This window comes from Macrobrachium nipponense, chromosome 32, assembly GCF_015104395.2.
Source record: "Macrobrachium nipponense isolate FS-2020 chromosome 32, ASM1510439v2, whole genome shotgun sequence".
In the NCBI taxonomy this organism is placed as follows: Eukaryota; Metazoa; Arthropoda; class Malacostraca; order Decapoda; family Palaemonidae; genus Macrobrachium; species Macrobrachium nipponense.
The window spans coordinates 12055050-12170002 of NC_061094.1; the positions used below are offsets into that span (position 1 = coordinate 12055050).

General features: G+C 38.4%; 3 protein-coding genes and 2 long non-coding RNA genes across 10 annotated transcripts; 3 read left to right on the top strand and 2 right to left on the bottom strand.

The window, feature by feature from the left end:
* The first annotated feature begins 8732 nt into the window (after window positions 1-8732).
* On the top strand, window positions 8733-35925 carry LOC135207217 (uncharacterized). Its single transcript, XM_064238829.1, has 12 exons — window positions 8733-8889; window positions 25777-25847; window positions 26406-28463; window positions 31047-31251; window positions 31403-31572; window positions 31737-31904; window positions 32863-33039; window positions 34282-34453; window positions 34577-34687; window positions 34821-35014; window positions 35122-35318; window positions 35597-35925. Exons 2-12 carry the CDS (start codon window positions 25781-25783, stop codon window positions 35765-35767), a joined length of 3690 nt encoding a protein of 1229 aa, XP_064094899.1. The 5' UTR covers window positions 8733-8889; window positions 25777-25780; the 3' UTR covers window positions 35768-35925.
* An 8224-nt stretch (window positions 35926-44149) lies between these two features.
* Window positions 44150-112945, top strand: LOC135207218 (uncharacterized). 3 transcript variants are annotated; one of them, XM_064238830.1, is made up of 13 exons: window positions 44150-44292; window positions 91388-91538; window positions 94067-94175; window positions 96420-96543; window positions 107221-107333; window positions 107434-107560; window positions 107706-107859; window positions 108244-108331; window positions 109088-109221; window positions 110215-110287; window positions 110623-110786; window positions 111666-111867; window positions 112662-112945. In XM_064238830.1, exons 2-12 carry the CDS (start codon window positions 91404-91406, stop codon window positions 111858-111860), a joined length of 1416 nt encoding a protein of 471 aa, XP_064094900.1. In that variant the 5' UTR covers window positions 44150-44292; window positions 91388-91403; the 3' UTR covers window positions 111861-111867; window positions 112662-112945. The 3 variants fall into 3 exon arrangements, with proteins under 3 accessions (XP_064094900.1, XP_064094903.1, XP_064094901.1); XM_064238833.1 differs by lacking the exon at window positions 44150-44292 and adding an exon at window positions 85103-85122; XM_064238831.1 differs by lacking the exon at window positions 44150-44292 and adding an exon at window positions 88914-89054.
* On the bottom strand, window positions 47872-67024 carry LOC135207221 (uncharacterized). 4 transcript variants are annotated; one of them, XR_010312933.1, is made up of 4 exons: window positions 66878-67024; window positions 59837-60020; window positions 59503-59570; window positions 47872-48196 (listed from the first exon to the last, which is right to left on the bottom strand). It is a non-coding gene; the product is annotated as an uncharacterized LOC135207221 (long non-coding RNA). The 4 variants fall into 4 exon arrangements; XR_010312931.1 differs by having other exon boundaries at window positions 47877-48196; window positions 59503-59567; XR_010312932.1 differs by lacking the exon at window positions 47872-48196 and adding an exon at window positions 54613-58955 and having other exon boundaries at window positions 59503-59567.
* On the top strand, window positions 70033-77061 carry LOC135207219 (uncharacterized). The gene is made up of 2 exons (XM_064238834.1): window positions 70033-70372; window positions 74497-77061. The coding sequence occupies exon 2, from the start codon at window positions 74571-74573 to the stop codon at window positions 75582-75584; it is 1014 nt and encodes a 337-aa protein (XP_064094904.1). The 5' UTR covers window positions 70033-70372; window positions 74497-74570; the 3' UTR covers window positions 75585-77061.
* On the bottom strand, window positions 101136-103498 carry LOC135207097 (uncharacterized). The gene is made up of 3 exons (XR_010312875.1): window positions 103201-103498; window positions 102822-102920; window positions 101136-102341 (listed from the first exon to the last, which is right to left on the bottom strand). It is a non-coding gene; the product is annotated as an uncharacterized LOC135207097 (long non-coding RNA).
* Window positions 112946-114953: the final 2008 nt, after the last annotated feature.

Genomic DNA, 114953 nt, shown 5'->3' on the forward strand with positions numbered 1-114953 from the left:
ACAGCATGAGGTCCACTGACGGCACTACCCCACTACGGGGATTTTGAAACAACGAATCTCGCTCATCGTCAGGTGTCGGATATGGCATCATATTAATTACCTGATCACGTTCATATTTGGCTCTCTTCCTCCATTCGGAGAAGGTGGTTATTCGGGATTTGAGTGGCACAAAGCTTTCAGACCTGAGATGTCAAAAAACGATGACGCATATAAACATTCTATACTCTGGAATCAGTCTCTTCTTATGATTCCAGAACTCCAGAATGACGATTTTTTCTTCTAATCTTCCGTTGTTATCGATAACCTTGTGATTTGGCGCTTAGATGAATGTATTTCTGTGGCCTCCTAGGCTAAGATGGCATTCAGAACGCTAGACCTACAAAACAGATGATTAGCCAAGAGAAAATAATCCTGCTGTATTTAAGGCAGTACGGAATGTCAGCTTGGAAATGAATTGAACTGAATATAGAAACTAGAGAAAAGGCCCAGCACTGGGACCTATGAGGGCATTATGCGCTGAAATGGAAATAGAAAGTAAAAGGTTTGAAAGGTGTAACAGGAGGAAAACTTCAAAGCAGTTGCACTGACTCTATTGTTAGGAGAGGGTGGAAAGTAAGATGGAAGAAAGAGAAGATGAAAGGAGGTACAGTAAAAGGAACGAAAGGGGTTGCAGCTAGGGGAAGAAGGCACGCCGCAAAGAACCTTATGTGAGGCCTACAGTGCACTGCGTGAGGTGCACTGACGGCACTACCCACCTAGGGGGAGCTTGGAAATGAATGCGAGCACTGATCTGTAGAAGCCGCTGATGCCTGGCCTCTCATATGCCGTACTTTCCACACACGAAGGATTTCAGACTTTTCACTGATAAAAGGCTTATTTTTATCAATCACCGACATAAGCTGATTCATCAATAAACGGACATTGGCAGGAGTCCGAAGCATACATAAAATAACCCAAGTTCGAAGATAAGGTTTGAAGACAGTTTCAAGAGGGCGAATCTTCTGATCTTTTGCCAAATTCGTGGAAATGAAATTCCATGTTGGCAGACATTTTAAACCATGGAACAAACACGTGCAAAGTAGTCCTTCCTGCCAGTGCTACTTTGTGGGATATATTCCTTCGAAGTGACGTAAGGAGGACATGATCAAAGTTGATTTTTATTTAACAGGACTTCAACTTTCTTGACTGTTTTCACTAAAGATTAGACAACAAAGAAGTTATCATTATTACGAGGCAAACGATGCAAAAACTACATTGATTATCGAAAGTGTCTGAAATCAAAGCTAATTGTCACTATTCCACTGTTTATATTTTCAGTATGTTTTGGAATGGAATCGAATAACAAAAAACAAGTAAAAAAATGGCAATCGAGTTTTCTGTACAACATAATGCTGTATAAAAACATCAGCTATGACCGGTAGCGTTTCATTTATCACCAGATGCGGTAGAGTGAGGTGCGTCCAATGCCTCCGAAAAGTGCTGCCAGATGCACGATCCATGGCTAACTTCAACCTTAAATAAAATAAAGAAAACTACTGAGGCTAGAGTGCCGTAATTTGGTATGTTTGATGACTGGAGGATGGATGATCAACATACCAATTTGCAGCCCTCCAGCCTTAGCAGGTTTTTAGATCTGAGAGCGGACAGACTAAACTGCGGACGGACTGAAAGATAAAACCGGCACAATACTTTTTTTTACAGAAGACTAAAATAAAAAAAGAATAGAAAAAAAAGGGATGTCACGATTGTCACTGTAATGCAAAGGAAGAATGATCTTTCTTTCAACTAGTTCGAATGGTTCGAAGGTCAACCCGTTTTTCAGGAAAATACGTACTAGAATAGACCAGAGGTACTGCAAGAAAATCCTCCTTATCGTCAGAATAAATCTTCAAAAAGGTCCAGTTACAATGCAACGAAAATCCCCTGACTGGTCTCTCAAGACTGGAAGGGCAGTATAGAGTTCCAAAAGCCTCCTTGCATTCCCCACTCTTCTCCTGAATTCTCTTCCTCTTTAAGATTCCTTCTTCATTCGTCTCCTTTCACGAGTCTCATGTACTAACTCCGCTGTCTTTGCGTCTTATCAGTTCCGAGGACCCTCATCATTTTCTCCTGATGTTGAGCGAAGCGCGAATGGGGGCAGAGCCCAATGGAAACTGTATTTTCTTCCTCTCCTCCTCCTCCATGTTTTTTATTTTGATTCATATAGATTTTTGTTTGTTTGTTTGTTTGTATGGTGCTTTTGCGTTGCATGGAACCAGTAGTTATTCTGCAACGGGACCAACGGCTTTACGTGACTTGCCAACCACGTCGAGAGTGAACTTCCATCACCAGAAATACACATCTCTCACACCTCAGTAGAATGCCCGAGAATCGAACTCGCGGCAACCGAGGTGTTACGCCAGCACCATACCGACCACGCCACTAAGGCGCTAATATATGCCAAGCACTGGGGCAACTAAGGCCATTCAGCGCTCAAACGGAAATGAACAGTAAAAGGTTTGAAAGGTGTAACAGGAGGAAAACCTCAAAGCAGTTGCACTATGAAACAATTGTTAGGAGGGGGTGGACAGTAAGATGGAAGAAAAACATGAACGGAGGTACAATAAAAGGAATGAAAGTAGTTGCAGCTTGGGGTCGAAGGAACGCTGCAAAGAACCTTAAGTAATGCCTACATTGCACCGAATGAGGTGCACTAACTGCAATAACCTCCCTACGGAGTCCTCCTCCATGTGCCCACGAGGTAGGAAGCTTTTTCTTGACTATGCTCTTTAGAAAGAATAGTTCGATAACTTATTTACGACTTGGCTCGATTTTGGGGAATTATTTTCCCCAGATCACTCAGTTATCATGATCATATATTTTCCAAGGCTTTAGAGGGATACCATTACCCGGACATTCGTTCATAACTGAAATGAATGGAAGTGGCTTTCGCTGCTGTGCCTCCAGTTGATGATATCTTTGAATGTCGTCATTCCATGGAAATGACTTTTCAGACAGAGACGTCATGAGTTACATTCCAAAGCGGAAAATGAGCAGAAGAAATAGCGCATTTCTCATCCTTTCCCGCCAGATTTCTTCTTATTTCTCAAAGGGAATCTTGCCTACTTCTCTCTCGTCTATATTACAGATAAGTGACTATTAATAGTTACGGTCAATCCATCAGAATCTTACCACGAGCCCAGCATTGCAATGAACACCTCATTCAATCGATTACTACCTTATTGCGTCATGGGATAGGACATGAATATACGATTGAAGCCAAAGGCCAAGCGCTGGGAGCTATAAATATGAGGTCATTCAGCGCTGATAGGGAAACTGAGAGCAGGAAAGTTTGAAAGGTGTAACAGGAGGAAAATCTCAAAGCAGTTGCACTACGAATCAATTGTTAGGAGAGGGTGGATAGCAAGATGGAAGAAAGAGACTATGAACGGAATTACAGTGAAAGCAATGAAAGAGGGTTGCAGATTGGTGCCGAAAGGGACGCTGTGAAGAGGTTTAGGTAATGCCTACAGTGGCATTAGCACCCAGTACGGGGTTTATTGCGTCACGTTTGAAATTCAATATTCTGAAGGAGAAGGAGATGGAACTCGACTCCCCTAATGACAGGTGTACAGCAATGGTCCTTGTTGACGGGAATGACGAAGGTCTTTCGGCTCTCCCTCGTCAACACCTCATCGTTGCCACCAACGCAGGGCTTACATACGTACATGATCTTCAAGGACATCCATCCATCTCTCTCTCTCTCTCTCTCTCTCTCTCTCTCTCTCTCTCTCTCAATGGCCAAAGATTTCCTAAAACGTGGTGAACGGAGAACAATGAATGCTAATTTGACACTACTTCCATAGCTTATTTCATTGATAGATAATGTATCTTACAGGGTTTTTTTTCGTTTCCAATCGCGAGTAATAAACACCAGAGGCACAACTAATAATAATAATAATAATAATAATAATAATAATAATAATAATAATAATAATAATAATAATAATAATAAAATCTAGGAGATATAACGAAAGTAATAAACGTAGGACTTTTGGCCAATGTCAGACATTTATTTTTTTTATTAGGCAATAGATTCAAAATTTACCTTTAGGAGCCTCTCCTAGTCAACAGGTTCTTTGGAAACCTTTTTCAGTAACTCAGGGTTAATCGGATAAGCTTTAAAAAAATGGAATCGTGTTCCATCTAAAAAATGATAAGGGCAACATCTCATTCGGTATTGCATTAATAAATCTTGATATAAGGTACATTTTTGAATTTGCGAACTGTGTTTTATATTAGAAAAATACTCTATTTTACGATATTTTCTTTACATACAATGCTACTGCAAAACAAGTACGTCATTTAGGATGACAAGAGCTACCAAAAGGCCTTTGTAAGTGGTCATTAGAATGCAGTTGGCGATGAACGAATGATAGTATTTTAGATGGCACATCAAGGACTGTCTGCAGAAGAGCCTTTTCCAATGTTCAGCAATCAAACCTCAACATTAGGCGTGAAACAACCGCGTATAATACGCCCGCTGCACATGGCTCGCATGTGGAGTGGGTGTAGTGTCGAAGCTGTCGTCTCGAATTCATTTGAACACCAAAGATCAAATACTATACACCTAAACGTAACTGAATGTGAAACTGATATCTAGTTTCATCCTGAGAGTTTCTTTTCCAACGCCAGCAGTTTGAAGCAATAAAGGACGTTCAGGATAAATCAGAAGTAACGAAGACTTTTAGATCTTTAGAAATCTATAACACTGTTATTTTAGAATAAAAAATCATTCAGAAAATGAAGTACACTCAGGCAATCATATAAACATTCGTAAGTATAGCACGAAGCCTATATAGTTCTAAGACTTCATCTCAGTTTTTCTGACAAGATACCAATGTTGATCCTTAACTGGAAGTCAGTCACTTTTCACAACTTGAAATTTGTGACAAGCTAAGAACTGGAAACTGCACTTGTGCTTGAGTTATTTTCATACTGCAATACCGTAAGCAAAATTTATTCTATTTTGAAATTTTTCCAGTTCCTCGTTGGATGAGTTGGTTACGTGCTCGAGTACCGATCTCAGGGTCTGCCAACGAGGAATCAAAGGTATTTATTTCTAGTGATTGAAATTCATTTCTCGAGTTGGTTCGGATCCCACAATAAGCTGTAGGTCCCGTTGCTAAGTAACCAATTGGTTCCTAGCCACGTAAAAATATCTAATCCTTCGGCCCGGCCCTAGGAGGAGAGCTGTTACTCAGCTCAGTGGTGTAGTTGAACCAAAGATATACTTAACTTTAAATATTCTTCGATCAATTTCGCTTGTCCTGCAGTGCTTCCATCGAGTTTGGGTATCTGCTCAGTGCTAAGGATCGAATTCAGGGTGTCATGTCCCTCAGCCGCTTCTTGAAAAAGATTTTGGCAAGAGGCGTCAGGCTGCTAACCTGCGATTTTTACCAAGGGATTGTAGAACAGAATATAGAATTTAGGCCAAAGGCCATGCACTGGGACCTATGAGGCCATTCAGCGAAGGAAGGAAATTGAAAGTAAGAAGGTTGAAGGGTGTAACAGGAGGAAAACCTCAAAAGCAGTTGCAGTATGAAACAATTGTTAGAGAAAGTGGAAAGTCAGATGGAAGGAAGAGAGTATGAACGCAGGCACATTAAAAGGAATGAAAGGGGATGCAGCAAGGGGGCCGAAAGGCCCTTCAATAATGCCTACAGTGCACTACGTGACGTTCACTGACAGCACTAACCGCTTACGGGGCCAAGAGATTGTAAAACTGACAGAGGAACTTTTTTTTTTCGTGCGCAAGCCCATATGTGTGTGTCTAAGTCCAGAGGCTTCTTAGTCCCTTTCACGCCTTAACACACACACACACACACACACACACACACACACAAGAGCTGCCTTTGGGCGAGGGGCCTTGCTGTCATAAGACCAGCTTCATCAACCAACCAACCAGTTATCTCTTTCAGTTACAGTTATTCTTAAAACTTGAGTGTCTCGAAAGAAAGACGCCCACCTCTCTCGTCTGAAAGGTTAACAACAGTTGCGAATTTAGGATATCTTAGAAAGAGAAAAAATGAACGTCAACATTTCGGATTCATAGTTCAAAGATTCCGTTTTTCCAATAATGTGCGTAATTATCTGCAATCTAGTGTTATTTGTTTTCGCTGGATCGTTTCTATTTGCATGTAAAAAGTGTTCTAAAAATATAGATGCTTCAGTTCTTGCTTATTCGGATCATATACAGGCATGTTTAAATACAGCAGGGTAGATGTTCAAAAGTGAGGTTGGGTGCTGACTCCCATATCTTTCGTTCACAGTTAAAGATAAGAAAAATCGTCTTCAGTTCGCTGGCAAGAAATTTGGTCATCAAATACTTCTACTTTTCACACCGTTCCTTCATTACAAAAAACTTCTGTCCAACTCACAAGTATCAGTTTTTTTCCACTCTCTCTCTCTCCCTTTTTAACCCTAACTCCCCATCTCTCTTCTCGCTCCAGGATTTAAATACCAAATACCAAATCATCCAGATAGGGCAGGTGGATCTTCCCAAAGGGCACAGACAATTACTACCTTCACCCTTCGCCCACTGGAAACTGAGTTGAAATGTCTTTTGATTCGTAGAGGGGCCCCTCTGTATGTGCCAGTTTCCTGATTGCATCAGTCCTTATTTCTAAATTGTTATTATTCGACCAGTCGCGTAATCTCTCTACTGCTAGGTTTTATTTATTTATTTTTTTTTTTTTACTCCCTTTGTTAAAGATTTACGTATCGCGAATTCCTAGATGGCACCAGATTGCTCCTAATTTTCCTTTCCCATTATAGCCTTGCAGTTTTTCCCTCTTTGCCTGATTCCCAATTGGAAACATTGATGGCCCTTAAGTAGATTTCAGTGTCCAAAATCAGCCCTACGAGAGGCAGTACTGTAGAGTTATGTAGAATGCAAACTGAAGTGGCCTATTCTAATTCATAAAATTGTTTTTATTTTATCCTCGTTGCGTATTAAAGTGCTGTTGCGCTTAATTTCCAGCTTTCTATTCGTCGAGCTAGGCATCGTGATCTCCACGAACGAAATTGAGTAATCCTGTCGTCCTTGGTTATACGCAGGACCGCCACAACCCAGTTGGCTTTTAAGTATTCTGAGAAACATACTTGTTTGTCGTCAAGAACTTGTGGATGCATCCAATGCCTGCTCTGAATTCGATATCCGAGTGTTCTCAAATAGTATTCTTACAGACAAATACTTACACAGCTCTCCAGACTCTTCTTTGCTCTTTGAAAGCAATTGAATCCAGGTTATTTGGAGATGTTCTCAGTACTGTTGTGAGAAGACGTTTTACGCTAAATCCTTCTTTTCCTTTCACCGCAGTCTGCCAGCTGTTGTTTAATTCCTTAAGGGAAACATCTCTTCCTGGATTTCAGGTGCTCTACGAACGTCGAATGCCTTCTGGAAATGCTGGACGCTCTTGAAGTTCTACACTGGTGAGCTCCCTCTCCGAAAACAGAACAAAAGGGCTTACAATCTTGATATTCAATTTTTAACCAGTCATCGTGAATCTGCTTAATTCGGCAAACAATCAAAGTGGTCAAGACGTCGATTTTGACCGCGAATAACAGAAAGAAGGATTCGTAGGACTTCTTACAAAGAGAGTCATTGAAAGCTGGCGGCAAAGATCTTCTACTATATACATAATATGTATTTAATCATGTAAGGTACACAGTAAGCCTTTTAGGTGTTACACAATAGGATGCCAGTTCTTAAACCCTGCCCAGGAGAACAGTGTAAAATTGTCCTTTTCTTGCAAACATGCACATGTTTATATATATATATATATATATATATATATATATATAGATATATATATATATATATATGTGTGTGTGTGTGTATATATATACATTATATATATATATATATTATATATATATATAATAAATATTATATATATTATATTTATATATAATATATATGTATGTATATATAGTATATATTAGCTTCTGAAATTACTTCCAGAGAAAGCGAGTTTTCTGGTTCTTAGCAAGAATCTTGGCTATAGGTTTGCTAACCCGACGTCCTTACTCTCTGGACGCGACCCACCACAACTGACTGACAACTAGGTAGGTATTTGTTCCTTCATTCCCTGCTTTGGTCAACAGAGGCACAGCTGTGACTTCTAACCTGACATATTGCGTGTATGTGTGTGTGTCCCTTTGCATCTTGCATATGTTTCTTCCTTCAGAAAAAAATTGTTACATAGCATGACTTTGAACAACAATCCCAGAGGAGTTCGACGTGCCTCGGTGTAGATGCTGCTTGTGTGACATCACAACGGTCGAGCGTCGTAGGCTGAGTCAGCAGGGGAAGCAGCTTTGAAGGTTGAAGGTGGTCACCTTGCGAGACGCCTTCATATCGGCTTTCGTAGGGATGTCTTCCATCGGAGTCCTTTTTTTTTTTTTTTTTTTTTTTTTTTTTTTTTTTGTTATCTCTTTTCTTTTCTTGTAGCTATTCCCCGGGTTTCATTTTCGTAGTCCCCCGTCGAGAAATCTCTGTCGAAAGAAGCCACCGTCCGTCAGCATTCCTGGAAACTTCCTCTTGTTTTCCACATTAACCTTGAAATCTCTTATGTTTCACGTCGCCTCGAAGCTTATCAGCGGAGCCCTATTGCGAGTTGAGGGTCCTGGGCATCGTTGCCAAAGTGAATGATGAACTCCCGAGGCTCTGGATGCGAAAGAAAGTGGGAGTTGGACGGAGGTGATTGGTAAGTTGTGTGTGGGGCTGGCCACGCCCCTCAGAAACCTTAGAGGGCACGCAGTCACAGCGCCTTGGCACAACCAGCACGTCAGCCGCGCAGAGCAGTTGTAGACACTTGCAGACTGCCACAGGGGACCCGAACACAGGTAATTGAATCATTTCGCCTTCTCACAAATTCTCAGTACCATTTAATTTCAGGATGACGCCTTTTCGATGGGCAACTGTTCCATCCATAACGCAGTGGTATTATCTTTTGTTTTGATTTTAAATAATTGATTTGTGTGCTAAAGATATCAAGATCTTTTAATGATAAAAAAACTTAGTCTTCAATGTATCTATCTAGCCTATACATTGAAGACTGTAAGTTTTTTTTATCGGTAAAATATCTTGTTATCTTTTCTACATAAATATTGATTATATTTCAATATGGTTTTCTTTGCTGCTTTGACAATCTGGTGCCCATGCAAACTGACACATGTTAGAAGAGTATATTACGCAATATGCTTTTGTGATCACTGCCTGATGAATTTGCATTAAAATGTCGACGCAACACGAGAGGAATATGAATTTTTAGTGTCAACGGTTCTAATAGATTATGACATTATTTTCTGAATTTTTAGTGTTCAACAGTTCTAAAAGAATATGACATTATTTTCTAAGTCGATAGCTGTAGTGTCTGACAGACTCTTTTCCTTTTCGGAACCAAACGGGGGGTTGGAGGGTGGGGGGACTGTGCTTTTGATTCTGAAGAATTGTGTCATGTGACGGCACGAGTGTTTAAAATGCAACCATTACTCTGCAACACCTGAACTTAGCAACCGAAAACAGCCGGAGGTTGAAGTGTTACCCAGATGCCTCGATCCTTGTGTTGTCGTTTCATATGACACAGATACTTCTGGCTTCTGGGAGGGCAGGGGGCAGCGATCGAGTATGGGCAAGTGGGTCTGATCTCTGCTGAAGGTTAAAGGCTTCCACTTCACCAGACCGGACGTGCGCTTACCCCTGTGCCCAGATGCGCTCACACCTGAGTCTTCGAGGTCCGTAAAAACCTCTCCATCGTGATCTCTTGTGGTTGTGTCTTAGTGCAGGCATTTCACGAGGCTGCAAACGTAGCGGCGCCGTTGTCCTTTGTGGTGGAATCGACGTGGAAAGTGTCGATTCAGCGAGATATTCGGTCTTACGAAACGTCTTTTCTCGGAGCTGCTTCGCAGTCAGTCACCCGTGTGGGGCCTCCCTCTCCTACCTCCTCCCGTCCCAGCCCTGCGTCGTCGCCTAGTACTAACTAGACTTGTCTTGCACACACCCAGCATCCATAAAGCACCACTAGAATGATGTTTAAAATGATGTTTAATCGGCCGTCGATGCTCAATTATTAAACAGTGAAGATTTGTTGCTTCTTTGTGTTGCGTCCTTTATTTAAAGTATTCTTCTAAACTTGGTCAATATTTATTCCCGAGATTCATATCGGTTGATCGCACATTATTGCGTCATCATCTTTTCTTATATAGTCATTTACGAACTTGCATCAGGGGATTTATATTACGCCAATAAAATATTAATGTTATAACTCTCCCTCTCTCTAAACCTAGACAGGGAGAATTTTCGCTCCCCAATGACCGCTGTTGGTTTTAGCGAGCAGGCGATACGGTTGCTATTATTAATACCCAAGGAATTTCATGCAAGAAGAGCTTTTGTTGAATGAACTTGCTGTCATGTGTGGTGGCGCTGTTAAAGGAATGATCACATTTCCTTTGAGACGATAGGGGTGCATTAATGAGATACCTTTTCATATAAGTACATCCTACACCGAATTCTATGCAAGAGCTTCCTTTGCAACTCCTTGTCTAGCTCTCATCTTTCTTTGCGTAAGAAATCCCCTTGGAGCAGAGCGGACATTCTTTCTCATCATTTGTGATAAAATTAATGTCTCTAGAAACCTAATTCATAGATATTACGGAATCACATTTCGCGTCGAGAGATGAAGTCGATGCGTCTATATTCCTTGGATCACTCGTTAAACCCCCGTTGAAGTCCCTCACAGGAAATGCCTGGAAACATCTGTTTTCGAAGAATTCCCAACTTTACCTTCCATCGTTAATCTTGGCCTGCTGGGACCCAATTCCACTCACTATCTTTCCATCCATCTATTCGCCTTTCACTTTTATTATTTTTTCCCCCCACCGGTGACTTTCAACCCATCTCGCGAGTGTTTGGGCGTCAATGGAAGGATGATAGTACGCTAAAAGAATGAAGGTCATTTACTAGATGAGGCGAAGCAAGAAAGACGGCATTAATGCTGCAGAAGATGGCAGCTAAAAAGGGAATGCGTGAGGGAATTGTTGAGCCAACTTGCCTTTATGGAACTGAAGTGTGCATGTTGTATGAAAATGAAAGAGTGAGAAATGCGAGGATACGCAGACGAGGTTCAGAACTAAGCGTAGGTGAGAGGAAGGAAAAGTAGCCGTGGAAAGAGGTATATTGCAAAGGAGAACACGAGACTGTATGTAGGTGAGGTACGGGTGAGTGGTGCACTGTATGCAAGGTGATCTGAAGCGACTTATGAAGAGCTTCCTGTGCTGGTGCAAGAAAATACAAATGCGGCAGTAATTGGTTGGTTGTTTTTTCTGTGGAGATGGCCGCTGTTGAGAGAATTGGGTCAATTTGAGTACATATTTCCATAAGGGCGCAAAATAATCTCCCGCTGAAGGCTTTTGACGCTAAATTACACCGATAGCCGCCATTAAATAAAGGTTTGGGCTAGGGCCTTCAATGCACCTTGTGCATTATAGAGCTAATTTTTCATTCCTGTAAGTCAAGAGGCAAGATGATGTAGACTCAGTCATGTTTGTTAGGACTGGCTTAACTCACAAGACCCTTCAAAAAGCCTTGACCGCATACTGAAGCTGAAACTCTCTCTCTCTATCTCTCTCTATAACTCACTCACTCTCTCTTTCTCTCTCTTCTCTCTCTCTCTCTCTCGGTCTCTCCCCCTGTCATATTCTAACACCTATCCGATGCATCGCATGAACTAAGGTAATGGGTGGGTATTCTTTAAGCTACGGGCAAATGCCAAGAGCTTAGCCTATAATAGCGCAGGCGTTCGCTGGGGCTCCGAGGAGGCAGGTGGTTGAATCGCAAACTCTTTTGCCTTATTTGGTTCGTTCACTCGTTCGGTAGAAGGCCGCAGGAAACGGCACTGGTACTACTCGTGAGAAACTGCGTAATTCTTCTCTGAAGTAACCGATTGATCATATGTGTGTGTGTGTGTTTGTGTGCCCTTGAGTTTGTAAGTATGCAGCAATGACTAAAACTCCTTGTGGGCCAGAATTCAGATGAAAGACCGGTAATAATCAGTCACTAACGAATGTTGATGAGGTGGGAAAGATCCAGTCCTTTTACCTGATGTTTTTTTCCCCAAGAAAACTCTCGTCCTTTATGACAGAGGCAGATTATTGCGTCATCTCTGTAAATAGAAGTAATGAGTCGCCTTGGGCGGATGCAATACGTATAGATTGCCAGGCTGGTTCCTTACCCGTGGGCGTGGTGTGGGCGTAAGTGAGAGGCTGCGCCCCCCGTGTCTTAATCGTTGACACCCACGAAGGGAAATTCCGTGTTTCATAATAGTGCACGACGGACGTCGAAAGAATATGCGTTTTAGAGAAGGGATCTCTATTGCCTTCGTAAGGACTATACAGCGTTCAGATCTAAGCTCCTTCCTCGTTATGTCCTGCATACCGAATAAGGAACGTCTCCTTACCGTCCCATCCTGTCGAAAAAATTCTTGGAATTATCCGTAATACAACTTACTGAACGAAGCCAGAGAGAGAATTCACACAAAATTACTACATCTATAAATTAGTTCACGTTATAAAACAAGTTAAAAACGAAGAACTTTTAAACAAATTTTGCTCATTTCTCAATAATTTCATACAAGATGGTTCAAATTCCAAACGGGCCAATAACCAAGCTAGTTCAAAAAGACCTCAAGACAATAAAGAAGACGCAAATTTAAGGTACATGTTTCATATTAGCCTAGTAAACCATTCTGGTGTACCATCCCATCCCGTAAAAAAAAAAATTCTTGGAAGTATCCATAATAAGATGCACTGACCGGAGGGTCGCCAAGACTCCCCTACAACTTACTGAACGAAGCCTCTTAACTTTAAGTGGCGTGACACTTACGATCTTTGCAACGAAATTCACGTTTAAAAAGGGTGAAGGTGTTTCCATGCAAGGAAGGAGGGAACTCTCTTTAGCGATTAACGAAAATACTCAGAATCAGGAGAGAATATCAGCTAAGGGTTCTTGTGGGCATTAGATTGGATGGAAATGATGCCTGTCTGCTCTGAACATTTGATAATCTAGGTTTATTGCGGGTGAAAGCGATGTCAATGCCATGAAGTGAATGAGTGATTCACAGTTAACATTTGATCTATTCTGCCCACGCTCTCTCTCTCTTTCCTTGCCCCGTTCTGCCCACACGGTTAAATAACTGAAATGCGCTCGTGCGCTCTCTCTATCTCTCTACTTTGCCCACTGTTTATTAATCGGCCGATTTCTTACCCTTCTTTAACGGAAACCGCCACTTTTTTACTTTATTGCTTGACGTTTGATTTTTGCGACGCCTGCAAAAATCCTTTATTTTCCTCTGGGGCAGAAAGGAGTCTTTACGAGCAATGACACTCCGAATGTGGAATGGAATATGGCTCCGAAGAACTACTAATTCTATATGCAAAACGATATCGTCTCGTTTCTTGGTTGCCACTCCATTTCCCGACATTTTTCATGGCACTGAGCATCAAGGAGTTATTCACCGAGTTCCTCCAATTTCTAACGTTCAAAATGGAAATTCACATCTAGGTCAGAGGGAAATATGACGTAGTCAGGTCACTGCTGGATGAACTGTGTAGGTAAACATCGTCGTTTCCTTCCTTCGTCTCTACCTAAGGTACAAGAGGTGTTCTCTTTGAGCACCACATTAGGACATGCAAGGTCACCTACTTCCTGTCTCTTGTGTCTGTTCGGCTGGGTCTCCGACGATGCAACGCTCTTCAATAGGGCTTGTGGTGTGAGAAAGTCGCCCTACGACGAACCACCTGTTGAATTTAGATGGCCGTGGAACGCCATAGTTCTGTCTTCCAAAGGAAGAGGGATAGGGTGCTCGTAAATCGGTAGCCTATCCTGATGGTGACCAAAATAGTACGAGTTTGGTCGACCTCTCATGTCAGTTGTACTTGTTCAACGAACAGATGTCGATACGGAACATGAGGCCACTTCGTGAGTCACGCTTCGGACAAGGTCAGACTCCGAGTTTCTTTGTCGCTTCGGTAAATCTAGTCGTAGACTTAGTTCCCAATTGTCGAACTCTCTCCCTGCCACCCTAAACCCCTCCGCCGCCACCCCCCTCCCCTTCTCTCTCCACCCACTGGTTTCCCCTAAGTGTCCTTTTCTGCCGACGACCTTGACAAGCGAAAGTGGCACACAGCCTGACGCCCATCGGGGCCGCGATGTTTGAGCACGACGAGGCGATTTCGGTCTTCTACCCAACTGTGGTCTTATCTGAACCCACTTCGGCTCACAGGTCCCTTTTCAGTAACAGGCGGAGATAGACTTTCTCGAAACGTTGAAAGTTTCCTCTGTAAAACGCGTTTACCTACGTACGACGTTGAGTCGTATGAGTGCCACAACGTCATTAGTATGGTATGGGAATGAAAACATTGAGTGCTCATGGCTTAGGGAATATTCGATTCATCACTCTCAAATGCAGGAGCAACCGACCCTAGGCTTTATCCCGTAAGAACCTTAGATTTCATTCACACTGTGTCATCCCATTTTCGAGCTGGATCTGACCTTTCACCTTCAACTTGCTTCGGTATGGCATTTCCAAAACGGCACTCCTACTCGACTCACAAATCAGCGCTCTTACAAGACCGGCTCAGAAAGGGTGAACCCAATTCCAGATTTCAGTTTGATTCTTGTGTGACGTCGAACTTTGACCGCACGTGATGCATTAATCGCAATAACCTGGAAAGTTACGTCTTTGGAGAATGTAACTGGTCAGAAAGCGTCGTCAAGAGCAATTGAAATGTTGAGACAGTGAAGTTAGGCTTGACTCTCTCTCTCTCTCTCTCTCTCTCTCTCTCTCTCTCTCTCTCTCTCTCTCTCCTATAGGAATAGAATTTTTACGAGGAACAGAACAATAAGGTATAAGATAAGCCATATTCTGGAATTATATCATCCCCGCTGTGTTATGAGTTTTTTTTTTTTTTTGCGACGATGAGACTGCGAAAATCTATCAACTTCCTTCAATCTGGGGCATAGACCACAGAAAATTATCAGACTTTATTCCTTTATAGACGATCGAAAAGGAAGGGAAGGGAAAAGAGAGAGAGGATGACGGGAGACGGAGAGAGAGAGAGAGAGAGAGAGAGAGAGAGAGAGAGAGAGCATAGGGTTGATCAAGTTCAGTCAAGCCTTAACCTCACTGTCTGAACATTTCAATTGTTCTTGACGACGATTTCTGACCAGTTACATTCTCCAAAGACGTAACATCATAATAGTACAAGCGTGGTCAAGAGACAGACAGAGTGAAGAATGAACACCAAATGGAATAAGTTTTTGGAACACCAGAGCCACAAACTGTGCAATATATGGATGGGACGTTTTATAGAGGGCAAGGGCGAGAGGGGGTGGGGGTGGGGGTGGGGGTGGGGGTGGGGGTGGGGGACTATGACTCAGAAATCAGATGGCTGGTGTTGAGGGGTGGGAGGGTAAGGTGGCAATATGCCTTACCTTGACACCATCACGGGACAGCATCTCTCTTTTGTCCCTAAGTACTTCTCTCTCTCTCTCTCTCTCTCTCTCTCTCTCACACACACACACACACACACACACACACACACACACAACGTGCCATCCCTCATACACGCCCAAATACACACCCAGACACAGACGTAGTTACAGGGTCTCTCGTGAGTGAAAGTGACCTGGGGTAAGGGTGAGAGTTACAAGGATTAGGATGTCTCAAAGACTTGTTAGTCCCTCCTAAGAGGAGACATCATGTGTTCACTTATCTCTAGGAGCAGGTTTTACTGTTCTTTTACAGTGCTCTAATGATTTTGTCTAGCTTGCTTTTAAACTCTTCCACGCTGTTGCTGTTGACAACTTCTGGTGGCATTCTTGGGGAGGGAGAGAGAAAGAGAGAGAGACTGAGGAAGATGTTTGTCATGAGTAAATTAGGGATTATCTGTGATTCCAGTGTCAGGTGACGTTCCAGCTCATCGTTGCCCTTGACCAAGGAAGGGCGTCGTGCCCTGTCACTACGACTCTTCCATGCGCTCTCATTACGAGTGAACACTTGACATTAACCGTCGAGATGAGAATTAAAAGTCACGACTCCAAAGAAGGAAAAGAAAAGGGAAACGGCTCACGATGACGACCGAGTTGTACTAAGAGTGACTTGAAGAACCAGTCTGTTACTTCAGTTCCTCTTTTTCTCAGCCTCGTTTCGTTTTTCCTCGCAATAGATGAAAGTAAAAGCCACTGACCTCACGCCATCCATCTATTCACGTCTAAGTCTTCACCCTTTTCGAATTCATTTGTGCAAATTCAGCCTGCAACCTGGTCGTCGTGAATTCAGAGCCCTGGCGACGAAAGCAGCTCTTACGAGGTGTCAGAATGTGGAGGAGGGGCGTTATGGCCTCATGACGCAGGAAATGTCGAGGGAAATGTGACATTTAACCGACTCCTACGACCTTTGCGGTCTCCCTCTCCCTATGTCGACAACTGCAACTCACTCCCCAGCTTGACCTGGCCCCCTCAGTGACCCGTCTAGTTTTAGCTACACTAGACCCGTATTAGAAAGTAAAAAAATTGAGACACTGCTCCACAGCATCCTCTTTCAATTTCCCCCTCAAAAGATCTCCAGTCTCACGTGAGCTATTAGATGATGAGATTCAAGTCTCGCGAGAGCTATGAGATTATCAGATTCAATCTCACCTCACGACAGCATCCCGGGTCATTAGACGAACGAGGGCGTCATCATCACTGCATGACGCCATTCGAAGGTGTCGTCATCAGAGGATGTTTTGCAAGGCCCGCCTGGGAGGGAGGATGGGGAGAATTAACATGGACGTGCGAAAGGCAAATGTTCCCTCTCTTCCAAGAGCTGGTTTCCCCGATGGCAAACACTTTCATATCCTCGTGATCCTTCCAGTTTACACACACCACACACACACACACACACACACACACACACACACATCCATGATGTGGTGGCTGCATGTCCTTGAAAATATGACTGTTTGTGATGACAATTATTCATTATAATATTACGAAACATGACCGTGAACAGCGGGTGATGTTGTCACTGTCCTCAATGCTGATGCTTGAATCAGTAATCCGGAAACAGATTTAGCATCCGATATTTTATTGGGTCGCAGGTTCTCTCAAACATCTTTGGCAGGAACTTTATCTGGGCAAAGGCGATGAGATTCAAGAGTGGATATATACGTATAAAAATAAAAATAATAACAATAGTAATTCGCCTTAATAACAAACACTGAATTCATACGATCGCTGAGCACCTATCCCTTATGTTGCTGTAAGAAATGGTCTATTAAAACTAAGAAGTATAGATGTAACATCTTTTTTTACCGTGCAGAACTGCAATACCTTGCTTCTTCAGCGAGACGTAGTTCAATACTATTGATAACAGCTGTTGGTTATCAAAATGTAAGCAACTATGAGACACTTAGTACCTCTTTTTCTGTCAAATCTACTTTTAACTAACCATGAGAGCCAACTAAAGGCAGACTTCCATCATCAAGACTTATTCATTCACCATCCACCTCACGTTTACAGTGACCCTCTTTATCTCATCTCAAGTTTGCTCATATTCTCTTCCAGCATTCTCTTTCTGTTCAATGCTCACATATACCCTCTATCCATCTTCGTAACAAATCTTGACAATCGCCAATTAGCACTAAATGCATACATGTATACATACATTCTCTCTCTCTCTCTCTCTCTCCCATATATAAAGAGATATATATATATATATAGATAATATATATAGATATCATATATATATATATACACATATGCACTGAGGCATAGACCAAAGAACCAAACTGTAATTTTCTTTAATCTTAAAAACTGATAGTTACTTTCCTCCGAACCTGTTGTTGTCACAAGTTTTGTAACTGTTAGAATGTTGCTGACTTTGTAATAAATTGCAGAGATTTGGTGTTGATAGGCACCACGGGGACCTGCAGGAATGTAATCTCTGGTTGGTCTCAAGTAACGTCCTTTGTTCACTTTTATATATATATTCTATACCCACGATATTTGGCTTGGCCAAAACAAGAAAGAGCTGGTTGCATATGCAGATGGTGCCAGGTTAATGCACCGATGCATCGCTTCTGACTGTATGTAGCCTTGGTGCTGGAGATCCTCTTAACAGAAGCTAGAATTACTGCATGTGCAAATTATTATTGGGCATGAAAGGAACCCCAACAAAATTATGATTCTGGATCTCTCCACTCCAGTTCTCTCCATCGACAATATTTCTTTAAATGTCTAGGTGTTATTCTTGACTGCAGTTCCACCCGGTCCCCTCCCAACACAGACTAAATTGAGAAAGTCTGTGAAGTCTTTCGAAGATCTTTCGGTTCTACTGTATCTCGATTATTATTTCACCAACGGACTTGCATCCTAAATTGTTGGATGAAAGCTCGACTTCCATTAAATGATCTTATTGCAGATCTTAGCAGTCATCTCTGGCACTGTGTATGATTGATAACATTTTGCAGAATTCTGACAAGCCTCCACATTCAGATCTTCTAAGTCTAGTACGTGGCCTACCACTTATAGCATTTGCCTTGCCATTCCAGAGGTGACCAAATCATCTAATGGTCTTCCTAGTCATGTAGTTGACCAGTTTGGGACTTCAGTGGCCCAAACTAGGAGCAAATTTTCTAGTTTTTTTTTTTTTTTTTCGTACTGGGCTGCTTCCGCTAGCCGGGTCTTCAGAATTGCGGCATCCTGCCTTCTCAGGGTAGACCATCTGCTTAATAAACCTCAGGCCATCCAGTTGACCAGGGCCAGTATAGTATCATGTTAATGCACGGGTGTGCTGTGCATGTAATTGCATCTTAATCTCAGTTCTTGTTACCGATAAGATTTTGACGAAACAAGCAACAAAGCCGTTTCCATGACGACACTGCCCGCTGACCGTTAGCGCCCCAACACCTAATTAGTCTTGGGACGCCAATTCTTCCTTTCTCTTCTCCGGCTCAGCCTACCTCGGAGGGACCCAGGGTTTGAATCCCGTTCCAGGAAAGGAAAGGTGTGGGCGCGTTTCCTGCGATTCAGCAACTTGCTCTTTCTATTGCTTTTGTGCTTTGTTCCCGCCTTTTTGTGCTCCGAGTATTTTTCTCCTGTTTGTGGGAGCGCTTGGCTGTTGTATTGATGCTTGAAGTCAGTATATGAAAATATATAGAACATAAAAGAATTAATGAAGTAAAATAACTTCTTTTCATTTCACTTTTTAATCAGTGAAACCGTATTCATTTTCCAAAAAACATTAACCGTCCAGGTTCATCTAATATAGATAATAGATCATCCTTTTATAGAATACCTTTCACCAGGTGAGAGACGACGCAAACTAAAAGAAATGAGCAAATCGTATGGTTGGTCACAAGGAAACTTCCACGATCTTTGACAATCTACGACGAACTTGCTGTCTGATTCGGGTTGTTCTTTCTGCTTGGCTCTTCGATGCTTTGTTCATGTTACTCAATGTTGGTATCATAAATATGCGCCCAGGAACAAATCTGAATCTTTAAAACAAACAGACGAAGCCCTCTCCCATGACGGGTTTCTAGCAGTTCACAGCAAATGGTGTTTGTGAATTCGGTGATGCTGCAACACAGAGCACCTTGACGCCACCACAGCAGTATTATTATTTATATAATAAAAAGCTGTGGGGCAAAAGAAGAAGAGGGTCAGGTGTCTATCACTAAGCCGTTGTGAAAGTGTCTCCAGACGAAATGCACTGGGAAACAGAAAGGACGGAATAGTTCGAGAGCTTAGGATTTCCATTCACTTCCACTTGTACTATATACTAAAAAAAAAAAAAAAGCCGCGAGGCTACTTACACTTACTTGTGATGAGAGAGCCCAGAGCAACTCTTCAGAGTTGGGTGGGTGGTGGGAGGGTGAGGTGGAGGAGAGAGAGAGAGAGAGAGAGAGAGAGAGAGAGAGAGAGAGAGAGAGGTTGACCGGCAGGTGGTAAGCGGAGTTTGAAGCTCAAGTGGGAGGGAGAAGTTCAGCTTCTCAGGCTCAACAGGACAGGTCAGTCAGTGCGTTGACCTCACCCTATCTACAGGAAGGACGATTTGCTTTGTGCTCGACAGGTCTAGCGGTGAGGCTGTGTTGTGTCCCTCCCCTTGGATGTCTGCAGGTCTTTCCCCCTGAGCGGTTTCTTTTTTGTGCAAAAAAGAAAAGGCGAATTTAGTCAGGCTGCAAGATTGCAAGATCGGGTGACAGCCCCCGGGATGGCCAGACAACCTGGCTTACCTTATAAGGCCTCGGGTATGGGCTGCTCCTCCATTCTGTGGTCTACCGTTCCAAAAACGTCTTCCAAATCGCTCCCAAAGGTACAAATAAAAAATATCTAATAAGTTTTTACTGCGTTCAGTTTCATTCTCGGTAAACGATAAGCATAATAAGGTTTATTACTGTGTCACTTTTGTGAGATCGACTCTCTTGCTATGTCCAACCAGAAATCATTTCTTCCGTCGCATTTTGGTTCAGTTACGAGAACAAGAATGTGTCACGTGACCGTTTTATATTTTGATCGAAAGAAACGTCTTGTAGCTGACGTTGACCGTTCTTCATTCATATATATATATATATATATATATATATATATATATATATATATATATATATATATATATATATATATACATATATATATGTATACATATATATATATCATATATATGTATATATATACATATATATATGTATAAATATATAATCTCATGTATAAAAGGCCCATTCAAACGCTGTTTAGAGTTAAATCCACCGAAATACAGTCCTTAGCTTTAAACCAGAGTGTTTAATGGGCCTTTTTACACTTGAGACGTATCCTGTTTTAACAGAAGAATCTATTTTTTTACATATATAAATATATATATATACATAATATATATATTTATATATAGATATATATTATTATATATATAATATATATATATATATATATATATATCATTTTAGCTCAGCGATACTAGTCTCACTATACGGAACTAGAAAATTGTAAAGGAATGGGTTGTATAATGAGCCACCGACGCCCTCAGGCTCCGCTGGATATAGTCAATAAAAAAAAGGGGGCGTGGATGATACCTTATGAGTCAGTTAGGCCCTTCGCTGTTTAAGGGACTCGGGTGGAAGCTCTAAGGGCGTGTAGCTGGATCCAGTAAGTACGTGGGCGGATTGGACGATGTTTTGTGTGTGGCTGGCCAAAGCACGGAAAGAAAAAGGTCTTGTTTCCAATCTCTCGTGGGCGGCGGAGGACAGCCAGTGTCCTTACTGTTCTGACAACTGCAGCAACTTTTTTCAGTCTCTCTCTCTCTCTCTCCCTCTGTCTCCTTCTCCCCTTTGATTACTGACGGTCTCGGGTTGTGTGTGGGCTGTTTACCGTTCTAACTTCAGACGGATCCAGTTAAGAATGTTCTCTCTCTCTCTCTCTCTCTTTACCCCCTCCCTGTCCCACGTTGGGTATTTGCCAAATATTCTTGATTCCCAAATCGTGGGTTTGTCAGAGGGCCCCCATTACAGATGAGTGTGGGCGGGAAGAGCTGTTTTACTGGTTTGTCTTGGGCGCCTCATGATATTCAACTGTTTCCTACCAGACCACCTCGGCATCAAATGATTCGCAATCTTGATTCATTTTTTTTTCGAAAGAGGAGATGGTTTTGAGCATTCCATTTCCCTTTCCCTGTTGCGTAAATAGACCAACGAGGGTTTGCAAAGTTCCCAAAAAGTCAAGAACGAGCAGCGCTGCTCGATATTCCATAAGAGAGTGGGGATGTTGGGTGGTTGGAGGTGGGGGTAGGGCAGTCATCCCGAAGTCAATGTGATTGGGGGGAGATTTGGGCCAGGGGAGGGTAGGGGGAAGTGGTTAGGAGGTGGACTGCATCCTGCCATGCAATGCCTGGCACTGTAGCTGCATAAAGTGAAAGTTGTTTTTAACTATGTGCAATTATTCTCTCTCTCTTTCTCTCTCTCTGTCTCCTTTGGTTTTTCGCTGTCATAACTGCCGTGAACGTATATGTAGACATATGCTTTGTACTCTCGGTATATCAATCAAGGGAGTGTTGAGGACACAAGGATAGCAATTGAAAGGGCGAAGAATTCAAGGACGTTCTAAAGAAACGAGACAGATGAATAATATACCGGGGAAGGTGTGGCTCAATCTAGACTCGGAGTAAGACGCATGACAACAAGATTGCTTGGGGAAGAATAGTAAATGGATCCAGTGCGTTATGAAATAAGGCTGTATGCGATATGCAGGCCAAAAAGCAAGACGTCAACAACTGTTTCCGAAATATACAACAAGCTTCTTTACTTTATCTATGCATTCACATGCATGTATTTACATCAATTGGCGACGCACGAACAACAATAATCTCTGGAAACCGGTAAAAGATTTAAATGCGCTTGCAAGAGGATGAAGGTGCTAGATTTTGTAAGCAAACCTCAGGTTATGAGGGTGACTAGAAACCCAGAGATGGGGCAGTGTATGGAGGTAGTTGATTTGTAGTACAGCTGTTTGGGAGTGAATATAACACATCATGGTTGGATAGAGCAGAATCACGGATTGGATGAATCAAGAAAGATAGCAGAGCGAGTGAAAAAAAAACAAAAAAGAAAAAAAAAAACTGAAAGGAAACTTAAATTGTATATGGGAGCCGAGGTCCAACAGTATGCAGAGATTGTTGAGCCACCTCACTTGTATGGAAATAGTGTGTGGGTATTGAATGTGAATGAGTAAAAAAAACAAAAAATGAAAACTTAATATGAAATGCCTGCTTAGGATCTGTAACCTAAGAAGAATGGATAGGGTGAGAAATATGGAGTTATGTAGCAATATTTGATAAGAGTGTCAGAGTTTGGTGAAAATAATGATGAGAACGTTTCGAGACGGTCTGCTCATCTGGAAAGAATGGAAGTCGAAAGACTGATGAAAAGCGCATATTATAGCTCTGAAGTGTCAGGAGGGTGTACAGAAAAGGCGCGGTCTTCATTTCTAAGATGATCAAGAATACAAGCAGAACACAGGCGAATGAGGCAGTCAATGTGTGCACTGGGAACTTCATGCTTCTAATTATCCTTCTGTGTAAGAGCTTGAAGCGGCTGATGATGCAGAAGTTTCTTGCACAGCAGTTAAAATTATGAAGGCAGTGACCTTTACCGTGTTATTTTCTCTGGAGCCACTGCTGTTCAGTTTCAGCAAGTCATCCAGTCAATATTGGCTTGTGAGTGCAAATATGATATGCATATCACGCACACTAAAAGACATACACACAGCTGTGTATGGATAGATAAAAAAAAAAACGTGGTTGAGTTGATTATAGAATTTAGGCCAAAGGCCAAGCACTGGAACCTAAGAGGTCATTCAGCTCTGAAATGGAAATTGACAGTAAAAGGTTTGAAAGGTGTAACAGGAGGAAAAGCTCAAAGCAGTTGCACAATGAATCAAGTGTTAAGAGAGGGTGGAAAGTAAGATGAAGAAATAGAGTATGAGAGAAGGTACAGTAAAAGGAACGAAAGTGGTTACTTCTAAGGGCCGAAGGCATGCTGCAACCTTAAGTAATGCCTACAGTGCACCGCATGAGGTCCACTGGCGGCATTACCTCTCTACGAAGAAAAAAAAAAAGCATTCATACCAAGATTCACGGAAAATTAACCAGAGCATCACTCGAAAGGGTATTAATAGCCAAATAACCTTTTTAAAATACAAAGTGAGTTTTATCATTTACTCTCAATCGTCTTCAGGCTGATGTGTGTCCCTGGATATGTGGTCTAGACATTCCTTGAAGTCATTCTGTATCCGCATAAGAATGATATAGGCTCGGTCTAGGTATAATCGTAGACCGTGGGTATGTATAAGCACTGGATTTCTGCCACGTTCTTTGTTACAAGAACGACTGACTTTCCATCATTCGTTGCTAAAACAAAGGAGACAACAGCATCATTATCTGCCTGTACTGTGTTTCCTTCGATTAGCGCTCCATTGACGCAAGTATTTCACTTCAGCTTTTCAGCATACCCAAGTTTTCTCTAAATAAGTCCCAGATGCCTCAGGAAATTACCAGAAGCTATCACAGCCTTATTTGTATGCGAAACGCACACAGCGTTTTCGCCTCGTCTTTGCCTCTTCTGATAAGCATCCACTGTACAAGTTTGTCACTCTTGTTGGGAAAGAGTGACAATCATCTGTAAAATTCCAGCTTCTCCCAGGCGACAGACAGTGCTTGGCTCGATTTACTTTCCCTTTATGCAGTCTTCACGCTTGATTAAGACGCTTTGCATATGCCACCCCCAACGCCCTACTCACACACACACACATACACTCTCTCCTTCTCTTTTTGGCTGTGCGTCTCACTACGAAGCCTTAAAACCCTAAGGAAGAAATGAACATGAAAAACTCCGACGTAGGCCGAGTGTTTAAGGTCACAGCTGTTCTGATATACTGTGCGTGTGGGTTCGTATCCTGCTATGGGCGTCGAGGTTTCTTCATTTGTTTCTTCGCTCGGATCTCAGGCCTTGGAGTGACAAGCGTATGCAGAATGTGAGAGGAACAGGGACCTTGAGAAACCATTGTAGCTTTTGCAACAACTATATATATATATATATATATATATATATATTATATATATATATATATATATATATATATATTATATATATATATATATATATATCCTAGGCCTGCATCCTCCGCATGAGTTGGGGATGGTTACGAGAATATAATATGGAATATAATAATCAGTTCGAGAGAGACGACAGCAGTTATTATTCTACGTTTTCCATAATTGGTATTTGTAACCGAATAAATGTTTCGACGTTATGACTGTTTAATGAATAAAATTCACGGACTGCAGCGCTACTACTATATCTATAATAGTCTTCAAAGTTTTGAGAAACAATACTTCTCGAAGTGGGCTCCTTCGGGAAGACAGTTATCAGTTATTTCTGCCGCGTATTGTTTCCCCAAGTTCTCACTTGGTACACCCCCCACCCCCCACCCACCCTCCATACTGAAGTATGAGGGAGGAGGTGGCGGGACTGACGAGTATTAGGAAGAAAACGATGTACATTCATCTCGTTTCCATTTCGTACCTGCCATATCTCGTGATGACGATTCATTTGAAATTTCGCAAAGGCAAAGGCGCGAGAAAGTTTGACCTTTCGAAAGGCAGCTTTTGATCCTCACTTTTGAAGTAATGTCTCTCATTCATTTCAACAACTACATCTGCGAGGAGTTATAAAAGGCAGAACGAGCTAAAAAAAGAAAGAAAAAAATAAAAAAGTAAGAATATCATGCCCTGCTCTGAAACTGGGTGGTGAGAATTCTGGGCGACCTTGTAACGCCCATATTAGACTTGGGTGGAGTATCATGTGGGCGGGGGTGAGGTCTGTTTATCTGCACCTTCTCACGGATCCCAAATGGCTCCGTCCCCTGCGGTTCCCTTCAGTTTTCTTCAGAGTATTTGAGCAATTGATTACTATATAACCTTTTCCTTTCCACAAAGCTCGCCATTTCAGTATAACATCGAGACAATATCCTGCTTTTGACATTCATTAAATTCCAACTGAGGGCTTGGACAGTGCTCAAGTGGATCGTTTCATGCATGCAATAAATATTTCTCATATTATCCTTAAGTCGAACAAATCATAATATACAATCTGCCTGTATTTGGGAATATTCCTTCATGATCTCTTTATTTTCTTCCACAGAGAAATGCGGTTATTGATAGCATTAGGCTTGACGCTGCTTGTCGGCGCAACATGGGCCCAACATTCTTCATGTAAGTATGAAGTCGGTGAAAGTCTCCGTCCAAGTAAATATTCCACTCTAAGTATGTAGTGCATTGTATTGATAGTAATGTTTGGTTTTCCTAAACTCCTCAGTTCTAAGAACTGAATAAAACTGTATGTGTAGATTGCCTTAAATGACGTTGTTTGAAATGTTTATAAACTTATAGATAGATGTTTTCTTCTCTTAAATTTGACGATTCTTGTAAATCGTAGTCTATATCACCTCACATTTTTTGTTGAACATAAAGTACCAACTTTTTCAATCACCTGTGAGCCAACAAGAAATGAATCACCTCGTGGCAATTCATGTAATGAAGATGATTTTCGGATCATCTGGTATTAGAAGCCTTTACTCAGAGCATTTATCCAGGATTTACCTTGAACAATTCAGAATAAAAACTTGGCAATGCGTTAAGCAGATTTTCCAGGGAGGTATCTCTTATGAGTAAACTTACTGGAATTTGCTCAAAAGGCGTGTTCTGGTCTTGTGATGTGAACACTGTTCTAACAAATTATTAGTAAGACTGTTTTTGCAATCTTTTGGGCAGTTTTCAACATCGAGAGTGCCACAGACTTACTTGCACTGCCTAGCGATCAACTCATTCACAGCGCCATAGAGCATGAGGCAGTGGAGACCATTGTCGACACATCAAATATCTTTCAAAATGCGAATGATCCTTTGGCAACTACATTTGATCTGCCTTTTGGCGCAAGACTGCCTGGGTATGAAAGAATTCAGTATGCATACGGTTATCAAATACCTGAGAAAAGCGGAGCACAGACAGCTCAGAGTGTAAGCTTTCCAGCAAACGTTTTAGAGACTCATACTCCAGCAGAAACCAGAGCAGTAGTTATTCCGCCGTCATCTCTGCCTGAGGATTCAACAACACTCAAGTCAACACCGTCCACAACAGAGGTGGTGGTGATAGCGCAAGCACCAAATCATTCATCACCAAACACATCCATTGTTAAGGATCAAACTATTTCATGGCTGAATTCAACTTATTTTCCGCAGTTTCCCAATCTGAATCTCTCTCCCCCAGAAAATGAACACGAATCTACAGCAAAAATAACGGAGCAATCCCCAGAGTCTTATCATCTGCCAGAAACTAGAATCAAAACAGAAACCACTTTGTCATTTTTACAGACGGGCTATTTGCCTCCCGAGCAAGACTTCTTGACAAAGCCACCTCAGACTCCTCCACTTCCACCAGCAGATTCTTATCTTCCTCCAAATCTCGGTACTGTACCAACCGCGAGTGAATCAAAATCTGAAGATTCAACTCTAAAATTTGGTCATCTACTAGATACCACGGAGCACAAGTCAGATTCTGTCCTACTGGAAACTTCATATTTGCCTCCCAGACCTGACCCTGTGTCAAAAGGTGAAAAACACGAGTTGGATGTTCCTTCGCTCGAGAGCTCATACTTACCTCCTAACCCCGATCCCATTTTAGAGTTTGAGGTTAAATCTGAACCTCCTTTGCCTGATATTTCATATTTGCCACCCAATACTGATCCGGCTGCCACGATTACAGATTCGGTCACTCGAACTCCCCAAGCAACAATTTTAAATAATGACAAGCCTTTAATTCTTATTCCAATTTCATCGCCTCCCATGAAGCCTGCTGAGGCATCTGAAATGCAGAGAAATGAAGGGCTTACTGTCCTTCCCCTTGGCATAGTTGGTGAAGGCAAAGATCCTCTAGTAAAAGTTGTTGCAGAAAAAATGAATGCTGCTCCTGCTGGAGTGATTGTAGAATATAGAAATCAGCCAATCACATTTTCCTCAGACACAAAAATCCCTACCCCAACTGGAGTGGTTGGAGAAATAGAAGAAGGTCCGATCAAATTTTCAGCAGAAAGAAAGAATTCACCTCCTACCGGGGTTATTTTAGAGCAAGAAGACAGTCCAGTAACAATTTCCAGAGAAATAAAACACGCTCCACCAGTTGGAGTGATTGAGAAGTATGAAAACCTTCCTATAAAATTTTCAAGTGAAACTGAATCCCCTGTTCCTTATGCTGTTACTGGGGAAGTAAAACCAGAGAAAATCAAGCCTGTGCGCAAACATGTCGATATTCCTCCATATGCAGTTGTTCCAGAAACCAGGGATGCAGTCATCAGAGCTCAGGCAAAACCGCCACCAGCACGCCCAGTTGGTGTCATCAGTGAGATTACAGAAAATGCCCTCGAGGCTCAGGCTTATCCGCAACCAGTAGTTGTCGCTGCAATTCCTAAAGACAACGCAGCTTGTACTCAAAATCATGAATGCAGTGAAGAGGAAATATGCATGGATGGCATGTGCGTTAATGCATGTATTATTGCCGTAGGGCTGTGCGTAGGCAACGCTGTTTGCCGCGCGCGGCGACACATTCCAGGCTGCGTGTGTCCTGACATGTTCACTGCTGTCACTATCAGAGGCCATGAGCAGGATCAATATGACTGTATGCCTATGATGATGATGATGATGATGACAGATGGCAGCAGCAGCAGCAGAAGAAACAGAATCACCCAGGGATGGGCCAGATCTGCCCAAAGGTACCTACGGCCAGTAGCGAGCCAGAACGTCAACTCCTTCTCCCTGCCTCCCATTGGGATCCTGAGTAAGCTGCTGCAGTCTCAGCATGAGACAATTCCGCATGAATGATCCTGACCTCAGTCGACTTTACTTACCCATCTATTTTTTGCCTTTTCAGCATTTCCGTTTGCTCCGCTGGTGCCCCTGGCCCCAATCGCTGTGTTCCGTAAGCACCGTTGCCTTCTTTATATATGATGCATGTCAGACTGACTGCTTGATCTCACTACTACTGAAGGTGTCCTAAAGACTGCAGTCAAGTCAAACTTGAATGTTTAGGTGCATTTACCAAGCCATTTAGGCCTTTTTACTGATCATGCATCTCTGTGATATGCTGACTTCTAGCAGATGACTGCTAGATAGATATTAACTAATGGCATGATCTTAGCTGATCTCAAGATCTAGCAGATAAAAACTGCAATAATCCCACCTGCATGTTAACCTGACTAGTGTCTTGAAAGTCATTATGCCTTGCACATGATCTTCCTAATACATGTGTATTGAGGTAGAATTAGTGTACTTATAAACCTTATTGCTATTTCTTGCATCAAGAGTTAACGCAAGCCTAGATTTTAGAATGTTTCTACTAGTGAAACTAATTCACTAAAGATTCCAGAATTTACCTTCATGCATCGAGATTTTAATGAAAGCATAGATTTCAGCGTTTCTACTGGTGAAACTAATTTACTAAGGACTTAAGAGTATATCTGTCTGTTTTCTATGAGGAAGATTCTTGAACTATCTGTCCCTCTGTGAACTCTATCATCAAACATCTTATTGAAAATGTTTAAATAAACAGTGAGATCACTGTTTAGATTTTTTTTCATGTAAATCTTTATCAAACCTTCAACTGTCTTGTCATCGCCCAGATTTTGACTCGTTTACTACTTTTCTTGTAATATCTTAAGTTGAAAACCTCTCAGATAAAAGTTGCTGCAAGTCTCACTCTCAAGAGGTCTTGTATCAGTTTGTTGAGTAACCAATGCTTCTGTCCTTGTGTATAAGGATGTGTCCACACTGTCCTAAAATATGTCATAAACACACATTGGCAACCTATCACTCACACATCACAAACAGGTTAAATACAAGTTAGCATCTTACTAGTGGGCCTAGCCAGTTTCTTTTTTTACATATATATAAAATTGTTCAACATTTGCCAAACATTAGATCTCCACTTATGATTGCTTCTTGTTTTCAAACTGTTTGCGATATATATGAGACAAATGCCGATGCGTGATTATGACATGTCTGACTGTAGTGTCAGTCCATCCTAAGGCCCCATCCATATGGTGGAGCTTTGCTTGACAAACTTTGCTAGATGTGACGTCAGAAGCGAAGATACGACGGGTAAAGTTTTGACTTTCCCTTCTCCTGACGTCACATCGAACACAGTTCATCAGCAAAGCTCGACCATGTGGATGGGGTTTAAGAGTTTCATATCTGACCAGTGTTACTGTCATGTTTCCAACTTGTCCTTCTGTGGGAATACCAGATACTTTTACAAGTTTCTCTATTTTTATTTTCTTTTTTTCAGGCTACAATTATTACCTATTTATTGCTTGCTTTGTTGTTCTTATCTTCTTGCAGTTATATTTTCTTCTGGCATTTATAATGATCGTTGTTTATGTAACCTGAAATCAATAAATAGATTTAACATGCAAATTAGTATTCAGAAACTGTCTTGGGGTTTAGTTAGCACTAAAAGCATGTGGAATAGTTGTAATAACTCTCAGTACCAATGCATCCGTGCAATGGAGAGTCTGCTGTAACAGATTTATGGAACATACATAGAGAAACCAGGTTAGACATAGCATTTGCGATAACCATCTGAATGTGAAAGATGCACGCGCTAGACAAGACTCACATGTATAACAACTTCGCGTCTCTTGCGGTACACAGCAAAACTTTCGGTTTGTCGTTGTTTAATGTTCAAGAATCTCTGTGTGTCTACAACCACCACCCATACCAGTCATAATACAGTATTAAGAGCAGGAGAACAGTCTGATAAGTCTGATTTACAGGGTAACACGGCACAAACGGGAAAACTCTTTTCCTTCTGTTCCACTCCTAAACAACTAAAATGTCATGACTTTCTTTAATACGTGCGGTTGCTAGTCATGTTGTCATCCAGCATTCACAAATGACGTGGGCATCATGGAGTACCTAATGGTTGGGGGAGGTCTAGTTGCTAATTTTCAAAGAAATTTACTGATAATGAATCCTCACTAGTCTTACCCTACAGAATGAATGTATTGCCCCAACACTTATTAACCACTGCTGTCATTAACTTTAGATAAAAACTGGGCCTTATGCTAAACAAAAAGAAGATTTGGAAAGTTAAATTCATTAACAGAATCTACGTAATAGTTATAACTGATACCTGTTTGTCTGACGTCATCTTTTTTAATACTGCAAGAAGTATTCTCATGAGAATGACGGAAAAAAAATCCTCAAAGTAATGATGGTTAATTGAACAGTTTATGTTTTAGAATTTCCTGTGAACATTACTGGGACTTAACGATATGGATAGGGAGTAATATGATACTTTCAACTGATTACTGCATTTGTGAACAGCCTTTAACATAGAACTTTTCTTGTGCGGCCTCAACAGCCGAAAGGGGCGTGACTCAGGGCCGCATCACAACGGGCGGCTTACGACAATCTTCGTTCAGTGGCGACCCTTGCAGTCCGTCTCCTTGTGGTCCCAACACGCGGTGCGAGGTCAGTAGACGAAACAACATCGCTCTCTGCCGATGTCTCAGTGACTTCGTTCCAGATGGAAATACAATCAATGGATGCAAACCCCAATGCACTGTGTAAGTATCCTGTCTTTTCTGCATTCGGATCTCGCAAAGAAACCGATATTTCAGATAGCTTATCCTCTGTGCCCTGAACCGGTTGTTTATCTATGACTTTGTTTGTTCTCTACGTGCTCAAAGAATCTGAGGTTGTACATTTTTTGGACAGAGATGACGACTGCCCTGACGATTATCGATGCCGAGCAACGAAGTGTGTGCGCGTTTGTGTCCAGGGCGCTTGTGGTACCAATGCTGAGTGCGATGCCCGCAACCATAGGCCAGTCTGTGAATGCCCCACCAATTATCGAGGCGACCCTCACATTAGCTGCACAAGGGCAAGTGAGTCATCCTTTTGTTCCATTTCATCTTATTCAAGTACTTTCTAGTCAGGGTTTTGCAATATTTCTACTTTCGCGACCAAGGATGTCGCCAATATTATCAGGATTATTTTCCTCCGAGCAATCCATCTGCATATGTCCTGAAGGTCAAATTTTATATCTCAGAGCAAGAAGTCAGAGTTGCGCCTCCTGCAATTCCGATAGACCCTTGTAACCCAAACCCCTGTGGCCTCAATGCTGACTGTCGTACACGCGGTGACCGACCTGTGTGCACCTGCCCTCTTGGATACGAAGGCGACCCCCTCACAAACTGCCGTCAAGGAGAGTGTATAGGTAAGGAGCTTTAATTCGAAGGTGATTTTTACTCTTGGGGGGAGAGGGTGTTCAGCGCAAGACATGGGCCAACCGCTACAAAGAAGTCGCTAGGATCATTGTTTTTCCTTCTTTTCAGAAATGTAGAAGTCGTGTTGGTAACTTGTTTTAGTCAATTATCTTCCACAAAAACATGAATTTCGTAATCATTCTCCAAATGATATAATGTTTAACATTCCCTATTTCTGGATGATAATGATTCTGCAAAATTTCTTGTAAACTACACATAATGTATGAAATTCTCACGTGGCTGTTGTCTCATTTCTTGGTAATTCACAAATCAGTACCATTCCTGTATTCTGTATATATAGAACATAGCACCTATAAGCTATATGCATGGATTTTGTGTCTATTCGTTTTCTTTCCAAAAAATATAGTACTGATTTCTTTCAATAGTTACGTAACTCAGATTTCATAACACTTATTGAGGTATACTCCTAGACACAAGGAAATCTGGCCATGCGACCTGCTGCTGCCTTTGTTCTGTGTATCTAGAATTCAGGAAAGACACAAAAATACCAGAAACTCAGAATCTGGGAATGTAGCAAAGATCCTAGACTCACCAAAATCTGGATAATCTTTATGGTCGCTTATGCTGATTCTGGCAAAGCGGCCTGGTGTCTGCATTCCCAAAATCAGCGTAAGCAGCCACGCCAGTCTTAGATATACAAGATGTACACTGATTGTATCACGAGACGATGTCCCTAAGCTTACGTGTGTGTCAGTTAACACGGACATCATGAATTTTGCCTCTGCAAATGCTTCTCTTGAGATGATTGCATAAAGCCGAATGAGATCTAGTATAACTTCACAAGTCAGTAGCCCATCGGAAACATGCTGAAACAGAACTCTACAGATTTGGTAATGGTAATTCAAGGGGTACCTTCAACTGGCATGACCATCTCTTCCTCCATTACAGAGAGCAGGGACTGCCCTGGGCATCGCGTCTGCCGAAAACTCCGCTGCATTGACCCCTGCCTGGACGGCATCTGTGGCTCTGGAGCTGAATGCACTGTCAAGAACCACCAGCCCATCTGCTCTTGCCCCAGAGGATTCACCGGCGATCCCTTCAATAACTGCAGGAGATTTGACATTAGTTAGTATACATACCTTACAGTTGCATCTCCATGGAAATATATATATATATATATATATATATATATATATATATATATATATATATATACATATATATATATATATATATATATAATATATATATATATATATATAAATATATATATATATATATATATATATATATATATATATATATATATATATATATGTGTGTGTGTGTGTGTATGTATGTACACAGACGTACATTTTACATAATTATTTGAGTTGCACTAATTTCTTGACCTTCTTAATATACAGTACGTATATATATATATATTAAGAAGGTCAAGTGCATGGATGGCTCTAGGGAAACGTCAGTAGACAGTGACCATATTCATTATTAAGCTGCTGAATCAAAGGTGATCAAGCTGGCAGAGAAACTCTTCCTCACCAGCCCCTTCATTCACTGACATGAAGGTTCCTCATCAAATCGTCAAAACCCCTGTAACACATCTACCGTACTGTAAAATCTCTTGCAAATAAGACCAATTCCGGACACCTAAAATCTGACAGGTACCTTGAAGAAATCAATATCCAACGACTCGCCATCTTTATTAGACTTGGGTACATACTGTCCGGTTTTTCCCGTCCCCTTTCCTGAAAACCGAAATTCTGCCTTTATTCAAATTTGGCATCATAACCCCAAACAAAAACATTCAGTTCACTGGGGAACCTCTTACAGATTCTTTTCTAGAGGCAAATGACATCCTTACATTGAATATAATTAGTCACGATCGTCCCGATCAAAAGCTTATGACCTTTCAATTAAAGCTGCCTCCTTGTCATTTTCATTAGCGTAAAATCACACCTCTCGTAAAGACATTTAAATTGAACCCTGGCCTATTTTCTTGATATTTCCATAGGCCTCTAGTTGGTATGAGAGGTATCATCCCTTTATTAATTTTTCAAACGGTCTTCTTACGTTCTAAATTCAACACTGCCTATCCCAGAAGTATTCACGTTTTCTATTCCAGATATGGCAGCTAAGTACTTCGCTGTTTAATGGACAATTTTCTCTTTTTTCTGTTACACTGTTCATACCTTCAAGAACACTCGTGATTCCTTGATCTTCAATTTGGCCCTTATTTTAAGTCACAAATATGATCTTGAATACTATCTATTCTCAATTTTAGATTAATACTCTCTCCTCCTCTCTCTCTCTGTCACTCTTTGCCTGTTGAATATGACTGACCATATATGACTCCAATGTTCTCTGCAGGTGAACTGTGCAACCCCAGCCCCTGTGGACGCAACACCAATTGTAAGGTGCGCAACGAACGTGCTGTCTGCTCTTGTATCGACAATTACATCGGCAACCCCCTCGAAGACTGCCGTCCGGAGTGTGTATCCGATTCAGAATGCCCACATAACTTGGCCTGCAGGAATAACATGTAAGGAGTCATTACGTTCTACGACTGCTAATCCTTTGGTAGACTTGCTCTCTCTTTACGAAATACAGATGAGTTGTCTTATTTCATCGTATTAGTTTGAAAATCATCCATTATATCTTGCAGCTGCGTGAATCCTTGCCGTGATGCATGTGGGGAAGGAGCCTACTGTGACGTCAGAAATGGCCGCGCCATCTGCTCCTGCCCAGAGTATTTCCAGGGTGACCCCTACAGCAGGTAAGTGGTAGTAGACCTGTCGCCAGTGGTGCACTAACGTTGTTGACAATCAATTCACGATATCATTGTGTTTCGAAATTTTGCTACAGATAGAGTACGTATTATTATTATTATAAAACATAAAATATTTCAGATGTTACGCTGAATGTACTGCTCACGACGACTGCCCAAGTTACCAGGCTTGCTTCCAGCTGCGATGTGTTGACCCATGCGAAGGTGCCTGTGGCACTGGTGCCAACTGTAAGGTTGATAACCACAAGCCCATCTGCTCTTGCCCCAAGGGGCACACTGGACATCCCTTCGAATCTTGCCGACCCTTCACGCGTGGTCAGTAAAAATTGAACATCCACATCATGAACATGAGACTATTTGCAATGTCAGTGGCGTCCTGTGATGGATCTAGTTATTATTGTTTTTATCATTTTCAATTTCAGAGGACCTTTGCAACCCCAACCCATGCGGTACACAAGCTGACTGTACCCCTGGCTTCGACAGCTCTGGAAATGACCGCCCAGTTTGCACCTGCCCCGTAGGATACATCGGCAACCCGCTCATCGCCTGCGAGAGAGGAGAGTGCCAGGATCACAATCAGTGCCGAGACCAGGAGGCTTGCTACGCCTACACCTGCCAGGTGCGCTCCCACACGACTTAGTTATACATCCCATGATGGCTGCCTTTATCTCTGACATTATCGTGGTCTGCTGTTTGGTGGACAATTGAGACAAGGCCTCACCTTTTCCATTCTCGTCCATTAGTAGCTCCATGAAGATCATTTCTAAAGCACAATTTTTCACAATATCAAAGTAGCCTAACGATGTCTAAAAAAAGGTGGGACTGTGTTCTCTACTTGAATTTCTCCATTGCTCCAGCAGGTATATACTAACGTTTGCCCTCCCTTCTCTGTTCCAGAACCCTTGCTACACCGACGTAGGCTCCGTGTGTGGAGAAAATGCTAATTGCAACGTGAAGAATCATCAGCCCGTGTGCTCCTGCCCTCAAGGATATGATGGAAACCCACTCACCGAGTGTCGCCCCGGTAGAGGAGGAGGTGGTTTCGTTGCTGGCAGAATTAGGAAGTAGACCAACTGATCAAGCGAACGAATTCAAAAGAAAAAAATCAATAAGTAACGACAGCATATACATGAGGAATTAAAAATATACATACATCCATACATATAATATACTATATATATATATATATATATATATATATATATATATATATATATATATATATAGATTTATATATACCGAGAAAGAATTTACGAAATTAAAGGTGAAAGTGCCCAGTTGAGAAGGTACACACCTTTCTCCCAAGGTTTCCTAGATGCAAAAGGGCTTTAACTTTTTTTTCTTATTATTGTTTTGTGTATAGTTGACAAGGATTTTTCTTCATTTATATTTTTTTCCTTTAATCTTACTTGATCACATAGCGAAAGGTCTCCTCGATCTTCTTCTTTTCTTCCTGGGTATAGTTCTGTAACGAGTTTCTCTAATTCCCCACGGTGGTAAATGTTGCATTTGTATTAGTGATTATATAAAAAAAGGAATGGCGTGATCAAACGAAGCGAGCGAACGTTTGCAATCACTCGAACTGTCACAGAAAAGAACTGGCCTTTAAAACAAAAAAATAAACCGCCTTTCTCATAATTTTACAAACTTGCTCTCTCGCTCGAGTCCCTTCCCTTCCGCCCCCAAACTCCCTCCCTCCCTCCCTTCTGTTCCTTGACTATACATTCGAGTTCGCGAAGGACCAAAATGTTGCTGCTTTTTTTAAAAAACCTTCTGTTGTTCCTCTGATTGCTTTAAACATGGCCGTATGTTAATAAAGCTTGACTTCTCGTTTCGTTTAGGACGGCGTCCTTTTAACATCCCGTAGAACCGCACATGAAAAAAATAAACCAACACACGCGATGGCGCTATTTTAATCACAGCGTGCATTCAAGTAACAAATATGGGGTTGCCGCTTGACAGTGTTAACCAAACCTGAACCAAATTCGCGTCGCCCGACGTGATTCTGCTTTCCCTAGTCATCCCTTACTAAACAAAGTTGTAAAGAAAACGGGAGCCAGGTGTTCAATGTTTAGATACAAATGAAAATGGGAACTATTAATTACATTTTTTTTTTCCTAGAAGACTGCTTTTCGAGTTTTTCTGGCATTGGTTGGTCCCCAGTTTCAAAGTCTACGGAAAAGATACAAGTTGACGGTTGCTTTTATAGGGTTGTGGTTCAAGAGAGAGATAGAGAGAGGACTTACGTAGGACGACTTTGACACTGGAGGATTGAGGCCTCTAAATCCTTGTGATGATCCCAAAGAAGAAATCCTCGAAATGAGTCTTCGTCTCTTTCCATGTCAGTTGTAAAATGGGGTTTTTCACTAATATTAATAAACTTAATATTTAATAAAATACAAAAATCTAAAATGACATCCCTTTTATTTCCCAAACTCCTCTTTTAAGGTGGATTATGAATGTGGTAGGAATGGAAGCAGTAGACCTAATGCATGAATTATGCTGCACCAGAACCCGGTGGGAATGGAACAGTGTGTAGAACACGGTAATTTTTTACTTTTATTAAAAAAAATATTACATATCATTTACATAGGTAAGATGTTACAAAATACTACAAAAATATTTACCTACAATATTTACAAATCATCATGGATAAGCCTGGTTAAAAAAAAAAAATCCGTAGAGCACGGTCTAGGTATAGTACAAACCTAGACCCTGGTGTAGAGGAGGTCAACTCTCTGATGGAAATAAGCCTTTTGTGTGTAGGCCTATGTGTATGAAGTGAGTGCGAGTGTTCTACACACAAACTTCGTCCTTGATTGAGTGATTTAATTGATCATCATGTACACGATCGAGTCTTGTGTTTGTTCTAGACCTAGAGCCACTCCTGATCAGGTGAAACGAGAGAGAGAGAGAGAGAGAGAGAGAGAGAGAGAGAGAGAGAGAGAGAGAGAGAGGCTGACATCAGTTGACATCAGGTTTTAGAAAGTAAAAAAAAGTATAAAATGCGCCGAAGTTCCTTCAGAGCAATCGAGTTTTCTGTCTACATCGTTTATATATAAAAGCCACCGACAATATAGATCTATCTTTTGGTGGTGTTGGTATAACGCTGTATGAGCCGCACGATTGTGGCTAACTTTAACCTTAAGTAAAATGAAACCTACTGAGGCTAAACGGTTGCAATTTGGTACGTTTGATGATTGGAGGGTGGACGATCAACATTCCAAAATTGCAGCCCTCTAGCCTTAGCCGTTTTCAAGATCTGAGGGCGGACAGAAAAAGTGCCGACAGTTGAACACATTCTGTTACCGGACGTTACCGGTTCCTCGCTTGTCTTCTGTATCACGTGCACATTGTGAACATTGTGAAGTGTGTGGAACTGCAGTGGAACAGTGCGACGCTGGGTTGGGGGTCCTTCGGGGGCCTCCTCGGAGGGTTGGTACTATAGGATTTCTATGGCTTCGTCTTCAGCTTCAGGTATTAGGACCACCACCCCTCTGCGTTTAAACTTCATCCCAGGAAGAGTGCGCGCACACACACACACACACACACATATATATATATATATATATATATATATATATATATATATATATATATATTAGATATAAATTTAGAGTTAGAATTCAACGTAAGTGGAAGAAGCCTATAGAAATATGCAATGAAGGCAAGAATCGTGGTAAATGTGGGAAAACAACTTTTACCTTCTTTGCACAGATAATTGACAAAATATACACATTTCTCTCTCTCTCTCTCTCTTCTCTTTCTCTCTCTCTCTCTTCTCTTATATATATATATATATAATATATATATATATATATATATACATGGCAGTATATATATATATATATATATATATATATATACCTATATATATATATATATATGTATATATAAGTTCATTAAAACAGGTGTGAGGTAATCTTATATGCAATTAAATTAATTAAAGGGCATCACTCCATCAACAACTTTATAAGTCTAAGTATTTCCTTGATTTCAGAGGTCTAAGTACTTACCTAGCAACGGGACCTACAGCGTATTGTGGGATCCGAACCACATTCAATCGAGAAATTAATTTCTAATCAACAGAAATAAATTCCTCTGGTTCCACGTTTGCAGAGACGGGAGGTTAGGAGGCTGTTGATTGATTTATTTTTAGGTTTTAGGCATAATGCCAAGCACTGGAGTAACTGAGGCCATTTATCGCTGAAACGGAACTGACAGAGAAAAGGTTTGAAAGGTGTAACAGGAGGAAAACCTCAAAGCAGTTGAACTATGAATCAATTGTTAGGAGAGGGTGGAAAGTAAGATGGAAGAAAGAGAATATGGCAGGAGGTACAGTGAAAGGAATGAAATTAGTTGCAGCTAGGGGCCGAAGGCACGCTGCAAAGAACCTTAAATAATGCCTACAGTTCACCACATGAGGTGAATTGACAACACTAGTGCCCTACGGGGGAGAGGCTGTTCAAAATACATATTGTATATTTAGTAAAATTAAGCTGTAGATTACTTATAAAAAGCAATAAAACAAAAATACTGAGATAGGTCTAATCTAGTTCAAGCCAAAGATGATTGATTTCGATAGGTGTGCTTATATGAACTGAAATAGACTTGAATTGAATTGATTTGAATTGAATATAGAATTTAGGTCAAAGTCCAGGCATTAGGACCTATGAGGTCTTTCAGCGCTGGAAAGGAAATTGAAACTCAAAGGTTTGGAAGGTGTCACAGGAGGAAAACCTCAAAGCAATTGTACGTACTATGAACCAATTGTCAGGAGAGGATAGAAATTAATATCATCATATCTTATCGCACCATTGTTCTACCCATTGGAGTGCTGTGTCGTTTGCCGTTCTTAGATCCATGTTCGAACAAGTGTGTCCCTAGTGGGCAGCTACACAAGATGTGATTCATATTTTGGTTTGGTTCCCCACAGGGGCATTGAGCAACATTTGCATAACCCCATCTCTGGAGGTTATCCCCTGTCCTACCAACTTTTGTTCTTCCTCTATTCAGGGTGACCCATTTCCTTCTGGTGAGGGAGAATCCACAGGGCAGGTCTTCATTAGGGTCAGGGAGGGCATTATTAGTAGTCTGACTGGCGTTCTCTCTCCATTTCTGCAGTCTGTATTTTGATAGGTCTGGGGTCTCTAGTTCTTTCACTGTCATGAAGCTCATACGTAAATTTCAGACGTCTTCTTGTTTCACAATGGTTGTAGTGATCATTTGCTAATTTGGTCTTTTCCTTTATAGCTATGGCATCTCGACGGATGTTAGGTGGTGCGATGCTGGCTAGTCTATACAGAGCTGGCAGGGGTGTTGCACTCAGTGTGCCAGTGATTAGTCGTCAGGCTTTATTTAGCTCGATATCCACTCTTTTGGCGTGGCTTGATCTTTCCCATACAGGAACACAATATTCTGCAGTGGAGTAACACAAGGCTAAAGCCGTTTGCTTCAAAGTTTTTTAAAGTGACGCCAAGATAGACTGGATGCGGAAGGTTTTCCAGTTCCCCGTTTTCCCATTTTATTTTCAGTTTTCTGTAATATGCCTGGTGGTTGTTCAGATGGAATGAGCGTATCTGAGTTTTCATAGGGTTTTCTTTGAGGCGCCTTTTCTTATAATAGTCTGGTGGTTTAAAGGAACGTGACTGTGTTGCAAAGCAGAGATCGTCAGCATATATAAACCTCCGGATGTCCTGGAGTTGTGGTAGGTCATTTGTGTAGATGTTGAATAATAATGGGGCTAGTACAGAGCCCTGCAGGAGACCATTTGTTTGCCTCCTCCACCTACTTTTCCTGCTGTCCAATTCCACATAGAAAGATCTGTTTTTAAAGAGTGATCCAATGATGCTCACAATGGTGGGGTTTTGGGTCATTTGGGCTACCTTGAAGAGAAGAGCTCTGTGGTTGACTGTGTCATGGGCAGTTGTGAGATCGACAAACACAGCGCCTGTAATTTGTTTGTTCTCGAATCCATTCTCTATGAATTGTGTTAGTTTCAAGACCTGACTGCAGCATGATCGTCCTGGTCGAAACCTGCTTGATCTGGTGTCAGTTTCTCCTCGATGGTGGGGGCTAGGCGGGACATTATCATGCATTCATAGAGTTTGTAGATGGTGCAAAGTAAGGAAATTGATCGGTAGCTCTTAGGTGAGCTTGGGTCTTTACCAGGCTTGAGAAGGGCCACAACTCTTGCTCTTCTCCATATTCTTGGGATTCGGTATGTTTCTGCACATTTATTGAAAAGAGCAAGATGCCAAGTCCTAGTGTTGTCTCCGAAATGCAAAATCATCTCGACCGTCTAGACCAGCAGCTTTCCCTAACTTCATGTCTCTCATAGCAGATTGTAATTCGTGGACGGTAAATGGTTCAAATATATCATCACTCTGTGACAAGATGCGTTGTATGCCTTGCTCCATTTTCTGTAGATATCCCCTCTCCCCGTTTTGGTTGTTGGTCTTTCCAATGATTAGGAATTGATGGGCTACTTCATTAGTGGTTAAGTCAAGTATATCTTAATTTTACCAGACCGCTGAGTTGATTAACAGCTCTCCTAGGGCTGACCCGAAGGATTAGATATTTTTACGTGGCTAGGAACCAATTGGTCACCTAGCAACAACGGGACCTACAGCTTATTGTGGGATCCGAACCACATTATATCAAGAAATGAATTTCTATCGCCAGAAATAAATTCCTCTGATTCTGCGTTGGCCGAGCCGGGAATCGAACTCATTAGGGGTGACTGGTGCTATTCTTGCTGCATGTGTGCCGGTCTTCTGAGTTAAGCTTTGTGATGGTGCTCCAGGCCTTTTTACTGTTGTGAGTCATGTCGATGTTTGTGATGGTTTCTTGCCAGCCTTCGCGTCTTTCATGGTACAGTGATGATAACGAGTCCTCTCCAAGCTCCAAGGTGTTCAGAGAAAGGATCTTCATTGTAGGCCTGTATATAGTACTCTTGATATATTTGTTTGTTTTGATCTGAGAGACCAGGGATGTACAAGTCTCTACAGACTCTAGGAAATGTTTTCTTTGCAGTTTTTAGAAATTAATATGGAAGAAAGAGAATATGAACGGAGGCACAGTAATGAAACAGACTGAAACCTTCACTGGCAGCCGAGTGGTTCAGTTTCACTCTATTCTGACCAAGCATGTGGGTTCGAACCTCACCATAAAAGTTGAGTCTCGCGCAGTTATTTCCCTAGCAAGGCACATGATTAAAAATGAACTTAGAATAAATAAATCTGCGAAAGACACAGGCAGATGCGCAGCTATCGGACAGAACACGAAGTCTTTGAATGGAATTTGTAGTTTACTGATTTGTGGAGGGGTTACAAAACTCCTTTGGAATGTGGAGAGAAATCATGGCACAGAAAAAATATCTATAAGATTGGTAAGGTTGTGAGAGAAGATGAACTGCAAGAGGTTGTAGTAATGAATGGTGATATGGAAGCCGGAATAATTCAAATAGTTGATGGACTGTTGAAGTATCTGGGAATCCGGGAGCAAAGTCAGTGGCGGATTACCCATTAGAACAATTAGACTATATAAGCCTAGGGTCACGTTGGCTCCGAAGTCGCTAACCTTTATATTAAAGATTGTGTAGCTGCAATATTGGCCCCTTATTATTATTATTATATATTATATATATATATATATATATATATATATATATATATATATATCTATATATATATATATATATATATATATATATATATATATGTGTGTGTGTGTGTGTGTGTGTGTGTGTGTGTGTGTGTGTGTGTGTTACAAGGAATATGGGGCATATGTGAAATAACCAATTCTCTTAGGAACATTTGATCCCAGAGGGCTGGTAATAAACACGGTGAAACGGTGATTCATCTAACACTGTTTCGCCGTGTTTAGTTCTAGTCCCTTGGGGGTCAAATGTGTTTCGCCGTGTTTAGTACTAACCCGTGGGGGATCAAATTCACTTAAGGACATTTGATCCACCATGGGCTAGTACTAAACACGGCAAAATACATTTTGGCTCTCCAGGGGCTAGTACTAAACACGGCGAAACAGTGTAGATGAATCACTATTTCACCGTGTTCAGTACTAGCTTTCTGGGATAAAATGTTCCCAAGCGAATTGGTCATTTCACATATTCCCTAGAGATTTCGTGAAATCCCTGATTTCACACAAGCCCTGTAACATATGTAGGTATATAAATATAAGCCCCAAAGAGTATCAGCACAAGTACACGAGGCTACTATTAAAAGCATTTCAAGGCAGATAAACGGCTATGCAAACTTAATGGCGGTCAGGACAAACACCGCGAAGTATTCAGCGTGATTCAACTTTACAAAGCACGAAAAAATCCATTCTTCTTTGCGCGTCGCCAAAGCAACTCCTCAGTCAGCCTCCGAAATGGATAGAAAGAAACCACAGACCCTCTTCTCTTAAATTGTTACCAGAGGCTGTATATAACATGATACCCGATAGAAATCTCACCTGGATGTCTGTCTGAGCGTCTGTCTGCCCGGTGCTCTGAAGATATTGGTTCCGACGCATCTGCTCTTCGGATATTATTTAAAAACGCATTATAATGATTCTGCTGACGAAGATAAGACTTCAAATACAATAAAAAAAACTCAATGTTGGCATAAAACTTGAGAATTCTTTGAGTATTTTTGTCTAGAATTGCAAGTAGGAGAACGTTAGAAACTTCTGGAAGCTCTAATTGAACCATTTAAGTACCAGAAGCTGTGATATAAGTTAAATTGTCTTCTGGCCGCTTTAAAATAAATAAGCCTGATGCGACCTCCAGCTTACTCGGGACGATCGTGCAAGATTTTTCCCTGATGCGTAAGATGCAAACATTATAGTCCTAATTTAACATAAAGCGGTCCTCGTAATTAATACTCATACTTAGTACTACTCATGGCAACAACAAGGATCACATGAAAAGGACATGAATCAAACACGTTCATAATATTCTCACTTATAAGCGGGAACACAAAATAATTTAACATAAATGTAGCCTATAAATTAAGTACATCAAAGAAATTAAAACGTGCTAAAATCTATGAAAAATTAGCTCATTATTTCACCAACGACAGTAAAATGATAAATATATGCCATATTTTATTAAAAACAATTTTTCTGTACTGTTTAACATGCACGTTATTTATATTTTACATTTTCATTCTCATAAATAAATTGTAAATACCCTACCCTACGATTCCTGTATCTTTAAATCTACGCGATACACTTTTTTCAGACCCTTTAAGGCTCATCCATAGACCTTTCCTATCCCTACCCCAACCCCAAACAACAACAAAAACAAAGTGGTTTGTAGGCTTACTCCCCGAGTAAGCGAAAAAGAAAGAAAGAATGAAAGTAAAGATTAAAAAAAAAAAAAGATCTCCAGGCAACTCCAGCGACTTATAGCTGCTCAAGTCTCAGGCGAGAGTCACAAGACGTGACCATCATGGCGTCAGTACGAGTGAGTGAGTGTTGGTGAAATAACGTGTCTCTGACAGCTGGATTCGTCGAGATATTTGCTCATGTTTTTTGTGTGTGAATTAAAGTGAATTGTATATTTTCCTCCACGTCGCGTAGCTTCAAAGGTACGTGTGGTTAATCAAGTAAGGTGACGATGTCTTTCCATGCGTCAGAGAGTGTGGTTTCCTGGCCTGATAGTTTTAATTAATCACGTGAACTTATTTTAAAATCGAATGCCAGTGGTTTGAAAAATGTCTTCAATCAGTCTGAAACGCTTTTTTTTTTCCCTTTATGTTAATGAAGCTATTTTTTTTCTCGTCATGTCTAGCGTTCTTCCAAAGAGTGAAGTTAGAGTGCTTGGGATAAGAGTGTGTGAGGGGTAAAGCTGATTCTCATAATGTTTGCATTCCTCTTGAACGTTTCCGAGACGCGTAAAGCCATACAAAGCCAAGACCGTGGCATTCGGGTCATATTGCGTCCCACTAGATTTGGGTTACAGATAATCTTGGATGGCACGACACTTAATCCATCCAGTGGCTGAGCCTCTTACGTCATGGAGGAAATAAGATCCATTGATTGGCGTCGTCCGAACATTTCAGTTCCTTCTGGCGAGAGGAACTCGTAGCGACATTAAACAGCTTCACTTTGCAGTACTACGAGTTGGAATATTTCTTATTCTTTCTTTTTTCTTATCTTTTGTTTCTTTCGACTCGTTCGCCAAGACTTTAAGACTTTTTTTATATGTACAAAACTTGCCTTTAACCTAACCCCATCCTACCGGGTAGGATGGTGTTAGGTTAACAGCTTTAGCAAGACCATTGCGTCCCGTTGCCAAAGCGTTTTTGTTGAAAATAAAACCCATTTTATACTGAAGTTTTGATCGCCTAACAATGTTTGGCTTCTCAGCTGAGTTCACGTTTATTTCATTAACTTCAGTAGGTAAATGTGACAGTGAGGGTATAATTCAAGAGAGAAAGGGGTGGACCGAGAGGCTCAGATCTGGCTAAACAATGATGATGACGATGTAAAGGAAAGGAAGAGAGAGAGAACCTAGTTATAATACGTTTTCATTTTTTTTTTTTTTTTACCATCACGAGATTTGTTAACATTAGGACATACAAAAAAATAATCTATTAAAAATCCATCGTATAGGTCTATACTTATTACTACATCAAGTTCACTGAAATCATAAGTTGGTTGATAGCACCTTCCGTCTAGAGTCCAGATATGGTCCAGTCCTAACGTACGACACTAAACAACTTCTCGTTTTTAAGAAATGAAATAATGGTTGGACATGCAATCTAGACACCACAAAATAAGCGCAATTTCGCCTTTGAGGTCACTCGTAGAAAACTAAGACGAGATTTGTACGTCACTGTTTCGTTGAAGTACTACCAGCTGCGTAGTTTAAATTCACAGTCAAGTCGTGGATCCATATTTTAACTGTTTTTAGCAGTCAGTAAAGGTTTGCCTACCAGAAAGAAAGCAGAAATGAAAGCATTATCTTCAGTTACTTATGCACATCCAAGTGTAATGATGCTCAGATATGTTATGACAGCTAGTCAGGAACAAGAATGGCTCATGTGGACCATGTTGCTGAAATGTCAAGAGCAGAACAGACTGGTAATGTTGATGAAATGAAAGATGTGTTAATTGCATGAAGGATAATACTTGAAACATGTAACTCAGGAGGTAATGGATCTAATACCGTTGGTGTCGAGGGATTTGGGAGTGATCGTCAATTTGAGTTTTGGCTGAATTTTCTCGATCTCAAAAGTAATGCCACATTTTGACATAGGTTTCACTTTGGAAGTATTGATATATACCTAATAGCTAAGACTAATGGCTCTAAACGTCTTTGATTCTGCAGTTTAGAAGTGAGAAGTATTGATATAGCTTAGGCTAATGGCGATAAACATTTTTGATTCTGCAGTTTAGAAGTGAGAAGTATTGATATAGCTTAGGCTAATGGCGCTAAATGTCTTTGATTCTGCAGTTTAGAAGTGAGAAGTATTGATATAGCTTAGGCTAATGGCAATAAACATTTTTGATTCTGCTGTTTAGAAGTGAGAAGTATTGATATAGCTAAGCTAATGGCGCTAAACATTTTTGATTCTGCAGTTTAGAAGTGAGAAGTATTGATATAGCTTAGGCTAATGGCCCTAAACATTTTTTATTCTGCAGTTTAGAAGTGAGAAGTATTGATATAGCTAAGGTTAATGGTGCTAAACGTCTTTGATTCTGCAGTTTAAAAGTGAGAATTATTGATGTAGCTTAGGCTAATGGCACTAAACGTTTTTGATTCTGCAGTTTAGAAGTGAGAAGTATTGATACAGCTAAGGCTAATAGCGCTAAATGTCTTTGATTCTGCAGTTTAGAAGTGAGAAGTATTGATATAGCTTAAGCCTATTTGTCACTAACTTTTTGATTCTGCAGTTTAGAAGTGGAAGGTATTGAATATTAGGCTAAGTGTCACTAAACGTCTTTTTGATTCTGCAGTTTAGAAGAAGTGAAGGTAGAGAAGTGGTATTTGGGATATAGCTAAGTGGCTCTAAACGTCTTTGATTCTGCAGTTTAGAAGTGAGAAGTATTGATATAGCTAAGGCTAATGACCCTAAACGTCTTTGATTCTACAGTTTAGAAGTGAGAAGTCTTGATATAGCTTAGGCTAATGATGCTAAACGTCTTTGATTCTGCAGTTTAGATGTAAGAAGTACTGATATAGGTAAGGCTAATGGTGCGAAATGTCTTTGATTCTGCAGTTTAAAAGTGAGAAGTATTGATATAGCCAAGGCTACTGACGCGAAATGTGTTTGATTTTGCAATTTAGAAGTGAGAAGCATTGATATACCCTAGACTAATGGCACGAAACGTCTTTGATTCTGCAAGTTTAGAAGTGAGAAGTCTTTATATAGCTAAGACTAATGGCTCTAAACGTCTTTGATTCTGCAGTTTAGAAGTGAGCAGATGAATGTAACACAACAGCGCCACCTCCTAAGAAGTGGAGAGGAAAATCTGATACAGTTGCTGCAAAGGAGGTTTGCGATGTGATTTTCTGGTTGTGCAAAGAGAGGCTCAGTTACTCGAATCATTGTGAAGGTGGCAAGTTACTTTTTGTGAATTATATTCCTGTGTTTACTAAAATATCCCTCCCTAGTAATGCTTGCAAAGCAATTGCAACCCGTTTCATGGCTAAAAAAAAAAAAGACGAACTTTCTTCACATTACCACATCAAAGGAGGGACTGCCTGCTTTATCAGTAATATCATCTGAAAATATGATGTTAGCTGAGATGAATGATTCTGATGAACAAGTGATGAATAATTCCACAGCATCAAAGAGACGACACGCTGCGTTATGTCATTCAAAAGTATCCCTCAGGAGAGGTGGAACAAACATCCCAAGATGGAATAAGAGACATCCTACCTATGTGAAATCTCGAGAGACTGAGAGTTTCCAGCCCTGTGATGGGCTCATCAGCAGCCAATCAGGAGCGTCATAAGGGACGGGCCTTGACATCAAATGCACGGTTGATGTGAATCTACCATAGGACAATACTGCAAAGATTTGCGAGAGCGATAAGAAGAATATTCGCACCATGCATTCGACCAAAGACCCTTCATATTGACTCTGAGACAATCCAGAGTGGAAGCGTGTGTGTGTGTGTGTGTGTGTGTGTGTGTAGTGCAAGGTGACCAGATTTCTGAGACAAAATCCGTGGACATTTTAGGTTCAGAGGCGTAAAAAAACCTCCTACACATGACGTGTTGTTGTCATTGAAAGACTACAGTGGGGATACTGCAGCCCTTACCATTCGTAAAGAAGCATTCAAAAGTTTCTCTCGTCTTTTTTATCCTAAATTGCTAAGGAATCGAATAAATATTCAATTGATTAACAGTGGGTTTTATTTTTTCTCTCTCTCTGATCAAAGTAGGTGAGATCAATAGCACCCATAAAATCAGCTGCAAAAAATATGTATCAGCCAGACACTTTTCACCCAAACTAAGGCCTTCTTAGTTTCCAACTAACCCTGAAAAAAAAAACAGATTTGTTTTTAGTGTCATCACAGGAATCACATTGTAATTATATATATATATATATATATATATATATATATATATATATATATATATATATATAATATCACTATATATATTTTCATATATGTATAATGTAATATGATACACGATCATTTATCAATATAGACTAGACAAACGCATATAATACACATGTTTATCATAATTTATGTTTGTTTGAATATTTTTGAATGCATATGGTCAGGTATACATTTTAATACACACTTATCAGCACATAATAATAGTAATAACATACATATTTTAATAATGATCGTAATATACTTCATACACACGCATATCTTTTAACATACCTATACAAACACGCATTCATTTCTCATTGTGGATTAAATATCTAAGAATGACTGAATATATTACGTAACGTGTGAGATTTTTTCATTCTTCGATGCGTTTGTTGCAATAAAAACGAATGTACAAATTTCGCGATATTAATAATTTTTTAAAAAATCACATACACGTATCTCATTTAATTAGGAGCAAAATCTCCTGCACCTCAGTTGCCTTCCAAAGTATAAATTCTTTTAAATTAATCTCGTCTCCCAGCAACCAAAGTTCAGATACAGGCATTATGGCACCCTGGCCTAGGCTGTCTGTCAATACTGGTACTACAGTATTTCTGTTACCACAAATTTCCAACAGCCTAGAAGAAAAATTTCCAAGAATATCTAGCCTGATAAAAATAAACACTAGGCTGATTACTTTTCCAAGACGGGTAGGCCGATGTTAGGTTAGTGTTTTGTTAGTTCCTTAATTGAATAGAGCTCAAGACACTGATATGCTACTTGGTGCTATAAAACTGGCATGAAATGTGATGAAAACTGTAGTCGCTCTGCGCAAACTCTATGACAAATTTAGCAAAAAGGAAATTTATTAAGAGGACGATTAACCAACTTTCCTGCCTATCAATGCCCTTCCAATCAACCGTCAATTTGTGCTGATCTGAATGGGTCTAGTATACGGCTGCCGTCACTAAGTGTTATGTCATTAATGACTGTTATTTACGCATTTTCAGAGCCCTACAAACCTTGAATTTCTTATATTGAATCTAACTTATCAATGATTGAACAGTATTAGAATTATTTACGGGCGATCCTCTGGATGGTAGAGAGAGAATTAACTACGGGCGTAACACCGCTGGATGCCAGAGAGAGAGAGAGTGTGTGCTGCTGGCGGGAATGGAGGCAAGAGGGAGTCAGTCAGGGACGTGCATGACGATGCTGACGTTGGTTAGGGGAAATTTGGTTTCATTGATGTTCATGGAAGGTAATTTCGCAAATTATGCAGTAAAAAGCTGTTTATAATTTCCTTAGTTATAAACAATGCATACACCAAAGGTGGCCAAACAGCAGATTTTGATCTACCAGTCGATCGCCGTTCTCCAACAATAATATATATACAACCAAAAACACAAGCATATAGTATATATATATATAATATATATATATATATATATATATATATATATATATATATATATATATAAAAGTGAGGCAATTGTACTCATGTTTGATCGTACTCTGGCGCTATTTGACAATGTTTCCCCGATGTAACAATATGTAATTATCTAGTACAGTAGATCATAAAAGAGTTTCAGTCTAAGAGTAGATCTCTCTCTCTCTCTCTCTCTGTATTCCAATTTCCGATCTTTCAGTCACAGTGAAAACCGGGTTACATTCAGTCACTAATATGAGCATGAGATACCGGGCCTATGGATGACATCACATCTCGCAGTCAAATGCCGTTGCTCTTTCCAGAATCAAAAAGCCCATCAGATAGTTTTGCTCATAGGTGTAATTAGTACAATGAATAATGTTAGTTTCTCAATCCAAACAGATTCAGGTTCACGCATTTGTACTTGGGTGATCCGTAAAATAAGGTTCCCAAGGGTCTGCAGTTGGAAGCAACGCTGTTACGCGGGATCCGGTGACACTGGCGTGTAGCTTGCTTGGTTCCCCTTTCACAGACCCCCCACTGGCGAGCTGTCTGCGACGTTCAGTCTTGGCTTGCCAGACTTTAGAGATGGAGCTCCCACTCGCTTCTCCCGCCAAGTGCGAATTACGCTCTTTGATTCGTTTTTTGTGTGCAAAAAAACACTGCGCTGGAGGACATTCATTCCCAACTGTGTGAAGTCTACGGAGAAAAGTGTAAGAGTGTACAACACATGCACAAATGGTGCAGAGAATTCAAATTCACGTACAGACGTCAATGATGAACAGCGTTCTGGACAGCCATCGGTTCGGACGAAACGATTGTGAAAGTGGAAGAAACAATGCTGAAAGATCGAAGGGTGATGGTTCGGGAGCTCTGCGAGATGATCCCTGATGACAGCAAGACCTGCATTTTGACAGACCATTTAAGGTAGGCCATCTCTTCCCTGAATTGAAGAAACACCTGGGTGGGATGCATTTCAGAACCGGAGAGGAGCTGAAAGAAGAGATTTTAAGCTACCTTCGCGGCATGGCGGGAGAGTTCTACGATTCAGGCATAAAGAAGACGGTACACCGCATGCAAAAATGCATTGATCTCAATGGCGATTATGTCAAAAAATAGGAAGAAGTCTAAGTTTCCAAAAATGTATTATTTAATGCCAATAAACATGGTTTTCAGCGAAAAATCTTTGGGAATCTTATTTTATGGACAACCCTCATATATTGAGTACAATGATTTCAGATTAACGAAAAACACCAAACCAATATCTACCAAAATATAAACCGATGAGATGAGATGATATTAAATTTTTAGGTAAAATTTTCATTTTTCATTGAGAAATCTCTAAGCTTTTCTCTTTTGGCCACAATCTTCTTAGTAAAATGAATAACTAACAGTACTGGGCCAGAATAATAATGCCTTTGAATACTGGCTTCCAATATGACCCCTAATGGTACTCAAGACTGTTTATTACACTAGAAGTTGAAGATTATCCTTGGGTTGTACAGGGTGTCTATAAAGTCCCAGTACCATTACAAGTACTTGTTGCTCATAATGGTACTGGGACTTTATGGACACCCTGTATTTTATCAACCACATTAAATTGGTTCTCTGCATTTGGTACCTGCATTTCAGAGGCTCGGTTAACACCGAACAGAAACAATTAGAGGATAATATTAGTACTAAGGTGTTACAAAGAAAATGGGCTTCATCCACCGTTCATGTATTTGAAGGTGATAGTGCTGTTCACTCCGAGGGCCTATCGAATGACCCACCAAAATATTCTGTGACTATCCTCTTCATTGAACTGTACATACAAAGTAATAAATAACAATCATTTGTCTTTTTGACAAGTCTCTTTTTTTTATACAAATTTTGTCATTAAACATTAAATCATTCTTTAGTGGTATGAAATACAAGAGTGATAATAGGAATATGATATAGGCCATCATATTTGTAGATGATTTTAAGTCAGTACTTTGAATAACATCTAATCAGGTAGAAGGGCATAGACCGGATACCAAATATTTTTCTTCTTAATACAACTAAATTAACATTTTCAAGTATTTCATCTTCTATGTACCTAATATATGCCATGTCATTTATAGAAGAAAACGTCCAGTTTTAGGAAAAACGAACCGGCAACCCCCCCCCCCACCCCCCAATAAAAAACCTCTGTCACTTCTGTGAAGATTATTCTTGTACAGTTTATAAGTATCACAAATGACGCACTTTCCTCTGCCCTCCATTAACGATATTTGGAAATTCCAAATAATATTCTAAGATAGACTTAGCTATAGAGGATGATGCTTTCAATAGAAGGCAGTGGAGGAGAAGGCGCATATCAGGCAACCGACCCCTTAATGTAGGGGTAACGGTGGGAAAGAAAAAGATAGACTTTACATATAGAAATTTTGGAGTAGTCTCTAAACCACAGGTCTAAGGAATTCACCACTATAGATACCTCTGAGGGGATGTACGTACAAGTGTCTTGTTCATCACTTGGCATTTTCTAGGCGTTCATGTGTAACATGGATTGACATTGACAATGCTGTAATTCGCCAAGAAATTCTCCTTGCTGGCTAAAAAAAAATAAGTTTTGTTCTACCGAAGGTTTGATCTACTTCGCAGCAATCTGTTATTGAATAGAAGACACTTAAATGTTCATTCTTCACTGACAGTGTCACTTGTTTGGGTCACATTTTTTATAGGCAAGGCGTTTGATCCGATCCTGTGAATGTACGAACTATTCTCTTGCGTAAGGCCAAAGATGTGTAGATCTTTGCGATTTCTATAGTAGATTCATTCCAAATTTTGCCAGTGCACTTGCACCTTTGTACAAACTGCTTCAATAGACTGTTGAGTTTTCGTAGAGCCAAAAACAGAGGAAATGTTTTTAAGCTGTTAGAAATCTCTTTTGCTCTGAAAGAGGGTTATGCTCGTGCAGTTCATCATTCAAGACACTCTGTAATGATGCATACTCATACAGAACTGCAGCTCTTTTCACGCAAAGAACAACCAGTTTGCTTGCCGTGCTCTTCACCAGAGCGAGAGAAATGACTCAAATATCAACTGTGAAGTGTCTAGTGTCATTTTTGGTTCTGAAAATCCAACAACACATCGTGCAGGCGTGCAACCACTTCATCTGAATTGTGCATTGAGTCTTTCACAATCATTATAATTTTGAATGAAGTAAAAGTGCAAAAAATTAGCTGGGTGATTTTCTAAGATTCGCCTGACAGTGTTCTGGAGTCCAAACTTATTTCCACTGATTCACTCGTTGGAGATGTCATGCTTGTTACTGGCCCTGATACTCAACAGTACGCCAGTGGTGATGACGAATTGGCATTGAACTATTACATTAAAATCGATTTCCTAACATGTCACCATTCGAAGGTCTTGCAGGAGAGATTTCCATACTTATGGAGTAATACAATGTTTATTACGAATCTTTGGAGACTTCAGATGAGTGAAAGAACTGAAATCTGGTAGCAGATAAAGGATGATGTCTAAAAAAAAGTACAGTAACTGAGAAGAATTTAAATCACACATTATACTGTTTTGATCTCATGGTACGATGATGATTTAGTTTGTAATCTAAGTGACATATGCCAATGCCCAAAATGTAGCCAAGACTAATAAAAATATACATATGATACGAGATAAAAAAAAAATAGCATAGTCGACTCCTCAAGTGATGGTGCATTGTAAATTAAGTCGGTTTTGTCCTGGAACGATCTCTTTCTTCTGGGAATCCTGTGGAATGAAAGATAAGCAGGATTTTATGACCGGATTAAAGAACCCCTAATTGAGAGAGACAGATTAACTGTAGTCTGAAGACAAGTGAGGAGGTAATTTTGGTTTGACTGCTGGATTTGGGCTTCTAATCATTGTCTACTAGTTGCTGATGTTTCAAGTAAATATATTGAGTGTGACGCAGTATTAGACACAACTGTAAGTGAGACTATCAATGTTCTATGCATAATTTTTAGTAGACACAGGTTGTGTGGTGCCCTTGTGAGTGATAATATTAGCAGCTTCACTACTACTCAGTTTAATGGATTTTTGCAAGCTCATGCTATACAGCAAATTATACTGCCACTATTCTCTCCTTCCAGCAATGGCCAAGCAGAGAGGGGTGTGAATGCTCAAAGATTTCCTACAAAGAAATGTATCAGGTTCCTTCAAAAGTCCCTTGGCCAAATCCTTCATGTGTTGTAGAACAGTGGCCCACTTAATTTCTCAAATTGTTCCCTTATCTCCAAATATGTACCAATAAATATACATTGGAATCTCGGTTTTCGTACGCCTCCCATTTTGTAGGTTTCGGTTTTCGTAGACTTTTTTGTCCGAAATCTTGTCTCGGTTACCGTACTCTTCCTCGGTTTTCGTACACTCGGTAACACTCCATCCAGGGCCCAGTGTGTGACTGGTCCCCATATGAAGCACCCAAACAAAGCATCCTGTTTTCTCTCGTGACCCATTCTGGCTTTGTTTCTCACCTAACAAGCGTCTCCGCGGTCGTAGTCTGCATCACCACGTGTTTCGTGTGTTTTGTGCAATATTTCGCCATAAAACTCATTGCAAAGTAGGCATCATCGGGCCCAAGAAAGGTGCAAGTGCCACCCCTTAAGTGATAAAGACCAGAAATACGATGGAATTCAAAAAAGAACTTGTAGCAAAGTATGAAAGTGGGACACATGTAGCTGATCTCGCTAGGATGTACGGTAAGTCGGTGTCGAAGATCAGCTCTATCCTAGCAAAGAAAGAGGAAAACAAGGAAAAAATGCCGATGGACATATATCGACAGACATAATATCGACTGATATAATGTTGATGGACAAAATGTCGACGCGACATCTGTTCAAGTAGGACAAAATGTCGACGATGACTTTTATGATAGTTCCGAAATAAACAAACTTGATAGTCAATTGCATTTTAATGAATCACAAGATGGTTCAATTGTAGAGCTACAAATTTATTAAAAGCAATATAATCAATTAAAAAGTGTTACAAAAGATATGAATACAAAATTTATCTATTAAGAACAACATAATTCTAAAAAGTGTTACAAATTATGAGCTATTGCTCTTAAAAACTGGATCCCTTGATCTGGATTAAAGTTTGTGACCAGGATCTTCAATCGTTCGTGGATTCTAACATATTTCAGATTCTGCCTTCCAATTCCTCTCCCGTTGCTTAGTTGTGCTAACAACATTTTTGTATTTGCTTGTTCTTGTTTCAGTTTGCCAACCAGTTTTTTTAAAGATACCTGCTTAATCACCATTCTTCAGTTGAAAGCATAATGCTACCCTTCAAGTACATTATTCGTGCGTGGCAAGTCATCTGCGACACGACTGTGAACTGACCAGAGCCGGATATCATTGCAGGGTTTACGTCGTCATCTACGTTGAACTACACCTAGCCAGGTCACTTCAAAATATACCAGAAATTCGTCGAGAGCACATTCTATGTCTTCAGTTAGGGAACCAAGAAGTTCTTCAAAAAGAGCATATATGAGCGCCTCAGTGTGGTGTTGGCGTACCACCTCGGCTGCCACAAGTTCGATTCCCGGGCATTCCATTGAGGAGTGAGAGATGTGTATCTCTGGTGAAAGAATTTCACACTCGACGTGGTTCGGAAGTCACGTAAAGCCGTTGGTCCCGTTGCTGAATAACCACTGGTTCCATGCAACGTAAAAACACCATAGAAACAAAAAAAGAGCATATACGTATTCAGAAGGAACAAATGTCAATACTTGAAACTGCTTTATGACGAATGCATTACTGGTTTCAGTATACCAGGATTGTAAACCCAATGACTGGATTTTGCGCCACAGACATTGACCGAAATGGAAAAAAAAACATCCATAAACGATAGTATCTGGAAATATCTTCCTTACACTGTTAATGCCCGATCGCAAAGCCACGTTGAATAGGTTTCTAACACTCTTAGATTGTTAGACGTTGTGTAAATGCTTATGTCCTCACTATTGTGCAACAAAAAAGCTTCTCCACTTGTAGTTGTCGTCAAATTTTCATCTTCATTTACACTGCGCTGTCGCCTAATTGTGTGCGCAATTGACTCCTTCTTTGGCAAAGCCCCACACACATCTAGTGATATGTTTGCTGTAGCCTTGTGAAATATATTTGAGGGAATATCTTCTGTACCGCTGGCCATGTCTTTTATTTTGTTCTGGATTTTTAGAGCATCAAATCTGATACTATCTGGCTAGTGAGAATGACTTGCAAAAGAAAGTACAGTATCGTTAGTAGTTGTTATTCGTCCACCACAATATCCACGTTTTTCACATCGCCATAAGATCCTATCTTCCTTTCGCTTATCGACAACGTAAGCATAGCCTTCCTAAAGAAGTTTCTTGCCGCCTTTGTTCGTTTTTGTTATCTCCATTGTAGTGATGGACAGACCGAAAAAACAATTTCACTATATCGCAGATCTTGGAGAACTAATGGAATTTGAAAAATCATTTTTCGTTGAAAATACATTTGTTAGGCATTAAATGGCTTGTAAAACGGAACAAGACAACTGCCGGTGCTGGAATGTGTAAACAAAATATGTGAACAAAAACTGAATTATTATTTTTATTATTTTTGTTGACATTTTGTCCTACCTGAACAAAGGTTGACATTTTGTCTGTCGACATTTTGTCCATTGACATTATCTCCGTCGACATTATGTCCATCGGCATTTTGTCTGGGCACCCTCAAAACTATACCAGGAAAACTAAGGAAAGCACACAGGACATTATTGCACTACGCACCAGCATAGATAATGCAGCATCTATTCAATGCATTGCCAGCTCATCTGAGAGGAACATTTCAGGAGTGAGCGTAGATGTGTTTAAGAATAAGCTCGACAAATATCTGAGCTGCATCCCAGACCATCCAAGATTGGAAGATGCAAAATATACCGGAAGATGCATTAGCAATTCTCTGGTAGACATTAGAGGTGCCTCACACTGAGGGACCTGGGGCAACCCGAACAAGCTGCAAGGTGTGTAAGGTAAAGTAAGGTCCTCCTTCTCCCCTTGTCTCCATCTTCCCTACGCTAACAAGAGTTTTCCATAAAGGTAAGAGTGATGTTAAATGTTGATTATTCATTTCATTATTCATTTATATTTATTTCTCACTCTTTTCTGTAAGTAAAACTGTGTTTATTCCCTCTAAAATGTATTTTAAAAAAATATTTGGGAGGGGTCTGGAACACATTAATACTATTTACATTATTCCTTATGGGAATTATTGTTTCGGTTTTCGTACATTTCGGATATCGTAGGAGGTTCTTGAATGGATTATGTACGAAAACCGAAGTACCACTGTTCTTTGAAAGATAGAAGTAAGGAAGTAGCCCTAGACAAATTATTAAGAGCAAAGAGACTCCCCAATTTCAGATTAGAAATAAGGCTCTACTTCTGAATCTTCAAATGGACCCAAATGGCATCATACCAAACTTGTGCAGAAGTTAGCTATTAGTGGGTAAAATGTTTATATACAGAAATGAGGTGTTATTTGGAAACTTCATCTTCAAACATGACTAAGAATCACGAACATATTCCTTCTCTAATACATGTCAAAACCAGTCAGTATGGCTTGATTTCTCCAAATTCGTCTGCAGCCTGTTGCATTTTATATCCCAAACAGAAGTGAGTGTGACTAAGATGTCAGTCATCATTATTTAAATGCCTCATCGCCATAATACCGTACCACTGACTGTAGTGGGTGGAGGTGGATGCCATACCTTTCCACCCATAAAATTAGAGTACATAATCGAGTGAAATATCCTGCCGAATGGGGGACTAGCTTCACCACAAAACACACACAGCAGCCGCTGCCTCAGTGTGTGGATTGTATCAAGGGACTTCGGACTGTAGCAAGGAACTTCAAACATCATCATAATCCATACCTGTATTTAAGAGGAGATATGCGTCATTACTGAAACAGAGACAAAACTGTCATTAGACTATGAATTACTTTAAGCAACACGGCTGTAGCACTGATGTTATTGTTAGAGCAAGAGGCACACTGTCGTAGAAGAGACAACAAACATGAAACCATCGATGCTGATATTCTCATTCAGGTCGCTACACGACATAACTCCTTAGTCCCAAAGAATAGCAGATCTGTCAATGCTCTACAAAGTAAACCAGGAAAACAATTTATAAATTCCAAACTAAGCTGCTGTTGCTGAATAAAAGGAAGTATTTTTGAAACTTGATTCATCCGTTTTCTTGTAGGCGGATGGTTTATCACGTTTGGCCAACATAAGGCAATAATGTCACTTTAAAATCAAAGAGAATGATATATGGGTGCGCCTACCTACACTAACATTGGAGGTAAATCTTAGCAAGTGTAGGCGCATTTACAATATAAATACCTCCATTTGTGTGCTCCCCTCTGAAGGTTGTGGTGGGGATTACAGGCATGTGCTCGCCGTAATTCTTAGACCCTACTCTTAAGGGGGAGAGTCAAGGTTTGTTTTCTTCTGGGGAAGAGAGAGCAGGCGACCATTAACGACCAGAATCACGCATAGGAGAGAACACGTCATGTTCTCAGGCTCAAATTTTGGTGAGCCTTCACAAGAAGACTATTTGCATCATGCCTTCTTCTTATTACTACCAGCCCCCAGTATGAATGGTTACTAGTATAGCCATCTTACCATATAAGAGGAAATGTGACAACAGAATGCTTCTTAGCCTTGTCATGCTTTCTTTGCGTTGTTTCTCCACCCCACACCCCATAGGTCCAGGGAAGAGATGTTGGAAAAGAGTAGGAGGGTGAGGAATACAAAAAGGAAGAAGACTGGTGAAGAACTTGTGCACTTCTTGTGAGTAACCAATATCTCATCTTCTAAGAGCAGACACCAGGACAGGAACTGAAAAAGCCATGAACGACGGAATGTTATCGTCAGCAACTGCCTGCTAATGCAAAGGAAATGTTGCAGAAATTAGGTCTTGATATGTGGATACTAGTTTAAGAGCTTGCCATTTGCTACATGGTCTATAAAAGCGAACAACGAAGGCCAAGAACTCCTTTATTCCTTGCGCCTGTGTCAGGGCCATGGACAAGGGTTAGAGAAGTGGGAACTGAGATAGAGATGGGGGATTTTCCTACCCCCAAATACTTCATTCAAACAGCTTGGTCATTCCAAATGCCACTATTCAGCAATTGCTACTTGAGGTAAAGCAAACTGCAGCATTCAGGTCTTGATATGCAGTTGCTGGGTTCAAGGGCTTGGCCTTCATCAGATCTGTAAACGTGAATGATGTTAATGTGGTATTGTAACCTGGTGTAAAATACCTCGTTGATACCAGTATTGTAAAATCATATTATTTGAGTAATGACATTTTGTACAATTCCGTTAACCTCTGAGCTTTCTTGCATCAGAGTCTGGTTGTTCAGTATTGTCATTATGTTAAAATCTAGGGTCCCTCGCATCATCCTGGACCATTACTCATGCATATTTTGAGAACATAATGCTGACCTTCTTTGTATCATTATTGAAACACTTCAGCTAATATAAAACATCCCTGTAAATTCTCTGCACAGTTAATCCCATTTCATATGGTTGATTCTACAAAGAGGCAGGACATGAAGTCAAGTTAAATATGACACGTCCTTACCATGCTTGACACCATAATCAATTCAAATGATTTTTTTAAAGTATGCCAAACGTTCATCAGTATGTTGGTTATAGAAATCTATATAATCAACAGGTATGAAGTCATGGTGGAAGCCTTGCGGACATTCACCGTGGTATTTCCAAAAGAAATATGGAATTTAACCCCTTCACGTACCTGATGGCACGATCTCCTATGATGGTGCAGCTGAGGTGTTCCAAGAGCTCTCTCAAGCAATTTTCCTGCTGGGATATAAAGACATTAGATATCCAATATACGGGAATGTTTTAGTAACTGCAAAGGACACTATCATAACATCACCAATTCATAAATGAAGATGTTGGTTAAGCCCAAGTACATCCTATCTCACACAAGTATTTGCCATGCATTGACCTTTTTGTAACAAGTTCTGTCTTCAAGACTTTCCACTTGAGGATGTGGGATGGCTGGTAAGTAAATTGATCATGCAGCAAAAGTTACTGTAACTAAAAAAAGCTCAAAAGTAGCCTACTTGAACACAGATCACTGCATTGCTTGGAGTCAGCTAATTGGCATCTAAGGTACTGAGTGAAACTGAAGAAGATGTGGTTGAGTTCCAAGAGTTGATGCCATTGCCTTGCTGAGTGGTGCTGTTCCCAGGGCTGGAATGCATGCATAGCCAAAAACTACAGGTTTGTCCACGCTTGTCCCAGTACCTAGGTGATCAACATAAATTTAGGCTTTATATCAGGCTACAAGGGCTGCGTTGACAGCGTGCTGAAGAAATCATATCAAATCAAATATCATTATCTACAAGAATTGCAAAGTTCAGTTCAGATGAGCACTACATTCAAAAGTTCAGTGGCAGTTTTTGTTATCCCCAACTGCAATTTTGAGAAAAGTTAATCAAATTATATACAAAACCTAGTCCAATGCTCTGCCAATTTCAACACAGAGTGATGTTTTAATTACATATGCTTTGGAAGAGAATAACACACTGGCTGATTTTTACATATTTTTAAGCAATTCCCTGCAATCAGAATATTCTTCAGCATTACTAATATTGATACAGGAAAAACCAAAGCCATTCTACAGTCAGGTATAACTAACAGGTTACCAAACAGTTTGGGAACCTGTTACAAATTTTGAAATCATTGGAAAGGTGTTCTGCGCAAGGCCATTGTGTGGACTTTTGAAATGTGGCAAGCTAATCCATCTCGAGTCATCCATTTGTGAACTGTTTGGGCCCAAGCAGCATCATTTAAAAACATCCCATGAAAAAAAAAATTAAATAAAACACTCTCCATGGAGGTATGAAATTCTTGAAAATGTTCATGAATCAAGTGTAGGAGGAATGCTATCATTCAGGCTGGAGTAAGCGATACTCTGTCTGAAAGGAAATGCTAACAATGAAGAACTCCCCTAGTACTATGCTCGGTGCTAGCCTACTTGTTAGCAATGACTGTGAGATCTTTTGAAATCATCAGATGGGTAGATTTAAATGACTTCAGATTTTAAAAAATACTCATTATTCACCAGAACAAGAGATATATGCAAAAGGTCAGGATATTACAGTCAACCTGGGTCTCGCATTCCAATGAGACAAAGGAAAAATTAAATAACATTGTACTAAACCCTAGCGATATTTTTGTCAGTTTTGAATTATGTTCTTTGTTTACAAAAGTCCCTATTGACTCTGTGCTAGAATATTTAAGTAATGAACTTGTACGGCATGAATTGCCTATGTCCGTTAGTCACATAATTTCCTTAATTAAGTTATGTATTTGTGATTGCAGATTTATTTTTAATGGAGAATATTACCAACAAATATTTGGTATGGCCATGGGTAACCCTTTATCACCTCTCCTTTCAAACTTATATATGGAATTTTTTTGAGAGACAACATCTCCTGAATATCACACTTATCCCCCTTAAAATGGTACCGATATGTCGATGATATCTTAGTAGTCTTACCTGGTGGTATCGATGTAAATGATTTACTGTCTAAATTGAATAATTTAGTGCCATCCATAAAATTCACTGTTGAAATTGAAAATAACAATGTCATCCCTTTCCTAGATGTATTAATACATAGAGAATCTTTCCAATGCAAATTCAGTATTTATAGAAAAACCAAAAATAATTTAACATATGTACATTTTTATTCTGGCCACCATCTTAATATTAAAATTTCAATTTTTTCTTCTATGTTCCTACGCGCTTTGCGTATCACGAGTCCACAATATCTGGCCCAAGAAATAGAATACATAAAAAAGATAGGAAATGATCTCTGCTACCCACCTCACTTAATTGATTTATGTTATCAAAAAGCTCACAAAAAGTTTTAGTGTTGCTATTAATGAAAAAGAAATGCCTAAAAATGTACTTAGCTTACCTTATTTTCGTGGATTTGAAACCATAAAATCAATATTTAAATAGTTTAATGTTAATGTAGCGTTCTCTTATAACAATACCATTAAAGATATGCTAATTAAGAATAGTCCCGTAACAAATAACATAATATACAAAATTCCTTGTAAGGATTGCCCATCGTTTTACGTTGGTCAGTCAAGTAAAAATTTATGTCTACGTATTAAGCAACATATGTATTCAGTTAGAACAGCCCAGACTTCAAATGCACTGTTTATCCATCTGAGTGAAAAATCTCATTGTATTAATTGGGGTGATACCTCGGTAATTGCTAGATCTAATGATTATGTTTCAAGAAATTTACTGGAATCGGCAATTATACAAATCACTAATAAAAACAACCTAAATCTTAGTCTGGGAATGTACCATTTGGACCCATATATTTGTGAGATGTTTATGAAGGACCTTAAAATAAATGAACAACTAATAAATTAGTCCCACATGTATATAGTTATTATTTCTTTCTCTCTCTCTCTCTCTGGTTTGATATTCTCTCTCCCTCTTTCTCTTGCTTGATATATATATATATGTATATTTTCTTTCGTCTTTTCATTAATAATAATTTTTTTGGGAAAATTTGTGTAAAAATTCATGATATTAAATTGTATATGGTCCCGTGTTTTTTCAAAATGTACTGTTTTCTGGAAGAATCACTTGTTTAGTGCATGTATCCATTAAAGTGTGGCTACCCTCAGGCGGCTCCTCCTTTCTGTAGAGTGAAAATCGCTCCTTATTGCTAATCTTGTAGTGTCAGTTTGTATATTAAGCCTTCTTTTGACTATGTTGTTCTCTGTAAAATCAGTTTGCTCAGTAAAGGGTCCGAACAGGACCGAAAGTACTTGGGTATCTCGCTTTTTCATTTTTTCCTTTGTGGCAAAAAAACCTTTATTTATACATAGCTTCACGTTTTATATACTTCGTGATCAAGTTATATATCAATATATATATATATATATATATATATATATATATATATATATATATATATATATATATATACTTATATTACATATATATATATATATATATATATATATATATATATACACATATACAAAATTCAAAACATTTAGACAATAAGATATTAAACAATGTTTGTGACTAAATATTTGAGAACACACAAAAATCATGTGTGAAAATGAAAAAAAAATTCATTTATGGATACATACTTGCACTCTTCAAGATAAACTTTTTCAATTACCAAAAATATGTAGTTTTTAATTACCCATCCAATCAACCAATATTCCACATTAAAAATTAATAATACATAACACTGAGGGTAATAAAAGGCTTTTTTTAGATAATCTAACCATGGATTTCAAGAATAGCAGAAATACTTGACACTGGTTTCGTTCTTCAGTTTTCAAGGCATTTTTTAAAAAATAAATCTATTTCTCAGACATTATTGCAACGTTGTTGAGCAGTAACAATACAGTTATGAAACTAATTCATAGTTACAAAAATATGTTGGTTCTACTTTGGCTTGTCTACATGCACATCACCTCTGAACCGAGGCGCTAGTACTAAGCATGGCGGAAGCTCAATGGGATGCCGTGTTTAGTACTATGCTCTGGGGGATCAAAGTATCTTATAAAACCATTTCTATATTGTGTGGTCGAAAAATGATGTTAATTATCAATATCTTTTCTCACAGAGGCACTAGTAGTACTAAACAAGGTGTCCCACAAAGTTTCCGCCATAAGCAAGGTATGTAGAGAAAAAGGCAGTGTCATCCCCATTTGTAGCTATGGTAACACAAACCAAAATATGACTTTTACCTGTTTGTTTTTTTAAGTTTGGCAATAAAAAAAAAATAGCTTTGCAAGCTTAAAGGAAAGTTTAGATTTTTTGTTATATTCCTGATACTGATACTGACAACGATTAAAAAATAAAAATAAAAAACAATAAAAACCAAGCCGTACATGAAAACTACTTCCTTGTCCTGATTGGCTAGCTATCACTGACATCATTAAGCGCCTCCCCATTTATACCATGCTCGTCATCTTTCAGTAGTAAAAGCAGGAAGACGGTCTTTTTAACTATGTTGACATTTTAACAAGGCTAAACTATGGTGTCTTGTGCCATATAAATCAGAAAAAAATAAGGAAATATGTACATTTTATTCCTTTCCAAGAAATATTCCCACACGTGACGTCATATCTGTAATGACGTCTTCTTCCGTTTAGCAGACGAATTTCATTCAGTCAGTTTTGGAGTAATTACATTATGCTTTATGTCAATTACAGCTACAATTATCATTACTAGTCCTATTATCAAATTACAATTGCAACTAAAATTAATATTAAATAGAAATCAAGAAGTACAATTACAATTACCTTAAAAATACGTAAATAATTACATTTCAATTAAATTACAATCATAATTACAACAAGACTGCGGTCAATGCACAGCCCTGGTGTAAAGGGGGCGTGGCCTAAGCGGGCTAGAGATGCCGACGAGCCAATTTCCTTCAGTCCAGATGCAGCCACCTTGAGTACTAGCACCTCGGAGGCGACGCGTATAAAATAGCCAGCAAAAGTAGCACCAATATATCTTTTCCTAAAATACTTGTTATACAAAATACAATCTGAAAACACGTCGTAAGGCACGTATCTGTATCAGGCAAAAGGTTTGGAAGTTCTATTTCCGGCCCGTGATATTTGAAAACACGGAAACAAACGTCAACCGAAATAAGGTACTTTGTAAATTACATATTTGTGAAGGATAATTGGGCTGATTTTCAATATCTGCCACAGCATATGACAATTTTTAGTAGTTTACCAAAAAAAAAAAAAAATTTCATTGCATCTGATTAAAAGGCCATAGTAATCTCGTTTATAAAATACTCCTTATGATTAGTGTCTCTCTCTCTTCTCTCTCTCTCTAGCTCTCTCTCTCTCTCTATATATATTATATATAGCCACAATAACTAAACTATACATATCGTCACATTTTTTTCAATAAAGGAGACTTCCAAAGTATGAGTACTGATTTCTTTTCTATTGGTACAATGCACGCGAACATTTTTTCCTACTTGTCAAAATAACTTAGGAATTCTCTCCCTCAACAGAAGCTTTATATCAAAATTTTGTTTCACATTCATTTTTGCAATGAACAGGTATTATAAATACTCTTTGAGACCTCGCAGAAACACTTAACAAATATGTAACGAATTACAGTGATTACTTCTTCAGTTTTTAAAACTGTACAGAGCCAACAGTTTTCGTCTAGTTTAGTGTTCAAGTCGGTATATATTTTTACACATTCATTTCGTCTTTTTCTAATTAAGGTAATCAATGGTATTACTGCTTCTGTAGATAACTGATAAACCTTTAAATTATTATAATATATATACCATACATAAATTATATAGATATATATATATATATATAAAGGTATATTATAACAGAAGAGTTAATCCAGTTATCCAAGAAACAATATATATGATCCTTATATATATCATATATAATAATATATATATATATATAATATATATATATATATATATATGTGTGTGTGTGTGTGTGTGTGTGTGTGTGTGTGTGTGTGTGTAATGGGCCATGCCCAACATCCGGTCTCAGCGAATGATGTAAGCAGCAAAAGTTTGAGGGAATTTCATGAATCACAAAATAATAATAAAATAATATCCTTAGCTCACCCTGACGTATTATAACCCAAGAACTGAACTTTTTTCCTCTCTCTTTTCACACAGATCAAAGAAAGGTTAATGAACCTGACTTAAAATCGCCCATCTACGAGAGTTACAAACACATCAGCTTCACAGATATTTCCTCATCCATGAGTCGAAGCCAGATAAAAAGATATTACAAACAAAATACATACAATGTTTGACGTTAGCCTAGAGGTTCTTGGGACACATAACGGCTTATGGGCCCCATACACTGAACGATTGTCGCTATCGACCCACACACACACTATTCATACAGTTTGAACGATCTCCGCACCGATTTCAGTCTAAACAAAGATTTTGTCTCAAGATGACATGGCATCATCTGTAGAAGAAACGCGCGCGATAGCGTTATATCGGCAGACAAATCCATACATTGAACGATCTATGAGAATTCAGACAAGGCCATACGCATTGTTTTTGCGAATGATACAGACAGTCGTTCAGACAATCGTTCAGTGTATGGGGGCCTTTACTCAATTAAAAACACAATGTATTTTATCGAAGGCACTGAATTTCTTGAGCATCACGGGAATATAGGCTGGCGAGCAGTTGTTCCCCATAGTTCCCTCTCACGAACTTCTCCAGCACTGCACACTTCCGTCGACACTCTGCCAATTCTTCTTCGACCCGCAACCGAGCCTCCTTTTCCTCTTGCAAACGTGACGATCGTTCCTTGTTGAGATCTCTGTTCCGCTTCGCCCGCACGGCGTCCTTCCGCCTCTTCTCCTGGCTTTTGTCGGCGAAAGGTCCTTCCTGGTAGAGGGGCCTCTTTTTTGGTGCCTTGATCTGGTTTTCCAGACGGGTCACTTGGCGTTCCGCAGTGCTCGGAGGACCACTTGGGGTAACGGCTAACACTAAATTCAGATTGGTCTCTTTTTCAGGGATGAGGGCCTGGAGGGGTGTGCTTGAACATCCAAGAACGCCATCCAATTCAAGACTAAAACTTTCAATGTCTGGTAAATGAATGGGATGAGTTGAGTTGTCGCCAATGTCTGGGTCTAAGTTCCACTCTTCCGTTCCAGTGGGAAGATCAGCGAAGAATTGGTCAAGGTCCTTCAACGAATATGCTGAAGGAGTATCCTCATGAGGTTGAAGGGACGAAAATACGGGAGGTGAAGGAGAATCCTTAGGAGGCTGGTATTCGGTGAGCGCTTGTGTGTTTATTCCATCCACTTCCAACTGCACTGATTCAGAGACGTAGCTGAAATGAGGACGTCTCCCGATAACAGGTGAAACATTCACCACCTGTGCGGCTACCGATACGTCGAAAGTGCGATTTTCTTTGGCACTGTCGCACTGAATCAGCTGGCCACAAGTTTCGTGCGGACCGAGTGGTGTCCCACCCACGAAAGTAGCAAAGTTGAAAGAGCCAAAGGTCGGTTCTTGCATTACCAAATCTGCCATAACTTTGACCCGAGTGTTCACTCAGCCCTACAGATGATGTCCACGAACCTCAGTGTGTTCTAGTCAGATCACTTAATAAGCAGAAATGTCTCTATCGTCTGTAGTCGAACCGACGACGATGAATTGTAACTTTTTACTGCGTGTGTCGCGAGTTGCGACTGCTGCTGTCTTAAATGATTCACCCTGAGCCAGCTCAGCCAGGCTAAGACTGATCGTATGGAGGGTTGAAAATTATCGTATTTTCACTCAGTATATCTATATTATATTATTTGCTTTTACTACGTTACACACACACACATTATATATATATATATATATATCTATAATTAGATATATAATATATATAAGCATACATACATACCATACATCCATACATACATACAGACTACATACATACTAATAAATATATATATATATATATATATATTATATATATATATATATATATATATATATATTTATTGTACAGCTCTTTTTTAGCCAGATTCGTATGCCATTGTAATTAACTGCAATGCCCTCCCAACTTCTCAAAGTCTTCACATTATGGATACGCTTGTCATACACACAGAAATACACACTTAATAGGAAGACTGAAACGACGTTATATATCCAATATATATATTTCTAAATAAGCAACGAAGAGGAGCCCAAACACGTAAGGTAGTCGACCAATTTTGAGTTAATGGAAATCGGTCTTATTAAAAAAAAAAAGGGGGGGGGTTTCGGTTATCGTACATTTACAATACTTATCTTACATCTGGCAACACCGGATGACGCCCACATCACTCTCATGTTTGAGTAGGTTGAGATGCCATTTATTGGTTAAAGCTGACTGAAAAGGAAATCGACAGAATATCACAAACTCAAGGGAGAAAGCAAAACGAAAATCTGGATTGGTCAAGTGTGTCAGACACAGACTGTCAGTTTCAGTTATCAAAGAATCAGACAGAAAAGGGAATGTCTTAATTAAGGCCTCTCCACACTAGGAAACATTGTTTGGAAACAAAGTGTGCAAACACTTTTTACCGTATATATATGCATGTGTATATATATATACACATATGTATGTGTATGTTTATATATACCTAGGTATATGTATGTATGTGTACTACGTATATATGTGTATTTACACGGTGCAATACGAGTTTACGCAAATATCGTGGGAAATTAACTAAAAAGTCATTCTGAGCTAAAAATGTTTTGTAAACACCTCGTTTGTTGATGAGAGAATTTTTTAAAATAACCGTTATCTGTCGCTGCATTCATGAGATAGAGGGTGACGTGTTTGTAAAGTCGTGAATCCTGGGATGTTGATGTTGTTGTTGGGAAGACTGGTGTTGGGGGAACAGAGAAGGAAGATGGAGCCAATAGGCCGATGTGATTAAAGTACCTCCCAATCAAATGTATTATTTAGATTTTGAAGAAAAAGATGCATGCATCATTGAACCCTTATTCATCCCTATAAATGGTATTTATCGGACACCGATTAAAAAAAAAGGTGGGGGGGGGGGAAGAATAGTAAGCCTAACCTGAATCTCCCGGCCATCAAAGATATAGACGTATCAAAGATTTCAAATGTATTTTTAAAAACCGCTCCCTCTCCATGATCTTTCCCGTCAGATGGTATTATGAAGGATTCGAAATGCCTTCTTTTCACCTCGAGTCCTTCTAGTAAATTTTCATTTTCCATTAGTATCATACTGATGTTTTATCCAACTTATTTGGTTGAACCTTTCTTAGTTTCAACGGTGATGTTATCTATTCCAAGGTCTATATTGACCTTGATCTGCTCTTTCCATCACTTGCTTCTCTGTATAGGTACGATCTTACACAAACGTCTATAATATAATATATAATATATTATATATATATATATATATATATATATATATATATATATATATATATATATACATGTGTGTGTGATCATACCTATTGGGAGAGGTTAACCAAGTAAGTTGGATAAAACATCAGTATGATACTAATGCAAAATGAAAATTTACTAGAAGAACTCGAGAGAGAGAGAGAAAAAAAAAGGCATTTCGAATCATTAATAGGCATCTTGTCCTCAGTTTGACTATGCGTATAGTATACTTTTGGTACGTACCTGGTATATCAAATGATCTGTATCAGACTATTTCGACTATTACGTGGCTCTTTGGAAAAATATTATTAAAGAATATATATTTTCATTATTAAGTGAGTCTACTTATCAGGGAGGCAACAATTCTTTTATATTTTAACACAACGTAAAAGCATTTGCCGAGATAGACATTCGAAATAGTCTGATCCAGAACATGTGATATCGTACCAGGTACGTACCAAAAGTATCCCAAGTACATGCGTTTAAGTTCAAGCGACGGCAAATCATGCAACGAGCTTGTTGCTTACATGTTGGATCATAGGATTCCCACCTACCACACCCTTGTTCCCTACATAGAGACGATACCACTGTTTCGAAAACTTTATGGTTGTCAAGTGAATGGCCATGAAATGCGTTTTCCCTTTCGTCATGCCGTCTTCTGAACTTGGGGTTTTAGTCTAAATAAAACTTTAAGTCCACGCAGCTAGCACAGTGGATGAAAATCCATTTCATTAAAATGTTATAAGGGAGGTTATCGGTCATCTGGCAACAGTCCTCCAGATATACGTATGTGGTGGTCTGACTCAAGTCTATAAGTAGGTTTCCGAACAAGGTTCACTTTTCTTTTTCAAATGTTTGGTTTCGTCTTTTTTATACAATTCGATTGTGGTTTATTACTTATACCTAACAATCTGACGTGTTTTTAATTTTGCTCATGAGAGGTTTTCATTATCTTTGCAATACAGTATTGCATCATGTTGATCAACTGGTTCTAAATGAAGACCATGAACAAAAAATAAGTTTCTCTCTGATAATAAACAATAGTTCGATATAATTTTGGTGGGTGGTTGGTATCTCTGAAACTACGTATAATAAATATATAAATTTTTATATTTTTTAAATAACACGTCCTTCATATTGTACGTACCAGTACGTTCCCGTGAGGCACCGAGATTCGTAGCCGAATACGTTTTCACACCCGTCGCAGTCCAACCAATAACGAGGGTTGTTTTTAAGTGACGTCATAACATGCACTTCAGCCAAACCAATGATAAGGCTTTACTTTAATGACGTCATAGCTGATAGCTCCGCCCTCCAGCTCTCCCAACAGCATTCATGAGCTTGACAACATGAATCATTCGGTGCCAAGTCGTCGTTCCTACCAGTTCTTCAGCGCGTTGCTGGACATCGTGATCATCTTCTGCGATTTTCTGGCGTTCCCTGTTCACCAAGATGGCACATAGGAAGTAAGGAAGCTTGACGTTCTGTGGCCTGGCTGAAAACGAAGTGACCAGACTGGATTTTGTCAAGGCAAAGGTGGTGGTCTTCAATCGAACTCGAAGCTCCAACACGAATCCTCCTGAAAGCTTCAGAATTTAATGTTGTCACGCGAACGCCACGGAATAAAGTCCGCTAATCGCAGCAGAAGCCAAATTCGTCCACCTTCCTCTAAAATAAAGGTAATTTGGTTTTAATTATAATAAGATGATGTCATTGGCAAGACGTCGAAGTCTGTAGTTTTACTCTGATGAATTTTAGCCCAAGTGCATCAATGAAGTTTGTTAAGAAGTGAACTAAAGAGAAAAGTACCTTCGTATATGTTTATAATCATATAGATATATATATATATATATATATATATATATATACATACACATACATATACATAATACATATACATATATATATATACTATAATATATATATATAATTAATATTATAAAAATACATACAATACATACATAACACACATATAATACACACACATATATATATATATATATATATATATATATATATATATATTATATATATATATATATATATATATATTTATATGTGTGTGTGTATGTATATGTAATTAACCAATATATCTTAAAGGGTGGCTCCAGTATATACATATATATATATATATATATATATATATATATATACATACATATACATATATAATATATATATATATATACACACACACACACACACATATATATATATATATATATATATATATATATATATATATATATATATATATATATATTTATATACTTCAGGGGGTACCATAATACATTAGTAGAAGGCCATAGTTTATTAAAAACGTTTCGCACACAATTCATCGGTGAATCATACAGTCTGGTTGAACAAATAAAAGTAAATACATTATAAAAAGGAATTCACAAAATTACAAGGCAATTAAAAATTAATGGTTTAAAAAGAAAAGCAGAAGTTAAAAGTTAAAAATCCTTTAAAACACTGTAATAAGAGACACCAACAATCCAAGGCTAAAGACGAAGGAATAGCAAAACTTGACGTCCCAAACAAAAAGTTAGCTATGCCAAATACAGAGGTGAAGCCGTGGTGTTACTGTTCAAAGAACTAGCCTTTTAATAAGTAATGACTCCAGAGTTGTTAGATGATCTGGGTCTTTTGTATATCCAATAATAGAGAAATGCTGTTTCAAGACCTCCATTTTGCATATAACAGTATGATTTTTAATGTTAGAAAACTCTGGTTGTTTAATTCTCTGGCCTGTACAAAAACTGAAACCCATGTGGCTGCAATATCTCACTTGCAATAGCCTACGAGTAGATCCGATGTAAGAGCCCGGACATCCAGGGCATGTGAATTTATATACAACATTAGATCTCATGAAGGACTGCAAGCGATCTTTACTGCTGAAAAATGAACCTATCCTGCATGGATTATTAGAAATAAGTTTTAACTGAAGACAGGGAATTTCTTGTTCAATGATCTGTGTTAGTCTACGTGAGAATTTTGTATCCAACACAAAGGGATGGAAGCAAAGAACAGTTTCTTGGGAACATCAAAGTTGGGCAATGGTGGCTGGAGAAATTTGGTTAAAAGTTTATTGATAACTGTAAGGACTACGTCTTTGGGATAGGAATTTTTCTGAAAAAAAAAAAAAAAAAAAAAAAAAAAAACTAATAAAAAATCTATTTCATTATGGAAAGTTGGCCAGCTAGACGAATACTTTAATGCTCTATGGACAAGAGTATAAATGGTATTTAATTTGAAGGTTCTTTGGCATGAACTGTAATAGTTGTTAGTTAAACCAGTATAGGTCTTTTTTCTATAGACAGCTGTGGTGAATTCAGAATTGCTTATTGTAATATTAATATCGAGAAACGGCAAACTGTCTCCGCTCTCCACCTCCATCGTAAACTGAATATTTGGGTGTTGCTGATTGATTTATTCTAGAAACTGTGTGCATTGCCAAGGGTACTTAAAAAGAGCAAAAGTGTCGTCTACATATCTCCTGTAGTATGCTGGTTTAAAAGAAGACTCACATTGATTTTAAAAAAAATTTTCTAAGTCTCACATAAAAAAATTTGCAAAAATGGGGCCTAAAGGGGATCCCATAGCAACTCCATCGACCTGCGAATAGAGTTGCTGGTTGAAAATAAACATGGAGTCTTGCACAGCAAGTTCCAGAAATTGTTTAAAAGTAGCCCTATTAAAACCATAAAACAGAGTATCATTGCTGATAAAAATCTTGTTTAAAATAATATCAATTGATTCAACATCGTAACTGACCATAAAATAGTCACCATCCTGGTTGATAATTTGTTGTTGAAATTCGTACATCGGATCTACTCGTAGGCTATTGCAAGTGAGATATTGCAGCCACATGGGTTTCAGTTTTCGTACAGGCCAGAGAATTAAACAACCAGAGTTTTCTAACATTAAAAATCATGCTGCTATATGCAAAATAGAGGTCTTGAAACAGCATTTCTCTATTATTGGATATACAAAGAACCCAGATCATCTAACAACTCTGGAGTCATTACTTATTAAAAGGCTAGTTCCCTCTTTGAACAGTAACACCACGGCTTCACTTCTGTATTTGGCATAGCTGACTTTTTGTTTGGGACGTCAAGTTTTGCTATTTCTTCTTCGTCTTTAGCCTTGGATGGTTGGTGTCTTAGTTCTCTCTCTCTTTTTACAGTGTTTTAAAGAATTTTTAACTTTTAACTTCTGCTTTTCTTTTTAAACCATTTAACTTCTGCTTTTCTTTTTAAACCATTAATTTTTAATTGCCTTGTAATATTGTGAATTCCTTTTTATAATGTATATACTTTTATTGTTCACAAACTGATGATGCATCGAGAATTGTGTGCGAAACGTTTTTAATAAACTATGGCCTTCTACTGATGTATTATGGTACCCCCTGAAGTATTGTTATCTTCGCCGACTGGAGACTATATTATTATTATATATATATTTATATATATATATATAATATATATCTATATATATATATATATATATAATATAGATATATATATATATATACATATATACGCAAGTACTTTTCTCTTTAGTTCACACTGGAACTCAGATCGTAAGTTTAAGTTTATTTCTGTATATATATATTATTAACCAATATTTCTTAAAGGGTGACTCCAGTACAGTTTTAAAAGGAATGAGAAGCTCTGTAATGTGGATATTGATGTAGGCCCTACTCCCCCCCCAACACCCACCAGCCATAACAGTGATCCCCAATTAAGTGATAGACTTAGTTTCATGGACATTTGTTTACATAAAGAGGATGATGCCTGTGTTTATTTTAATTGATAAAGGAATGTTTATGAAAAAATGCAATATTTCTCACTGGGCTTAGCCGACAAGTTCGGATTTATGTGTGACCTGAATGTCAGCAGTATGGGGTAAGTTGTTCACAATGGTTAGTGAATCGTATATCAAACGATGTCTTAATAATTGCGAACGTAACAAATAACAGGGTTATTATATAATGTAGATGTAATAGGCTTCTCTGTTGACAAATTCCCATGAATCTTAACAAACATTTTACAGATGTGATAAATGCACTGGTAATTAATCTTATTTTTGTTTACTAATTTATTGCAAAAGAATTTGTTCTAATGTATATTAAAATAAAAAAAAACAGTTTTGCAGCGACTTACTTCATGTATTGAAGCTCTAAATTCCTTATGAATATCTATCATGCCGTTGAAGGTGTATTAAATGTTAAATTTTCCTATTAATACCCAATATCTGCATCGTATACTATTGAATATAAACTACAATGCAGGCATGAAGCTCCTTTACCTGTAGTGGTACATTTCCATGAAAGTAGTATTTTTTATACTGATTTAAGGATCACCATCACAACTGGTTGGGCTAGATGTGGCTCGTTGCCTTTAACTTTAATTACGGGTCAGCTTGTTCCCTTTAACCTTAATTACAGGTCACCTTAGGGTGAGGCTCAAACTTGTGTTAGAGTGATGTAACCTAAACTTGCCACCAACCAAGGGATATCCATAGTTGTCAACATTGTCAGATACATAGGACAAGTAGTATGTTTTGTATACACTGGAGACAAGACGACCATCATGCAAGCACAATTTGAGCCAAATCCTGCATTACCTGGTGTGCTTTCTTTTTATAGTTTTAATTTAACTGCCTATATTTAGCCTAGTTAAGGAATCACAGTGATACCTAATGTTCAGCGTTTTGTTGATGTCTAAAGCTTAAAATTTTAAAGCGCTGCTTTTGGTTGGAAATCTTCAGTGAATTAAGTGCTCCAAATCTTTCCCAGGTTTACAGCTTGGTGGGTCGTGGCTGCTAAGACATTTTGCTGCTGGTTGTGGGAGAAAGTGCACCAACGTCAAGATGAGCCAGATTACGGGGGATCCCATCATCAAGACCCTTGATGGTCCGTCTGACGGATTTCACTTGCTTACCTACTTGGAGGACTTCAACGACCACTCCCTGATGGATCGACTGGGAATCGGTGTCCCAGTGGATGGTGATGCACCAGTACAGACGATGGCTGAAAATAACTCTAAATTGCTGGACTTGAATGCCAGTCAGTATGCCACCTTGCAGGCAGGGACTCCTCGGCCAGACAGGGCCAATAATGCCGCCCAAACCGGTTATTATACGATTGATATAGATGAATTGCCAGGCTGTCAGGGAAATGCAGAAGTCTCAGACCCACTTGCCATTGACAGTGCTGGCAGCTTTGCAATGGATTCCTATGATGAAACCTTTGTCCAGAGCAATGCTACCGACAAAACTACCCGTATTGTTCTTCACACCTCAGACAACATTGCAGGGGAAAGTAATGACCCATTGGGACTGAATACATCGTCCTCCACAGAGCAGAAAATAATCCTGGCTCAAGAGAAACCAAATCAGTACTTTATAATTACTGGTGACCATTGTCAGGTTCCAATAAACTTATTGGAAACACATACCACCTTGCCATTAGTATCCTTAGTATCACCCAGTCCAGTTGTAAACACAATTGCATTGGAAGCCGCCCCTGGAAATGATGGAGTACCATATTCTGACAACCAGCCGAACACATTTGGCACAGTCACACCGCCTGGGAAAAGCAGTCAGCCCAAACCCAGAGCATCCCGTCGTCAGAGGCCGAAAAAGCCTAAGAAGTATGAAATGACCCAGGAGCTCCATGACCCAGCAGAGGAGAAAAAGAGGCTGAACGCCATAAATGCTAAGAGGAATCGGGATCGAAAGAAAGACAAGTTGAAGGAACTCGGAGAAAAAGTCGAGGCTGTCACCAAGGAGAGAGATGCTCTGCTGAAGGAAGTAGAAGAACTGAAGAGGCGTGAGAGGCAACTGAGAGAACTGCTCCTTTCCAAGCACAATATTATGTTGTAGACATGGAGTCATTTATTTTCAATCATTGGAAGTTGAATGTGGTAATCAATGGTGGGAAACCTGTAAGCATCAGTCACATTCGTAAGGTAAAGAATATATTATGTACTTAGACCAATATACATGATACGTAAATTTAGGATTTGTCTCGTAAGTAATCCAGGTGATCAGAATCCTGAAACTGTTGTTTTCAACTTGCCTCGATTTGACGATTTGATAAAATTGTGGGCAGAGTGAGTGAGAGTGCCCCCGGGTTAAGAACTCCGCTGCCTTGTTATTCCATGTCATCTGCCAGCATAAAGCCCATGTATATAACTTGAACTCTTCAAGGTTAACTTAAAATTCTAGCAATTATATTTTTTCTTACAGTGTGTTTGTAAATTAAGTGCTTCTTGGGGATTTGCCACAATATTTTATCCTTCCCAGCCACTTTAAAAGCTTGCAGAGTCTGTCTGAAGTGATTTGAGCTCTACATAGCATAGGGTGAAAAACATTTAGCTCCACCCTAAACTGGAAGTTTGATTCTCTCTTGTAAGTAGAGTTGCCACCTGAGGCTCAGCAAAATGGAAACAGTTGGCGTGAGCGTGAAGCCCTTAGACCATCTAAATGAGGACTCGGAAATGTTACCTTTTCAGGGGTATTTTGAGACCATCTGCTCTTTAGTTGAAGGTGATGCAGTTGTTAAGTTTCAATTCTAATGAGTTTATTTTGTATCACACAACCAAAAGTGACAAAGAGGTTGTGTAGGTGTAGTTTGGTGTGTTTTTACTCATACTTTAAAGTGTCATTTGATAATAATGCTGCTACTTGAGAAAACTGGAAACAATTTGCACTGGGTTATCGAGTGCCGCTCTAATTTACAAAACAATTGTGATTGGTGGCACAAAGCGTTCACTGTCATTTGAAAACGATTAGCCAGATATGGGACAGATAGCATCCCTTGTGGCTTCAAAACGGAATCCAGCGTCTCGCTCTAAGGAACCATTGGTGGCACCACTACTGGCAATGAATGTTAGATGTGTAACTGTGAGGAAAGTTAAAGTTATCCTTCATGATCGAATACATATCCACACTTGTGGCTTCAAAACCCTTATTACCAACAGTAAAGTGTAAGGGCAAGTGCAAGAACGTTGCCTCTAAGAAAAACTTCATCTAAATGTTAAACGTGAAAACAAGCAACGTGCAATGCAGTGGCTACCATGAACGGTACTCTCACTCTTCAATCAGTGATGAAAGTACCTTGAACAGTGCTTTCTTGATCATATGCGTATGTTTGTGTTTAGTGCCTTGATACTGTGTTATAAGCTAGTTGCTATTCATTAGAAGTAAAGATTCTATGAGTTATTACTAAAATCTTAAGAGGCATATGTTAGCAACTGGAAGATTATTATATATAATTGTAATTATCATTGTATCCTGGACACTTTTATAACAAGTAATTCACAATTGGAAACAGTGAAAATATATTTTATTCAAAATAGTTTAGTTTTCTGTTTAACCTAACATGCCTATCATTCTTGTAGAGGACCATATGAAGACTGGTTTGGCCAAGTTATGTCACATCACCACATGAGAAGGTGAGGTTGAGAAAGTCACCATTTTGCCGATGTTTTTTGGCAAAAATCCCTCGTTTTGAATTCAAGACGGGTTGTGTTTTCTCACTTGCAAGGCCTTCAGATGTTCTCGAGTTTCCCTTCATGTTATCAAAAGGAAGATCTCGCATGTGGAAAAAAGGCAAGCAGAGGAAGTGCATGCGAAACACAAAGTTTTCCAAAGAAGCGCCTCAGTGGCGTGGTTGGTATGGTGGCCGCGTGTTTGATTCTCGGGCATTCCATTGAGGTGTGAGATATGTGTATTTCTGCTGATAGAAGTTCACTCTCGTCGTGGTTTGGAAGTCGCGTAAAGCCGTTGATCCCGTTGCTGAATAACCACTGGTTCCATACAACGGAAAAGCACAATACAAACAAACAAAGAAGCCCCTCGATCATTTGCACTAGTTCAATGATTACCAAGAACCTTAAACTGTGCTGATATTTTGCTGTGAATTTTCTAGCCTGCACTATAATAATGTATCAGATGTCTGAAAATGGGAATTGTTACATATGTGGATCATGATGTGGATGCACGCCTCAATGGGATGATCGGTATGGTCTTGGCTACCACCACGGTGGGCGCAAGTTCGATTCTCGGCCATTCCATTGAGGTGTGAGAGATATGTATTTCTGGTGATAGAAATTCACACTCTTTGTGATTCGGAAGTCACTTAAAGCAGTTGGTTCCGTTGCTGAATTAACCACTGGTTTCATGCAACATAAAAACACCATGCAAACAAACAAAACGATGTTGATGCGAATATCGGTCTTTTAAAACTGCGGATATTTGGTGACCATACCCTCGCAGATGCGGATATTTTGGAAATCTAAGTAATTTAGATATATTTAATTGTTAAAGATGATTTTCAGCCAAGAATTTAAAATTGTGAGTTACCACATAATATTCCTTGTACTAATTGAAAGTAGAAATATAAGTGGTACTTATATGTGTGTGTATGCTTTCATATGAACATAACAACAGTAACAGCAATACACGAACGTTTCAGGTGTCTCGACACAAGTTTATTTCACGCTCATTACATGATAATTGTGACAAAACTCAAATTCTGTGCATTAGAGAGAATGTTTCCTAAAAAATGCAATACCCTACCTTTATAGTAACAATTGCTGTAAATAACATGAAATTACTAAAACAAATATGCTTTAAAACCAATATAATATGTTCTTTAAGACAAATGTACTATAACAGATCTACTTATAAAGTATATAGGTACTGTACAAAATGTGTAAATTTTTATCACAGTCTGTATAATAAAACAACGAAAAAGCAAAATTTAGCAAAAATAAAAAATAAAAATATATTTTTACCTACAATGTGAGTATGAACTATTGAACACTGAGTGCGGAGTGATGTCTTCGTATCCTCATACTCACAAAAAATGCCGATATCCAGTACATAGATTAGTCTACGACAAGGTCCTTTATAAACCTTGGCTACCCTTTGTAAACATAGTTCTAGCGCTGAGCTGATATTAACATGGAAACATGAACAGAACTTCTGAAATTTGAATTTTTAGATTAATTGTTTGTTTGTATGGTGTTTTTACCAGGGGTTATTTATCAACGAGACCAATGGCTTTACGTGACTTCCGGACAACGTCGAAAGTGAACTTCTATCACCAGAAATACACATCTCTGACCCCTCAATAGAATGCCCGAGAATCGAACTCGCTGCCACCAATGTGGCAGGCCAATACCACACCGATCATGCCACTGAGGCCCCCCCCCCCTTTTTTTTTTTTAGATAAGGGAAAACCAAAGTAGTCAGAAAAGTACTAAAGGTTCTTTGCCGCGTGCCTTCGGCCCCTAGCTTCAACCTCCTTTCGTTCCATTTACTGTACCTCCTTTTATATTCTCTTTCTTCAATCTGACTTTCCACCCTCTCCTAACAACTACGAGGCTTATATTCAATCACTCAATACACTGAGATCTGATGTCACGCAAACAATAAAGACTCAATTCTTCTGAGATGAAGAAGAATGCAAGTTCCTTGAGATAGCCCACCACTAACTACAGCTTTTTACCCTTCAATTAAAAAAGGCCATTTACATATTAAAAAAGATCAATTTCAAATTAAAACAGATAAATATCAAATTAAAACGTAAAATTCAATTTAAAAAAGTTGAAAATTAAATTTAAAAAGATTAAATTAAAAAAATGTCAATTTCAAATTAAAAAAGGATAAAAATCAAATTCAAATGAAAAAAGGTTAAAATCAATTTAAAAAAAAAAATTGAAATTTAAAAAAGGTCAATTTCAAATTAAAAAAAGATAAAAATCAAATTGAAAAAATAAAATTCAAATTAAAAAAGGTTAAAATCAAATTTTAAAAAAATAAAATTCAAATTAAAAAAAGGTCAATTTCAAATTAAAAAAAGATAAAAATCAAATTGTAAAAATCAAATTCAAAATAAAAAAGGTTGAAATCAAATTAAAAAAGATAAAATTAAAATGAAAAAAGGTCAATTTCAAATTTAAAAAAAAATTAAAATCAAATTAAAAAAGGTTAAAATCAAATTAAAAAAGATAAAATTAAAATAAAAAAAAGGTCAATTTCAAATTAAAACAGATGAAAATCAAATGACAAAAGATCAAATTCAAATGTTAAAAAAAGGTGAAAATCAAATTTAAAAAGATGGGCTGCAAATTAAAATGAATCAGTTTCAAAATAGAATAAATGTACGTCAATACAAAAAAAAGCTTTCAAATTGTTTTACATGTGCAAAAAGAATAGCTTAATTTTAATTTTGTAATAATGATGGAATTCTATAGACATGTCGACAAGTGTTCCCAGCCCATAGTAAACGCTGCCGTACATTACTCGTCACAATCATACCTAGGTTTTTTTTTATATGAGTTTGAGTTTGTTGCGTTGATTTATATATGCATATTTCAACAATAGAAAATGAAAATTCCAAAGTATGATTGTGACGAATAATGTATGGCAGCGTTTGCAATGGGCCGGGAACAAATGTCGACATGCATAGAATTCCATCATTAATACAAAATTAAAATTAAGCTATGCTTTTTTATTTTTGCACATGTAAAACAATTTGAAAGCTTTTTTTGTATTGAGACATTTATTTTAATTTGAAATTGATTTATTTTAATTTGAAGTCCATCTTTTTAGATTTGATTTTCACCTTTTTTAACATTTGAATTTGATCTTTTTTATTTTGATCTTTATCTTTTTTAGTTTGGATTTGATCTTTTTTAATTTGAATTTGATCTTTTTTTAAATTTGAGATTGACCTTTTTTAATTTGAAATTTACCTTTTTAAATTTGAAATTGACCTCTTTTAATTTTATTTTGACCATTTTTAATTTGAAATTGACATTTTATCATTTGTAATTGACCTATTTAAATTTGAAATTTACCTTTTTAAATTTGTAATTGACCTTTTTTTAATTTGATATTGACTTTTTAAAATTTGAAATTGACCTTTTTTCACTTGTAATTGACCTTTTTTTTTATTTGAGGGTAAAAAGCTGTAGAGTGAAGGAAGTCATACGAGAGATTATTACTTTTCACAAAAAACAGCGAGCACACTTACGAAGCGGAAATAATAAGAAACTTCTTAGCTACCTTTCACAGACTGCTTAAACAACGTCGTGTCTAAGGCAGTCTGAATACAGTACTTTTGACTGTAACATATTGTTTTTATATGCCATTTTTTCGCTATGATGAGCAGTTTAGTTCATACTTTAACTGTAGAGGATGGAGTGTATTTTTTCTACCCAAGAAAGTTAGAAACAGATTAAATCTTAAATTCTACTTTTTTTTTTCTTTGTGATACAGGTCACCTTGACATCTAAATAGGATGGAAATAGTGAAGCTCTGGTTACTTTAAATAAAGAAAGTCATATTGAATTGTTAGTCTATGTGGGGCCAGATATGAGAAACAATAGCAATGGCTTTGAGGGCATCTGGAAGATGTAGTAGTACACTTAGGGAAGGGATGCGGGTCCTAGTGTAAGAAAAACTTGGGCTTGGTCGAAAGACCTGGAATGGAGAAGGATGAGGGTTAAAACCATCTAGGAGTGTTGTGTGGTAGTGTGTCTGGAAAGGGTCTAGTTTTTGGAAAAAACGAAGAGTCTAATTATAGGCCTTGTGTTAAGGAAAATAGAGTGAAAAGTTTATTTGTTTGGACACAAAGTCAAGATGAAAAGTTCTAGATATGAAGGCAGCCTTTTACATGTAGCCAAGATACGAACATGATGGGAAGGAAGTGAGATAAGCATGTAAGAAAAAAAATGGATGGTGAATTAGGCTAAGGTTAAAGGTAGGAAAGTGAAAGGAGTCGTAGGCCCCAACGGGTACTGGTTATGATAAATAAGATTTTTTTGGATGAATTGCATCCTAGAATAGAAGATCATATGCTTGAGGCAGTCAAGAAGACAATGAAAAAAAAAAAAAACAGAAAAAAATCAGAAAGCAAGTCATAAACACAGATGAGAGGGTGAGCAAGTACTTTGGGAAAATAAAAAGATACTATACAGAGAAGTGAACTGGGACAAATCTTGATTAGCTTATGCAATCCCGGGTAAAGAAAGTGAGTAATTTGAAAAATGTGTTAGTTAATAATGGAGCATATAAGAGTGCATAGCGGAAAGATGCGATTTGGGCGTTGTCCCCTACGTTGCCAAATGTACTTCTCTCGAATTTTTAAAGGCCTACCCTTCCCATTTACCCCTTTTAATCCGTGCGTCTGTCAAGGAGGTTTACCCTCCTTGGCGTTTGTTAATGCCTCCTGGGAGCAGTATACTTCGGGGGTTCCCTGTTGCCTCAGCACTCCTTCGAAAATATTTCCATTCTTCCAGGTCTCTGTTTCATATACGTCCCCCCCCTAATTAAAATCTCTTTTAGGACCTATTTTTTGTTGATTATCACAAGCCACTGAACCTCCGCACTTTTAATTTACTTGTTTTTGGTTAATTTACTGTCATGTATATAGATATATATATATATATATAGATATATATATTATATAATAACTATCCTAATTATATATATATTTTAATTAGATATATTATATTAATTTTATATATATTAATTTAATTTATTTTTTTATAATTTATTAGATAGATAACGATTAGATAGAGAGATAGAGAGAGAGAGAGGAGAGAGCGGCATAAATATACAAGTGAAAGATCGGCAGCTCATTCCAATTTATCATCTTTAATAATATAACTACTGCCACATTTTTTGTACCTTTTTGCGTTTCCCTTTTTCCATTTAAGAGGTATGCATAACATTTTTTTTTTTTTATGTTTTTCTATTCTTATATCTTCATAAGGGTTTGTCAAAACAAATAAATGATTATTTGGTTCATGAATGTCATATGAGGCCGCCACTCGAACAACCGTCTATCTGCAAATTTTCGGATTTTGAGTTATACATACTTTCGAATCCAGCAACTCTTCTTCTATATACTAGTGTTCAGAAAATGTAAAAAAAAATATGTTTTTCACGTTTATAATCTAGGGATGAAAATGAATCGAACAACAGTGTATCTGCAAAATTTGCAGATAAGCGGTTATTCGATGGAAAAGGAGCCCGGATAATGTTCTGTCGAACAAAACGTTATCTGCATGCGTCCACCAATGAGGTTCTTTGATTTGGTATGACGTCATATTTAAAGGGCACTTAGTTTAGCTGTCAAGTTCTTGTGTTCCGTGGTTTACCTTATAATTTTCATTAAGCATTGTTTCTGACAAAAATAAGTTATTGTGATCATCAACTATGGGTAGAAAGCGCAAGGAATCGAATTAAATTGAAAACAACGCAGTAGAATGTAGTACTCAGTGTGAAAAGAATAATGTGAGTGCCCACGTAATTACTCCTCGGTCTTTTTATGGTAAAAAACCAGTGAAAATACCTTCCAAACAGTATACCTTACTGGATTTTAAAATCTATTAACCTATCATTACTGTACCCAATATTGGATTGTCAGATGTGTTAAATGGGGAAAAAAAGTTAGTCATGCTCTTTTTTTATGCCTAATTATGTGTAATAAAAAAAAAAAAAAACGCGCTAGTAAATCTTGCATCCTACCATGCTTTTAGGGCTATAGTATGCTTTAACACATTTTTTTAGGTATGTAGTTATGTGATAGCACCACGTAGGCCTACTATGAATGAGGACCAATGACGTGTCATAAGGAGAGTTTCATAACGGAATAATTTTACAGACCACCATTCTTATACAATAAAGTTTTTTTAATTTTTATATTTCTTCTTCCCATCATTATATAATTATACTAGTTTTTAATCATTTAAGTTTCTAAAATCTATGCTAATATAATGTTGAAGAAAAAAAATGACATCATACCATTCATAATTATCACTTATATATGCATTCCAATGTTGACAAACTTCGGTTTTTTGCAGTTATAGTGTTGTTTGAGGTACAGTTTGGATAGACAGATAACATTTACACACATATTTGTAAAGAGCATGTTTTTAGCTTCATTTTGAAAAAAAGGATGATGTCATAGCATAAATAATAACGGAAATATGATAACGTAAACATTGCAAAACTTCAATCGCGTTTTTCTCCGATTTCTGTTTTGTGCAGATAAATGGTTGTTCGAGTGGTGGCCTCATATAGTGATAATAATAGACAAGAAATACAAGACTATATTATATAGATAATATTACTGCACGTTATAAATACAAAACTTTTTAAGAAACAATTCGTTATATAAGTAAATTAATTTTGGGAACTGAAAAGAATATTTGCATTAAGAATGGTACCAGCCCAGCATGAAAGACAATTAAGCGACGACTACCTTTCCCAGTAGGGGGTTTAGTCCCGGCTGTTTGACGTCTTTATGCCCAAGTTCAGCTTAACACCTGAGAGAAGAACTGGCAGGGCTGGAAAATATTTTTGCCAAGTTTAAGAAAAAACGTGTTGTTTTTCTGTTGCTAAAAGCCAGAAAATCACGAGGGCTTTCAATAATCGGCAAAAATTAATGATGAATCAAGTACATTTTCGTTGTATAACTTATGCTGCCTTCAAATCCCTTACAACATGAGTGGGAATATTTGATTTGGCATCGACGGTCATCGCCGATGTCCTACCCTTTTCGCCATCAAGGAACCGATAGGGTATACCATCGGACGCTGTAGTAAAGTGGTGCAAGCGAGCAAGTTACGTTCCAAGAAGATGGAGAGGAGGATAATGGTTCTTTTTCATTAAAATACAAGCTATAAGGGTGTATTGTTACTTAGTCATCAAGGCCATGGATATAATAGTCTTTCAACTGAAAAAAAATGAGATAGTTGACGAAAGGACAGAGAAGGAAAACAGTGATAGATGTGAACGTTGAAGATGAGAGCACGTCATATACGTAGACTAACCATCACGATCAAAACGAACGCACGGTTCGTCAGGTACTTCTCGAAGAAAGAAATAGCTGCATCCTTCATGTTTTATGCTTTTAAAGCAAGATTTTAATCGAAGTCGTTTCAAAATGCCGAACTCGTTTGTACCTTAAGAGGCACTTTCTAGACTCAATATTAAGTAAATTCTGACATGTGTGCCGAATGCAATTCTGTATATATATATAATATAATATAATATATATATATATATATATATATATATATATATATATATATATATATATATATATATATATATATATATATATATATATATATATATGAACGAACCCTCACGCAACAATCATTCGTCATTTTATTTTTGTTGAGAACGGACCCAGTAAACACCACTCTCGACTTCATCTGGTCGGAGTGAACGGAGCCGAACCCCTGCTACCCCCGACAAGCCAAGGGCCAAGCCAAGCCCAGACTACGTCATCTTGTTGCCTACGTTTCTTGGAAGTTGGATTGAGGCCCGTAACAGTATCTGTTGTGCTGCTTGGGCATATTGCGCTTTAACTACGCATCAGTTTCGCTGTTGGGTATTTTTCTTTCTTTCTTTCTTCATACGACCTACACTTTGCAGACTGTGGGTATGGTGATGATTGGGAATGGGAAGTTAGAGCAAAAGTATCGATGAGGTTAAGTGAATTAAAGGTACCATTATGTATTATATAATATTGGTATACAGTGTATAACTGCGTTGTTCTTTCCAGAAATATTTGAATTCAGCTGAACAGTATATGGAACTACTGAAAGAAAGTCAATATATATGACCTAATCTCGGTCATTTGTGGGTTCGGGATATGAAGGAAAAAACAGGAGAGAGATAAGTTCACGTGCATGCAATAGAGGTCATGCAAAATTAATAATCGATGAAACGTTTAACACAGGTGTAATCTTCTTAGCTACACAGGTGGCCTGTAATTATTACGTTAACTATACTAGTGCACAACCGGACGGCAGGTTAGAGACTCATGGTGACACACGTCTTTGTGTGGCGGCCGACGGCGACGGGAATCCGGGCACTGGGCACTCGTGTCTCGACCCAGTCTACTGAATGAGACCCGCTAACTAACTCATCTGACCGGTAGTCCGGCCTGTTTCAAATGCCCCCTACACACAGCATCGTTATGCAAGAAGCTGATTGGTTATTCTGGCTCCTTAGACACAAGGGTCAATCAAGAAGGGATATAGAGATGCGTGGCACTCTTTGAACTGCCAAAGCCACTTATAACGGTTTCACGGGACTTCAGACTATCACGGAAAAGGCATATTAAAAACTGAATCGAATCAGCTCATATATATATGTATGTATGTATATATATATATATATATATATATATATTATATATATATATATATATATATATATATAAATGAAGGTGTGTTTTTTTTTTTTGCCACGAAGGAAAAAAATGAAAAAGCGAGATAGCTGAGTACTTTTGGTCCTATTCGGACCCTTTACTGAGGCACACTGATTTTACAAAGAACACCATAGTCAAAAGAAGGCTTAATATACAAACTGACACTACCAGATTAGCCATAAGGGCGATTTTCACTCTACAGAGAGGAGGAGTCGCCATAGGCTAGCCACACCTTGAAGGATACCCGCCGTAAACAAGTGATCCTTCCAGAAAACAGTACATTTTGAAAATAACACGGGAGCATATACAATTTAATATCATGAATTTTTACACAAATTTTCCTTTTCCCAACAAAAATTATTATTATAATAATGAAAAGACGAAAGAAAATATAAATATATATATATCGAGCAAGAGAAAGAGGGAGAGAGAAGTATCGACAACCAGAAGAGGAGAGAGAGACGAGAGAGAGAGAGAGAGAGAGAGAGAGGGAGAGAGAGAGAGAGAGAGAGATAAAGAAATAATAACTATATACATGTGGGACTAATTTATTAGTTGTTCATTTATTTTGAGGGCCTTCATAAACATCTTACAAATATATGGGTCCAAATGGTACATTCCCAGACTAAGATTTAGGTTGTTTTTATTAGTGATTTGTATAATTGCTGATTCCATTAAATTTTTTGAAACATAATCATTAGATCTAGCAATTAATACAATGAGATTTTTCACTCAGATGGATAAACACTGCATTTGAAGTCTGGGCTGTTCTAACTGAATACATATGCTGCTTAATCCGAACACATAAATTTTTACCAGACTGACCAACGTAAAACGATGGGCAATCCTTAAAAGGAATGTTGTAAATGATGTTATTTGTTACGGCACTATTCTTAATTAGCATATCTTTAATGGTACTGTTATAAGAGAACACTACATTAACATTAAACGATTTAAATATTGATTTTATGGTTTCAAATCCACGAAAATAAGGTAAGCTAAGTACATTTTTAGGCATTTCTTTTTCATTAATAGCAACACTATAAAACTTGTTTACGGCGGGTATCCTTCAAGGTGTGGCTAGCCTATGGCGACTCCTCCTCTCTGTAGAGTGAAAATCGCCCTTATGGCTAATCTGGTAGTGTCAGTTTGTATATTAAGCCTTCTTTTGACTATGGTGTTCTTTGTAAAATCAGTGTGCCTCAGTAAAGGGTCCGAATAGGACCAAAAGTACTCAGCTATCTCGCTTTTTCATTTTTTTCCTTCGTGGCAAAAAAAACCTTTATTTATACATAGCATCACGTTTTATATACTTCGTGATCAATGTTATTCATATATATATATATATAATATACAATATAATATATATATATATATCATATATATATATATACATTATATCTATATATATTATATATATAAATCTTGATAGTATATATATAATATATACGTATATATATATATATATATATATATTATATATATCTATATATATATATATTAATATATAGATTTATATAATATACATATATATATATATATATTATATATATATATATAAAGATATATATATATATTTAAGGTATATATTATATATATAACTATATATATAATAGTATATAAAAAAATAATATATATATATAATAATATATATATATATAATTTGGCCCCCTCTTGGAAAATATGCTGCGGGCGCCCATGACGTGGCAATACACTCAAGATGTCGATTATCACGAAAATATTCATTAAGATTAACCCTCAATAGGCAGAGGCTGCAGAAAGAAAGAAATTGGTAAGCTAAGAAAGAGATGAGCAACTTGACTTTGACAAAGGCAGGATAATGGCATAGATATTTTTGCGTTAAGACTTCTCGCAGTAGCCAGTGTATCGAATTTAAAAATCCCCTTCTGAGGGGCTTTGTTGACGACGAAAAGGCTTTTGACAACGTCCACAATGGCAGTCCCGTGAAACATGTTAAGAAAGGGAGCTGAAATTATCCGTGAATGAAGTAGAGGCGAAGTTCATTTTGACGTGATCGTGTTAAGTGAATTTGGAATAAATAGTAGCTTGCCATAGACCAACGGTTCCCAAACTTGACCATACCAAGGACCCCCAGATGCCCAGTCCCAGTCGAGGATCCCAGCCAATCAAAAGTTATCATTACCATACCGGAATACGTCGTAATTAATTTGAAATTATGATTGATATAAATAATGATATATTAAAGACGTTAGCTCGCCGATAACACAGACACTAGGATGATAGAGAATCAGTGATGTAGTAATTTTTATTGTATATATATTTTTTCTCGAGTTGAAAAATATAATTATTTCATTGTGTCGCGGACCACCTATGTATGGCCTTCTCCTGGACTCGCCCAGGGGTCAGCGGACCCCATAGGACCTTCTCCAGGACCCCCAGGGGTCAGCGGACCAAAGTTTTGGAACCACTGCCATAAATGAATGCTATTTCACATACGGTGGTAATTCCCTTCTTCTCATATATATCATGATGGAAAGACCGGTGGGCGATATAAGAGAATGCTCAAATAGATAGAAATTCTATACGAAAATAAGATTATACATAGCATAGCATGATTTATATTGATACACAGACTATCTTCAAGATTTTGCCGATTCGAGAATAAGGCCAGTAGTTCAAGAGCCACTCTGTGGCGCCACAGAGTGGCGTCGGTGTAGCTTCCCATATGTTTAAACTTTTTTTTATAAGCTATGTCGAGCTCACGAGCGTCTGTGGCTGATCCCCGCCACAGCTTATAAACAATGGAAACCTATAGGAATCCACATTCCCGCCACAGAGTATCCAGTGTACTCCTTGGCCTTACTAAAGCTTCAAGATATAGTACTAAGATAGCTTGACAGCGTTAGAGAAAATAGTACCACAAGGAAATTACGGAAGATTCTTACGTACACGATTTCATGATGAAATGGAAATTTGTGGCTATTGAAACCGGCGTGACGTATCTAAGATATTGACGCCGATAAAAAGAAAGGAAAAAATAAAATGGAGCTGGCTTGGACACAGTTACACAACCTCCACGGGAACACCCCGTGATGGCGTCAGCGCGGCTCTTGCGGACGCCAGAGGTATGTATATCCGGATACTAGGGAGAGACCTATGATGGGAAGGGAAGCTTGAAGATTTTGGGGGAGATAAAGCACAGGAAATACACGAATGCACACAGACTCTTACGATAAAGTAACCCGAGACGTGTGATGAAATACCAGCTAGAATCATGGGTGGAAAAGATTGCTTCCCAAAGGAATTATAGAATGCTATTAAAACAGAACAGATAGCAGTAAAAATACAAATAAAACCAGGTAAAACAAGTTCAAAGTCATCAAACACAGAAACAGTTGGCTCAATATTATTACCATTCAGTAGCGAAGCCAGGATTTTTGACTGGAGGGGACCAAACAGAATGTCAAGACGATTTTGAATATTGTACAATTTTTTATGACTCTCTCTCTCTCTCTCTCTCTCTCTCTCGTCTCTCTCTCTCTCTTCTCTCTCTCTCTCTATATATATTATATATATATATATTATATACATACGTATATATATATACTATATATATATATATATATATATATATATATATATATGTGTGTGTGTGTGTGTGTGTGTGTGTGTGTGTGTGTGTGTGTGTTAGAAGAAGAATTAAATGAAAAAAAAGGCCATTTTCTTCAACCCAAAAAATATCGACTATCTCGAAGACCTGCTTATAATTCTATTGTAATTAATACAACTATTTAATGTTAATCTTGGTGGGGCATGGACCCCCTAGATACGCCAGTTACCATTAGTACATGTAAGTATAACGAAAGCTAGACCAAGGATTAAAGTTATTCTTCGGTCACGATATATTTCAGGATAAAGATCATATTCATATTGTCCAGTAGAATTAAGAGCGGTAATCGACAGTCACTATATTGCTTTCCTAGGTTTTTATATATCGATAAGAATTTGGTAAACTTCAATAACGTTTTCCTGAAGTTTCCGTTAAAATCATTTTCGTATCCACTCACTAACGTCATTCTATTCTCGCGTTATTTTACAGAACGAACGGTACAAGGTACTAAACCAGAATAAACAGTCCATTTTAACTAGTTTGGTATTGTCTTGTGTCTATAAATATACGAATATCGAAGTTTTCGTAAATTGTCGGTAGGAAATCACAGTCCCACTGCGCCATCTTTCCCGGAAGAGCCTCACCAACGGAGCTTCCGATATACCGGTGGTCACAGCTAGTAGGAGAGCTATTTTTGAATTCACCTAAAATTCTTGTCTGGAACCTTTTCCAGTTTTGAAACGTGACCTTAATTTCACTTTTCTGAAGGGTGTGGACGCCTGTGAAAGTGTTGGGATATGAAACCATTGGGAAATGATGATGATGATGATGATGATGATGATGATGATGATAGAGCATTAGAATAGTTGAATGGCCAGCAATTCAAAATGATGTCCAGTTCCTATGAATGTCACACACTTCACTTTTGATATATTACCTCCATTTTTGACCCATATATATTTGTTCGCATTTTCCATTTTTGACATAAGAATAAGAAAGGAATGCTGTCGAAGGGGACTTGGAAGAGATAATTAGAATTAAAGTTAGTAGATAAAGAGAAAAGATAAGAAGCAGGATGCGTTGAAGGTCAGATAGTCACTGTAGACGAAATTCATACTTAAAAGTTACTTTAAGGCCCAATTTTGCCTGATGAATAAACGCTTATCTCTCTTCTCTCTCTAAATTTCAAGTGACTAATACCCCTGTTCGACTAAGTCTATTGTTATTATTGAACTATTGCCTACGTTTCGTCCAGCTTTTAGGGGATCGTGTAGATGATGTCGAGTGAAAAGGACTTTATATATTTCTATTTACTAGAAAATTCTCCAGAGTGATATTATCATTCGTGTGCTAATCTATTTCTGTGTTTTTGTTGGCTGTTACCATTCCATTCATCAATTGGTTGGGAAGAGAGTAGTACTGGGCTTAGAAAATCCCAGATCTGGCGGTTAAAAGCCTGGTTTCGAAAGCCAGTGGAAATGCTAGGAATTGTAGACATGTGGTGGCTTTTGGTAGAGTTTCGAAAGCCATGGAATAAGACTAGGAATTATAGACATGTGACTTTTGGTAGTTTCGAAAGCCATGGAATAAGACTAGGAATTATAGACATGTGACTTTTGGTAGAGTTTCGAAAGCCAGTGGAATAAGACTAGGAATTATAAACATGTGTCTTTTGGTAGAGTTTTGAAAGCCAGTTGAATTACTCTAGGAATTATAAAAATGTGGCTATTGGTAGTTTCGAAAGCCATAGAATAAGACTAGGGATTATAAACATGTGGCTTTTGGTAGAGTTTCGAAAGCCAGTGGAATAAGACAAGGAATTATAAACGTGTTTGTTTTGACCAACAGGTGGCAAGACGAGACGATGAGCGCCCCCGAAGAAACAACGGCTCTTCTGGGCTACGGACGCGGAAGTCAGCCCAGGACTGCGAGTACCCCGCCCTTGCCTCGAAGGAGCGTCTTCGAAGAAGTTGATCCGCTTCAACAGTCACGGCAGAAGGTAAATTATGTCCAAGAGATACTTGTACAGCACAACACCCGAGTAGTATTCCATCAAGAAAGGTATTATCGAAACCTTATAGTTGTCTTATTGTTTTGAGTGAAGATTGCTCCTTGGTGGCTCATTTGTCCACACCATGTGCGGAAACGGAAAGGCTGAGAGCTAGAAGGAGGGAGGCGGCCTGATAAGGACATCCTGATCATGACTACACAGCGCCGACAGAATCCAAAGGCGGGTTTCCTCTAAGATATATATAATTCGGGTGTGACCCTGTCGTAACTACTGAGGGTAGAATTCCCAGCTACCCCCTAAATATCAAGTTCATTCGTGCCCTTAAACAACTCTCGTGCTTTAGTTTTTTTTTATTTATTACTTTTGTTTTGCATTTTTTTTTATCTTATTCTTCCATTCACCTGGCAGTGTCGATGAAATGGGAAACGAATTCGCATTATTCATTTTCTAGAGATTGTTGTTTCTTCAGGCCCTTAATATATTAAAAGATTGTGTTTTGAACGTTTCCTTCTCTGCATCTCGTCCCATTTGTCCTTTGTCGTAGTTCATGTCTAAATCCAAATGTTTATCGTATCACATTCTTGAAGATCTTGAAAACAAACCCACTAATACTCCCTTAGTTTCAAATCCTGGAAGTATCTTTACTTAGTTGTTTACTTACTTTTTTAACATTAACATCGAGGAACGGTAGAGTTTGGTCAACACTTCTTTTTGCTAAAATTTTATGAAAAGTTCCTGTTCACTGAATGCCCCCAAAAAAGCTGATTAGAGGATTGCCTTAAATGGTTGACTAGCACCAGAGACAACGGATGTGCGATTGTGGTTGACGTGTTAAAGCGTCAATTTCTCCTGCTGATAAGCCTTCCATGTAGTACTGAATACTACTAACGTCACTTACCTTAAAACTCTCAGAATAACTATAAAGTGTAAAAGTAAACTGCAATGTCCTCACACGTAAAAAAAAAAAAAAATATCGCTAAAAAATGAAATGCATATTATTCTCATTATTCAGAAGAACCCCATTCTTATGGAAGAAGCCCACCAAAGGGGCCATTGACTTGAAAGTCAAGCTTCCTCAGGAAAAGGGAAATACAGAGAGAAATCTCACTTATTTAAAAACGGAGCAAAAAATCAATTAGTAAGCTCATTAATAGATAAAAATGAATTAAAATACAATTAAAATACTCTCAATCCACTTAAAGAATGGGAAATAATTAGGATTTTCGTAAGAGCTAAAAATACTCTTGATTGTGACAGACTGTTGTCTACGGATAAATGAACTGTACGTGATTGTAGCTGAGTTAGTGATTACACTTCATTACGAGATATACTGTCTAACAATTAGCAAGTGGAAATGGAAATACAAGAAATTGTATATTAGGCTGTCAAATTTAAGCAGGTCTATATTCAAAACTAGGCTAAAGTGCTGCTACTTTGGCTTATCTACAGTCACCTCCGAGCAGCTAGTACTACTAAACTTGGCTGAAGCTCAGTTGGATGCCGTGTTTAGTACTAGCCCCTCGGGGATCAAAGATATCGTTTATTAATATAATTTGTCGACCACACAATATAGAAATGGGTGCATCTAATGCTTTGATCACAGAGGGGCTCTTACTAAACACGGTGTCCCATTAAGCGTCCGTTATGTGTAGTACTAGCACATCGGAGGTGACGCGTAGATAACAAGCCGAAGTATAACACCGAATATTCTGTGCATTTTGCCATTCTATTTCCAACAGCCAGCCGTTGTACAACGAGCATCGCAGACTGAAACAATATTAATAAACATAGGGAAGTGAGCTAACGTCTTTCTGTCCGTCTGTCTATTTCTCTTCATATTCATTGTTATCTGCACCATCTAAAATCGCATTTTGTTGTCTTGAGTGAGACCACATTTCCCCATCATTGTTGCCATTTCAAATGTCCATCATTAGTCTAATTATACTTTGTGCCTTAGATCATCAAAATACGTCTCTTTTCATGTAAGGAGCACGATGAAATAAAAAATATATTGCGTTACAAATATAACCCAAAGTACTTACTTTCAGTGTTGAATCGTAATGTATTCATTAGCTAATTTAGACTTACAACATTATCATGACTGACTTAGATTCAAAGCTCTGTTCACAAGTTTCCGCTTGTAAGAAAGATATCTTGTTGTAGTTTTGTGGGCAATTGCATATCCTACCATAGTCTTACTATAATGGGTGTAATGTCTCTCTGTCCGTCGGTCATTCAATCACAGCCAAACGGCTGGTCCGATGGGCATGAAACTTAGCAGAGTTATGGTGGGGACCCTTAAGATGGTTTATAATGGGGTTTCATCCTACCTCCACCCACCCCACCTCACCTCCGAAGGGGATGGGTGTGAGAAGGGATTCCCTGAAACGGAGCTGGTCTCTGCCCGTGAAACTAGGCTGGTGACGCCCGTAGACTTAGTTATTTTACGAATTTTCATACATAATTTCTGCATACATATGTTTGCTAGTACACAAAAATGATCGTTTTCCTTTCAGAAGCAAAGCACTACCCCGGGTATCAGTACATTGAGGGCAGTCTGCTATATCCTTGGCGTCTTTGGAGTTGTGCCCATCATTGCCCTTCCAGGGGCAATTGCATATTGTGGTTGGTACTATAGCAATTGTGTCTGAAAAATTAAGAGGAAGAAGATTGGCACAGAGGGGAAACACGGGTCATGTTACCTAGTAGTAATGGTAGTAGTAGTGCCTAGTATTAGTAGTAGTAGTAGTATTGTAGAAATGCATTTGAAGCGGCTCCCCAGCTTGTTCTATCTTTCCTTTGGTTTGGTTGTATATTGCTTAGAAGGAATGAGAAAATAGTTCAGTATAAGTAAAGGAAAGTAGTTACTCTCTCTCTCTCAAGAGATAAGGCCTATTTTCGTAAAAAAAAAAATAATAAATAAATAATAAATAAAAACTTGACGGCTCAATGGTATCATGCAATAGCGGTTGTAGACACACAAAACGCCAAATGTCATAGATGCTTTTTGCTTGTTGAGTGATCACGAATTCTAAAGTCAGCAGTGCAGTGAGCTATCAGTAGAACATGAAAAGCAGGTTTATTGAAATTGTTGTTATGAACATTCAATCGTCATATTCGCCATTGCAGCTTTCTTGGAGGTAGAAGTGTGTTTTTACAACTCTTTAAGATATTCTAAGAACGATTCGACACCCTTTTCAATGAACAAACATCACTATCTCCCAATATCTGTTCTTATTTACAAAGAACATTCTCAAAATCTTTTCTAGCTGTAGAGCAACCCACACAAACAAACCTTTTCAAGGGTTGGGTAGGTAGCGGATCAACAGATGACAATTATTTTCTAATAATCCCCAGCGAAAGAAACATCTGGGTCTTGAACTGATGTTGCCATTCTAAAATGATGGGCGCGCGGCGGGTCCTGCCCAAAGGGGGTCGTCAGCAATTTCCTAGGGAGGTGAGAGCCCTATGGAAAGATTAAGAATCCTCAAATTATATTCGTTATTCTCTTAACAAGAGTGAGGAACTAATATCCAGACGATTATGAAAAAAATGTAAAAGAATAGGCTTATAACGTTAGTTTCCTATAATCAATTACTCTCTCTCTCTCTCTCTCTCTTTTATTTTCCTTTAAATCTGGGAGTGGGTTTACCATAGATGAAGAGGGGAGCGGAGGGAAGGACCAACTCTTAGAGTAGGCGTTTTAATAAAAAGTTTAAGAACCACACATAAGTTATATTTCAGACCTCGGCTATTTCAGATACATTGTTGGAAGCTGCATTGCCACCCATTACTGCAATATTCTTTTTAAAAAATGAGTTAGCATCATGCCATGTTGTATCTCTATAAGAGAATTTTTTCGGTGAAGTTAGCACACTTAGTTTATATATACTTTAGCTGGAACTAGCCATGGAGCTGTTATAATACCTCCGTGCATGGTAATACCTAAAGAGACGGTCCAACCACGTCAGTTCGTTCCTCGCCGTTAGAATTTGATAGTCTTTTCATAGTCAATTCGCCCCTCCCCGTTAGTATATATGACAGTCTTTTGATAAAGGCATATTTTTTTTTTAAATTACCTAACGAGATGATGAAATGGAGAATGTATCATAAAGCCTGTTAATGAGTCTAGAGAAAACAGTCGCATCAGTTAATGATTTTGCAGCATCATTTTGAGAGATGAGTTGAACATCCATCTGCAGTTATCAAATATGTTCGATAAAGCAAAATATGCTCCATGTTTCTCCACTGAGGAATAACCGCTGGCTCCATGCAACGTAAAAACACCATATAAACAAACAATCTAAACTCTCTCGATGACGCATTCAGCAAACCGAATTTCGTTTCATCTGCTCTATGTGTGACTCATTTGGGCGTGCAACCTGATAATGAATAGCGTTATTCATTTTTAATGTAGCGCTCCATGTAGTACTTCCCGGATATTTGATGTCATCATTTCAATCAGCTACCGAGATTAGGCAAGCATTTTTGAGCGGACAGAGTAATAAGTCAAGGTTGTATTCATTGAACGTGTCCGTTGGAAGTTGCTCCAAGCTTTTGCCTTTTACACCCCTGATGTTGAGCTTTCTGTAACCTTTATAGGCGGTATCTTATTAATTACTGCACACACACACACACACACACACACAGACACACACACATATTTGTTTAAGTTCTCGAACATGTAACATTAGTAGATTCGCAGATAGTCCGAAGTGTATATTTTCGTTTCAAATTCTTATATATAGAGTATACAGATGTGATAAATTGCAATTGCATGAATTCAATATTTTCTATTTTAATGTTATTTTTTAAGCCTTGTTCCGCATTTTCCTACGATGCTCTAGCTCTAGCACTTTTCAATTTCAGGCTGGGTTGGATTCATTCTCGCGATTGTACTGGTGGCAACCGAAGTGTACACAGCCGTGCTTTTAGGGAAAACCTGGCTGATGATGGAAGTGTTTTGGCCTCGAGAGGCCACGATGAACCGAAGGTGAGTGTAGTAAGCTACTGCTTTTTTTTTTTTCAAGGATCACAACAGGAGCTGGATATATATAAAAAAAATCTAATGTCCTCGAAGGAGTAGAAATAAAAGATAAACGAAATAAAGGGTGAGGGGTCTGACTGTTAAACTCTGGTATAGCCAATCATATCATTAGTCTTGTGGCAATGGTTAGGATCGTTTCAGGGGAGGACCTTCTAATTAAAGGGGATGGTGGGGCGGGGGGCGGTTGTTAAGACAATTTTGACCAAGTTGAACTAGGTACAAAACATATTCTATAGGTAATGTTATGAAATAAACCAAATATAACATACTGGTATGTTTGTATGCCTATTTTTACCAACTCCCCAGAGTTAAGTTGGTATAGGTCTATGTATATGTTTGGGTGTGAGTGTGTGTCATATAAATCGATTCTTAATTTCTTAAATACATACTTATGCACACACATATATATACACATCCATATATATAATATATACACATACACTATAAAGGTGTACTTAAACTACAAATACTGTCCATTTTTTTACCAACTCAAAATCAACATTGAATGGGACCAACCGTCCCCATCCACCCTTCAACCATCCCTGGATATATCGTCATCAATGCTGGATAGATTCAAGATTAGTTTTCGAATTGCTAAAGCGAAGATGAATCCATTCTTTTAAAAACACGTCCATAGTATCGATGGGATTTTAGGCTCATGGAAACCCCGAATGGCTGCACCTGAGTCTTTGTTTCACAATCACCTCTGGTCTTTCCTCTTCTATTGTTTACGTGGTTCAAGTTCAACCATAGGTATGAATGAGTTTGGAGGAAACTCTCCATATTCTAATATCATTAAGAAAGTGGTCGTAAAGATTTTGTTGTTGCCGATAGTACTATACTGTTTTTTTTTTTTTTTTTTTTTTTTTTTTTTTTTTTTTTTTTGCCCATCCGCCTGTGGTGTTTGCGCATGGTAACACTGCGTCCCGGGCTTTAAATAACATCCTATTTCGAATGTTAACGGTGTAATTCGCATATAGTAAATTATTGAAACACTTTTCAGTTGCAAATGTACACCCAGATATCCTTTGATTTACCTAAAACTTAGACATAGCGTAACTATTTATAGCCCGAGACGCAGTGTTACCATACGCGACAACCACAGGCGGATGGACAGATGGAAATAAACAGAGTATAGGTTTGAGTGTAAAATGTGCTTTAGTGGTACTAAATTACTGTGCATTACAGGGCCGTGTCTGATTGATTTTCGTCGATAACTTTTTATCAAAGCATCGGATATGGATCGTATTTGGGAAATAGCTATTTGAAGTCACAGCCTCATTGACAAAACCATGCAGTGATGTCTGTTGTTGATAATCAAGGCACTTATCAGAGTAAATCAAAGAGATTTAAAGGGAAAATTAGCTAAATTAATAAGTACCCAAATATTTGACCCTTTTGTACAATAAGTATTAAAGGAAAGGCTAAGGCAAATGAACATTATTGTTGAGAATGATGATAATATTACGGTTTTCATTGGTGATACCACGGATAATTAATAAGAATTTGGTATGAATACATATAGCAATATTACTATTTTCATTGTACAATGTTACGTTGACTATAGGAGTACATAGCAATTATAATGCAATTTCTATTTACCCTTTGACTATCGGTTATACAGAACTTTTGGAATTGGTGAAATACAATCATATTGAAATGAAAGTACAATCATTTAGAGGTGTTTGATACGATATTTTGGGCCGATGAACCTGGTAACCCGGGATTCCAGTAAACATATCCTGTGACGAGGGGGTGAAGGCAGCCGATCATTCGTAGGTCAAACCCAGGTCATACTAAGTGATGGCTGCTTCACCTATGGCAAACCTATAACAAATTGTCTTCGTGGACACAAGACTGCTTTCGTGTTGCTTGTTTTTGCAGTTTGCAACAAAGAAAAGAACCTTATGCTAAATATTACCAGGCAAGCGGTTAATAAGGCGATACAGAAGCGCCGGACGATTTAGACAAAAGGGACAAAGGTGACCTTTATAGAGGTCATACTCGAATGACGAGTATGAAAGAGAGAGAGATGTAAATATTTTGTTTCTATCAAGGCCTTTCTCACTTTTCAGACCGAGAATAAACAATGGACGAATTGTTTTGACTGATAAACTATCTCACTGACTATCTGCAACGAACAGTTTCGATAACTTACCTATCACACTGACCTCCTTATACATACACATACACAAATATATATATGTACATAATGTATATAATTTCATTTGTGTTGTGTACGTGCATTTATGCGAGTACCATATCTGTGTGTATGTATACAGCACATGTATTTATGCATATTCTATCATCCTCTTCCCTGATGTCGAAGTATGAATACAATATATATATATAATATTTATAAGAATATATATATATATGATATGATATATATATATTAATGTGTTTATTCTCATTCTGATGAATAATTTCATTATCAATACTACATGGCCGTGTGTATAGGAAAAATAAATGTTAGGAAGTGCATTTTTATTCATTTGCTAAATACTGGTCTGTATCCACAACACAGGCCCTATGACCGTTTAGTAAATTTCGTGGGCACCTGAACGATACTTGACGTAACCTTGAAACTCCAGGGTAACGGTTTCCACAGTGTGTGTTAGTGTATGTTAAGGACTTTGTGCTATTTCAAGTTAAAGGAAATGTTTGTTTGTTTGTATGGTGTTATTCAGCAAAGGGACCAACGGTTTTACATGACTTCCAAACCACGTCGAGAGTGAACTTCTGTCACCAGAAATACACATCTCTGACGCCTCAATATTATGCCCAAGAATCGAACTCGCGGCCACCGAGGTGGCCTCAGGCCTAGACCAAACCGACCATGCCACTGAGGCGCGATTTGCGCCATGGAACTGTATTATACCATTACTATTCTCATTTGATGCCCAGTCCCTTACTGTAGCACACTATTTAGGTGCTCGAGTGTGCGGAACAAAATCAAGAATTCCATACACTACTATTACCACTACTACAAACATACTAGTCTTCATAAAGTCTATAGGCTGGCATCTAGTCAAGTCAAGTCATACTACAGTGTCAATGAGTGGGAAAGCCTTCCTTTAGTAATGACGTTTCATCAGCCTCTATCTACGAATCTGCTAGATTTAGCCAAGTTTCCCTTTAAATCTTTAATTTATTCCAAGTGCCTAGGTTATCAACATTGGACACCGCTGCATATTTTTGCCAATTATTTTGTGGTTGCAAATAAGCTATACCCCAAACACGATCCATAGCCGATGCTTCGGCAAGATTTTGATGCCTTAAATCAATTAAGACGCGGCCCTGAAATGCACAGGAGTTACGTATAGCTCACTCGTGTCATCAGTTATGACAACCCTGTGCAGGAGCGATATACTACAGCCTATAGACCGCACTCTTAACCTAATAATGCCAACAAACATTTCAGGAGCAGACAAACTTATTTTTTCGAGTATAATTCTTTATGAAAGTACCACCCTCTGGACACCTGCAACCTGTTTGGATCATCTATATTACGTGGAGGATATCGCAAAATAATATTAGGTTTTCGATAAAAAGTAACGTCATATTTAAACGGACATATCATTAAGCATTTCAACAACTTCTTCAGGCAACTTGACCTTGATCTTTTTAAACTAACACAAAGTGGTGTCTGCCATCTTCACCGCTCGTCTGTTGGGTTGAATAGCTCATCCCATCCGTCAAAAACTAAGTCAGTCGGAGTTGCCTTTTGGGGTTTCATGCCGTTATAGCCACCTGCTTGGAAGCACAGCTTATCTTTCCTATATATCCTAAACACAGAGTTTCACTGTCTCTTCCTCAATAATCAGTGTTGAATTGACATACCCGTTAACTGCTGCAGTCCTCAATTGTATATGAGGCGGCAATTTCAAACTAGCGGTAACTTTGAATGCATTGGTTTTTGACAATAAAAATAACCAAACTTATACTTTCCCCCTTTATCCAAAATTACACTTTGCAGCGGAAATATCAATTTACACGAAGTGCATCATAATTATTCATCTGACCTCGGGTCACTTATCACCAAACATTCAACCAAAGCAAACCCCATCACCAAACTCAGTTTCCCTATATCAAACCACACTAATTACTGCAGGGCAGCATTTTAATTGGGATTCCAAGTTATTTCTTATATTAATGCTGTATTGTACACGGGACTACCCAGGTTACCAACCCTAATTTTATTTATTTATATATTTACTAACTCGTCAGTTTCACACAAACGGCCAACGGCCGAGACTTAAGCCATACCAGATTTTTTTTTTTTTACCCTAAGCAGGAGAAATGTATAAAACCAGACAACCTCTCAGCCATCAGAACACTGAACGCTATAGGATGATATTTCAAAATATAGTCACAGTCAATTTCCTTTATATTCGTTAACAATTATATAAAGTACTAATCAAATTAACACTATCAATACAAATCTCTAAAAAAAAACTTATATCCTTGAATGTTAAAAATAAAAACAATTAACAGCTTATGTGCCCTTTTTCTGACAATCCGGGACAATTTTATGTGGTTACAAACATAGGTAATTACAGGATGGTGCGCAAACACTGGGATCTCTTAATCACGAATCTACAGTCGCAGAAGGATTTCTTCTCAAAACCAGTTTTATAACTTTGAAACTAAAATGAAGAAAGTCTTGCTTTTGTAACAGATGGAAAAGGGAATATTTATCCACGAACTAATCACTCAATTACTCCAAATCCTCGAGTTCGCCATTCTAAGCCCCTTAGAGAAAGAGGGTCACCTGAAGTCATGAAAAGCAACAGGAAGAACTTTGGAGAAAACTAAGTTGAAAGCAAACATTTACACAAAGTAGAAAAAAGTTTAAAGTTAAAAGTACACTGTTGCTCATGACGTAAGTTTTCTTTTATGCAAAATCTTTTCGAATTACAAAATGCACAAATCAAACCTCCTTCAAAATACTAACCAATACCAAATATCTAAAAAGTTGACACCGTGGATTTCAAGATCTTAATAGATTTCAAGATCCAAAACTTAAAAATGAACTGGGAGCTTTGAAAAACCAGAAACAGTAATCTAGAAGTACTAATCCTTCAGCAGTTTTTCTATAAAGATCAAACTTGACCTTAACTGAAAACTGTTACATATAAAAAACTGACCAAACTAATATATTCCACAAAATAGCTTTTGAAATCACATTATTAGGGTGAGAAGTAACCAAAACCAGAGTGGATTAAGGTAATAAATTCCATCACCATAAAAAACTTAATATATGGCTTACCAATGCAAGTGAACTATTAACAGGAACTCATAGACCAGTTTTATACAAACCATCAGATTTATGCAAACCATTAGATATGTACCCGTTGCTGAATAACCACTGGTTCCATGCAACGTAAAAGCACCATACAAACAAACAAACATCAGATATGTACAAAACATTAGGTGCGACGGTTATCTACTGAAATTACGAGATTATGATCTTAAAAATTACTAGTAATAGTAAAATTAAAACTCACTGTCATCTGCAACGGAAAAAACTTAAAACTCCAAGGACTCGCACAGTAGGCCAACACGCCTACTATGCAAGCCCTTAGGAGCTCCTCCACCCGATCAGGGGCGCAGCCCCCGATGGGGTGGAGGAAAATTTTAAAAAATGGGATATTCAAGTTCTGAAGAATCTCGGGATAGCACCAGTTGTTTTTATATCTTTTTTTCCAGCCAGTCTTTAATCTTCAGCGTAGCATCATTCCCTGAATTGTACAAAGAGCATTAGAAAAGTTAAATATACAAAGTTCAAAAAAATATCTAAAAGTCATTTAAAAAGTTTAGACAAAATTGTTTAACGTAAATTTTCTAAAAGTTCACATACTAACCAACAATTTTTATGCTATTCTCCTTTTAACGAAGACTTTTCTTCATAATTAAACATCCATTTAATTCAAACAACTTTCTTAAAAGCCTCGCTAAAACTGGCTGTGATCAACTAGATACACAACAACAATGGGGAAACTTAGTTTTGCTGTATTTTTCTTAATGTAATAAACCACATTCCAACATGCAGGTCCTAGGCAAGATCTGCCCAAGAAAACATACTAAAATAATAAGTATTAATCCTAGATTTTTATCTCAATGTATTAAGAGATCTACGGACATGTAAAGACAAAACGTTTACACAAATAGCACAAGATTATAAAAGCTCACAGCCAATATACGAAATATAGATACTTAACTCAAATCAATCCGTATTGACCACATGGAGACAGGGACCTGGGAAAAGTAGCTACGAGTCGGTGAGGAACAAAAGACCGTAACTGCCTCACCGGCCGTCACTGAAACGAAACCAACCCATGGCTTTGAAAAAAAAAAATCCTGCAAACTTTACCAAGAAATTTAAGCAGTGCTTAGTCTATAAAAAGCGCATTGGAATGTATAGGCATAGTCCCAAGAACAGTTACAAACAATTCTGAATAAAAAGTCCTCAAAAATGTTGTACAGCCGCCTTGAAAATAGACGAAGTTGACGTTGAATAATATAGAAAAATCACAAAACTTCAAAATGGTGTACACGACTACAATATTAACTCAAATACAGTCAAGTGAAATATACTACTTCCTGTCATTTTTTTTCCAAATGTACGTTGGAGCAGATGAACAGAGATGGATAAACACCGAACCACTAGTCCTACTGACACGTCTCCTGACTCTCCCAGCCAACTTTCAAAATAAAAGAAGACTTTACGTTTACAGTTTACATGACCGAAAAATCAGCTTTCGATGACGTCACCAGACAAGGACCCTGGAACCGTAAAAATTCAACAGTCGATCGACATAAACTCGCGTAAAGGAAACCAGTGTCTTCATTTGAGTCGCTCCAAAAAGAACCTCCCCTGGTCCACAACAGATTTTGCGTGACGACTACCGATGTCTAAGAAAATTTGTTTAAACAAAAATCTAACTTACACGATAAGAATTATTTTGTGGATTTCCATTATGGTCCATTAATTCTGATCATAGTTTCTTAAATCTGGATTTCAAGGAACTGATTCCAAAATAATTTCCGAGTGAAACTTCTATCGGAATAGAAAGAAATATTATTTTGATCCGGTATCTTCGACAATCGACTTTTCATAATTGTATTAACTGCACAGTCATTCCTTGTAAACCTGAAAACTTATACAAAACAAACTTTTTTTAATTCTCTCTCTCTCTCTCAGACGCCAACTGGTTTTCCTCTCTCCATCATCGAGTTAAATTGAGAAAAATAGACCCAGTTTCCTTGTTGAGGAAGTGGGAGAAGATAGACAAGCTAAGATACCTTCCTAAGCACTTTTTTTCCTCATATTTATTTCGCATATTTCCTTAACTGCACATTTTTACACTCAAACCCTATCAACAACAACAAATTCTTTACGATCATTTTCTTAATGACATTCATAATGTCCTTAAAGGTGCGACATCTGTTGGGTCTTCCACTCATCACTTGTTCAACTGCTTCGGTGTTTCATAGTCAGCGAATTCGAAACTCTTTGGATGGCTAAGGAAACGGACTTTTGTGCACGATAGTACGCCTGCCCCATCATCTTTGGACTCTTCGCACTCAACACCTGCTATCTTTTTCTCCTAACTTTCCTAGTTTTGTGCGCCCTGATGGCTTTAAGGGTGAGTTAACACTAGGCTTCACTGCACGCTGCATACATAAGACTCATCACCAACTCCTCCCAAATTCTTGCTAGCCCAGCCTACTGGACTGCTCATTAGGGTGAGCTAGTGATGTGGCGTGAGTCTCGATGAGCAGTCCAGTAGGTGGGGCTAACAAGAATTTGGGAGGAGTTGGTGATGAGTCTTACGTACGCAGCGTGCGGTGAAGCCTACTATGGGTTTCAGAGACAGTGCAAGCACATTTTTTGGCAATAACTCTGTAACGAAAACTCGTATTAGAACGAGATTTTGCTATAGTGTATTACACCCAGTGCCGTAATTTATAAGGGTATCGTGAATCACTAATTGTAAAGAATAAAGGCACTTGTTCCTGTACCAAGAGGCAAAAACTCCATTAGCCAGAAATGGATATGAACACAACAGTAAAAAGCTCCGCTTACCATCCCCCCCCGCCCCCACCTCCACCGCCACCCCATCCTTCTTCCTTCCCTCACTTCCCCTTTTCTCACTCTCTCTGAAAGTTGTTTCAGTTTAAACTTATTTTGTATGATTTTTCCTATATATATATCTATCTATCTAATAATATACATTGTTGTATATATCTAACTGCCAGTTTACTGATTTACTTATGCATTGATCCGCTCATCTCTCTCTCTCTCTCTCTCTCTCTCTCTCTCTCTCTGAAAGTTACTTCAGTTTAAACATATTTTGTATGATTTTTTCTATCACAGTTATATAGCTAACGATTCACTCGGCTGTTACCTGTCAGTTGACTGATTTATTTATGCACTGATCCGCTCATCTCTCTCTCTCTCTCTCTCTCTCTCTCTCTCTCTCTCTCTCTCTCTCTCTCTCTCTCTGTGGCAGTGGTACTGTAAATGGTTATTAGAGTGAGAGATATCTGAATGTATGGTGGAGCAGTAAAACGATAGACACTAGGATTTATGGTACAGCGACTGTTATAAGTGCATCGGTATAATCAAGAGTTTAACTCTAATGAATGTCCGGTAGAAAGGCTCAATTTTATGTGCAATTGGCGGCCTTCTCAATAGCTAAAATAAAGTTGAAAAGTTGCGTGACAAACGAATTTCTGAAACCCTGCCGACAGTTAAGTTCCGTGGTGGCCATCTCTTCTTCATCTTCGTAATACAAGTACTATATTGCTGATACCCGAGTCCGTATGAGGATTACGAAGAAGGTAACAAACCGCAAGTATAACAGTCGCTTTACCATAAATCATAGTGTCTATCGTTCTACTGCTCCACCATACATTCAGATATCTCTCACTCTAATAACCATTTACAGTGGGTACCACTACACACACACACACACACACACACACACACACACACACACACATAGAATCCAGATGAGTTGATTTGTTACCGGGAAAGTTTGTGAGGTAATATCTTACAAATGATTTCACACCGGTGGGGGTGAATCTTACCTTATCTAGGCCTTTCGTTAGAATATACACCAATGTAAACTATTATTAGATAGATTGATAGATAGATAGAAAGATAGAAAAATCATACAAAATAAGTTTAGACTGAAACAACTTTCAGAGAGAGAGAGAAAGAGAGAGAGAGAGAGAGAGAAAGAAGAGAGAGAGAGAGAAGGGAAGGTGAGGGAAGGAAGAAGGACGGGGGTGGTGATGGAAGTGGGGGGAGAGGGTAAGCAGAGCTTTTTACTGTTGTGTTCGTATCCATTACTGGATAATGGAGTTTTTGGCTCTTGGTACAGGGACAATTGTCGTTATTCTTTACAATTAGTGATTCGCGATACCCTTATAAATTACGGCACTGGGTGTAATACACTATAGCAAAATCTCGTTCTGATACGAGTGTTCGTTACAGAGTTATTGCCAAAAAACGTGCTTGCACTGTCTCTGAAACCCATAGCAGTGTAAACTCACCTTTTAAAAGACTTGATCTTCTACTGGACAGACGATTCTGTCATGTCATTTCACAGTGAATTCTCCTCTACGTGATTCCAGTGTTCCTGGTCTTTCTACTGTACTCATCTCTGATCTTATGCCCTCCTCATTATGTTTCTTAGATGCAATTGATTCTTGCATCCTGCAAGACCAATAGGCTGTAATAATGAGTGTCACTGAGATAGTATTCCAGTACAATAGTTATTTGAGTACTACGCAAGTGAAGTGGGTTTTGTTAGTTAGTTCTATTTTTCACTGACTCATTCCTGCTCTTGGCCTTCCCCCTGGAAAAATGCACTGGATCACCACATCCCAGAAAGCAAACTGATTTAATCCTTTAAATTAAAATTTTCATTGTTTCATTTTTAATGCTAGAAAAATTTTGTGTTCCAGTCACTATCACTTCCTCAAACATCTTAAAAGCAGGTTTCAGACCCTTGGGTCATCCATTTAGCTTACACAGGACAAGATCCACTGAGTAACTTATTTCCTTTCTTACTATCTTAGTTTCCTTTTTTTTCTTTTTTCTTTTTTTAGTAAATTCAATTCAAATTACCTGACAGGTTTCCTCTGCAAATAATTTATCGGTGGTAATAATGAATTCCAAGGGTGCACAATTTAGTGGGGACAAGTTTCCCTCTTCTGCTAAGCTTTGGGATTTTCTCCCTGCCTTCATTTTCTCTATGATAATGCATTTTTTTTTTCAAGAGACTCGTCTCCCTCCATCCACCTTTCTCTTATTATTTTCTTTCACCTTGGCTGAGCTTTGATGAGGTAAATGATGGGATGGATTAGGCTTACTGTCCAGTCGGCCACTCTTTTTCTTTGTCTCCTGAGATTAGTCCTTAGTCGCGTTAACGGGTTTTAATTATCTTTTTTCAAATGCTCTTTAAAAGACATGAGTCCCCTTTCAACATGTATCCTGTACAAAATCATTTATTTCTTGTAAAGGTAAAAATATGTCTATCTCACAACTAGGTCTAAGACTCAATTCTCTTTCACTACAACCATGTTTCATCTTTTATTTCCACACAGAAATCCCTATCCGGCCCTGGCAGAAAAAGCTGGCGGAACCATACTTCGGAGGATAGTAGCTGTCATGCAAGATTTGGCCTTGTTCGGAGCAGCGGTGCCTTTCACGTTAATTGGTAAGCCTTCCCTTCGCTACGGAATCATTATTTATCGTGTTGATTCTCAGTTACGGTATTTAAGACATTCTTTTACGTGATATTCGTATGTCCTTTTCAGCTGCCGAAAGTCTACAAGGGCTAGTTGCGTGGCTGTTCGACCTCGACTTTTCCTTTTGCTACTGGCTCTTCATCACGACCGCTCTCCTCACTCCGCTATTTTGGTTCGGTACACCGAAGGACCTCGGGTAGGAAATCACTCTTTCACTCACATTTGTCACAGAACTTTCGTAAAAACGTGTCAACGATATAGTCGCACTGATTCACTCTTTGTAATTCTGCGCTCCTCTGAATAATAAGACATCGTACTGAGATATAGTCTCTCTTTGACAGCATTGTCACGTGGATTGGTGCCAGTTCTGTGATCGTCGTGAGTGTGTTGACTCTTATCAGCCTAATTCTGGACTCACCGAGCACCCACGATCCGCCGCCTGCCTTCACTACCTGGACGGCTGCCGCATACTGCTTTGGAGCTATAGCTTTTCAGGTGACCCGACATTCAGTCAGAGTTCTTCCATGTGTTTGAGAATTGTCAATTGTGAACAAGGAAACTGAAACGAAACCAAGGCTTGCCAACTTGTAGTACTACTAATGGTTTCAGGTTACGAGAACAGATGGTACCTATTTTTAGGCTCATTCACGTTGAACAAAATTCAAGAGTATATAGTGAGCTGATATTCAACTTCAAAAGAGAAAAGAAGTATTTTAAAGAAAACATAATGTAAAAATGAACTTTCATAAGCTGAATTCAGAGTAATTAAGAATATATTGTGGATGTACCTGAAAAAACAATGTCAGTGAGTGAACTGGTAAAAGTTTTTTCCTTTTGTAATATATTGCATTAATATTTTTTTTTTATTTTATTTTGCAGTTCGATATACATCCTATGATTCTCACAGTACAAATGGACATGAAGAAGAAAAGCCAACTACCTTTGGCCATCATCATTGCTTTCGTTGGTAAGCTAGAACTGATTATTTTGCCCCTGAATGAACTGTCTTGATGTTTGCTTTACTCGGAGAGTACGCTTACAAACTACTCTGTTGCTGTTGTTGCTGTTTTTGCTGTTGTTGGTCTAGTTAGGGGGCAGGAAAGCCTAAAAAAAGTCTGAAAAAGGTGTTACATGTTAACTTGAACATACAGGAATTTTAGGATAGTATATTTATGATTTAGTGATTAGAATGAAATTGTAAAAAGTAAATAATACGCATGTTAAACAGTACAGAAAAGGGATTTTTAATAATATATAACATATTTACTTTAATTTTCGTTGGTGAAACAACGCTCTAGTTGACCGTAGATTTTAGCGCGCTCCTCGAGTACGCCTTGTTACGCATCTAGTGTCAACTGCAGTGGAAGAAATGGCATTACATGGATTTACTTATTAAATTATTACATTTCTTGGTTCTTATGATTTGTGATGAGAGAAGTTAAATTGTATTTATTTATCTATTTATTTATTTATCACATAATTCTTATATTCGTGATGAAAGAAATGTACTCTATTTGTATATTTATTTTACCTGAATCTCATAACATATTTCGAAAGTAATATGTATTAGATTTTTTATTTATTTATTTATAGTGCTACAATCTTACAATCTGTGAAGGAAGAAATTAGATTACATTTATTTATAAATATTAATTGAAAATAACATTTTGGGACGAGAGATCTTATAATATAACCTACGATCAAACTTGCCGCCTCCTTCCAGTTGGCATGAGTCTATTCATCACCATCAGCGGCGTCGCCTTCTCTTACTACGGAGATGGAGTCAAGCCCATCATTTTACACAACTTATCCCAAGGCCCGTTGCTGTACGCAAACATGGCAATTGTCGCTTTGCAGGTAAGACCGAAGATATTTCCGACTAAGTCATTCGAATAATAGATAAATGAAAAACTTGTTTGTTACTACTGAAAACTTCTTCTTCGAAAGCATCTGTTCCTCTGCTAACCTTTATTTCTTTCTCCAATTCCTCACTTTAGCACACCATCTAATCCTCCGCCTCCCTCTCGACCCTCAGCCTATTAAAGATTGCACCCAAGCCTTCTTTTAATCCCTCTTCCTCACTCAACCGTATACCACATGCCCAGTTGCCCATGCCATCTCAGTCTCGATTCTCTTATCATTTTGTCAGTATTAATCGCCACTAGTACATTTCTCCTAATTTCTTCATTCTAGCCTCTGACAACGTGAGATCCCATACATAGTAAATTCAAGTATGTTGAGCAATAAAATAATATTGATAAATTTATAGATTATCTACATAAATTACATATATTGTATGTGTATTTGTTGTAAAATGACCTTTAAAGTGTATTTTTTTAAATAAAAGAGAGAAAAAAATCCACCTTAGCATCCTCATTTTTGTTCGCCTCATGTCTCTGACACAAACATCAGCATAATAGCATTGGCCTGATTACAGTGTAACAGGTCTTTATCTTTAGTTTATTTGACATTTTATTTTTTTGTCACGCGGTACCCTTCCCACTATAGTCTAATCTCTGTACACCGGCTTTCTCCTGCTTCCAACATCAGCTTCATACCCCTCCTTCTGGGTTAAAACTGATCCAAAGTATTTTAAATTCTCAACCTGTTTCGAATGTAGGCCGCTTCCGTCTCGTATTCCCTGCCTTTTTGGGGACTTGTCTCATTTGTGCCAGACAGTACTCCGTTCACTGTTAACTTAGAGCTAAAAATAGGCGGATAATGGTTTTGAAACTATTATCTGTAAATAATTCTTTGAGTTTATGAAATTCATATATTCTAATATCAAGTCCGTTGCATATTATAGGTTAACACGACTAATGTAGACCTTCTCAACCAAATTCCCTGTAGGTACTTATGTGCGTGGTTCTTGGGAGTAACGCCTTATTTCAAGATCTGGAAAATACTCTTCAGATCCCTGATGGTAAGCGAGATATCTTTCTGATGTGATTCAGAGGTACGTCGTAAATAACTTGTTATTATTACTAATTATATTGCAACACAATGACCTCGCTTACTTTCAATGACCACTGCTGGGGTCATTATCTAGGGTCGTTATCTAAGACCAATATTTATTGGTCGTCATTATCTTTACGATATCTACAATCTTTTGTTTATGTTTTTTACGGGAATCCCCAACGGGCTGGTACTGAACACGCCGCAAAGGCGGATACGTACCGGGTTAAAACCCTGGGGAGTCACTATCTAGGAACGATCATGACTGCTTTTTCTTCTTCTTATTCTTCTTTATTTTAACAGAATTTGGCTGGCGTCGCATCTGTCTGAGAACAGCTGTTGTCCTGCTTATTCTCTTCGTGTGCGAATCTGTTCCTCATTTCGGTGTGGCCATTGAACTAGTTGGTGGACTCTTGGTAACACCTTTCATCTTCGTGTTTCCACCAGTTTTTCATATATTGATAAAGGTTAGTGACTTGGTAGTACTAATGTTGTGAGGTTCCGATAGATGTGGTTCATATCACAAATCCCGTGGTACTATATACGTTACTGAACTGTAGTAGAGACTATAGAGTCAAAATTTCAGCAGAACATTCAAGCCAGGACAATCCTTCTGGTCACAGGAGTTTTCATATAACTGCTCATCTAATTCTGATACCTATCAAGAAAAGAGAAACAAACATAAAGAAAGGTTTGTTTTTAGGTTAAATTGATACTGTTTATAAAAATCTGTTAAAAGTTCATCGGAAGAGGTACAGACCCTTTTTCGCCGTAATATACTTAATGAACAAATAAGTACTGGTGAAAACTATTTTTCCCACTTGTTTTAAAAGTTTTACAACATATAAAAACCTAAACAATTTTCATGTGCTGTTCTTTACCTTATCTTTTCCTTTTGTTGTATCCTGATTTTAAACTAACACACACACACACACACAACACACACACACACACACACACACACACATAAGCTACATATGGAATCTAAAAGAATGGTTGTCATAACTGTAGAATATTTCCAGAGATAAATGGGTATTTGGATATACTTTTTTGCGCAGTGCATGTTCCTCTTTGTTGGTAAAGACTAATTTATTTTTCATCTGAATAGAAAAAGTTCAAGAAAATAACTAACTGGATAATTGCGTTTACCAAGTGGTAAATTCAACGTGACAATATATAAAATGTTAGTTTGGAGAGTGTAGCACTGAATACTGGAGAGAGAGAGAGAGAGAGAGAGAGAGAGAGAGAGAGAGAGAGAGAGAGAGAGAGAGAGAGAGAGAGAGAGAGAGGTACCATGATTTGTGGATGAAAGTGTCATCAGTCTAATTCTTCCGTTCCTTTTACAGCAGAAGGCAAGTGGGAGAATTGACGTCAAGGACATCGTTGTAGCGGGTAATGTCATCACCTTAGGAGTTCTTGGGTGCATTGCAGCTACCACCGAAAGCTTTATTCAGTTGTCTCAGCTCAAGGAGTTTGCTCCACCGTGTTACATCAATATATCTGCCGTATCTACATACAGAGACGCGAGCTTCCCTTCTTAGGTGCAAGGTAAGTTGGATATCCCAACTAGTTAGAATTTTTAAGCCTTCCTAAGAAATGAAGGAGATGGATAGGCCTAGTATTGCTAACAATCTAATCATTCTTAATGAAAACAAGATTGATTTTGGAGAAGCACTACAGACCGATGAATAACGAGACGTCACTGGTTACGTAGCACATGTAGTCATTGATTTCCTCAAAATCTGTTATTAGTTCAGCATTCTTGAATCAGAATACCTGTTTTGACCCTTGCATTACCGCCATGGGAAAATCTAATAACGTAATCGAAATAATTTCAAACGTATCATCTGTTTATTTCTTTTTTTATGTGTTTTCTCTTAGAATGATAGTCCAAAACTTGTTAGCATTGATTCTATTAGGCATTTATCAAGTGTCGTTCTTTTATTCACTTCCTTTTAGAGTACAATTTTCATTTTTTTTAATAGAAAAGAAACTCACATTTTCCATTTGCTTAATGTCATTTCTTCAAATTGGTGCCATTCAGTCACGTAGACTATATAATTTGCGTATTCGTTTAAAGCAATTCCTGCAACTAAACCAGGCCGTAAAGTTCAAAATACTGACTCATTTGACTTCCTGTGCGAGGAGAGCGAGCCATTGGTCCTATTCGCTGGTTGTGAACTTGTGACGTACCAAAGCAATTCTCTCTAGACCTAGGATTCGCTGACATGTCTGTAAACTGATTTATGCTAAATACCAAGTGCTTTGTCAAAACATTGAGTGGCTCGTTTTGGGAGAGTGTTTACAACAAAATACTAATCTTCTTTCTTTATTTTTTCCAGATCAACTTCTTCAAAACTACCGAGAAATAAAAGCTAAAAAAAATCACAGAGCCTTTTGTATTACTGCAGCTGTGCGGAACAAATATCACATTATTTTGTTATATATCAAATGCAGTGACTGAAGTCACAGAGGAGTGTTAGACAGTTGGTGCAAATCAAAGTACTTTCCATTACTTTTTTTCGAATGGGAAATAAACTGTTTTGTTGAAAACGAATTACCACTGATCATGTATGTTGCATCAGCGTGCCTGTATTTAATTAATAAATAAACTATCATACTCAAATTATTGCCTTGGTTGCATGTCATTCAACCTCATAACGGCTATTGGTTTTTCATTTCAAAAAGCTATATTAGGAAATATCGATTTTCCTATCAATATTTCCTAGCTGGGTATACAGCCCTTAGCCAAAACTTATTTATGGCCAGCGCGTGGTATAGCATATTGTTGGGTAACAGGATATATGATTACACAGTTTGAAATACACCTCTCAGCAGGGCTAGTACAGACGAACACAAAGACAGGAACAAACAATAAAACTCGAATGTGAAAAACTAACGATGGGTACCAGAACCTAAACAGAAACGGGGAAATGACTTTAGATTGGATGAATGATTACGTAGGCCTGTGCCAAGGGCGTGGTCCTCCCCCACAAAATTTCTGGAATCCATATTTCCTGTCTCTATTCTTTTCATTGAAATGTACTTACAGAGTAATAAATAACATTCTTTTGTTTTTTTTTTTTTTTTGGAAGCAACCCCCCCCCGTCCCCCCTTTATTTATTTTTTTTTTTTTTGAAATTTTGTTATTAAGCATTAACATCATTCTTTAGTGGTAGGAAATACAAGCGTGATAATAAGGATATGATATATACCTATCTATGCAATGACATTTATAGAAGAAAAGGTCCAGTTTTGGGGAAAAAAGGACAACCCCTTCCATACAAAAAAAAAAAAAAAAAAAAAAAAAACAAAAAAAAAAAAAAAAAAAAAAAAAACTGGGTACGGGTCTGTTACCGATTTCCTGTACTGAACGGTGATCATAGATTGATTGATTGTGTCTATTAAATCTGGTGTCACAACATCTGGGTAGGTGATCATAGGCTTACAGGAGTTCTGCACTTCGGAAAGAAAGAAACGCGTAACAGGATATACTAAAAAGAGGAAAAGGTGTTTTTAAAACTTGAAGGAAATGATGTCAGACGAAGAAAAATTTGCCGTTGACATCTCAGATTACGCTCGAATAACCGTTGCAGTTTGCCAGGCAGAACCAGGATCCTGGGCAGAACGGAGGGAGAATGTTACCATAGAAAGTGGGAGGACCGTTAATGAAGAGTCAGAATTATTGAGTCTTTCATTACGCAACTGAAACATAATAAGAAGAAAAAAACTACAGACGCGGAAGAAGCCGAGGACAAAGATGACTTGAGAGAACAATGTCAAAAGAGCAGAGGCCAAGACAGCACTGGCGAATGTATCCAAATAAGGCGTTTATGACGATAATAAAAGAGGAAATTGTTCGATAATAGAAATAAAAGAAGAGGAAGGGAAAGAATTTGTAAATGAATTAGTATAAGTACGAAATTTATTCTTTGCTGAACAATATAGTATGTATAGTTACACCTTTTGACAAAAACAGGGGGAAAAAGAGTTTGTACTGGATATTTAGCAAAAAGGAACAATCTAGTCTATCATATCATAAACATAACTTATTTTAGAAAGAAACAAGATAGTCAGTGCAGCAGATTCAAAACGTAAAGAAAAGCTGCAACAAAGTAATGATAGACGAAGCATTTTGGAAAAGCATTCCAGTTTAGATAATTCTAAATATGACAGAATTAGAAAGTGAAAAATGGCAAAGCATTGAAAATGTGGTATGCATTAAAATACTAGCGGTCGCCAAAAAAGTACAGATATTATTACAGTCAGGGTAGGGTCTGAGGCACCATCTATGTAGATAAAAGTAATCAATGGCGAAGGAATGTGTCAACAGTACGCCGAGTGGAGAAAGAACTATTGATAAAAAATAATCGTGGACATATAAGAAATGCAAGAGATAAGCCTGATTACGAGACAGTTACAGGAAATGATAAAAGAAAATGTTGTAAATTTTTAAAAAGTCGGATAATGGTAAGTGGAACGAAGAATCAAGCCATTAAGTGTGTTTAGAAAGATAGAAGACGTGAAAAGAAGACACTCAAGATCAAATATACGACAGAAATTGCACCACTTATTTTTTAAGGTCAAGAAATAATACGTAAAATTTGAATATCATAAGTACATGCAAAGAATGA

Excerpts from the sequence above, each read along its gene's own strand:
- LOC135207217 (XM_064238829.1), top strand. The coding sequence starts at position 25,781 with ATGCGGTTATTGATAGCATTAGGCTTGACGCTGCTTGTCGGCGCAACA. Across the intron at positions 25,848-26,405 it reads ATGGGCCCAACATTCTTCAT|TTTTCAACATCGAGAGTGCC; the intron begins GTAAGTATGAAG and ends TCTTTTGGGCAG. Across the intron at positions 34,454-34,576 it reads TTGGCCTGCAGGAATAACAT|CTGCGTGAATCCTTGCCGTG; the intron begins GTAAGGAGTCAT and ends TATATCTTGCAG.
- LOC135207219 (XM_064238834.1), top strand. The coding sequence starts at position 74,571 with ATGAGCCAGATTACGGGGGATCCCATCATCAAGACCCTTGATGGTCCG.
- LOC135207218 (XM_064238830.1), top strand. The coding sequence starts at position 91,404 with ATGAGCGCCCCCGAAGAAACAACGGCTCTTCTGGGCTACGGACGCGGA. Across the intron at positions 94,176-96,419 it reads AGGGGCAATTGCATATTGTG|GCTGGGTTGGATTCATTCTC; the intron begins GTTGGTACTATA and ends TTTCAATTTCAG. Across the intron at positions 108,332-109,087 it reads CATCATCATTGCTTTCGTTG|TTGGCATGAGTCTATTCATC; the intron begins GTAAGCTAGAAC and ends GCCTCCTTCCAG.